Source organism: Henckelia pumila, chromosome 4 (assembly GCF_033568475.1).
Source record: "Henckelia pumila isolate YLH828 chromosome 4, ASM3356847v2, whole genome shotgun sequence".
Classification (NCBI taxonomy): domain Eukaryota; kingdom Viridiplantae; phylum Streptophyta; class Magnoliopsida; order Lamiales; family Gesneriaceae; genus Henckelia; species Henckelia pumila.
The window spans coordinates 33,838,717-33,982,895 of NC_133123.1; the positions used below are offsets into that span (position 1 = coordinate 33,838,717).

At 32.5% G+C, this 144,179-nt stretch overlaps 12 protein-coding genes, 2 long non-coding RNA genes and 1 other non-coding gene across 22 annotated transcripts; 6 read left to right on the plus strand and 9 right to left on the minus strand.

Moving 5' to 3' along the window:
- Nucleotides 1-11,145: 11,145 nt before the first annotated feature.
- LOC140863121 (U1 small nuclear ribonucleoprotein 70 kDa-like) lies at nucleotides 11,146-16,651 on the plus strand. Its single transcript, XM_073266293.1, has 10 exons — nucleotides 11,146-11,342; nucleotides 11,782-11,896; nucleotides 11,984-12,063; nucleotides 12,300-12,375; nucleotides 12,538-12,602; nucleotides 12,692-12,754; nucleotides 14,232-14,313; nucleotides 14,396-14,558; nucleotides 15,506-15,571; nucleotides 15,820-16,651. Exons 1-10 carry the CDS (start codon nucleotides 11,244-11,246, stop codon nucleotides 16,454-16,456), a joined length of 1,446 nt encoding a protein of 481 aa, XP_073122394.1. The 5' UTR covers nucleotides 11,146-11,243; the 3' UTR covers nucleotides 16,457-16,651.
- Nucleotides 16,652-17,651: 1,000 nt separating this feature from the next.
- On the plus strand, nucleotides 17,652-25,308 carry LOC140862084 (ATP-dependent DNA helicase DDM1-like). Of its 2 annotated transcripts, XR_012143727.1 has the most exons (17): nucleotides 17,652-17,790; nucleotides 18,038-18,116; nucleotides 18,696-18,938; nucleotides 19,017-19,103; nucleotides 19,311-19,654; nucleotides 19,749-19,938; nucleotides 20,052-20,227; nucleotides 20,940-21,009; nucleotides 21,095-21,284; nucleotides 21,592-21,690; nucleotides 21,775-21,869; nucleotides 21,957-22,076; nucleotides 23,153-23,272; nucleotides 23,754-23,852; nucleotides 23,964-24,074; nucleotides 24,409-24,711; nucleotides 25,180-25,308. XR_012143727.1 is itself a non-coding variant. In XM_073265087.1 (16 exons), the coding sequence occupies exons 2-16, from the start codon at nucleotides 18,051-18,053 to the stop codon at nucleotides 24,649-24,651; spliced, it is 2,253 nt and encodes a 750-aa protein (XP_073121188.1). In that variant the 5' UTR covers nucleotides 17,652-17,790; nucleotides 18,038-18,050; the 3' UTR covers nucleotides 24,652-24,956. The 2 variants fall into 2 exon arrangements, 1 of the variants encoding a protein (XP_073121188.1); XM_073265087.1 differs by lacking the exon at nucleotides 25,180-25,308 and having other exon boundaries at nucleotides 24,409-24,956.
- LOC140862087 (acidic endochitinase-like) lies at nucleotides 25,055-26,024 on the minus strand. The gene has a single exon (XM_073265089.1). The coding sequence runs from the start codon at nucleotides 25,934-25,936 to the stop codon at nucleotides 25,055-25,057; it is 882 nt and encodes a 293-aa protein (XP_073121190.1). The 5' UTR covers nucleotides 25,937-26,024.
- Nucleotides 26,025-27,374: 1,350 nt separating this feature from the next.
- On the minus strand, nucleotides 27,375-27,446 carry TRNAE-UUC (transfer RNA glutamic acid (anticodon UUC)). The gene has a single exon. It is a non-coding gene; the product is annotated as a tRNA-Glu (tRNA).
- A 99-nt stretch (nucleotides 27,447-27,545) lies between these two features.
- LOC140866245 (uncharacterized) lies at nucleotides 27,546-28,678 on the plus strand. The gene is made up of 2 exons (XR_012144825.1): nucleotides 27,546-27,836; nucleotides 28,553-28,678. It is a non-coding gene; the product is annotated as an uncharacterized lncRNA (long non-coding RNA).
- An 8,801-nt stretch (nucleotides 28,679-37,479) lies between these two features.
- LOC140864110 (SCARECROW-LIKE protein 7-like) lies at nucleotides 37,480-40,692 on the plus strand. Its single transcript, XM_073268043.1, has 2 exons — nucleotides 37,480-39,738; nucleotides 40,194-40,692. Exon 1 carries the CDS (start codon nucleotides 37,707-37,709, stop codon nucleotides 39,501-39,503), a length of 1,797 nt encoding a protein of 598 aa, XP_073124144.1. The 5' UTR covers nucleotides 37,480-37,706; the 3' UTR covers nucleotides 39,504-39,738; nucleotides 40,194-40,692.
- A 1,706-nt stretch (nucleotides 40,693-42,398) lies between these two features.
- On the minus strand, nucleotides 42,399-47,567 carry LOC140866377 (type 2 DNA topoisomerase 6 subunit B-like). 2 transcript variants are annotated; one of them, XM_073271355.1, is made up of 12 exons: nucleotides 47,448-47,567; nucleotides 47,276-47,372; nucleotides 46,697-46,780; nucleotides 46,185-46,211; nucleotides 45,562-45,670; nucleotides 45,413-45,488; nucleotides 45,285-45,305; nucleotides 44,632-44,828; nucleotides 44,111-44,258; nucleotides 43,660-43,869; nucleotides 43,436-43,555; nucleotides 42,399-42,937 (listed from the first exon to the last, which is right to left on the minus strand). In XM_073271355.1, the coding sequence occupies exons 1-12, from the start codon at nucleotides 47,499-47,501 to the stop codon at nucleotides 42,632-42,634; spliced, it is 1,449 nt and encodes a 482-aa protein (XP_073127456.1). In that variant the 5' UTR covers nucleotides 47,502-47,567; the 3' UTR covers nucleotides 42,399-42,631. The 2 variants fall into 2 exon arrangements, 1 of the variants encoding a protein (XP_073127456.1); XR_012144868.1 differs by having other exon boundaries at nucleotides 42,804-42,937; nucleotides 43,436-43,869; nucleotides 44,632-44,825.
- Nucleotides 47,568-54,617: 7,050 nt separating this feature from the next.
- LOC140863733 (uncharacterized) lies at nucleotides 54,618-55,479 on the minus strand. The gene is made up of 3 exons (XR_012144012.1): nucleotides 55,320-55,479; nucleotides 55,036-55,225; nucleotides 54,618-54,778 (listed from the first exon to the last, which is right to left on the minus strand). It is a non-coding gene; the product is annotated as an uncharacterized lncRNA (long non-coding RNA).
- Nucleotides 55,480-55,932: 453 nt separating this feature from the next.
- On the minus strand, nucleotides 55,933-64,528 carry LOC140863732 (vacuolar sorting protein 39). The gene is made up of 12 exons (XM_073267349.1): nucleotides 64,007-64,528; nucleotides 63,070-63,281; nucleotides 62,699-62,830; nucleotides 62,471-62,614; nucleotides 61,856-61,968; nucleotides 60,324-60,759; nucleotides 59,746-60,075; nucleotides 58,904-59,125; nucleotides 58,368-58,610; nucleotides 57,130-57,576; nucleotides 56,892-56,990; nucleotides 55,933-56,519 (listed from the first exon to the last, which is right to left on the minus strand). The coding sequence occupies exons 1-12, from the start codon at nucleotides 64,458-64,460 to the stop codon at nucleotides 56,319-56,321; spliced, it is 3,033 nt and encodes a 1,010-aa protein (XP_073123450.1). The 5' UTR covers nucleotides 64,461-64,528; the 3' UTR covers nucleotides 55,933-56,318.
- A 3,003-nt stretch (nucleotides 64,529-67,531) lies between these two features.
- Nucleotides 67,532-69,204, minus strand: LOC140866915 (GATA transcription factor 19). The gene is made up of 2 exons (XM_073271980.1): nucleotides 68,258-69,204; nucleotides 67,532-68,180 (listed from the first exon to the last, which is right to left on the minus strand). The coding sequence occupies exons 1-2, from the start codon at nucleotides 68,714-68,716 to the stop codon at nucleotides 67,929-67,931; spliced, it is 711 nt and encodes a 236-aa protein (XP_073128081.1). The 5' UTR covers nucleotides 68,717-69,204; the 3' UTR covers nucleotides 67,532-67,928.
- Nucleotides 69,205-78,814: 9,610 nt separating this feature from the next.
- On the minus strand, nucleotides 78,815-82,830 carry LOC140863374 (sugar transporter ERD6-like 6). 3 transcript variants are annotated; one of them, XM_073266751.1, is made up of 18 exons: nucleotides 82,506-82,830; nucleotides 82,343-82,405; nucleotides 82,142-82,231; nucleotides 81,931-81,990; nucleotides 81,769-81,834; nucleotides 81,613-81,678; nucleotides 81,433-81,508; nucleotides 81,047-81,111; nucleotides 80,871-80,963; nucleotides 80,672-80,752; nucleotides 80,488-80,572; nucleotides 80,342-80,388; nucleotides 80,195-80,257; nucleotides 80,050-80,109; nucleotides 79,911-79,970; nucleotides 79,745-79,804; nucleotides 79,560-79,674; nucleotides 78,815-79,267 (listed from the first exon to the last, which is right to left on the minus strand). In XM_073266751.1, the coding sequence occupies exons 1-18, from the start codon at nucleotides 82,698-82,700 to the stop codon at nucleotides 79,155-79,157; spliced, it is 1,458 nt and encodes a 485-aa protein (XP_073122852.1). In that variant the 5' UTR covers nucleotides 82,701-82,830; the 3' UTR covers nucleotides 78,815-79,154. The 3 variants fall into 3 exon arrangements, 2 of the variants coding, with proteins under 2 accessions (XP_073122852.1, XP_073122853.1); XR_012143926.1 differs by having other exon boundaries at nucleotides 79,137-79,267; nucleotides 79,740-79,804; XM_073266752.1 differs by lacking the exon at nucleotides 80,050-80,109.
- A 2,555-nt stretch (nucleotides 82,831-85,385) lies between these two features.
- Nucleotides 85,386-88,568, plus strand: LOC140864567 (uncharacterized). The gene is made up of 2 exons (XM_073268831.1): nucleotides 85,386-86,745; nucleotides 88,178-88,568. Exons 1-2 carry the CDS (start codon nucleotides 85,538-85,540, stop codon nucleotides 88,197-88,199), a joined length of 1,230 nt encoding a protein of 409 aa, XP_073124932.1. The 5' UTR covers nucleotides 85,386-85,537; the 3' UTR covers nucleotides 88,200-88,568.
- Nucleotides 88,569-103,841: 15,273 nt separating this feature from the next.
- Nucleotides 103,842-106,118, plus strand: LOC140864813 (zinc-finger homeodomain protein 6-like). Of its 3 annotated transcripts, none has more exons than XM_073269198.1 (3): nucleotides 103,842-104,140; nucleotides 104,239-104,355; nucleotides 104,510-106,118. In XM_073269198.1, exon 3 carries the CDS (start codon nucleotides 104,834-104,836, stop codon nucleotides 105,914-105,916), a length of 1,083 nt encoding a protein of 360 aa, XP_073125299.1. In that variant the 5' UTR covers nucleotides 103,842-104,140; nucleotides 104,239-104,355; nucleotides 104,510-104,833; the 3' UTR covers nucleotides 105,917-106,118. The 3 variants fall into 3 exon arrangements, with proteins under 3 accessions (XP_073125299.1, XP_073125300.1, XP_073125298.1); XM_073269199.1 differs by having other exon boundaries at nucleotides 104,722-106,118; XM_073269197.1 differs by having other exon boundaries at nucleotides 104,239-106,118.
- A 3,913-nt stretch (nucleotides 106,119-110,031) lies between these two features.
- Nucleotides 110,032-111,371, minus strand: LOC140867137 (uncharacterized). 2 transcript variants are annotated; one of them, XM_073272211.1, is made up of 3 exons: nucleotides 111,092-111,371; nucleotides 110,913-110,977; nucleotides 110,032-110,795 (listed from the first exon to the last, which is right to left on the minus strand). In XM_073272211.1, exons 1-3 carry the CDS (start codon nucleotides 111,217-111,219, stop codon nucleotides 110,173-110,175), a joined length of 816 nt encoding a protein of 271 aa, XP_073128312.1. In that variant the 5' UTR covers nucleotides 111,220-111,371; the 3' UTR covers nucleotides 110,032-110,172. The 2 variants fall into 2 exon arrangements, with proteins under 2 accessions (XP_073128312.1, XP_073128311.1); XM_073272210.1 differs by having other exon boundaries at nucleotides 110,868-110,977.
- Nucleotides 111,372-129,230: 17,859 nt separating this feature from the next.
- Nucleotides 129,231-130,277, minus strand: LOC140865111 (protein RADIALIS-like 5). Its single transcript, XM_073269623.1, has 2 exons — nucleotides 129,889-130,277; nucleotides 129,231-129,387 (listed from the first exon to the last, which is right to left on the minus strand). The coding sequence occupies exon 1, from the start codon at nucleotides 130,138-130,140 to the stop codon at nucleotides 129,922-129,924; it is 219 nt and encodes a 72-aa protein (XP_073125724.1). The 5' UTR covers nucleotides 130,141-130,277; the 3' UTR covers nucleotides 129,231-129,387; nucleotides 129,889-129,921.
- Nucleotides 130,278-144,179: the final 13,902 nt, after the last annotated feature.

Consider the following 144,179-nt stretch of genomic DNA (forward strand, 5'->3'; position numbering starts at 1 on the left):
GACATAGATTCATCAAATATTACATGCATTGATTCTTCAACAAGTAAAGTGCGTTTATTAAATACTCTAAAAGCCTTACTTGTAGTAGAATATCCAAGAAAAATACCTTTGTCGGATTTGGCATCAAATTTGCCAAGGTTGTCCTTACCGTTATTATGAATATAACATTTGGAACCGAAAGCTCGAAAGTATGAAATGTTAGGCTTTCTCCCTCTCCATAATTCATATAGAGTTTTCTTGAGAATTGGCCTTATTGATACACGATTGATAATGTAACAAGCAGTGTTCATTGCTTCAGCCCAAAAATATTTTGGTAGAGAATGCTCACATATCATGGTCCTTGCAATCTCCACAAGTGTCCTATTTTCCTCTCAACGACCCCGTTTTATTGAGGAGTCCTAGGACAAGAAAAAATGTGACCGATGCCTTTCTCTTCACAAAAGTTTGAAAAACTCTCATTTTAAAATTCAGTTTCGTGGTTACTATGGATCTGTTTTATAGAAAGATTTTTCTCATTCTCAACTCGTTTGACAAAAGTTTTAAAATAATCAAAGGCATCATTTTTGTGGGCTAAAAACAATGTCCACGTGTAACGTGAAAAATCATCCACAATGACAAATGCATAAAGCTTCCCTCCTAGGCTAGCGTTCCTCGAGGGACCACGTAGATCTAGGTGAAGAAGTTCAAGGGGCATAGAAGTTGATACAAAATTTTTGCTTTTAAAAGATTCTCTTGTATGTTTGCCAAGTTGACATGCATCACAAACAGAATCTAATTTTAAATTGAGTTTTGGCATACCAACAATTAAATCAAGTTTAAAAAGTTTTTCTATGGTACTAGGACCAACATGACCTAGTCGTCTATGCCAAAGAATGTTGTCATCAACATTCAAGGATACAAGGCTTTTAATATTTGATAAAGATAAATTATTTAAAGAAACCTTGTATACATTTTCACTTCTATATCCTTTGAAATTTATAGATTTGTCAGTCATGAGTGATATAGTGCAATGTTGGGGAGTGAATTTGACTTCATAACCTCTATCGCACAATTGAATTATGCTTAGTAGATTATGTTTAAGCCATTTCACTAGGAATACATCATCAATCAAGCAGGATTTATAAATACATATTGAGACGATTCCTTTGATAACTCATTTGCTGTTGTCTCCAAAGGTAACAGTTCCCTTCTCCTTTGGTTTGACAGATTGAAATAGATCTTTGTTCCCAGTCATATGTCTAGAATATCCACTGTCTAGATACCATATGCTAGGAAGAACAGTTTTCCTATTTCCCTGCAAGAATTGATTTTGGTAACCTTTACTTCTTTTGGGTTCACAGTGTTAGAAAAGAGAGATACAAAATAGACTTCTAAGAGTTCAGTCTCTCATAGCAACATCATCGCCACTTTCTAAGAGTGCTCCCAGTAGTAGGTAGGGCTATGGCCTTTTTAAAAACCTATTTTCTTGGACAGAGCAGCGTTCATCAGGAAGACCAGTCGCAAGTCAAGGCAGTTTAAACCGGTCTATGATGAACTCCCTTAGATCATGATCTCATAATGCCAACTGATGAGTTGTTAAGTACTCTTAGGCCTCCATTTCATATAGCTCTTTTGATCATATTGAAATCTTAAAGATCTACATTTATATCTAGCATGACCAATTTTACAACAATAAGAGCATATAGGGGGTGATCTCATTTTGGCTTTAGCAATAAGGCTAGTAAAATCTATTGATTTCTTACCATACCCTATTTCACCCTTATCAAAACTGCATTTCTGCATGCTAAGTAAATTATTTAAATTATTACTACTAACATTGAACTTATCAAAAGATTTTTCTAAGTGAGCTATGTCATCTTTTAATCTTAGGTTTTCATGCTCCTTAGTTTCTAATTCATGTTTGAGCTTTCTATTTTCTTTTCTAAGAGATTTAGCCATATCAAACATATGTTTATATGCATGTAGTAGTTCATCATAGGAAGGTACCTCATCATCGTCGTCGGAGACGATGTTATCACTTTTAGCCATGAGGCAGATGCTAGCTTCCTCCTCGTCATCGTCGCTATCACTCCAAGTGGCTATGAGTGCTTTTTTCTTTTCCTTGTCAACTTTTTTTTTGAGAGGACACTCATTTGCATAGTGGTCTTGTTGTTGACAGTTATAGCATGTTACTTCTTTTTTGGTCTTCTTTTTGAAATTGTTTCCTCGCATAAATCTTTTGAATTTTCTTGCAAAGAGTGTCATATCATCATCTTCATCTTCTTCTTTGGATTGGCTAGATAGAGCAATCCCCTTTCCCTTGATATCTTCTTTCTTTATTTTCTTTCTTGTAGACAATTCCAACTCATGGGTTTTTAGAGTCCCATGGAGTTGATCAAGGTCATAGGAAGCGGTTTCGCCTTTGTTGGATTCTATGATAGTTGTCCTCTTGGCATCTCACTCCTTGGGTAAAGCGCGTAGAGCTCTCCTCCACACTTGCTTGGTTGGATATTGTTCCTCAAGTTGGGCTAGCTCATTGATAATTTGAGTAAGCCTTCGGAACATTATGTCAATATCCTCATTGGCTTCCATCTCAAATGTTTCGTATTTGAGTTGGAGTAGATCGATCTTCGTCTCTTTGACTTGATTAGTCCCTTCATGACATATTTCCAACTTGTCCCATATCTCTTTAGCGGATGAGCACATTGAGATCCGATTGTACTCGTTCATATCTAAGGAACAATGAAGAATATTCATGGCTTTAGCATTTTGAGATATAAGTTTCATATCCTCCTTAGAAAAGTCGTCCATTCCTTTAGGAATTTTGACACCCTCAACCTCTTTAGTAGGTATGTAGGGACCTTTCACAATAACCTTCCGAAGGTCATAGTCTACGGATTGGATATATAGGGACATTCGATTTTTCCAATATCCGTAGTTTATGCCATTGAAAAGAGGAGGACGATTTGTTGATTGCCCTTGAGCATAGTCGCTCGCTAGATTTGCCATAAGAACCTTTTTGAAAATATTTTGTAAAAAGGTGGCTCTGATACCACTTGTTAGAACCTAATGGGGGGGGGATTTAGGTTCTATTGGCAACTTTAGCAATTTAAAGCAATTATGCAAGTACGCAAGCGGAAGACTTAAAGCAATCAAATATAAGTGCAGTAAATAAATGCGTAATGTAAATAAAGCAGTAAAAGGGATAAGAGATGTTTATGGAAGTTCGACGATAAATAGTCTACGTCTCCCCTTCTTGATTAAGATCGATTAACCAAGGATCCATTAGCACTTCAACTCTTGGCCTTGGTAGATTCAAGGATAGCCGTACAACTCAACACGATCACCGCGCCGATACAACTCAAACTCTTGGCCTTAAGGGCTCCAAGGATAGCCTCAACACAACACACTTGGCTTCACACTCAAGTGCTTACAATGATAGCACAACACACTTGGCTTCACACTCAAGTGTTTACAACAATAGCACAACCAACTCACAAACTATTTTTACAAACACTCTCAAATACTTGAATATATCACACACACACTTTGATAGTGAGAAATTGCTTGCAAAGGAGAGAAGAGATGAGTTGGGATGTCTCCAAATGAACTTGGATGGCCTCTATTTATAGTTGGCAAAGATTTGAATCTGATTTGAGTGCTTGGAGCGTGTGTTAAGAAGTCAAGGAGTGACAAAAAGTGTTTGGCGCCGCTGCCTACTTTTTCCCAGCACTGAGCGGATTTTGTGGAAAAATCATATATTCCAATCTAACCGTTGGATTGATCTGAAATTTAAACCAAAGCTTTAAAAATCTGGATCTTCATTCTGAACGATGGAGATTTGATTTGAACGAATAAATCATGCCCAGTATTTTTCGGAAGTCGCTTCATCATGTTTTCGAACTTGTTCTGTGCAACAAATTTGAAAAATTCATATCCCCCAATACATCCGTTGGATTGACCTGAAATTTGGACATAAGCTTTATAACATCATAATCTTGTATCTGATTAGTGGAGATTGGATTTATATTTCTCAAACATTCCCAGTTATTTTCTGAAGTTGAATCTTCATGGTTTCGTTCCTTGCAGAAGTGGGTACTGTGCAGCATATATGAAAAAATTCATATCTCTCTCATTCTAGCCGTTGGATTGCTCTCAAATTTGGACAGTACATCTAACACTTCTTTATCTAGATTATGACTGGTGGAGATCCAATTTGGAGTCATAGAAAATTTCCAGTAATTTTCGGAAGTTGCTGCTCCATACTTTGGCTTCTTCTTGTCTTTTTCTAAATATCTCTTAACAATGTTTCATCCATTCAATGAGCAATACAAGACTTTATAAATACATGTATAGCTTCAAAATAGCTTCCAAGAATTTAATCATCAATAAATCTAATCTGTAAAATCTCACTTTAAATGGTTAGTAACAATTAACCAAGTTTTGTAATCATCAAAACATAATATTATGAGACTTGTTAATGCATTAAAAACATTAATCTCATAACACGAGATTTGTATGCGTTTAAGGCGTAACACATGCTCTTAGAACTAATAACCGGCCGTCGACCTATGAATAAAACCATGGAAGATAGCTTAGTGGATTGGGTTTGTTGTAAATTCTTCTATTTGATATACTTGCTATATGAATGACACAACATCACAATATCAAAATGTGACGTTTGGATAATGAATAATTACAAATATAAAAGTCTCCAGTCATATATTTCGTTTACTCCATCTTCCTTTTGTTACAAAACAGGCTAGACCCCTAATGCCCAAAGCTTTGGATGATGACAATTATGATCCACTAGTCGATCCGCGCCTGGAAGATAACTACTTCCCAAACGAAATAGCTCGTATGGTTTCCTGTGCTGCAACATGTATACGCCATTCTGCCAGAAGACGCCCGAAGATGAGCCAGGTACGAAGATAATAATGCATGCCACAAACACATCTAGCAAACATTCTTGGTAAATGAAAACTTGTCAATTTCCTTGATCTGAAACCTCACGTGTCTCAGATTGTTCGAGCACTGGACGGAGATGCTTCACTAGAGGACCTAAACGAGGGCGTAAAGCCAGGCCAAAGCACGACTTACATGAGCCCCAACAAGAACACAGAGATATATGATACACGTGCCTATAACGCTGAATGATGAAGTTCAAGAAAATGGTGATGTCTAGCCATGAATTCAATAGCAGTGAGTATGGAGCAACGAGTGAGTATGGATTGAACCCATCTTCAACGAGCAGTGACTCGGGAGAGACCGTTAAACAGAGATCTAATAAGCAAAGGTGGTAGAAATTTCATTGAGGATGGCAGAGAACTGAGTGAGAATTGACTCAAAAATCAAATGCAATGTAAAAAGAGTTTAGTTGGTTTGTGTTCTTGGCCATGTTCTGTAACACCCGGAAATTTTAATACGTAAATTCGCATTGCATAATTAGGGAAAATAATTATTTAAGAATTTATATTTGGGTTAAATGACATTTATGTGTTATTATGTGAATTATATGCATGATTTAAATTTATTTTAGCATTTAACCCGTGATTTTAGAATTTTTAAATTTTTCAGAATTTTATTGATTTGATCGCGTAGACAGGACCGTGGACGGATGAGATATCAACTTTTGAGCCAAAAATATTTTATGAGATTTTATGAGCCTTAAAAAAATAATATTTTATGGTATTTTGTCAAGAAAATTTTAGTATTTAATTATATATTTATTTAAGGGTTGATTTTTAGCCAAAATAAGTCATTTTAATGACTTTTATTAATTTTTAAAAATAGGCTATTTATTTATTTCGAGATTTTGGTCTATTTATCAGATTGTTAGGTATTTTAAGAGTTTAAAATTTTAAGTTTATGGTATATTATCTTTCTAAATAAATTATATTAGTTATTATCATAATCTACCCAACATTACACCCAAAATCTCTCCCTACCCTACGCTCAAACCCCATCACCCGCCAACCCCATCTCCTCCACCTCCTCCCTCACGTTTTTCAGCAGATAGCAGCCTCCTTAGCCGAGTTCTTCAAGGATTATTCAAGTTGTTGGCCCGTTCGTCGTCCCAAAGCCCCGTATACGCATAAATCTTCGTTATAATTAACAAGGCATGTTTAATTCCTTTCCTTTACCACCATATAAGCTACTTCTCACGTTTTTCATCAGACTATATGGATTTGACATGATATTTACTGAACTTCTTCTGAAAAATCTCATAGACTCCTTCACGTGCATGAGTTTTCTTGTTTTATTCAAGGTTTGATCACGTTTTTCTCATGTGGCTCGGGTCCAGGCTGTTGGCTGTGGTTAGGATCGTGTCCTAGGTTCTGTAGTATCAAGTGAGGCAGGGGGGTTTGTGCCAAGAAGGGCCGGAACCGAAGCCAAAGAAGTTGGGTGCAGCAGATCGCGCAGATTGCGCAGCGTTGGGAGATTGGCTCGTTCTCGGTCCATAGAGCGTGTTTTAGGTTGATTCCAGTGGGGTTAGAACCCCAAAACCTTGGGGAAGATATTACAGGTGGTGCTCCGGCCGGTGGTTGCCGGAGATGGGCGGCCGAACGACCTGAAGTTTCTGGTCGCGTTCTGCGCGTGAGCAGAAACTAGGGGTAGATTTTTTTGGTCCGTTCTCCTTCTACAGAACTCCGTTTGAGGTAAAATTTGTTGGGTTAGAACCGTCTGGATGTTGGCTAAGTATGGGCAGTGGTTTCACGGCCAAAGGTTGCCGGAGTAGGTGGCACGGTCAGTTTTTCCAAAGTCGCTCAGGGCTGCCGTGAGTTAGGATTAAGGAAAGAAAGGCTAAGGTTGTGTCTAGGCTTTAGGCGGGCCGGGCTTGGTGTTTTGGGTACGGGTCGGGTCCATTGGGTCACGGGACATGTTAGTCGGGTCCGGGTCCGGGTTATATTAGTTGGGCTCGAGTATTTTTTTTTATTTTTTAGTTAATTATTAAGTTGGGCTGTAAAAAAGCCAAGGCTAGTTCAATTAATTAATTGGGCCACATGTGGATTAAGTTATTGGGCTTTAGTAATTATTTAAGTGAGTCTATTAAATTTTATGGGACTTGGGGCCCATGAAAATTATTGGGCCAGTCTTTAAGTTTTTGGGTCATTGGGCCAGACTAAGTAATTAATGGGCTTGGGTTTTGTTATTGGGCCAGGTATGTCATATTGGGCTTGAATAAATTATTTGGGCTTAAATGTAAGTTAATGGGCTTAAGTTGAATTATTGGGCCAGTCTTAAAATTTATGGGTTTAAGTCTAAGGGGCCAGCAGTCTGACCAACCCATAAAAATTAACTAAGTCCGAAATATATATTTAATTCTTTTTTTATGCATGAAGTTTATTTTAAGTATAAGTATATTTATTATTAAAATTAATTAAATATATATTATGGACATATTTTAAGTGCATGCATACATGAAATACTTTATGATGAATTTATGATTAAGAATTGGACATGAAAAATATTTTATGGAAATTGAAGTGATGTGGCAGCACAGAGGTGGTTTACCACCGGCACAGATGTAGTTCTACTACCGGCATAGAAGTGGTTTTATCACTGACACAGAGGTAGTTTACTACCAGCATAGAGGTGGATTTATCCACCGCCACGTACGATGGTTCTTAGACTGATCAGTCGCTCATGATTATGAGCCACACTTATGGATATGACCTACACAGTTTTTATGATTATGACATGCTCAATTTATGTTATGTATGATTAGTTATGATATATGTATGATGATCATAATTATGGCTAGCAAGAATTCATGGTGCATTATTTTACGAGCATGCATGCATATTCATGATGATTATATGTATTAGTATGATTATGTGATGCATTATTTTAACCATTGTTACAAAGGTTTAGACATGTTGAGCCTCTAGGCTCACTATGCTTATATGGTGCAGGTGAGTACGATAATTCATTTGTAGCTCCTACCGGTGGCGAGGATGTATGAGCAAGCATGGCAGTGGCCCCGCGACCGTCGCATGGAAGAGTTATTATTATATTGAGATACTTTATTAGGGTTTTTAAAACATATTTCAAAGTTTTATTTATGTTTATTTTCGTATGCATGAGTTTGAATTTTTGGGTTACAGATTTTTATTAATATTGCGTGTTTCAAGATTTTTATTTATTTAAGTTATCATTAAAAGAATTTATTTGTTAGTATTATTTTTAATGTTTATACATATATGTATGGGCATATATGTATAGTATATTTTTTTTTTTTAAAAAAAATAAAGTTTTTCCGCATTTATTAGTAGTAGATGTTTCATGTTCTATCTTAAAGATGTGCATAGTATGCATAAAAAGTCACATTGGAACTTCATTTTTCACAAGCTAAAGCATTATTTGTGCCATGAAACATTAAATCCAAAGAAGTAAATTATAATATATTTTAATTATTTAATAGTTTCAAATTAATTAATCAGATCACACACTATATTATTCACATCGATATAAAAATTAATTTAAATAAATAAACTACATCCAGTTAAAATATTACATGGACAAAAACAAAAAAAAACCTAATTTTATATTTATTGAAGTACACCATTGGACCTCAATTCTACATCGTGCAGCTTATTTCTTAATCTTAAATTTGAAATGTATTGTTTAGCCCATGGTTTATAATTCACTGCTTTTTATTATTATTATTATTATTATTATTATTATTATTATTATTATCTATTTCTATTAATAAAATAAGAGCATGTTAGAGTAACTAACTTTTGGTATTTTCAAATGAACTTCAAAAAATAACCCTGTCCAATAAATAAATATACTATTTAACAAATTCAATTTATTTTCATACAAATTTTTCATCATTTTATACTTCACGTGTGACATATTTTAATTTCAAAATTTAAAAACTAACTCTCACATATATTACCTACATGACATAATTGATTTCTATTTTTTTTAAAAATACAAATTTTATCATAAATTATTTTTTAATATGATAATTTGATAAAGACACGCATTGCATGTCCAAAGCGCTAGTTATTATTATATTTAAAAAAAGTACACATGCATACAAGCTTCAAAATTTAATCTATGGTGCATTGGACAGACTCCGAAAAGACATTTTAATAATGGTACGTTGAAAACATAAACAAAATAGCATTACGTGTTGGACCATAAAAACTGTTGTTAGATTGCCTAACATGTTAATTTTGTGGCATGAAGCTCTTACCTGACCTAAACCATGGAAAAATATTATATTTCATCTCAATAATATTATATTTCATCTCAAAAATATTATTTTTTATGATAAAAATATTATTTTTCATTTTGTATATAAATCGAGTTGATATGTCTCATAGAGAAATATCAGTGAGATCGTCTCACAACAGATCTTATTGAAAACGACATATATAAACATGGTATAAGCATCACATATTTCAGACCCGGTGATTTTTGAATTGTTTAAAATAAAAGAAATGTTAAAACATAATTTTTAATATTTTTTTTAAATTTGAAAAAAATATTGAGTAACAGAATACTGCCTCAGTTTCAATTATACAAATTATTATTATTATTATTATTATTATTATTATTATTATTATTATTTTGTTTGTCTCAAACATATAAATCTATACCATAGTTTCGTCCAATGTTCTAAAAAACGCGAAACGCGGAGATCAAGTTTCAAGTTTTTCAAGTTTAAACGAGATCACTACGAGTTTAAACGCAAAAAAACGTTTTCATCTGTTATTAAATTTTAATTATATCAATTCAAATAATAAATAAAATGATAAAATTACCATAAATTTAAGTTTAAACGAATAAATTTCAAGGTCTAAATAACATAAAAGTATTAAAATTATATTAATTAATATTTTCCTACATATCTAAAAAATAATATAATAAAAATAAGTTCATTATCAATTAATAATAGATTCTTAAAAGTAAAAGTCATGCTTCAAACTTTTTAACCTTAAGCGATATTAATACGTGGTTAAACATAAAAAAATGTTTCTAATTTAAACTAAATTTTAAATATCTCACACAAATTAACGGAGTAAATAATGCATAAATATAATAAATGTAAGTGTAATGCATTGATTTTTTTGCCAAAGTCTAATTCAATTTATTATATCATTCATTTTATATAAATTGTCATCAAATACAAACTCAATTTAACTGAACTACTTTAAAATATTAGCATTAATATTACTCAATATGTATTGCATACTCATCATTGCTACACTTAACTATCCAAGATTGTACATTTTTTACATTGCTAGCATTACTTATTAATAAATTTGATAATTTCTGTTCTTTTTTCGTCTTATTAATCAATTTTGGTATTTTAAAAAATCGTACTTAAGCGTATTTAATGACACTTAATATGGTCAACATGTGTTTGACCGTTTTTTAAGATTTTTAGCCGAAGCGAGGCGTTTTGGGAAAGTTTCAAGCTTAAACGAGATTTAATCAAGCTTTTTAGAACACTGGTTCCGTCTACTAATATATATTTATTAACTAATTTTATAAAAATGTGTAACCATTTTTTTGAATGATTTAAATAAGAATAGTATATAAATCTGTCTTTTCCAAGTATTTCTCTGAATACCTTTTAAAAAAACAATCCTAGATAACTATATGTTGTCAATTTTTTCTTTTTCTGGAAGGAAAATATTATTTATTTAATGTGTTTTAAAATTTTTAGGCACTGTTTGGTTCGAGGTATGATATAAGTAATATATAGATGAGTAATATAATATAATAAATAAGAAATAAGAAATGATAGTTAAAATAGTATTGGATTTGATTGATAGATTATAGTTTATTTGATTTGATTGATTAAATTTTATATAAAAATGTTAAATGATTATTTTGTCTTTTTAATATTAAATAAAATAAAATTTATATTATTTATAAGAGATAATATAGTAATTTAAATTCAATGATTTGATTGATGTGAGATAAATAATTAATGATTTGATTGATGTAAAATAAATAGTTAATATATACATAAATAATATGATGAGAAGAAGGTGAGATGAGATGTGATGAGTTATACATATATTAGTAATATGATGAACAGAACAGTGCCTTAATGTATGTATAGATATTTAATATTAATATAACTAATTTTATTTATTTATATTATATTATATTATTGGTAAGTGAGTTGTGTTGTGATTATCTTGTCGTGGTGGTGTTCCCCAGAATTGAAATCGCTACTTCGTCAACTCCATTTGGTCTTTGATCGAAAACCCTAACCCTAAGGTATTCGGAGTCCGATGGGGGACTACGGCGATGCAATGATGCGCGACCAGAACGCCGCCGTGCAGGCGAGAACTAAGGCTCAGAACCGCGCCAATGTCATGCAACTCAAAATGGTACTCTGTCGTTTGCTTCGATTCGGGCTCTATGTCGATGCTGGATCATGTTAATTTTTTTGTTGTCGGAGTTTTGATTTTTAATGCATCCTTACGCTAGATTTAATGTTTATCCGGTCAGTAGAAGTTTGATTTATTTTAAATTTAATTCCTTCAAGGTTTGGGTTTACGGACGCAATGTAGGGATTATTGTATTGCTCCCGATTTAAGCTGCTTGGTTGAATTATGTTGAGTTTGATAATTATTTTGTTCGAGAAACGAAACTAAGCTTTCTGCTTTCTCAGGTGGGTGGATTTTTTTATGTTGTAGGAAAGGGACTCACTGAGTCACTATATTGCTTCGTTATTATTCGTGAATTTCACAATAACTAGTTATTGATTTGGACTGTTTCATTGTTTTCGCCAAAGAATGATTCCTTGGTGTTGATTTGTTCTTGTAGATTGGTCAAAGTCACCCTACTGGGTTAACTACAAATCTTTTGAAGTTGTTCGAACCACGCCCTCCTCTGGAATACAAACCACCTCCAGAGAAAAGGAAATGCCTGCCGTATACAGGTATGTGTTCTTCATTGACTTAGCTTTACCCTCACCAGCAATGTTATGGCTCGACTTTTGCTTATCGGGTCTTATTTGATTTCACAGGTATTGCACAACTGGTTAGCAATTTTGCGAACCCTGGTGATCCTGAGTATGCCCCCCCTGTTGCTGAGGGTGAGACTCCGGTAAGATTAATCCGTCTCAAAATCTTCTGTATATGATTGGAACTTTGAAATTATTTTCTGCTATACTTTTTAGCATTTACAACTTTATATTTTGCTGATGTGATTAATTTCCATTTTTATGTATTGCTGTTTTAGTTAAAAGTTCATAATCACAGCACATGAACACACTGCTTAATATTAAAAGAACTGGTTGTGGGCATACAGTGCATATTTATTGTTTCTCTTCTTGTATGAAGGCTCAAAGGAAGGCCAGGATTCACCAAATTCGGCTGGAGGAGGGAGCTAAAAAAGTTGCTGAGGAATTCGAGAAATGTGATTATAGCTTCACTAACTTCTTAAATCTGAGATACCTAATAGCTACAGCTTTCATTTACCTTTTTTTCGCATTTGCTGTCTGTACTCTGTAGTCAACTAGTGCTAGATGAACTCAGATTCAAGTGTTTGTTAATCTTGTTCCTCTGTTTTTCTTCTCAGATGATCCAAATAAAGACCCAAATATTTCTGGCGATCCGTACAAAACATTGTTCGTTGCTAGGATTGTGAGTTCTCCCTTTTCTTAGTTATCATTTTGTTGCTACTGCTGAATATTTCGTCCTGTTCTTATATGATTTTTTTTTTCTTTTTCTAGAACTACGAGACAACCGAGAACAGGATCAAAAGGGAGTTCGAGGCTTATGGGCCAATCAAGAGGGTAGGTATTGTAGGACGCTCCCAAGCGGGGCTCAGGTTATCTTTTGGGTTGGTAAGAGTGTACATTCGCTGTTACATTGTCCTTTTGTTATTCATGTCGAAGAAAACCCTTTTTTCCGCTAAAAGAATTTCCCCTTAACTTTTCCACCAAAACTGGGGAAGAAGGGAAAAGAGGAATTATGGGTACTATAATTTAATCTAGTACAATTGAAACAGTGTGACTGCGTGAATAAAATACAAGAAATTTTGGGAGTGCCTTTTCTGGGCTGATGATCAAATGATTTTAAAATATGAAAATCAGTATTTTTGTAAAGCAAACATTATAATATCCTTGTCATACCAAGAATAGATACCTTAGCGGCTTAGGCATTTAACTATACTTGGTTTGCAATTTGTATGTGATCAGATGTATAGCTTATAGATCATGGAAGTGGTTCTGTTTTGCGTAAAAGAGTAGACCAATTTGATTTGCGATTGTTTTACTTAAACTTTATTAGAACAATTCTCATTTCACCACTTCTATACTCGGTATGCAGTTAGTCAGGTGTCTTGGTCATATGTATTTCGGGGTTCTATATGGGGGTGCATGAAATTTGACTTGTAACCTTACCTCTTATCTGCTAGTTAGAATAATCTGCATTTTATGTCTTCTAGCTCCCATGTTTACTTTTGTAAACAGAAACTGTAGCACCCAGGTATTATTTTGGTTGACGTTGTAGTTAGGCTGCTACTTCCTTTTACCCCTTTTGTTTTTGTTTGTTTTTTTGGTTCTTTGGGCTGAAATCTTTCAGAACTAGGCGGTGGTATAGTTTCTAGTCACTCTTCATTCTTAGAGTTCAGAATGTAAGTTTCAAATTCGGTAAGAGGGTAAAATTTCCTATATTGCTTCTTATCCGCATGAATTTTCCCGAGTAACATTCAAAGTGAGAATTGGAACCTCATAACTACAAAGGTAAAATTTTTAATCTTTAAGAGCTATGATTGCTTGTGCCTTTTGGTCCTTATTTCAAGCAACACGGGGAAGCAACTTTTTCCTGCAATGGGTAAATCGCTTTGGGAGTAATAGCATCTCTCTCTTCATTCTCTTAATTTTAGCACGCACTATATTTCTATTTAGAGGTATTAAAAATGATTCAATGACTAGGAGGATATATCATCTCTGATATATTACTCATGGCCATTTTATTATTTTAAGAAATATCCCTGGTAAGGGGAGGTTAGTGTATATGTCAACTGGTATATTGGCCACCGTTTTATGGCAACTCTAGCAGTGATGGTGATGCATCTGGCTTGGGAGCTCTATGATTGAAAGGTGAGCACGGCTAATTAGGCGTAGTGCCTGTCTGCCGTGCCCTTAGGCATTTTTTTATCGTAGGCGTAGCACAAAATCAAGACATAACTAGAAGACTTGTCTTCTTCGAGTATAATTTCAAAATTTTGTATATATTGTTTACTAGCTGTATCTTTTTGACTTTCAGGTTCGGTTGGTTACAAATAAAGATACAAATAAACCTAGAGGCTATGCTTTTATCGAGTTTATGCATACACGGGATATGAAAGGTTTGTTCACACTACTCATGACCTTACTTCTATTTATTCTTGTAACTTTATGCTTATTAATGGGTGGTTATATGTCATGCAGCTGCATACAAACAAGCCGATGGTAAAAAAATTGATAACAGGAGGGTGCTTGTGGATGTCGAGCGAGGCAGAACTGTTCCAAACTGGCGGCCTCGCAGGCTTGGTGGTGGACTTGGAACAAGTCGGGTTGGTGGCGAAGAAGTTAATCAGAAGTATGCAGGAAGGTAAGTCTTGTGTGAACATGCTTGATAACTGCTCGCATGTCTTCCTTTTTGAATCAAAAACATGTTAGAAAAAAGTTTTCCAGTTGAAAAATCGAGGATGCTGTAGAATTTTGTGTGATGTTTGAAATTTGAAGCATAGTTGGTCTTTTTTGTCCTCATGATGATATTTTTAAACTTACTGATTTCATTGTCACCACCTTATGGTGCTTTTGATCCTCCCTTGCTACATACAGTGAATTTTTTTATTTAAATCTGTTTTATGCTCGCTTAAAATATGATTACAATGTTCATATGCTATTTTCTTTTCTTTGATCAAATGTGTTTTTAGCCACAATTCATGTTTATTTCCAGTAATGATTTGGCTGGTATAATATTTTTTGGTATTGTATTTTTTAAAATTGAAGCATTTTTAGGAAACAAGCTCTCAATATATCTATTCAGATAAAAGAGTCTTGGTTGGCAACTTAGTGCAGCTTTTTTTATTTGCATTCAAATAATTAAGGGAGTGTTGGACTCATTACATAGTGGGTTGGACTCACAAGTAACTCATACCTAGTGCAGCTTTTCTATTTTCTGCATCTTATTGGCCTTTATATAAAAGTGAACCAATTACATTAAAACATTTGAGGTCTTGAGTGTAATGCAAGAATATTTTAGGAGTTTATATATGCCGCTTCAAACACCTACCTTCTTAGTCTTCTTCAGCCCGCTCAAACACCTACCTTCGTAGTCTTCTTCAACCCGCTCTATGTGCAGGACAGCTGATAATTAATTTGTAATCGGTGCTTATTTTTCTGAACTACATTTCAGGGTTTACTTTGCTTCACGTGGTTATCCTGATTTTGACACTTCTACTAACCACAATACCACACCCTTTTACATACATGTTAGTACATCATTATACTTGTTAGAATTTACACAAGGTTAATATTCTTTCACTATTGTAGAGAACAAGGACAGTCTGGTGGAAAATCTGTGTCTGAGGAGCCAAGGGTTCGAGAAGAACGAGATAGGTAAATACTCTGAAAATATTAAATTCTTGTATCTACTTTGTACAAATTATGGCCTATATGCTGCTGAACTTGTTGAAGCTGAATCCAATGATGGATCATGGGGCTGTATATTTTGAGAACCGTCATTGACTCATGCACACCATGGCATGTTAAATTCTGGGACAAGTTATTGGTTGACAATTCATCTATGATTGCCTGCTGGCATCTTATGAAACTAAAATTTAGAACTGATTAATTTTCTGGGGTAGGGAGAAATCTCGTGAAAGGGGAAGGGACAAAGAGAAAGAACGGGAAAGATCTCGTGAGCTATCCCACGAAAGACCAAGGGATCGTGACCGAAGAGAAGATAGGCACCACCGTGATCGTGACAGAAATAGGGAGAAGGACAAGGAGAGAGACCATGGTCGAGAGCGCGAGCGGGATCGGCCTCGTGACCGTGATCGAGGTCGAGATCGAGGTCGTGATCACGATGACCGGGACAGGGAACGTGGCCGAGATCGCAACCGTGACAAGGAAAGAGAGAGAGAAAAAGACTATGAAGCCGAGGACGGTAACGATCGTGGACGTTCCCGTGACCGTGAGTATGACTATGACCGTGCCAATTCTAAGCATGAGCGAGATCGGGGTACTAGAGACAGAGATCATAACAATGCAGATGCAGAAGACGATCGTGGGTGGTCCAATCAGCCAGAACGTGAACATGGGCACTACGACTATTATGAACGCCAAGGTCGCGGTTCATTCGAGGATCCAGATGGCCAGGGTGATTATGACCGCTACAGAGAAACTGATCGTGGTGATGACCGTTATGATCGCATGGACGACGATGGTTACGGTTACGAGCATTCTGCATCTGAGCCTCAAGAAAGGGATTACAGGCGTTGAGATTTTGTGGGTTTCTGTTCGAGTTATTGTGTTGCATGTTTTAAAGCAGACGGGTTCTCTACTTTGGGTGCCGGTTTTTTCTCTCCTGTATTTGGGATTGGGTTCCTTGAAACTCGTTTTCATGACCTCTAATGTGTGACCCTTGTTACTACATTTTCTTATATTGGACATGATAACGATGAAGTTCTCTTTCGACTGTTTTATTACGTCATTGTTTATGTTGTCGGTAATAATATGATTATTATTTCTTACAAATTTTAACAAAATTAAGTAGATTGCTCTCGGAGAGGAAAAGGAGGTAATTATTCTTTACGGCGGGGCTGGTGAGACAGCGAGTTCAACTTAAATTTTCATGTGTATTAAATCTCATATTTAATTAGGTGGAATATAATAAATATTTGTACATTATATTATATTATACACATAATGTGTGTGTGTGTGTTCAGTTGTTGGATAATATTATGTCCGGTCGGTAATATTATGACTTCAACATTCATTGACGTAATAAAATAAGTATTTTCCAACTTCATTTTCATATTGTATGCGTGAGAATTGATTTAGTTATTATTACCGGAAAATGTGTTAAGGAATAAGGTTTCATTTGGATAAATACATTAAAAAGATTTTTAGCATTTATGAGGGAAAAATAATTTAAAGTACGCGTTTGTCAAACATTTTTAAAAATAAATTTTTTTAAAAATGTTATCTAAGTATAATTTTTTTTAAAAAACAACTTATATGTGTTTTTTTTGTATATTTTTAGAATTGAAAGCAATAATAAGAGTAAAAAAACATTACTTTTTAATTGTAAATTTTTTTATAAAATATCTGACCTAACACATTTATTTTTAAAACAACATTTATAATATTTTATAATAAATTTTGTAAAAAAAAACATTTTATTCTTATTTGTCGAATCGGAAAATAAATATTGAATAAAACAAATGTAATCATAATATGAGGGGGAAAAACGTAAAAATTAGCTGAACCACACAAATATCGTAATCGTTGAAGCTTTCATACACGATTTATTCATTAAATCTGAAAAAGTCGCTAACTTGGTTTCGACGTAATTCCTCCAAACTCTAGGGGCAAATACACTAACGTTTGAGTTCCCGCCCAACCCTAGCACCTCTGCACTGCCTCAGTATTACATCAAATCAAATCAAAATAAAATAATCTATTTATCGTGCAATTAAAGCAATAATAAAAATAAAAATCCTTCAAAATCTCCACTTGCATTCACTTCTCTCAGTGGCTTGTTGGCTTTCTTCCGTTAGAGAGAACGGAGCAGAGAAATTCAAAAGGAACTCGAAGATCTATACTTTGTCTAGGTGTGTAATGTGCTCTGAAGCATTTGTTTTGGTGATTTTCGAGTATGTGTATGTTTAGGAATGGTTTCGTTGTTTGTGCAAGATTTATGGAATCTTAGCTTATTATCCTCTCGTTTTTGTGAGATTCTTTGTATGTTTCTATGTTTTTGATTCGTTCATTTGCTTGCTGTTAGTGCGAAAGAGAGCTGGTTAAGTTTGAGCTTTCCATTACTGGATATATTTATTTGTTAACGAGTTTATGGCGTAGGGTTTTGAGTTTGATGGCTGAGGACGGAGTAAAGAGTGAGGCAATGGCAGATTCCCCGACTTCTGTTCTTGAGGACGAGGTATGATCATTTACTTTATTATCATTGATTTTTCACTTTCTGTTGTTAAATACTCGTGTTCCTTTTGTTTTTGAGTTATACTAGCTTTTTTACTCTCTTTATTTTTGTTTTTGAAACGGAATATCTGTGGTTGGAGTACCAATTACAGCAAAAGGGGTCGTCACTTTTAAAAGTGAAGTTTTTGATCAGGCGTGTGTTTTTATTGGGAAGTACCTAGTTTTGTTTGTTTTTTTTTTATTTAAATATATATAATTTTTGGCCTATATATGAGAAGTAGGGATGCTGAGAAAATGCCAAAATATTGGAAAAAGACATTTTTTTAATGACCATGCTTTTATTACTTAGTGAACGTATCTTTGAGGTCTTCTTTCAAAACAAATAAAAAATCTTTGAGGTCTTATTTTGTGACTTATCTGATCTACTTTGCTAACTCAATACCATTTTGCTACGTGTATTGTCTACTTGAGTTTACTTGAGTTTTCCATGCGTTAGGTTATCGTGCTATGAAGTTGATCTATTTCTTGACTTTATTTACTTTCTTCTTGCTTCACTGATTTTTTATACCATTACAAACTGAAGGACTGCAAGGGTAACCTTACAAATACAGTGAAGGTAGAAGATTCTTCTCTTGGTTTAAATGCCATGGAAGAGGAGGAAGAGAAGTTAAAGGAAGAGCGGCTGAAAGAAGAAGGGGAAATGGCAAATGTGCCTAAAAAAGAACCTCACTTAAATGAAACCCAATTCACTAAACTGGATGAGCTTTTAACTCAGACGCAACTTTACTCTGAGTTTCTACTGGAAAAAATGAATGACATCACCAAGGTTTTTTCATCACGAGAATCTTAGAATGTGAATTATGTTAACTGTTCTCTTTATTTAATTGGTTTCTCAACATGCTAGGATGGGTCAGAGGACGATGGTGAAACTGCTTCTGAAGGCAAGAGAAGCCGCGGTTCCAAAAGAAAGACTAGTTCAAAATGTAGCAATGTAACATATCTTTTTACCTCTTCCGTCAGATTTTCAAGAATTTTAAATTGAGTGCTGTTCTGTTGAAGTTCAGCAGCAACTTAATTCATGTTCTTGTTTTGAGTCTTTTGACTGGTTTATACCCTATTGATCTGAGATTCATTATGTGTCTTATGTTTTAATTTTTCTTTTGCTCCATTTCACTTGATAATAATTGTGCATCCATAGAGGAGGGCCAAAAGAGCTGTTGCAGCCATGCTTACGAGATCTAAAGATGATGGCTCTGAAGATTTGACCCTTACAGATGAAGAGAGAGCTGAGAATGAGCAGGCAAAACTGGTACCTTTGTTAACTGGTGGAAAGTTGAAATCTTATCAAATTAAAGGTGTGAAGTGGATGATCTCTTTGTGGCAAAATGGACTAAACGGGATCCTCGCTGATCAGATGGGACTTGGAAAAACAATTCAGACTATTTCCTTCCTTGCACACCTCAAAGGAAATGGATTACATGGACCTTATTTGATTATTGCTCCTCTTTCCACCCTCTCCAATTGGTTGAGTGAAATAGAAAGGTACTTGACTGTTATTTTCTGCCTCTGGAGATGCCGCAGTATGTTCTCTTTTGCAGCTTGTATGATTGATTGACTATTTCATCCAATTCATCAGGTTTACACCCTCACTGAATGCAATAATTTACCATGGTAATAAGGTAGCAAGGGCTGAAATTGTTAGAAAGTACATGCCTAGGACAATAGGTCCCAATTTTCCTATCATCATTACTTCTTACGAAGTCGCTCTAAGTGATACAAGAAGATATTTGAGGCATTACAGCTGGAAATACCTCGTTGTTGATGAGGTATGTCTAACTGATACAACGAGTCATTCGTCCTGAAATTTGTCTAGCTGCCTGAATTTAAAGAGTTATGGGTCCATTAGTGTTTATTTCGGAAGATGTGATTTTTCTTGAAGGGGCATAGATTGAAGAACTCGAAGAGTAAATTGGTGAAGGAACTGAAACAAGTAGCTTTTGAGAATAAGCTTCTATTGACTGGAACACCTCTGCAAAATAACTTGGCTGAGCTGTGGTCCCTGTTAAATTTCATCCTCCCGGATATTTTTTCATCTCATGAAGAGTTTGAATCTTGGTAATTACCTTCTATTTCATAATTGCAACTTTATTTCTATTCTTCATTGTTATATAAATGTTCACCTGTTGCAAGGTGGTTCTTTATTTCCTTTTTACAAGCATTTCATGTAATATAAGGCTAGACACTGTGTGGTATCATATGCTACATTATACTTTTACATTTGTAGGTCACGGCATCCACTTTAAGTGGTTATTGCATTATTATAATTTATATTTGAACTTCAGTACATTTTTGGATTGTGATGTCCTCGAGACATACCTACATTTACGTTAAGTTTTCTCCAGTGATCTAGCACTGACAAGTTTCCAATTTGGCATACATATGCCTGAGATGGTTTGGTTTGGTTTGGTCTTTACTTTATGGAAGAGCCTGATGCTCACTATGAGAAGTTAATATGTGGCGAAGAATTCATATGTGTGTGTTATTATTGTTGTTGTTGCATCTTTGTATTTGGAGGATGAGTTATAGCGACAGGATTCCACAATTGGCGTTCCCAGGACCTAAAAATTTATGTGGGTGAACAGTGGAAGGGTAATATCTGTCAAGCTGCAACTAGTCTCAATTCCGATTAAACACCTTTTAACTCCTGATTGCTGTTTACGTTGTTTATCATTATTGAGGTATTCCATTAAGTTGCCTCTATATTGTATGGATAATGGCTGAAGTGTTTGTTTTCTGATTATTTGGTTGGTGATGTCAATACCTTCAGGTTCGATTTTTCCGGAAAGTGCAACAATGAGGAGGACATGGAGCAACTGGAAGAGAAACAAAGGGCGCAGGTCCGTTCAAGATGATTGATTTTACTTGAATATGATACCAAGTTTATGAATACTAATGTCATTTTATTCTGGTTTAAATTTGCAGGTGGTAGCAAAACTCCATGCTATTTTGCGTCCTTTCCTTTTACGCAGATTGAAAGCTGACGTTGAACAATTGCTTCCTATGAAAAAAGAGATTATCCTTTATGCGACGCTGACTGAGCATCAGAAGAACTTCCAGGATCATCTCGTCAATCGGACATTGGAAAGTCACCTTAGAGAAAGAACAGATTCTGGTGTTCACTTCTTTGCCATTGAAATTCATGTGCAGAATTTATTTGTTACTTACCGAATTCTTTAGCAAGCATTTTTTAGTGGTGATTCTCCTCAAAAGAACCAAAAACTTCGAACAAAGTAGCAATTATGTATCTCTCTTCGTCCGTTTATTTGGATCTATTCAAATGCAAAATCCTTTTAGCCCCAACGCTAAATTCAATATCCTCTGCTTGTTCTGTTTTTATGTACGAATATCTCAGTTCATGATTGCATTGTTTTAGTCAAAGTGTGATGATGACCTGAAAGACTGATTTTGTGTACCTGCAGCTCATAACGGCATGAAAGGAAGGCTAAATAATTTGATGGTTCAACTAAGGAAGAACTGCAACCACCCTGACCTTTTGGAGTCCTCGTTTGATAGTTCTGGTAATTGATCAGCCCATTGAAGTTCATTTAATGAGAGTAATTAAAGTGCTTCATAACCTTTCAATCTCCTATATTTTCTGTCAGGCTTTTATCCTCCAATGCAACAGATAATTGAGCAGTGTGGCAAATTTCAGTTATTGGACAGATTATTGGCTAAGCTGCTTGCTCGCAATCACAAAGTACTGTGAACCTTGTTCCTTTGTATGAAGGTCTGTGGTTTAATGGCCAAATTCTTTTATTATTATATCTTTAAATCGGTGAAACAGGTTTTGATATTTTCTCAATGGACCAAGATTCTGGATATAATGGACTACTATTTTAGTGAAAAGGGATTAGAGGTTTGCAGAATTGATGGCAATGTTAGATTGGAAGAGCGAAGAAGACAAGTATGGTTGTTTTATATATATTTATTTGCTTTCAGTCTGTCCTCTATTTTCTCTATCACTTGCACTTTCTTCCGCTGGTTTGAAGAATATCTGAGTTTCTGGTTTGCATTTGTTAAATTTTTATATGTTGTAGCAGTGTTGTAAATGGCGGTGGGGTTCCGCCTGGGACGTTGATTATTTTTTATACGTGATTATATATAATCATGTAAATTGTAATATATGCATATGCATAAATAATCTTCATACAACACAATAAGCTTATACAAGGTGCAAATAATAAATATATGCATACAACTTTTTCAAGATAATTAACAAAGATTGGAAGTTCTAAATGACGGCGGGTGATTCGCCGCAGCGGCAGTGTGGGCGGTTCGAGGCGGGGTTTGCGGCACTTGTGGGTGATTGGGTTGACTATTTTGTTTTGAAGAGAAGGTGTATGATGTATTCATAATTAGGGTTTTTAAAATTTTGTTGACTTTGTTAAACATCACACCTTCAACCACCTAAGGCAAAGACGGTGCAGTCGATGGCCGATTCCCGCCTAGGAGGCTGCCTCAACTGCCATATAGAACAAGTTTGTATTGTAGTTGTATGAGTTCATACCTGTTTTGTACTGTTAGTGGTAGTCATAATTTGAGAACACAATCTTAAATCTTTTGTTGATGTTTATGAACGGTTTTTCTGCTCTGCCTTCAACTTCACAAGGTGCACCTGACTCTCTGACTCTTACTCCATTTGTCTTGACTCTTGAGAATAAGAAACTATGATTGGTTATTTGTTTCTCAACTATCATGTCACTTGTTATGCCTTTCTACTGTACTACTTGCAACAATTGTCACTTGTTATGCCTTTCTACGGTTCTACCGTACTACTTGCAACAATTGCATATCTTTACCTCACACTTTCTATTGAATTTTGTTATTTTCTGGTTCCACATTCCAAACTTTAATGATGCTTACTGTTAATTAAAATAAGAAACTTATTCTCTATGCTCTTGTGCTCCATGTTTGCTGGCGGCTGATTACTCATGTATATGAATTGATTTGACCTGTCAATTAATCATTGAATCTAAACAGATAAATGAATTCAACGATGTCAACAGCGATTATAAAATTTTTCTCCTTAGCACCCGTGCTGGTGGGCTTGGTATTAATCTCACTGCTGCCGATACCTGCATTCTATATGATAGTGATTGGGTACTTCCTTCTACCACTCTTTTCATCTATCTCTGTCTCTCTCTCACACACACACTGACGCACATGTACCCACAACCTCTAAACTGCTGTGTTATTTGTACTGGTGGTGCTACAGTACCATTTGGCATTCAACAGAAAAATTATGAAAAAAATTATTTTTTGAAATGTGATGTTTAACAAAGTGATGGTGTAATGACAAGAGAAAAGGATAAAACAAATTGATTATCTGAAAACTGTAGAGAGAAAAATGGTTGATTGCACAGTAACTATATTTTTTTGATCTAATTAATCGATAGATGGTTTTGAATTTTTTATGTGATTTTTGTGTGTGGATTAATTAATTTTTGAGTCAAGCTGAGAGGGGTTTGATTGAAAGCCCAAACAACTGGGGCTCTTATTATTTCTTTCTTATCCTTGTATTTTTTTCCCCTTATGTCTATAATGTCAATATTCTGAAAGTTTAATTGCTTTTGTATTCCAGAATCCTCAGATGGATTTACAGGCTATGGACCGATGTCACCGAATAGGTCAAACAAAACCCGTTCATGTTTACAGACTGTCTACCGCTCAATCTGTGGAGGTGCCTAATAACTGACATTCTTCTCTGTTCTCTTTTTTCTTGCTTTATGTTTCAGTTATTTCATGCTTATGGTTTATCACATGTGAACAAATTACTATCATATACTCTTAGGGTCGAATTTTGAGAAGAGCTTTTAGCAAGTTGAAGCTTGAACATGTTGTGATTGGAAAGGGACAGTTTCAGCAAGAAAAATCCAAAGCTGATGGAACAGACGCTATGACGGTCTGTGCTATTTCCTCATCTTGTGTGTTATTTTTTGTGCTTCCAAAGTTTTTGTTGTGTGTAACTCTTCTGAAATCTCTTTGTTTTTGTTGTGTATTGTTCGCTGAAGATAGTATTTTCAATGTCGTTATTCTTGTCTTTCTGTAGTAATTGCTTTGGCTCTATTTTGGGCTCTCTGAACATTTTAAGTTGTCCTCACGGTTGAATGGTCGCCAAAGTTCTTTTTTTATGCTCTTATTGTTCGGAATTAAAAAATTATTTCTATATAGGTACAAATGGCTCAGCCATTCATTTTACTTTTGGAAATGGATTAATTTTGGTGTTATTTTTCTAGGAAGAGGAGTTGCTAGCAATCCTTCGTGATGATGAAGATGAAAGAGACAGATGGATTCAGACCGATATCAGTGATGAAGACCTTGAAAGAGTTCTGGATCGCAGTGATCTGGTCGTGAAATCATCGGAAGAGGATGAGAAGTCTGCATCCAAATCAACTGTTATTCCTCTGAAGGGACCTGGTTGGGAGGTGGTAATCCCAACTGCGACTGGAGGAGTGCTCACCAGCCTAACCGGTCAATAACACAACATATCGATAGCTTTTGTCCTTGAAGGAACACACAACATTCTATCCAGTCCTTATGTATGCTCAAGTTCCCTCTCCTTTTTGTCAGCATTTTGTGAGGGAATGACTTCTCTAACCGATTATTAATATTGTAAAATTCACGGTCGGTTGAAGGCTGTTGGTACTTGGTAGGAACAATATGTGAAATTCCTTGAAAAACTTAACAGGATTTCACCTGGGATTCTTGTAGTTTTTTAATTGTCCTGGTGATGTGCTGGACAGAGGCTAAAACCATTTACTCCCAACAATTCAAAGATATATATATTCACGAAACACGAATACACACATACATAGACATGATTTAAAAGCATAATTTTACATGATGAAAACTAGAATAACAATCTCCAGGGAGAGAACTGGATCAAACATCATTCTTGATAGAAGAACTGTACCCCGTGTCATGATATCTATCCCACAGCATTACGCCTCCATATTTTGCGGAACCTGTTATCGTGGGAAGCAATTGTGAAATAAGTTCTTCTGCAGGAACAAATCCCGTACCAGCAGCATCCTGAGATGCTGGTAAACCAAGAAATATCCTTCCTGCTGGGATCGAGTTCCAATCCTTCCATGCGTCTTCAAAGCTCGAGACTCCAGAAGAGTATTGGCAAGGAGGATTGTTGTAGAATTGCACCCAAACGTAGTCGAAAAGTCCTGTCTGAAGTGCATTACCAATGTAGTAATCAGGGAAAGGGCACTGTGGTGCTGCAGTAAGGTACACTTTCTTCCCATTCTTACCATAGTTTGAAAGGTATCGTGCTAAATCGTCCCAGTACAGGTTTGTTCCTCCCTCGATGTCAAAGTCGATCCCATCCAAAACTGCGTCACCTAATGGCCGTGAAGATGACGTTCCACCCAAAAAATTGTTCCAAAGATAAGTTGCAACTTGTCTGGCATCAGCGGCAGAGGAGAGGTAGTAACTTCCGGCCCCTCCCCCGATCGAAAGCATGACTTTTATGCCTTTCGCCTGACAGGACTTGATTTCGGAACTTAAACCAGTGCAGCCATTCGTGTAAGGATCACAATGACCTGCAAGATTGATCATTGGCGTCTGGCCATTGCCAAATGTAGGGAGAAAAGCTATGTTTACGAACTCATAGTTTCCGGTGGCGCAGGTTTTGGCTAATGTGCCTTCATTTCCATTCTGTCCCCAATAGACTGCGATTTTCCCGGCATGGGAATGTGACAGAATGAGGCAAACTGAGATGAATAATGTGACTGCAGTGAGTGGATTTGGTGCCATTAATTGGTGGTTAGCAAGTTCTTGATTTTGGTGAGATTGGTATTTTTTGTGTGTGTAAATCTGTGGGAGATTTCAGGTTTATATAGAAGGTGGTGGTCCTAAATGCACCAAGTGCTGCCGCAGAATTCAAGATTAGAGCAGCGTAGTATTTTGTTTAGCGTAGGTGGGCTGCCGCTGCCGCCGAATTTGGAGACTCCTGGTTCAATTTCCGTGCCTGTTGGCACATTGATAAAGGTTAAATATAACGGACAAATTTATTTCATCAAAATATAATCTTAAAAACATATGAGATTTAGGTAGTGTTTGAGAGAACTTTTAGTAAGCATTTTTCGGTTTTTCTTAACAAAATTTCACAAAATTTCAAAATTTTGTTAACGAAATGCTGAAAAGTGTTTCTTAGAAGCTCTCTCAAACACTACCTTAATAACTAAATTCTACAACTCTTAGTATGTCCATGTGTGCTTAGTTGAAGATTATTCCAAAATTAATTTTGAAATGGATTCTTAAATATCAAAATTTGAGGTTCAAAAATTAGAATAATTATCAAACCAAAGTATTCGTATATCTTATCATGTATATGATTATAATATGAAGTGGGAGAGGACCCGTGGGTAGGGTTGGCATATCGTACCGAAATACCGGAATTTTAACATACCGTATCGAAATTTTTTTGATATACAGACATTTTTTCGATATATCGAATTTTTTTTCGGTATCTATACTGTATTAATATGTATTTTTTTTGTACCAAAGTTTTGGAATTTTACTATCAGTATCGGTATGAATTTTTTTCATATCAATATTTGTAGTAAGGTATACCGAAAAACCACCCCTACCCGTGGGTGTGCAGTGTGCACCAATGGAATCGGCTCGCAAAATAGTTTGTTTTGTATATGAATTTCTCGAAAATTTGAGGCTAACGATTCAGCTTTAATATTTTAATGATGTTATATAATTATATATTAAATAAATATTGAACATTTCAAGTATTTATTTTCGAACAATTATTTTTTGACGGGTATTTTCGAACAATTTAAGATATTAAAATCATTTTGAGCTTTCCTAAAAAAAAAAAAAATCATTTTGAGCTGAATTGAACTCTAATTTGAGCTAAAAAAAACCTACTAAAGTAACTTCAAATGAAACTCAAGTTTGAATTTACCTGATTTGAATCGAATTTGAGTTTTGATTTTGATATCCTTTGTTCAGACATATATGATATATCATGTTAAATCAAAAAAGCCTTGACGTAAAATTTTTCATTTTTTCAATACATAAACAAATGGATAAAAATAATTGCGTAATAAATTATATATATTTACTCTAACAAAATTTAATATATTTCTTATATATAATATGACCAGTTAATTTTAATTTGATATATAGTCTTTAAATGAGCAGCTAATTCCAAAAAATTTTACTCAATAATTAAAAAAGGTTCCATTGCCGGGAATCGAACCCGGGTCTCCTGGGTGAAAGCCAGATATCCTAACCGCTGGACGACAATGGATCGTTGAAACTCATTCTGAAGTTAATTTATTAATTATAACTTACCATCCATCTTCCCTAAAGTTCACTTTTTAGCAGGTAATAAAACTAGAATTTAATGGTTTCCCAAAACCCCACACCGAATCGGCAAAAAACCAAATTCCAATCTGAAAATCATCGTTTCCGAGCAAATCTCCAGTCGATTGACGATTCTCCTGCTGAATCTGCTTTCTTTGATCCAATTCGGTTCAAGTGGACTCTGATATCGGGGAGGATTGGGATCCGGTAGGTGGAGCAACTCGATGATAACTCGGTCCAAGCTCGTGGAGCAACTGAGAGATTACCAGATCCGATCCCAGCACAAGTGGCCGGCTCTCACCGTATTCTCTCCCAAACCCATTCTCTCCACCAGGTAATTGCATGCTTTTGATCTTCGTTGTGTTTCATAGCTAAATTGCATATGTATTATATTTTGGTAATTTGGTGATTATGTTGGAAATTTTTGTGTTCTATTTTCGTTCATACAGTAGCAATTTTATTCCGTTGGGGTTTTATTGGTAGTATTTGCATATTATTACAACTAAATTAGAAATGACTGGAATTTTGGTAAATTCCTGAAAAGATGCAAGTTTTTTCTTGGTTCAGAATCGGAATTTTGAATTGACTGTATACATGTGGTTTTGAACTATATTTAGGATCACATCTTTATTGAGAGTAACAACTCCTGGGAGCTAGAACTGTAATCAATTTCTCATGCATAATGTATTACTCATTTGTCAAAATAAGTATCTCTCAATCGCACTTTTGAAAATACATAAAGATTTTAATGTTCAGCCATTTCTCGAATAACCGTCTGAAGACTTTGTACTGTAATGAAATTGTCTATGCAACCTATGGTAATCGGGCAAAAGAAGTTGCAACTATTTGTTAGTGATTTTGGTTTATCAATCTGACTTGTTTCTTCCAGCAACCAATTTGGTACACTGGTCGGCCTGCTGGTAATGATACTAACTCTTTTCTGTCTTTATCCTTTATTTTTAACTCCCTTCTTTCCTTGTTTCTATTTAGTTCTAATGCCATCGGGCTTTTCTTCTGTTATTTCACTGTGTTGTTTTTGCACTTTCTCAGGACTGATGTTGCGGTGTCTATCTTTTGGGCCTTGCTCTTTATTGTACTTCTAGTTTCCTCGTATAGTACCCTCTACTTGAAATATTACTGGATTTCCTTCATTATCATGTGCCTTGGCATCCTTATTCCTATACGTTTGAGAATTTTGCGGCAGTCGCTTGCGAGAAAAAGGGACAGAAGATTGTTGCTACCTTTATCCATGTGAATGTTCTCAACTATTGCCTTGCAATAGACACTTATTTACCTGCTGTAAACAGAGGTTTCACTTCGTGGGAAGCCCACTCTGCAACCTCGTTATTATTGATTTGCTGACTGCTAATATTGGTGGGGCTCTTTCCGACCCTTTTTCTCATTGAATTTATATAGAGCAATCTAGAGTTGCTGGAGCAAGACAAAACAACTAGCTTGCACCGTCGCTCAAGTGATCAGAAATAGAAACTCTCTTGTACTCATTTACCAATAGTGGGAATAACTACCCCCGATTGACTTCCTTCTTGTTTTCACCATCTCCTGGTTGTAAATAATGACTGGACCAGGTACATTTTTACTCCAGATGAACTCAACATGAACCTAGGGAAATACCAAATTGCCAAGTATCTGATATGGTAAACTGTGAACAAGAGCCTTTGGATTCTGCAAGAACAGAAAAACTGTTTTTGTATTCCAACGTTTTGCTGAAAGAGGGGCTCAAGAGCAGATCTGTTCGATTTTTCTGTCCTGAAGAACTAGTTAGTTTCTCGTAGTTGCCCGACTTTTTATTTATACTGTCGTAGTTTTCGTACAGATGATGTGATTCCATATACACTTACTCTTTTTGTTAGTTATTTTGTATTGATTCCAATGCGTTGATTTTTTTCGAAAGAGATGAGTTGATATACTGTTTAATTTGATAATTTCATAGGCCATAATAAATTGGTTTATGATTCAAATTAGTTTTGATTTAATCATTTTTAGACTATGCCTACTTACACGTGAACATGACCCAATGCTTCCTGCTTTACCAAAAATTTTAGCATTTGACATGGTGGAATATAAGTAGAGCCGTTAAATGGGTCAATCCATGGTGGGGCGGGCCGGAAATCCTCAACACAACCCAATCCAAGGTGGGTTGCGGGTTAAGCGGGCCGGCCCGTGAGTTGGCTCACAACAAATAAAAATAAATAAATAAAATTATAATTAATTATAAATATCATTTCATAAATAAATATTAATATAAATATATTAATAAAAATTTAAATTATTGATTTCATGTGTGTATATTTTATATAAAGTAATTAATACAAAAAATTCATAACTTTTATTAAAAAAATACATATATCATAATAAAAATAAAAATAAATTATTAATCCTCCAGGTCCGCGGGCCAACCCGCGCTGGTCGCGGCCTCGCGGGCCTTGGCGAGTTGGCCCATCTAGGTCCAGCTTTTGTTGGGTTGAAAAAATGTCAACCCAACCCACTTAAATTGTGTGGTGGGCCGGGCCGACCCGACGGGCCCAACCCAAATTGACGGCTCCAAATATAAAAAGCAGTCATTTTAAGCAGTATGGTTCGATCGTACTCTTTGCTAAAATAATTACTGCAATCTAAAAATCATTTTCTCAAACATTAAACTCCTTACTATCAATCGATCAATGATGATTGAATGTGTATTCTTCAGTCCCATTATCAATTATGAATCTGGTGGGAAGGTGCTCGATTCTACAAAGTGTGGCCTAATAGTTGGCTGCACTTATAGGCTAGTTACAAATAGCCTTACATATTCGTGACACATTTATATACACACCAATCCATACATCACCAACTCTATCTCTCCATGGTAGGTCCAGATTGCAATCACGGAAGCTTCAAGAGTTGCATTCCTAGTTTAGTCATTGTACAAAAATCAATCCCTACACAAAAAGTGAGATGTAAATAATAGTTCTCTCGAAAATTGAAAGATGATAGGCTCGAGAAAATGACATTGTTGGTTTCATAATTTGCACTTTTTTTTTTATTTTTTGTGATCAATCAATTCATGAATTTAGTCCTTTTAACTTATCATTTTTTTCATAAAAAATAGTTTTTTTCACCAGAATATTCACGTGATATCTGATATGTTAGCAATGTTCAGTGTCACATCAATATTTTTTTAACGTTACGTCAATATTTTCTGCTCTACGTTAGCATTCCATTAACAAAAATGTCTAAAATTGAACAAAAAAATGCTAGTCAATGCACCAAAATTGTGAATTTTTTGACAACATATAAGACCAAAAATATAATTTTTGATGGTGAAAATTACATATTGTTTTTAAAAAAAAATTAAAGGTTGATAAATTCAGATTGTAAACGTGGAAAGGAATAGTATGATCAGCATAAGTGGTTTGATCCGGTTTAGTCAAAAATATAGAATGTCTGCCACTGCTGTGCTTCTCAACTCTTCCAAACCCTTTCAAGTCCACTGATAATCTATGGACTAATGAAAATCACATTATGGTGATTTTTGACTTACAAATAGACCAATTATTAATTGGTGAGAAATATTATATTGAAAGTCGACATTACAAATTTTATATTAAAAAATTCCACATTAAATATAAGATTTAGGCTCCGTTTGGTTTCAAAAGTCAGGCCAAAAAAGCATTTTTTTTAGTGCTTTTCAGTTAACAAGGTGTTTGGTTGACCAAAAAAGCGCTTAAATAAGTACTTTTTAAAGTCAAAATTAGAGCTTTTTTAAAAGCAAAAAAATTGTAGCTTTTAAAAACACTTATTTTAAAAAAGCTCTACAAAATTCAAACGGGCTCTTAGTTTGGAAATTATGTAACTATTTTTTTTAATGTAAAACTTGAGTGTCACCTCAATTTGGGGTACGATGGGTCGGCAGCATATCAAAATTTTATATATACGTGTGTGTGGATTATTATATATTTGTTTCAAATCTATAAATAATGTATAGTTGGATTTATATTTTAATTTAAATATGTAAAATTAGCTTGCTCAATATTTTTTAAAAACAATCAAGTAGATTTATTTAAAAAATTTAATTAAAGATTTTATTTAATGTAATTTAACTTGAATAAGATTACATCCAATTTTTTTGAATAAAATTTAGTGATGTGATTAAAAATATTAGTTTTTTGAAAGTATTTTTTTCAGTATTACTAAACTATAATATTATTTAATCAAATTACGGTACTTTTAGTTACAACTAATTATTTTTTCATGCATTGTTAATCATCGATGAGTACTCAATAAGAAATTACTGGATTTAAATTGAACAAATAGTTTTTTTTTTTTTTTGTGAGATTTAGCAGAACGGATTTTTTTACATAAAACATTTCTTATGGGGTTTTCTTTTTTCTTTTTACATATAAAACTCTGTTTTTTTTAGAGGACATATAAAACTCTGTTCAATAGTTGTTTTAAAGTAAATTTCCAAATATTATTTTAAGGGATGGTTCATGTATCTGGTGCAATAATAAAATCTTCATATCGAATTATTTAAAGGGTTGCGTGTTAAATATATTTTTTTTGTCAAATAATTCTACGTCCTCTTGAATTATTAGAGAATATTTAAAAGTATTAAACTGGGATACATAAAAAGTACTAGTACTCAGATACACGCAATGCGTAGTTATATAGTGCAATTTTTAACAAAAATAAAAAATGGTGAAATAAAAATACAAAAATGAAATTTCTATATATAAATATCCATTAAAATAATATAACAATTTCGTAATTAAAGAGCTATCAAAAAAATATTAAATTAATTTATGGTAACTTTATTATTTCGATAACGAACCATGACACTAAAAAGTTTTAAGTTTAATAATATAGTATAAATATAATAACAAAAATCATAATATCTTTTACTGTATTATTATTATATAATAATACAAGAACACTGCATATAACTACATGAAGTCATATAGTAATTTTGGATTGCTTAAAATAATCTCCATCTTATCAGACTACCACATGATTTTACTATATTATAATAGCATATTTTATATTTTTTTCTCCTACTATTTCAATGTCAAAATTAAAATTATAAATTTCAAAAAACACACAATTATTTATTTATTTTTACAAAAACACACACATCGCATATCTACGAGCTATTGATATATGTGTGGAAGGGAAATGCATGGCGCAAAAAGTGCGGCTAGAAGAAAACAAATAGCAACCCTTTGGCAATCAATTTATTTATTAATTAATATATACAAGAAAAAGAAACAGGTTCTATTAATCAATCGAACACATATCATGATTTATGGATTATGGACTCAAAAACAAAGGACAAAACTTCATAAATATATCTTAAGAGTGTCTCAAAAACATGAGAGACAAAAATATGCGCTATTTACGAGATTGAACTATCCAGTTAATTAGATTCTTGATCATTCAAACAAGAGTTGCGGATAATATTGATTAGATCATCAGAAATTAACAAGAGTTTAATTAGTCGATTTGTTAGTGAAGAAGAAAAAATGTTATCTAGTGACATGTTTCGATAATTACATTAGGCCATATATGTGTGTGTTTATATATATAAATTAATAACTTTAGATTACGTCTTTTCAAAAAAAAGTAAAATATAATTATTTTGAAATAAATATAAGATACAATAGTAAGATTAAATTTTAATAAATTATAAATAACAGTGATTCGGTAGAGAAATATAATTTATGAATAGCTTATGTCAAACTTCATACATACATAAACGAATAACATCACTCAAATTTAAATATATAATACAAGTTAATCTGTAATAGTCTTCTATAATATATAATAATCAGGTTGGAATGGTTTTTTTCCCTAATTAATTTGGAATTTGAATTTTTATTCTTAGCGTGTAGCAGGAGTATTTTAAGGGGAAAGATTGTATGTTAGATGAGTTATTAAAAAGAATTATATATTCCTGTCAAAAAAAAAAAGAATTATATATTATCCAATAATATTACATAAATTATATGTATAGTCCAACATATTACAGATTTATAGTGGTCCAATAATCTAATAATAAAAATCATAGACTTGGACATGACTCCAACCCCCAAAAACTAGTTCAAGGAAGAGGATTGAATGAGTTTATATATAATACAACTCTTAGGAATACACATCTGGAGCGTGAGAATATTATTAACGCATGACCCAACTATAAGCAGTCCAACACATGACGACGAAACCTAACTCTTATCCCATGTTAAGATTATTGACTTGAAACTAACTAAATCCAAAAACTACCTCAAAGAGAAGAATTGTCTGCGTCTATATATATGTAACTCTCAGAAATTTTATCCAAACAATACATGAGAATTACAAACTAACACATTATTTGAAGAGTAACACTCTTGTGAGACGTTCTCATCCGTGAGACGGGTCAACTCTACCCATATTTATAATAATAAGTAATATTTTTCGCATAAAATTTAATATTTTTTAATGAATAACCCATATAATTAGAGACTCGTCTAAAAAAAATGACCCTTGAAACGGTCTTGTCTTATTTGAAAAATATGTTAGATTAAATTTTTTTTTAAAAGACAAGATAAATAACATGATTTTTTTTTTAATTCCATAAGATAAGATTGATCTTCAATGTCTAAAGATAACTCTCAAAGGAAAGCACTTTGCTTTATTTCTAACTTTGTTTCCATCTGTATACATTTAGGGCGATGCAAACTAAGGCTAACAAGAATATCAACCTGAAAAGTATATAATTTAAAATTTTACATTTATTTTTCGCTACAAAAATTTTATATTTATCATAATTATTTTATCTTTTTTCCAGTGACAAGAAAAGAGGAAAGTTACACTTTAATGGTGCAAGTACGCTTTAATTAAAGTTATACAACAAAAATAACACAAATAATCATAACAAAGTTCGTTTTAATTTTAAAAAAATAGATATCCAAATGGTCATAGAATAATCTCGATGTTATGTCGTCGTTCATGATTTATTATTTTGATAATTAAAGTCGTTTAAAAAAATAGAATAAAATAAAGTTTATATATGTTTTCCTAATAATGGAAGTGAAATTTGTTAATTATTATTCATTAATATTATTTTTCTGGAATGAGTAAAAGGCCATATTTATGTAGGTGTAAAAGTTTTTACCGTCGCTTTGGGCTTGTGTCAAAATTGTTTTCAGATTGCTTTTAATTCTTTTTCGCTTTATTACATATAATTTTTAATACTGGGCCCTAAAGTTTTACCTTTATCCTTTTAATCTACTCTATGTGGGCCATGAAGCCCAAACCGGCCGAAAGAAAACGGCCCTTAATATAGGTAAACTGGGCCCACCCCACCTTCCTTTTTTAACTTCCCATTTTCTACAAACTTCGCTTCAATTTGACTCTTTTTAAATTTTGTTGACAATTAATTTTGCATATATTTTGTTTATAAAGAGCCAATTTATATACACAAACAATTCCATATTGTCAAAAATATCCTCTAAAATAATCAATATTTCTGATTTAAATGTGTACAAGAACCCTATGTAATTGTTATAAAGAATATACAAAATTTTATATTACTTTTAACTTGTTCATCTACGTCTCTTGTGAATGACATTATGAGCTTAAAATAACTATCGTTTAACGTACTCTACTTATTGTGTATGTCACCGTCGCTTTTGTCGTGCCAAGTTTCATGATACGAGACCGACATTTTTAAATAAGATGTTATAACTTCATCTCCAAATCTAACTATATAAAAACCAACCCTAGTATAGTGTAACCAACAGTATAGACTTCGTAGAGGGCACAAGTGTGAAAATAGGTATTGCCAATTGGGTGAGGTTTACCTTTTTCCCGAATGAAACCCTTTTCACCTCTTGTCTATGACAATTTTGACCCGGCCCAATCACGGGGCCCACTAAGCTGCACTTTGTCAACGTGTCAATCTACTATTCCTCTAGCACGTTTCCCTTTGCAACGGTAAAAGAGACAGTCAGATCTCACCGTTCGATCCCCGATGGACGGCTGAGATGGAAACTTTCCGAACCTCGAGGAATTTTGAAACTAAACAAAATATGATCACGATGGTGACGTCAGCCACAGTACGGATGACGCAGCACGCGGGCCCCACTTCGCAGGTACTGCAACTGCAGCGCTGTGTCCCCCCGGTCAGGCCGGGAGAAGAAGATCGTGGGACCCACACTGAATGACAGCCACGTCATCGTCAGTCATCTTTGACGTTGCTGTAAGAAATCCGTCGGCAAACCACACATCCAAATTGAAATACGATCTTTAAAAAAAAAATTGAAAGATGATCATCACGCATTGAGTAAATTTTGAGCTAAAATAGTAGTTTGTAGATTATGTTAATCGGATAAAAATTAAGTAAATTACGTGCGATAAACTTGAGTTTAATAAAGTGTTGGTAAATTGGTATGTTTGACACCGTTTTATTCATGAATTGAACAATGATGAATGATGGATTAATAATATAAGATTTTTTAATCAATATAATTTGGATTAGATAATGGTGCATGACACTAATTCTTGAAAGAACTTGAGCCAAACATTGAACAAAACAAAAATGATTAATAAATCAATGTGTTATCATTCACATCAAACGATGCCAGATGCACATCCGGTAAAAATAAGACAGCTTTTATATACATTTAATTTAATTAACATGTAGTTGTTTTATTACTGAGTCGGAGAAGAAGTTTGTTAAATTGATTTTAGAATATAATATCTTGTTAAAAACTTGGAGCTTTTATGTCAGTTGAGAAAAAAATAGATATATAAATTAGGGGAATAGTTGGTCCAAATTACAATTTAATTTTTCGATTTTCTTATTTGTGTGACTTCAAGTTGAAAATCTTTTTGTGATTAACTTTTTTGCTTTTCTTGAAAAATTTGTTCCTTATTTTTTTTTATTAAGTCATTTATTTAATAAGGTTGCATTCGAACATGTTGGAAGATTTCAAATAAAAACATTTGAAATTTGTGAATTTGAAATCACTGGATTTAACAATGAATCTGAGTTTGATCCTGAAAAAACACTAAGTTAACATAAATTTTGAATCATATGGATACAGTAAACTTCATGCATGAAAATAAAATCAAATCCACTCAAATTTTTAAACCATGCGCATATTATTCAGAATCAATGTCTCACCTCACATTAAAAACAAAATTAGGACTGCAAAAGAAGTGAATATTTTCATTTTAACTCCGAATATATTATAAATATATTAGGTAAATAGAAGTAAAATTATATTTAGATGAATTGTAAGTATTTTATAAAAATCTAAAAATCAATAGAATCAAACAAAATAATTTACTCTGTTGTCCAAATTAACTAGAAGAGTAAAATTGTTATGGAGTATCAATTATTACATCAACATATATTATAAAATAAACTCACAATTTACTATCACATCATTCTACGAGTGATGTTACTTATACTATGTTTTATACATTTTACATAATACTTTATGAATCAATAATATATTAAATAAATAAATGATGTAGACCGAGACTAAATGATATTAACGTGATATATTATATAAAATTTATTTTCGTTATTGAATACTATATATCCACGTCTTATTTAAACAATTCGGTGATCTCAACTGCATTTATCCGAAAGTTTACTCAGTGCACATTAAAAATAAAGGCTGCAAGGTGTCACATCATAAAAAAATATATTTAGTGATCCCAAAACTTTTTAGCTTAGAACACGCCTTTTGTCGGATGGTATCATAAATTTTTATCCGCACGAAAGATCAATCTTATCAATATTTCCATCCAAAATTAATATTTTTAACATAAAAAATATTATTTTTATATGATTTAAATAAAAAAATCGTCTCATAAAATTAACTATGAGATTATCTCACAAGAATTTTGTGTTCATCTTATATCTGTACAATTTTATCAACAAAAACTGAACAAAAACTTTGATTTTAATTTTCATCTTAAATATTTAAATGTGAGATATTTTAATATTTGTCCACGATCTACTGTTTACACAGTCCCCCCTTTCTCCTTCTTTAAATCTCAGCACCACTTCACTTCAGCAGCCCTCCCTCTCCTCTGCATCCCCTCAAATTCTTAGTATTTTCTTGCTTCTCTGCTAAATTTTCTTGCATTATTCACTCTAGAAATCTGTGGTTGCTCCAATATGTTGTGAGATTTGGTGAAGAAGGGCTTTACAATGGCATACATGTGTACAGACAGCGGGAATCTGATGGCGATTGCGCAGCAAGTGATTCAGCAGAAGCAGCAACAGGAGCAGCAGCAAGTGCAGCAGCATCAGCACCAGCAGCAGTTCCTCAACATCAACCCTTTCTGCCTCAGCCCATGGCCGGGGACCAGTTCCGCCGTCGGAGCTCAACACCATGCTCAGGCTTCCGCCTCTCTCGGCTATGGGTTTCTCGACCCGTTTGGTGTCTCGGGTGGCGACCCGGATACGACCGAATCCGGGTTTCAGTTTCCCAGCTTGGAACACCACTCCGCAGCTGGGTTTAGGTTTTCGGATTTGTGCGACGGTCCGGGGGGCGATTTTGACTCGGAAGAGTGGATGGAGAGCTTGATTGGCGGCGGAGATTCGACGGAGAGCTCTAATATTCGGACGTATTGCGACACGTGGCGGCCCGGTTCTGACTTTACCACTCATATATATGATCCTGATCCGTTCCCGAGTCGGCTCGGTGCTAACTCGTCTCCGCCGTCCGATCTCGCCCGAGTTATCTTCTCCGAACCCACCTCCGCCCTGGTCCCGCCTCCTTCCGCCGTGAAAGAAACGAAACCAGAAATACCTGATGAAGAAGACGTCTTGGTGACCGGTGATTGTAACGCTGTTGCTTCCACTAGTTCCCCTGAAACCTCCCCCAAAGGGAAGCCATATCTGAAAGCTTTATTAGACTGCGCTCGGTTCTCTGATTCAGACCCAGAAAAGGCAGTGAAATCACTTTTACGACTCAGGGATTCGGTTTCCCAGCACGGAGATCCTCTCGAGCGAGTATCGTACTATTTTTCCGAGGCCCTTTATAGTAGAATCTCGCCTCGAGGTGTAAAAGCTGCCACAGTTAGTGATACTACCTGTGAAGAGTTCACTTCATCGTACAAAGCCCTTAATGATGCCTGCCCTAACTCTAAATTCGCCCATTTGACTGCAAACCAAGCAATTTTAGAAGCCACTGAGAAAGCCAAGAAAATCCATGTTGTGGATTTCGGGATTGTTCAGGGAGTCCAATGGGCTGCCTTTCTACAGGCTTTGGCAACAAGACCGGCGGGGAAGCCTGAAAGGATTCGACTTTCGGGAATACCCGCCGCCGCTCTTGGGCATACTCAGGCGGCTTCACTTTTGGCTACTGGGAAGCGATTGCGAGACTTCGCCAAGCTTTTGGATTTGAATTTTGAGTTTGAACCCGTTTTGACACCGGTTCAGGAGCTAAAGAACTCGAGTTTCCGGGTTGAGCCGGATGAGGTCACAGCAGTGAACTTCATGCTTCAATTGTATAATCTACTCGACGACAGTGATGAGGGCGTAGAGGCAGCCCTCAAGCTTGCAAAGTCTTTGAAACCCAAGGTTGTAACTTTAGGTGAGTATGAAGTGAGCTTGAACCGGGTCGGGTTCTTGCCTCGTTTCAAGAATGCCCTCAAGTACTACACCGCTGTGTTTGAATCCCTAGACCAGAACATGGCTCGGGACTCACCCGAGCGCATCCAGGTTGAAAGATTGGTGCTTGGCCATAGAATAGCTGGAGTAGCTGGGCCGGAAGAACAAAGAAGACAGCGCATGGAAGATAAAGAAAGATGGAGGATTTTAATGGAGGGTGCCGGTTTTCAGCCCGTAGTCTTCAGCCATTATGCTTTAAGCCAAGCTAAACTACTTCTTTGGAAATACAGTTACAGCTCGTTTTACAAGCTTGTTGAATCTTCTCCACCGGGGTTTCTTTCTTTAGCTTGGAATGATGTTCCATTGCTCACTGTTTCTTCCTGGTGTTGATTGAATTAGGCTGAATTTGGTCGGTATTTTTCACCTTCTGATCAATCTCTTTGGATCCTTGGCCTGGAAACAGTGAAGAGAGATTGTTAGTGGAGTCTGTTTACATGAACTAAACTGTGTTTATCCTAGCGATGCATCAGTTGCAGGAGTAGATGAAAGACAATCTTACCAGTAGGGGCAGAGTTAGTAGTTTTGAAGCTTTTTTGGGGGCCAACTCATTTTTCCACTCGTTTCAGTATGAATTTCTGGTTAATTTGCCGAAATGATTAGTGTTCCAAGGCTTGTTTTATGCTCTATTTTACAGTTTTAACTCATGGCCTAATTGTTTGTTCTGTCATGTGACTAGTTGAAGACCAACTGTAACTGTGTATATGAATCTGAATTATTGGTGTTTCGTGCTAATCGATCTCTTGCTTTTCAATCTTTCAAGAACTGGAAAAATTCCATGAGTTTTATGCCCTGCCCTGTGTTATGCCCAACCATTTGAAGAATCCAATTCTATATTCGGAGAAGAAAAACTAATGTGTGGGAAATCATGATGGGGTTCTTGTGTTATGTTTGTGTTTATTTTATTGACGTGGGGCAGTTTTTTAAGTTGCTTGCATGTCTAGTGAAACTAGCACTGTAGCACCCCTTGAAAGTTTTATATAATATAGCAACTGAAGAAAGTAATTTTCTTTAATGTTTTAGGTTTTGCAATGGGGGTAGACTGGTATAGACCCAAAAATGGGAAGAATGACACATTTTTGGCATCAATGAAGGTGAAATACATATTCATATGAGTTGTATATGTTTGGAAAATCACTTGGGAGGTCGTCGGTCTCTCTCGATCTTTTGCTTGAACTCCCCGAGGTTTGCATTCATCGAAGTGAGAGGCGCCCGCCCGGGGTTGGGGAAAAGATCCAAGGGGAACACTTTTTAAGTAATACAAAAGTCATGTTTGAGATTGTTTTCAAAAAGTGTTTTCGAGATTTTTTTTATCACAAAATAATTTTAAGCATGAAAAACTCACAAATTCTTTTTGAAATCAATCTCAAAAACTACAGTGTAAAATCTCATTATAATTGGCTTTTGTATTTATTGACGGTGGTTAGAGTAGCGGCATTTGAATAGAGTGTAGACTACTGGTTGAAGGTGAAAAAGTACTGATTAACTGTTATATAGGTTGAGGAAACAGTAGACTGTATAATACTCCTCGACTGAAAATTATGTACACGCTGTTGTAAACTTGTATGTATTGACATTTTGAAATCAGTCTTTAAATTCCAAAGTCCTTCATAGTGATTTTAGTACACTTCTACAAGATAAGTTATTTTTTAAGGAAATTTATTTAGAAAAATATAAACCTTTTTAATTAAAATATGAACATTTACTCTTGTTGTAGAGGCCGAAAATCTATGTTACCGCCTAGAAAATTTAAACCTTTCTAAACCAATTGGCCACTGTTAGATTCAAACATCCACCTTTCATTCCTCAACCACAAAAATCATGAACAAGTGAAAAAATAAGGATTGATCGCGATTCCTTCGTCGCATATTCTTTCAGCATCCAAATTATGATCAGGTTTGGCGTTGTCAAAATTCGGGATTCTGTGTATTCTTTTTGAAAGCAATCTCAAACACTACAAAATTGTGAAGTGTCTATATTGCCGTAAAAAGGACATTCTTAGATAGTTGAGTTCAAATTCTTGAAAGGGTGACTGTCGTATGTTTTCTCCATAAATCCACCTTTTGTTTAGTATTTTTTTTTGTCTAGCATTAAATGCTTAACCGGCTCTTTGTTAAATATAGTGTTTGTGCATTAAAATTTAAATACTTGGTCTCCAAAGACAAATATGCATCGAACATTTTTTATAAGAGTTTCTTTTTTTCACAAAACTTTTATAAAAATTTTTGAAAGTTGTTTCTTTTGGGCTACCGTTTTATAAAGAGTGAAAGGGCTACCATATTCGGAAATTCAGGCTTCAGCTCCATGATGTCATGAACACATCTAGCGAGTAAAAGGGCTACCAAAAACACGAACCTATTACCTATATGTAAATCCCGGGTTGGTAATCTATTACTTTTTTTATTTAATATAATTTTGTGAATTCGACTTTTCATATTATTAAATTTCAATTTTACTCAATAATTTTGTTTGTTTGTTTTATGATTTTAGAGCAACATATCATTAACGCCATATAAGCACTTTGATAGTTTGATTAAAAAAAATTAAAATTCACCATACAAACAATCAAAATCACAATCAAGTAATTAAATATATAAGATTAAAAATGTTTTTTTATTTATAATAATTTAGCATGTTGTTATAAATTTGTTAGAATCAGAACCATTGTTGTAACTACGAGCTTACCAGAATTAGACTAACTGTTGTGGTAGAGGTACGCTTAGGATCTCATATTTTGGTTATTCTGGTGCGTTTGTGAATTTTTTGACTCGTCGTGGTAAAAGAATCGATATATATCGGTAATTAATATATGGTATTATAAATTAATGAGATGAGTTATTAAATGCAAATGGTATGAAATGTTTAAAAGGGACACAATGGGTAATTCACTATGAGAAGGATACGCGACGAGATCCGACGAAGAGGGCTTTGGTGGCAATCAGTCAGTCCGCTGGCAAGGACGATTAGGATAATATTATCATGGGCACTGCTCCTGGTATTATTTAATTTAATTCAATTAAGGACATATATCTAAAAACATCATTAAAATAATTTATGTCCTGATTTTATTATTTTTTAAAAACTAATAAATACTAGATTAGAAAGATTCCATGTCATTAAATTTTTATAGGTGGCTATTATTCTGTGTACATAGAGCATTTATACTAGTAAGATGCAAATTTTTTACAAATTTGAAATGGGAAAAATTATTTTTTTCTGCTGAATCTGGTAAGATTTTTAAAACTAGAAGTTTCCACTTTGAGTGAAGTAATTTTAAGTTTTTAACTTTCATTTGGACACATACATCGTACATGCATCTGAACTTTTGCATGAATCCGAATAAAGCACATGCCAACAAACAAGGGAGTGAAGTGAAGGAGAAGGAAAGAGCAAGAAACCAGCGCAAGGTGGCATCATAAAGAATTATTGGTCTTCATGCAGTAGCTGGCACCTACATTTCTTCAGAAATCAGGATAGGGAAATACTTCCTCGCCTTCTTCATATTCCTCGTCTGCGCCGATTCGCTCCTGTTGAGCGTCGTCATCTACAAACAGAAAAGAAGCTTCTCTGGATTGCCAAGATTTGTTATCATGTTTCGATATAACAGAGATTAGCTTATCCTTGATGCACTTCTCAACATTGTCCCTATCACTTTCTTGGCACTGGAAACCAAGAAGGGAAAGACACTGTCTTTGGAAGTTCAAGTCGTTTGAGGACAATATTAGACCAGTGATTGTCTTCGCAAGATCAGGTGCATAGTTGGAGATCTGCCAAAGAATGAATTTCAACTTCTTAGACAAACTAGTGGGAAAAAATAAGGAGTATGATGCACTCATGCTTTCAACAAATCTTCATCGATATAAACAAGCAGTATGAAAATGTGGAGTGGTACATAAGTGCAAGAACCTATTCCACTTGAGCTGGAGTTTCTGGTAGGATACCTTATTTGCATAATAATAAAAAAAACTGGTTCTTAGGCTGCTATAACTGTATAATGTTGACCTATGTCGAACCAAATCAGGTATATTGTACATTTATTGAGACTAGAGAGAAATTGTAAAGTGATTCCCAAGTTTCAGATGCTTTCCCATTTCTACCGTGCTGGTTTCTAAGTTGAATACTTGAATTCCGTTGTTAGTACCTAAAATACGAAGAACACCATGAAAGAAAATAGGAAAAAAGAAGGAATTATCTTCTTACGGTACAGAAACTTTCTATATTGATATTAATGTTTATTAATAGACCTAGAGACCACGAATTCAAACCTTAAGTGCACGCTCACTGAGCAAGACTCCTGTATTCTTTTCCTTCAATTCCTTCAGTGCAAGCTTGACAGATTTTCTAGTAAGAGTTCGATCAACTCGACTATTTTCTGTGCTAGACATCTTTTTTCTAGCCACAAGTTAAGAAACAAGGAAGAAAACATAACAAGTCGTAGGGCACACCAAAATTTCAGAGGAATATGATGGATATTATTGAAAACTTGTACAACAAGTCGAGGATATTGTCTACTGTATCTATGGAGCACAATGCTGATGTGGACACATGGTGGCAGGTTCTCCCACTCTAGTAAAACAAGACCATCTTGATCTGCAAGACTTCTTAGAGTCAATCCATACTTTTTCCATTCAATGCTGGTCAGTGCATCGAGAGATGACTGCGGCATTGAACTGGGTGAGAAATCTCTGTTATACAAGACCTAGATGCAGAAATGCAAATTCATTAAATATAATTCCATGTGAGAGTTTTTGCTGCATAAAGGAAATCTTTTCTTTATCCCTGTTATGAAGGAAGAACCCATGTTTCAGGAAGAGAAAATGTAAAAAAGACTAAGCCGTCAGATCCAAACAGTAAAAAATTCCATGGGAGATAGTTGAACGAAAATTACCACCAATTAGGTTTTGCTGCATTGTATATGTAATATGTAACTTAGAACGAACCTCTGTTTTTCTGCCGTACAAACAGCAGCAGGAAGTTTGAGCTGGTACTGTTGTTTCGCTGATGATTATAACAGCATCCATCACCTGTCCACCACTTTGTTGGTTTCCTGAGCTGCACGCGACCCCAGTGCCAACTTTGAGTATCTTTCTGTGAACATTATAAAAAAAAAAACATAATTATGACATAGTCAAACAAAATTTATTATAACCATCAAAATCTGCAGAAGGTGATGCTGAAAGACTAAGCGAGAGCCTTCTCAATGATGAATTTTACATTCTGCATGAAAACATAATGAGTTAAGCTTAATAACCCATACTAACACCATGGCTTCTGTGCCCTGCCATTGTTAGATATGTTCTGGCCCGGCAGGGCTGGTCTATGTTTTCGATACTGTAAAAGTAGACTAAAAAGATTAGACAGTATCTACAGACGGTTCATCCAGATGATTATTGTTAAAATATTCAACAGTTATAAATCTATTGATATAAAGAAAACAGGAAATCTATGATTCAAAACACACCCAGTTGAGGAGCAAGAGTGGCACTCTTCAACCAGTCTGTTTCCATGCTTCAAGACATATTCTTCGAATCCCAACTTCAAGAAGTCAATATCCGCTGCATCCATGGGCAAGGCACTGCATGCATTTTCCAGTACAATACTTTTATATTGTGATCCTGTGTTATCCCCAGTGTCGACAGAGAGTTCAATTGCAATCTTCTGGAGACATCAGCGCAGATGAGAAACAAGTGAGATCACCTTACATCAGAATTATTCCAGAAATTATACTCAATGTACTACAATCATAAAGTGCATTTTCCAAAAGAATAGGCATTAGTAGCTGAACACATAATTTTAAAATTTCAAAAGACATGAGTCTATACAAACACTACGTAGACTAAGAGGATCGTTACCATCAACCAAGGAAATAAGATGCACTTTCGTTTGAGAGTTGAAATGCGGGCGGGAATCAATTTGATGATTTTGATCCCACTTATTAACTAATGATCTAGTACATGTCTTATCAACTGTTAACCCTCTTGAATGGAGTTTGGTCTCTTTAGTAACTCCCTATGTAGAGGTCCTTCTAAGTTCAGGAAATGTAAAACCTTAAGTAACAAAAGCAGATAAGCTGCAGAAAAAATAGCATATCAACAGAGGGAATCCAGAACTCACTGGAGATCTCAGAACAAGCATCTGCAAAAAAATCAGTAAGCAAATGAATTCGGTATCAGCAGTGCAGTTAATTAATCATACCCAACACTCATCAAATTTAGAAAATTGGATCAGCGTCAGAAATCAACCTTCCTAATGAAGATTGTTATCATTGCCAGTAGAACATCAATTTTTTCAGGTATTGACAATGATACTTCAGTTCCACTGCAAAAGAATAACAGAACACATTCAGTAGAGGAATTTCTACATTTATGACAGAAAAGAGGAAACACATTGCCTGAATTTTGCGCCATTCTTTGTTGCTGACGGTAGTCTCACAAGTCTTCTTGACGAAGTATTTTCTTTCAAGTCGAGTTTAATGTGGTGAATCTCATTATCAGTGATACCTGGTCAAGGATGACAATGAGGCTCTAACGATGAAAGTAGCTGCCAGGCTTCACATTTATTTTCTGGAAAATCTTTATGACTCTTAAGTTTATCACTTCTCTATCAGTTACAATGCAAATATTAACCTATAAATTCTACCATCTCAAACAATCGATGTTCAAGTAAAATTCTCATCACAATTATGTGGCCCAAGGGACTTTCTAAACTAAATATTAGTCAAATCTTGCATATATGCCACCGATTATCACCTGATTCACCCTGGCTAAAACAATATATTGATTCAACTTTTTGTCATTTAGATCAGATTAGTTTGGGTTAAAAATAACTAGAGAAGAATTTAGATCAAGGTTCCTCTGGTTAAGTAATTCTTACGTTCTATAGTTAGTTCTGAAACTTTTAACGATAGTCTCGCATTCTTTATTTTGTTCCTGATCCTCACACATCCACAATTGAAGCTGTAGTTATTAAGAACACCCAGTAACAAAAGCCAAATTACTTTGAGAGAGACCTTACCTGTGGTAGCAATGCTAAGAACTCCATCTGCAACAAAAGATATGAATAGTAAGGGAATCTGAATTGATACAACGTCAATTAAGAGCATTACCAGAAAAAAAGAGTAAAAAATATTTTAAACATGTCATGATCAATAGATTATCAACAAGCTAAAGTTTGAATGATTAAAAATATGAATGTTAATGTAATCTTTACAGAATCTTTAACAAAAAGAATCTGATGAGCAGTTAATCTTCCTGGTTCGGTTATATGGGAAAAAAGTCAAAAAAACTACAACTAAGAGAGGGTATAGGAAATCAAAAGACTGCGACATTTTATCTCATATATGACCAGAGTTATGCTGTGAATGTGAAATACATAACAAGAAACTTGCTTCAAGCAAAAATTATGCAGACTTCATACCCATATAAGTATAAACGTAAGTTTCAATTAGAATGGCATAATCGTTATGAACAAAGAAGATGGTTCTTATCTAGAAGGATTGGTATAGATGGAATAACTTATTCACTTACCCCATTTACTAGTCAAAATGGGATCATTTCGAACTTTCAGTTCATGAAATTCCTCCAACGTGCTTCCAACACCTGTATCAGAAACTGTTGAAAGGGAAGAGATTACTATTGCAAGTCATCCGAGTTTTTGACTTTAGATTGATCTACAAATTCAAATTTCTAGCAGATCATCAGAAACATAAAACTGTCCACACTACTCAAATTCTGCAAAACTTTCATTGTGGATTTAGCCAACAAATTGTCTATTTGCGGCCCTAAACCGATGGAAACAACATAAGTTGGCCAATAAAAGCTACAATCACGTTGAATTGAAGTCCAAAATTTCAAAAACAGTGAGCACTCCAATTACGCACCATACAGTTTCTGTGCAAGTCAGAGACTCGGAATTACTTTCGAAAATTGCCATAAACACATTCTACTTAACCACATTGAAAGTGAAAGCACTTGTAAAATGCATCAATCATAGAAATAAAAGTTATCAAACTGGATAATTCGGAACATATATTACATGTCGGTGCAAAATAAACTTAAATTGCTGCAACCCAAGCCATAAATAAATCATAAATTTGCAACATATACCCGAGATTCGAACTGAAGGAAGTTCTGGCTTAAGGAAAACAGATAATCTGCAAATATCATCCAACTCGCGGCATCTTTGAAACCCAGAAGATATCAACTGTGCAAATCCAGTCAACGATCCAGTTAGCTCGAAGAATCTAAAGCTTTAAAGCGAGGAAAATGCTCAACTCACAAATTCACATAGTTTTTTCACAGAATTTATTTCCATTTGGGCAACCAGAAGCATCAGTATTCCAGCGAATACAGAAAACTGCGGAAAAATTTAATCTTCTTATCAGAACTTGGAAGCCCGCGCAAATTATGATTTAATAATAATAATCATAATGATGATAATAATTATAATTATCATTATTATTATTGTTATTTATTTTTTTGAGGTAATTATTGTTATTGTTATTGTTATATATTTTGAGAGGATTTTGTTATACAATTTCATCTAGCTGCTGATATTATGCTTGTATACATTCTTAACTTAGATATTTTCTAAATCATTAAGTTATTAGTTATTAATTATGATCAACAAATTATGTAGTTATACATATAATTTATTAAATAAGCTTCTTATAATAATTTTTAGAATGAAAAAAAATGTGCATTTTTGTTGATTAACTACAATGGTTAAGGTTTTTTTTTTTTTTTTGAAAAAACCGCATGTTGTGGCAGGGTTAAGCGTATTCCTACCATTTTATTAAAATAAAAGGAAAGTACAAGAGAGTAGGACCAACCAATACCACTCGAAGTTCTAATAATAATAATATATATATATATATATTAATATTTTGAACAATTATTGTGATCCCAAAATTTTTTAGTTTCAAATCAAACTCGAGCTGAATTTAAAACATTAAAATTTCTTTATATTCGGCTCAATTTGCATGCATAGTTCACACCCTTAAATAGAGTCGTCAAAACAGGTCAGGTCCATCGGACCAGCCCGTCCCACCATAAAAAATTAACGGGTTGGGTTATGGTTATTGGTCCGTTTGGAAGCGGGCCTAAACGGACCAATCCAAACATGCCACGGGTTGAGGCGGGACGAGGCAGGCCGGCCCGTCGATTTTTTTAAAAAAATATAATTTTAATTTTTTTAAATTATGAGAATAAAAACACTTAGTTAAATAATTTTTTAAAAAAAAAATTAAAATTAGTATTTGATGTATTTTTAATATCTTACATTATTTTTTTTATAGTTAAATATCTATTTATATTATTTGATAATGTTATTTTTTTATCTAAAACATAATAGTTAAATCAAAATTTTATATGATTTGTTTGATTGTGAGATTTATTTGTTATTGTTTTTTCAATCCCAAATACTAATGATGTTTTTGAATATTTTTTTATTTTAAAAAAATTTAGCGGGTTGGCATGTAACCTACGGCGGAGCGGTTTTGGATTTTTATGGCCCATTTAGAAGCGGAATGTGAGACGTGACAATACGTCTGACGGCCCATCTTAATCGTTGTCATCAAATATAGATTTTGATAAAAGGATACAAGTTTAATGATTTCTTTAATGTTAAAATCAATATTCACAGCAAAATTGCACTCGTAACAACTAGTTGTTGCAAAAATGTGAAATTCTTCTAGTGGCAAAAAAAAAAAAAAAAAAAGTAAGTCCATCGGCGAAGAATTAGATATAGAAATGGATTAATTAAACTGAAGCAATTATTAGAAACGGTGAAGAATTAGATATAGAAATGGATATGATCTTCAACGTAGCAGCTACCAGCCTTGGACGGGCCATCGGCGATGAGGATCCGGCAGCCAACTCCGCCGCTTCTTCTCCGCGGCCGGTCCCTTTTTACCAATATTCTCCATTTTCTTCAGAGAAAATACCTTGGAAACAAATGATCTCCACGCCGCCGGCCGAGTAGTCCTCGTGTGATTAATATTTGATTCGTGGGTCGTCGTCCATCGCATGGACTTGGAGATCCTCTCATAAACAGCGATTCTGGAGATCTGGCCGGGATTAATCTCCAACTCCGATGCGAGGATGGAGCTACTGTTGGATCTCCCCAGTTTCCTGAACGAGGAGCTCTCTTCAAGCCTCAAGCTCCCGCAAAACATGTCTTTTGATTGAATCTTTGAAGCTGTAAATTTCGGTTAGATGTTTGTCTGTTACGTCTTTTTCTTGGTTTGTTTGGTTTCGGGGAAGTCAGCAGCCCACCACCAGTCTTTTTCTATTCAGCATGCTGTGCACACGTTGGATTTTTAAATGACTCATATACACAAACTACTCTAGTCCGTAAGCCCAATGCGACATGCTAGTTTAAAAAGGTAAACTCTCGAACTACTGCAATAGTCTGCAAACTACGTTAGTCAGTAAACTATCCAGTGCGACATACTAGTTCAAGAAGGTGTTGGCAGGAGAAATCGAACTCCTAACATATGGCCAAAAACTCATCTACTCTATCAACTTGAATATACTTTAACATATTCCTATATACCTTTCTCTCTCGGTTTTGAATTTAACATGATTACATTCCATTTAAATTAAAAAAATATTACAAAACAATAATTTTTAAAATTTATATTGTGATATCATATTTATGAGTTTAAAAAAAAATATAATATTTTGAGATTTTTAATCTTTAATATAAAACATCATTTATACGAAAATACTTTAATATATAAATTTATTATGTTTATGTCATGTGTAAAATTTATTAGGTTTGTTCTTATGTTTTGTTTTGTTTTGTTTTTTTTAATACTGAAAAAGAATTATTTTACTTTTCTGATATAGCTTCTTTTTACAGGGCCAAGGTACGACATGAAAGGCTGATGGAGCCGACGAGGTTTGTTGCTTTGAAATCTTTGATAATTTGCAGAAATGAAATTCACGTATGTGTATGATCGAAGAAGAGGAAAATCAGATCAAATTTATTTTGGAGCAAAAGATGTTTATCGATGCAATGGTTTCTATCGTTAAGCACACTTAGCTTACACAACTGAAATGAAAACTAGGATGACAATTTTCCCAGCCGGTTCGGTTAAAAAACCCGAAACGGGACGTGTTCGGGAGATAATTTTCGGGTATAAGTTCGAGTTCGACCGAACATGTTGGGGCGGGTATGGAATGATATTCCTATCCGGAACCCCCCAATAATAGCACACTTATACAACTGAAAACTTATTTAAATCTATATTAAGCACACTTCAAAAATATACAACTGAGAACTTGACTCTGACTTCTACCGCGTTTTGATAACACGATAAAATCTTAGCCACCAGTTAGTTCAGAAAGTCTTTGCCCGCATGCTTAACCCTTTTGTGAGAACCCAGCCTCCAAGCAAGCAATGATGAGCCATAACAGAAGGAGTGAAGGCATGAACCATAACCGAAGGAGTGAAGGCAAAGAACTTTTCAAATCTGAAACTGAAAACCACCAAGAGTTGTAACAGCTGAAATAATGAGGAATCATGGCTGTTATTGGGAATTATTAGCCATGAATAGGAGACCCTTCAGTTATCAACTTCACCCTATAAATAGTGGTCAATATCTGAGTGAGGATCACACCCAACAATCAAGCGAGAATCTGCCATTTTTTTTCAAACACCAAGCTGTGCTACTTTCGGTTTTCTTGAGCTCCAGTTTGTTACCATTTTGGCCGAGTAAAAGCTGTTGAATTCTACCCATATATCAAGGTCCTTACATAGCTTGAGTCCCTCTTAAATTTGAAGCACAACAGCAACCGTTCGAAGCTCAAAAGTCTGCTCATTGTCGAGCACAAGTGATAACCAGAAATCTCGGAAAAAGTCGGCATCGTTTCGAAGTAAACTTTCTGTCCATTTTTGAGGAGATTTCTGTCCATTTCGAGAGCAAGTTTCTGCTGTTCTTGAAGCCTTCGAATCTGTCCAGGTTCAAGCAATCATCTACTGCAATCAAATCCAGAAAGTTGTCCGAGTTCAAGCCAAGAAGCAACGCCGAAGTCGAGCGAGGAGTGCATTTCTGTCCAGAAAACCGAGCAGACTAGTTCCTTTAGAACCAAGCAGATTTTGTCGTGAATTTAGTTCGAGTTTTTGTTCCAGTTGAGGCTCTCCAACAACGTTTACTCCTACACGATTTTCTTAGAAATCGAATACGGTAAGTGGGCTTTTACCTTTCTTTTGTGTAATATAAATTTATATACTTATATTTATTTTTGTGTGTGAGTTAAGTTTTATTAGAAATTTTAAACTCACGGACAATCCTTTCTATTTCATCCAAATCCATACTAGCCATGAAATATTGAAAACCACTCAGATCAAACACCAGAAGATCGAGTGAAAAACCTACAGTTACGTAGGAAGAAGACTCACATTAGTGTTCCCGAGAAAACCCTAAGGGAGATATTCATGAAATTATCCTTTAATATCTATTTAATTAGGAAATTTTTTTTTTACCACAAATATCCTTTTTTTCCATTGATAACTACTAATTTATTAAAATGTCACATTTTCAAAATCCTATATCCGTACCATTTTCCTCCGGTTCGCTTCGGTTTTCTACTAAAATTTTTCGGTTATTTCGATCGGTTAATTCGATTTTGATACTATTATTTTAATTAATATTATAAATATACTTTAAAATATAGTATGATAATTTTTTACATGATTTCTTTGTAAAACATTAAATTCAGAGTCTAAATGACTTAAATAAACAACAATCACTAAAAAATATTAAAAACGATCCTTTATTCACTATATATCATCTCATAAAATATATAATATAAATAAATCTATAAATAAAATTATTTATGTAATGAAATTTCAGTTTTTCGATCAGTTCGGTTTTGACATATAGAATCCGAAATCAAACCAAATAAATTTTGGTTTTAACATTTATATTCGAATTTCAAATTCTGGTTTTCAGTTCGATTTGGTGTTTGGCTTTTTCGATTTAGATTTACAGTTTTTTCGATTTTATCCGATGTTTGAACACCCCTACATATAAAAAAATGAAAAAAAAAAAATGTAAGTACGTTGTCGAACTAAAAATACAAACTTACATTTAATATGACTAAAAATAAAAAACCAAAAATATATTTTATACTTTTAGAAATTGAAATTTGTGTAGGGTTATTACTTATGAGTTATGAACCAGTTTCTCCCAAAAATAAAACAACCACAATAGCAATGCATAGAATAAACAAAACCACAGTATTACGCATACTGAATCAAAAGCTTCATTCATCATCATCGTCACTGTGTCCTCCTCCGCCTCGGACACGAATTTTTGGGGCCCGAAACTGGGATTTTTTTTCATCTTCTCCTTTGCCGAAGGTGGTTGTGTATGAAAACTTCTGAACCAGCTGCATGCATTTAATCAAAATCAAACCCAGAAATTGTAAAATCCCAGTTTCTACTAAGGGAGCTTTTGTAGAATTTATTAAAAATTTATAGCTTATAAAAAAATGAAGAAAAATGAAAAGTTGATAGTTTTTTAAAACAAAAGTGAAAAGATAAAATCAAATTTGGGTAGTGTTTGATAAATAAACGATTAAAGTGATTTTAATATTGATATTTTTGTTAATCATTTTTGAAAAATCATAATCACCACACGACTAGCTTTTAGATTTCAATTAAGTTAAGCACAAGCTAACACATAATCTGAGTATAAAAAAAATAAAAGAGGGATTTTTTAAGCCAAAATCAAATATGTGATTTTTTGAGGATTCATGTTCAAAAAGAATAAATAGGTTAATTGTTTACGTTTTATGGAAAATAATTTTTTAATCCACTAATTATTCAAAGTGGGCTTCTGGTACAATAACTTTGATTTTTCAGATTCTTAGTCCTATTTTGTGGAAATATTGGCATCACATCGAAAATTGTTTATAACACCATAAATATTTACTTGACACCGATAAATTGTCAGTGTCACTTGGATCACGTCAGGTATCCAAACAAAATAACCAGAAATTCAATACAATAAAATTAAAATTTGAATATGACAAAAAAAATTTATTTTCGCCATTTTTTTTACTTTTAATGGATTAAGATGACAAAAACTAAAGAATAAATATATTAAAGAAAGTTTAAAAATACAGATTATTAATTTTTAAATTGAAATGGTAGGGAAAATATATATATATATATATATAATATAATATAATATAATATAATATAATATAATATAATATAATATAATATAATATAATATAATATAATATAAGTGGGGGTAGCACTAAGTTTTTTTTTTAAAATAAAAATAAAAATAATTGATTAAACTGTGTCAATCAAAATTACATCCGAAATAACATGATTAAGTTTTCTCTTCTCTTCTATTATTATTATTATTATTATTATTATTATTATTATTAGGATTTAGGCAAGTTTGAATACAATAGCATTTTGATTTAAAAATTGTTTTTTTAAGTTGGTTTCTTTTTTTTTTTTTTACAAAAAAACTTATAATTCTCATTAATAATCACAGTATCATATTACAAATTTTCCAACCAAACCGAAAAAATCACGTTCTCCCACTTAAGGGGAAGAGGGAAGAAGAAGCAAAACACACTATGTTATGAGCCAAGATGTTTGCTGTTCCTTTAATATGAATAAGACCAACATCTCGTGTCTTCTTCATAAGCTTATGAAGTTGGCTTTTAAAAGTATTCTTTTAAATAAAAATTATAACAATTTTGTATTTGGATAAATAGATTGAAAATGTACGCATTTGTTTTTAGTTGAAAGTATTTGAAAACTATAAATATGGACTTTAACAAAGCACTTTCAATCTATCCAAACATAAATAAAACAATAAAAACATCTTTTTTATATATATAAAAAAAACTTTTTCTCTTTCTCACTTCTTGATCCAAACGCGCACTCTTTAGTAGTAGTGTGTTTTTTTGGCTATCACTTGACTTGCGATCTAATTTATGTCTCTTTCATTTGAGAATTCGAGCAGCTTGTTTTCCAGATTATATTTCTGAAAATATATTTACAGAAATTGTATAGAAACACGTGATATATTTAGTTATTTTTTTTTACTCTTTATATAACACGATGTGTAGAATTGTATATTATATAACACAGGGTTTTTGAAATACATGAAATATATATTAATAAGAGGTGTATTCAAACATTCCGTGAGTGAAATCGAATTAAAAAAAAAATTCAAATATATTCTAGTTGTTTAGGTAAAATTATCGAGTTCAAAATTTATCTCCTATCAAATTTATATTAATTATAATCTATTTTAGTTATCGCAATAACAGTAAAATTCGAAATTCCTAATGAGATCATTCGCCGAATAAACTCGTACCTTCAAATGGAAAATCAAATCATTCGATTCAAAAACAAAAATATTGTTTCACTTTAATAGAAAGAAGGAAATATTAATAACAATACCTTGAAACCATAGGAATAAGACTAAATTATCAACCATTAATTTAACCTAATTTACGAATACTCCATCAATTGCAATATTCATGTGTTCTTCAATCTGCCCGAAAGTTCTCCTGACTTTAACCTTCTTTTTTACCAGAAGTTTTTATATTCGAAAACTTATCAACCACCTGCATTTAATCAAAAATCAAACCCATAAGCAAAATCGGGTTTTCGGTTCGAAACCTGGTGACAACGAAAATACTGTAATAAAAAAAATATGTAATTTGGGGGTGAATTCACATTAAAATGTTGCAGTAAAATCAAATGACCTTTTACTTTCTTTAATTTTTTTGCTTCCAATAGATTAAAATGACAAAAAAATAACCCAACATATAATAGACACATACATAAACCATTATAAAATTAAAAAAAACAACTTATATACCGTCTGCCATTTGACTTGGAAACATTGTTTGTGACCTTCCATGGGAGTGTGGATGAATTCCTGGAAATAGTCCTTCACGTTCGTGAAAAAGCTCGCGTTCTCGCGATCAAATCGAGTCTTTCGACAAGAACCACCATTAACAGCAACTGCCCGATCAGCTTCCATTTTTTATGGTCCACAAACTTTGTTTCTAAGAAAATGATAGCATAGATGGCACACCCAATAAGTAAGAATAAATAATGAGAATGAAGAGAAAATATAATTCGCAAGTGTTTTGATATTACCTGACGAAAAAGAGACAGAAGAATTGAGGGGATGGTGGCTACTGTGTATATGCGTCTATTTATAATAGTCTGGTTTGGTTAATTTGTGGGGCTTCTTGTGCAAGAAAGGGATAATATGAAGATTAGTGGCTTGGGAAGGAGGACAAGTAAGTACTGTGATTGAAATGTTCTCTTCATCTGATAAAAACTCAGAAAGTCAAATCCTTTTTTTTGCCTGCAAGTCACCTAACCATTATGGACTCAAATTTACTTCGAATTGATTGAAGATAGATCAAGAATCAACGATATCCCTCTACCCCTCGAAGTCCAAAACGCGTCTAAGGTTTCTATTCAATCAGATTGAATTTAAACTACAAACATAATTGCATCGACGTTCAAGGTGGCACGCTCTTGTGCGCTTTTTTTTTTTACTTACTTTCATGCACCTGGTTCTTGAACCATCATATAACATGAACACAGCCAATATCGATACTCATCGGGATAGCCTTTTCGCTGCATAAGTATTTGACAACACACCCAAGTTATGCCATAAGCTAAAGCCAAACCCCCAATTTTCCACAATTGTTCGTGAAAATGACGTAGGACATAACATAAACTAGAATGAGTTGCTCTCTTACTTTAAATTAGAAGATATCATTGCACAATCATGTGTAGTACTAATTTACAACAAAAGCAGTTTCCAAAAAGATGAAACCCTTCGACATAGAACACTTCAAGCCTGGACAAAAGAATACTCGTAAATAAGATATACAACAAGTTGATGACACCGTTCTAGTATTGTCTCGTGTAAGTGACTGCAGTTTCTCAGTCAAAAGAGCAAGAAACAGAACAAAATCACGCAGCTTTGTGAGTGGAGAACTGGTCCTTGTTGAGAAGGAAGATAGAAAGAAGACAAAAAGCGGATTGTAGTTCATTTTCAACCTCCCAAATGACACCGAAAACTAGCCACTTTAATGGAGGGAATATTGTCACCAATGCTATTTATTTATCCACTAACTGTCATCTCTTGCGCAACGGTGAGCCTTTTGCCACAGCTTTCATATTCTGCGAATCTTTGAAGCAAACAAAGTGCACAATCGTCTTACCGTTGGGATAAATTGCGAAGACGCTAGTTCCTATCTTTTTGTTGCAAAGAGAGCACATACTGTCTCCAGTAATCTTCACAACATTTTTCCTGTGGCTATATAATTCATCTTTTACCTGCGATTCAGAAAAAAATTACAATTTAGAGAAACTAAAACATGATGCATTCATGGAAATTAGTTAAATTTATTTTATTGGAATCTTGACGATGTTCTGTCAAATCGAGAAGGTCAATCTTTACATAGAAGAACTTGATAATCAACAGATTACACAGTTAATGCTCGGATAAAGAGTACATGAAAACTATGATTGGTACAATTAGTTTCTCATTTGCCTCATTAGTCAGTAAAATGTAAAGCAAGGCATAGGGTTAAGGTCTGTTGGCATTTGACATATGTACATGCTAGACATGAGTGTATTAATTGACATTCAGGTCGTCGTGAGGGTACAAATTCCAATTTATCCGTGAACATTTTGAAAGAAACATACCTGTAAGTTTTCACTCTCTCTCAAGCTCTTTATCACAGAGGAATTTCGGTATGCTTCACTGGATTTTTTCAAAAGCGGACCAAGAAAAGGCAGTAGATTCTACAGTGAGCCAATGAAAAACACAGTAAGAGAGCAGTCTAACCATATAGCGGCACAAGTAATTCATCTCAAGGAACACCAAAAGAATCCAACACATGCCGCTTCTTATATTCGTAGATACTCTGTTCAAGGAAATTACCTTTAGCTTAGTTTCTCTAGGTAGCAGCTTTAAGGCCTGTGCTCCATTTATTCGATCCCATCTTTGGCCCAATAAATCAATGACCTTATCAAGCATAATGGTAGAAGCTCCTACCTCAATTGCATCATCGGTATCACCATCACTCTTTCCACTGTCAGTGCCACTAGCGTTGATTCGAGTCTCCTCTGCAACCTCAATTTCTGCAATTTTCTTATTTAAGCGACCTTTGGGTCTACCTGCTCCAGGACCAACTTTAGGAATAGCAAAGCTTGGAGAAGAAATCAAATTGGCAATTCTCTTTTCAAAGTTTTTTGTTGTCTTCCGAGGATTCAAATATATTTGCAGCAGAGTAAGATATATGTTGCCATAAGATTTTGCTGAATGTTGACCAACTGCAGACTCGTAAACCCGATCGCAATATGACAGTGCCAGTTCAGGAACGTTAAGCTATACAATTTATCCACACACCAAAGAAGAGAGGATTAGAATGCGTGAAAATGAAGATGAGTTGCTTCAAGAAGTAAAAAGAATTAAAGAAAAAAAGAGAGGATATACAGAAAACATGAGCAGGATGTTCTACAGGCGAAACACATAAAACATGCCACGGTAAATGCTGTTCCTTTTACATGCAAAACTAATACATTAACACCCTATTTCTATGCACCAGTAACAAAGCTCATCAATATATTAAAACATACCATAGTAATTTTAGGCATATGGACAATCCAAGTGATGCTATTTTACAATCTAGATATATGAAAAAGTAGTACCATAAATCCAATATGTATTTACATAGTATTGAATAATAACAAAACAAATATTAATTGATGTACAAGGATAATACTCGAACCAAGTCTTGAACCTTTATTGTACACCAATGCTGTGCTCCACGGCCAATGCACACACTTCATGAAAGTGATGCACATTGGTTTGTGCACACACCCTTGTGCACTTCTAAACACTACAATGCACACATAAACATCCCCGGAGTAGCACTTATAGGTGTTACAAATTAAGATTAAGACAGTAGTAAATGTCTGAAGCAGTGAATAGGCAAGAAGATCTGCGACAATGTCTATCTAGTTCACATGGAGACTCCCAAGAGAAAGGTTCCAGTAAAATTCACATAATTTTGACAAAGGCATAAAACACATCCAAATAACACCAAAAGTTACATGCCTTTATTTGGCATCAAACAAATGGTCCTCAGAAAATATGGAACCAGGGGACATAGTTACCTTATGAACATAAATGGACAGCGCTAGCTCATGTTGGTTCATCTTGCCCAATAGAATTGCACGTTCTTCATACAGGGCATCTGGTGGAAGTCGCTTCAACATTATCTCCGGGTTGTACCTAGAGATACTATCTAAAGCAGACAATAGTTTTTTCCTTGTAGGAGAATAAATTTTCTCATCCCACTTTCCCTGAGAATTAAGATCTGAATACCAGTCGAGTACTTCTGACATATATATTTGTATCTGGATGAACCAAATAATTTCAGAAGATTAGTTCATATTAGTCTAAAATTTATGTGTAAATATTAGCAATACAAAGGAACATTTCACCAAAGTCATCTGGTCATGGTACTGTCTTTATTTGTGACTGAAACAGAGGATATCGTATGCCAACACATCACCACCGATTAAAAGTAACTCCTTTTCCTCAAGTAATTTTTAAAACTAGCAATTTGATAACTGAGATGTCGACCTAACAAACTTCACGATCATTAAAGCTATAGTCTAAAGCAGCAACAGAATGTGTAATTCCTTACCATTTCATTCTGGAGATTTCCTGAGATGCTGTTTTCATTCATTGCAAGCATAAGTTCCAAATATGTAGTCTGCATGCTTGGAGCATGTTGTTTTAGATAAGAGTTTACCAAGTCGGCTGGAATATTTCCAGACAAGAAGAGTTCAATAGTTTGTGTGGGGCAGCTTTCAAGCACTAGCATTGAGAACTCCAGGACTAGCATTGGATCTGTGCCACAAAGAGGCTGAAAAAATAGATTTTCAAAAAAATAAAAATTGAAGTAGGTCATTGGTGTCAGACAGAAGGAGACACAAAATTATATCTATAGCAGTAATATCCAGCTACAAAATGCTACCTTCATAAAATTTGTCTTCAATATGAATTATTTTCGTTCTCATATAGGTTTCCTTACCCACTGTGATATACTAAAAAACAGTTGAGGCTGGAGCTGATTCAGGGTTATCTGGATACCGGACCAATTAATTTGGAGTTTCAATTTGTTTGGAACTTGCAATCTTTAACATTCATAAATATGCTCAATTCGATGCATCCAAACAACACACCATCCACACAAAACTGTTTATATTTGTGCACTTGATATGCTTTCTTAAGAGAAAAGTAGCTGATAAATACACAATTAAGAAATAATCAAAGGAAAAGCAATTAACAAAAGTATAACAAAAGCTAGAACAGTGAGCGTCCTTTTTTTTCAAGTGAATCGGACAATTATGCATAATGAACGGAAGTGCACTTGCATTATGATAGATTCTTTTGATCCAGGGAAACACTTTCAGCTTAAATAAATGCACAAGTAATTTCTTTGCGAACCAAGTATAGAGCATCGCAATTGTAAAAGATACCTACTTTCAGATACTCGATAATCATTTCAGGTTTGAACTTCTGGGTGAGCTCAGCTGGTGGATTGTCTGAGTTTGACTCTTCAACTAATTTATGAAGCAGCGTGAGCGCCTCACGGTGCATTGCATTGCATTTATAAAGTTCCAATAGGCAAACATGCTGATTTCTTTCCTGCAAAAACTCTTCACATATTTTTACACTACAATAATTAAGACCCTTCAACAGTTCCAGAGCAGCTGAAGGTTGTCCTGTCAATAGAAGGGCCTGAAGTAACGCTGTGTCAAGTATAGCAGCAATTTCACGAGCAATAGAGCTGATGGGTGCATTTGCTCGACCCTATGAGAACCCAAAAAAGATTACGATCACATAATAATGAAAAGCATCAAACAATAATTAGTCCTACAGGTGCTACTAGGTGTGAAAAAGAATCTAATGATAACCAACAGCGAGGAATCAAAAATTTTATTTAAGGTAAACAACTTATTGTCACGAGTCACCACAATGAAGGCAAGCTTAAACTCTGCAACAAAACAAGAATTTGGCATATCTAAACAACGTGTGAACGAAAGAAGCAAAAACCTCACCTTAATCGGTTTCTTAGGCCGATTATATCCATATGAAACAAAACTATTTCCAACAGCATCTGAAACAGCTTCCTCAGTTCCTTCAGCAGCAGCTTTATCAACAATATTGAATCTCTTTCTCTGCAAGAACTTAATCAGGGCCATCAGAGTATTGTGGCTCATCTTCTTGGATTCAAGATCTACTCTCTCATCAGATTCCAATGCATGTGGATGAAATAAAGATTCCAAATCATCTGACATGGCCGAGGAACCTCTGGAGAGATCTAGAGCATCTCCACTGATATCCATATATTTCTCTGGTTCAGGTACAACAGATGATTTGGGAAGAATGATCGATGGGTACAGAGAAAGCACGTAAGTGATTTCCACCTGAGATGCCAAAAAATGTTCCATGGCCTCCTCATAGTTACCATTTTCAAACAAATAGTGAGCATATCTGCATCCATGTACAGATTTGACGTCACAATTTTGCACTTGTAAGAGTAAATCATGGTGTCACATACCGCATGTTGGATTTTAAATTAAACAACATTTTTACTGCGCAACTTTTGATCACATTATCTTCATTTTACCAGTTATAGTCACTAATATTGCAATGCAATTCCAAATCATTTAAAAAAAAAGGAAAATAAAACATGCACTTGAATGTGCATAGTTGCAACAAATTGAAGTTGGAGCGGTTGAAATTTAATTCATAAGTAGCCCAACTGTCACCATGGCATCATGATTGGAAAGAAAAAAAAAAGAGAAGAAAGATGAGTAGACAGATTCCTTCTCTCCATAGGACCATTTCAATTCTATTAAACATATTATGAGCCAAATTTCAACGGAGGGGATATCCAATGTCGACTCGAGTATCTGAAACTTGAATTGAACATTTCATCAGATTTCTTTGAGTTTTAGCTCGGGACTATGATGCTTTTAACAAGTTTAGTCGTAAATGCATTATAACAAGATACAAATTAAATTATGTGCTCCTTGTTCCCATTTAGAGGTTGTAATCCCTTAATTTCACAAGGAAATGAATAATAGATTCAACTTCAAAAGATTATTTCCTCTCTTTCTGCTTCCCAAATATTTGGTATTGACATCTCTTGTTCAAGTCTGATAGCTGGATTTACAAAATTATCAGCTGGGAATAAAATCTCTAGGACAAACTATGCAGAACACCTAAAAGCACCAAGGCATGGCCCACATACTTGGCAATCAAGGTAAATGATTGGATAACGCGATTATAAAAGCTGGGAATAAAACTATTAAGAAAAAGAAAGATAACATGATTATGAATGAATCAATATTAATTTACACATCTGCTGATTAAACATAACCATCCAAAGATATGGAGTTTAGCAAGAGTTCATTAAAGTTGACTCCAACAGACTAGATAAGAATTTTTTATGGTTTAAAAATTTTGACACGAGCATCATCCAATCAGTTGAATAACTCCTATCCTTTCTTCTTTCTGTTTCTTTTTATGAAATGAGCTAAAAAAAACCTAACAAAATATACTAAGAACAAAGATAAATAACCACCTTATATGAATTGACTGCTCCTTGGCGGCTCGAAGACTTGAATCTTCTGGCGGAAGCAACTTGCACAAAGCCAGCGCTTCCTCAAAATTGCCTGAAGCTGTCAGCTGAACAATCTGGATAAATGAAATACAACATATCCATTGAATTTTTTGAGGTCATGGTGATCTTTTCAGTCAGGTAAAATTCAAATCAAACATAACTGTCAGAGCCATCTTTTAGCATTCCTAACATCAACTTCTCACTGCAATTATGTTTTTTTTCTTATCACAAGAGCAATATAAATATATAATCAGCAGTAAGTAAAATAATAATAAACATAATATTTCCGGAAAGATGTCCAATGTCGCGAAGAAAATCGAAGTATACTTTTCTTCCTTGTCAACATGAATACATTACGAGTTTATGACTCCATGTAATTGAAGACGCGTAAAACTTCTTGAATCCAACAGGTACTATGAAATATAATTAACGTTAGGATGAAATAATGGTCAATTTTAACGAGACTAACCCATAAGAGAGATGTACGATTTACAATTATGTTTGGGTACAGGTACAATTAACAAAGTCATAATCAAATGGAAGGGCCAGTATTTGTGGGGAAAAAATGAAATTCACCTGCGCACCAAGGGGTACAGGAAAAAATCCATAAACAGAAGTATCTAGTGCTACAATCATAGTGTGGGTGCTCTGAAGGATCCGGCGAGCATTACGAAGAACAACGGTTTGAATCAGTGGATAAGGATTTCGAAGAGACCGTATCTGCATATCCAAAAGGAATTGTTAACTGCAAAATTTCTCAAGACCATTCTCCATTCAGGTGATGGGTAATTTAGGCCAAGATACCTCAATATGTCTTGGTAAAAGACCTACTGCATATGGCATCTCAATAACAACTGATGCAGGAGCCTCCGACCAGCAAATTCTACCTTCCTGAAGAAGTTTACCATTTTGATCGACAAATACTCCAATATTGTCCTGGAGAAAACACATGTAAATTTCCTCACTTGATACATTTAGAAACTTAGGCAAGAAGACACAATTTTGCATCAAGCTTGGATAGGGCTTATGCAAGACTCCCTCAAAATTAGTAATTTAATCTGGAAACTTTGGGACGTGAGTAATTGAGAGACCTAAATCACCATTAAAACAAACCTTTTGGTTTGAAACACTGTTGCTGCCATCATGTAGACAATGAGAAATAAGAAATATATTACCTTCCCCAGAAGAAGCTCTCCAGACGGAAGAGACACAACCAATGGTGGGGCAGTTCTCCCTGAAGGAAAAATCTCAGACAATGCACCATTTGTTGAATTCAATATGACATATTCTCTTTTAATCCCCAAACATATATTTTCACCACACCATGACATTGACTTCACATGGTCTGGAACACCAAATTCTTTCACCTCCACAAATCCTCTCCCACCTAAGAAACCAGAAATCATAAATCATAGTACGAACTTCCAAGGTATAGCATGTTGTGAAACGTAACCAAGAGAATTAATATTTTATCACGCCAAGTCAATGAATACCATGCCCTGAAAGGTGAAGTAAAGAACTCCCGCGACAAGCAAGAAGCAGCATCAAGTTAGGAAGGCTATGAGTGTGAGAGTAAGCAAATAAAACAATTAGGCGAAAATTGCTTCCAATGATCGAAGGACCAAAATAATACCAAAATCACTTTTTTTATTTGCCTAATTACGTACTAAAACTTGTGCATGATTATTGGTTTAATTTATAACTGACGGCGGATTCCATGATTTCAGGAGAATCAAATGACGACAGTTATTTTGGTAGTCTAAAGTTTAGGCCTTTAGATGCTAATGGCAATGTAACAGCACCCCAGGACCAAAATCAATGAAATCAAACTAAAAAAATTACTACAAAGCCAAACAAGTTTTGTATACAAGGCAGTGTTTACCATCAAGACTCAGGTATAAATTAAAACTAAATGTAGAAACAGCCAAACAGAATTATCCTCGTGAATATTCTTGATTTTACCCCATAAATCATACCGTCAGCAGAACATGAATAGTTCAATTCTCAAAACAGTGGATAAAAAAACAAATTCCAACAAAAAACCTCGAATCATTTAAATCCAACATAATGTAACCACCAAAATCTCATCTAAAAGCACGAGTAAATAATTACCATCGTGCCTGAAAATACAGACCCTCTTCTGCCGCGCGAAGCAGAGGAATCCCCTCTTCTCATCCCAAGAAAAAACGTTCGCTCCCTTGGCCTTCGTAATCACAGCCAACGTCTCCAAATTAGGCAGCCTATGGAACGCGATCGACTCCGAGAGGGACAGCAAGAGCTCCCTGGACTTAATAACTTCCATCGCGAGCATCGTTTTCTTGGAGAAGCCATTGATCGTCCGCTGGAGCACATAGGGCTCCTTTTTTAGCTCCAGTGTGTGGTGATAGAATTCAGACACGGTAGACGGCGAGGATCCATCCTCCCCAGCGGAGGACTCGGGGCCGTAGATTCGAAGGGAGCCGTCGGAGCAGGAGAGGAGGAGGGTGGAGCCGCACGACTCGATGGCGTCGATTCTGGTGGCGGAATTTGAGATTAGCTGGAATGAATCGTAGGCGCTGTGCACCATTTTCTGGAAAGCTCTATTTCTCTCTTTTTTCAAATGCTTTTTCTTTTCTATCAGTAGATGGGATCGCCGAAACGACGTCGTACGAGATATGCTTTATTTGGGGGACAGTTATTACAGTGGACTGATGGGAGACCTCGTCCCGCGCTTTTTAACTTCCTTTTTTGGGTCCGGTTGGTTTTAAGTTTGTATAAACACAACGATTATTTTTGTATAATTTTGTCCACGTTTTATCTTTAATAATATTAATTAATTAATTAATAATTATTATGATATGAGTTGTTTTATTTTACATGAATTAATATTCAAGTAATTTCATAAAATATACGACGAAAAAAATCATGAAAAATCGATTTTATTGTTGGAATTAGCTTTTTGAGTGTGGATCGAGCTTTTGATACCATGAATCGTATAATCATACATTTGCTTCTACTTTCTTCAAGAAAAATACCACCTATCCAAATCCTTATCTCGTGTATTTTTTTTTAACTATGTGGACTATGGTAAATTATGAAATTTATATTTACGAAACTGTTTTCGAAAAATAGTTCAGACACTGTTAACAAAATGCATAGGGAAGGATGGGCATGGAGCTGAAGCTGAAATGGGCCAATTATTTTAAGTATTGGGCTCAAATTCATGGGTGGTAATTTGGGCTCATTCTATAAGATAAGTTTTCGCAATAGTGCTAAGAGGATATCAGTCGATCAAATATTTGGATTTTAGCAAATTCCAGAAATATTTCTATTTTAAAAATCTTTACATTTTACTATTTTAGGATTATTTCCTTGAAATTCTATTTCGAATGTACGTCAACATATGTAATGTTATATTTTAAGAATCTTGCTGTTAATCGCTTTCATTTCTCAAATAATTTGTTAGGTTTTAGGTATTCGATGTGTAAGGTAGAAATTATATTTTTTTGGCTTGTAACTCGTGTGTATCTAATTTTTGGTTTACTGACTTGTAAATTTTTATTTTTTCAATTTTAGTTCTTTTCACCGGAATTCGGAAATGGCATCGAAGACGTCAATTGTGTACATATCCAATTAAACCAATTTTCTAGCACCACGTTATTATTTTTGGTGCTACGTAACGTTTCGATTGAAAAAAAAATGAAAATCAAAAGTTGCACAAAATATCGGATTGAAATCATAAATTAACAGACAAGGTTTTTAAAAAAAACACACACACACAACAACAACAACAACAATCAAGTACGTACCCCTAATATATAATTTTCTCTAAAAAAAATTTAGAACTGACGGTTGTGTTTTTTTTTTTTGAAATTAAATCTAATGATATATTCGCTTCAAATTAGTATATTTATATTTAATTTAATATTTCTTGATTTTTTTCTCTCGATTCCCCGGTTGACAAAAAACACGTGATACAAATTTTGAAATAATATTTAATCTAAATTTAAAAAGTTGATAGAGCTCTCAAAAAAATTTTGATATAAGAAGATATGTGTGGATCTTATGTGAGATAGTTTCATGGATGAAATGAGTTCATCAGACTCATATTACAATGAAAAATAATATTTTTTTATGAATCAATTAAATATATGATTTCTCTCATAAAAATTTATCTGTAAAAATATTACATACAAGTTTTTGTGGTGAAGATAGTTTCAAATGAGGGATAATATTTACAAAATTAGGGAGATCATATTTTTAAACTGAAATTTTCGTAGTCATATGTCAAGAATTTTTTCCCTTTGGTTTATGTTCGTTTGTCTGTTTACAGTTTTGATCTCATATATTATTGAATTTCAATTTGTTTTGACGTATATTGAATTTCAATTTTAGATTACCATCGTTGTTTTTTTTTTTTTTACAAAAAAAAATTTACATTTTCTAATGAGATATTGGTGTGACACCTATACATCATTGACGTGTGTATAGTGTCACATTAGTAATTCAAAAAAAAACTAAAATTTTCAAAAATCAATAGATGTGTTATTAAATTGAAATTAAATAGCAGATAATCTCATTGCAAAATGACAAAATTAAATTACCAAAAATATAGTGAATCAAATTCTTTTTTATTTTTTTTAGGGAGTCAGTCAAATTCTTCGGAACTTTATATACTACCAAATATTGAAACAAGGGGAATGAATATTGTGTTTATTATGGTGACTTGTTATCTCTCAAACACTGGATTCGTTGCGTTTCACCGAATATTTTATTTTGTTTTATTTTTTGTTTTCCCTTTTAGCGCACTGAATATTTTTCCTGTAAATTTAGTTTTAAAAATTATAGTCTTTTTTTTTAAAAAAAAATAAAATTTATAGTCGTTGAAAACTTTTAAATATTTAGAAATTATCCCTACTTGTCTTTACTTCGATCCATTTTCTTCAAATAACAATATATTTTCTCTTAAATTTTTTTCCAGATATTGACTTTATTTCCTATTTTCACCATATATATCAACGATACATTTTTTATTTCAATTAATTATAATTTGAAGTACACAATTATTGAACCATAATTTATCGAAGAATATCATGCGTTATTTGTCTCAAGAAGAAAACCGTTTGCATATATTTAAGTGTATACATAAGAATCACTTTCTTCTATTACTCATACAAGAGTTTTAACAAATACATATCCACTAACATACTTGTGCAAAATTCCTCAACTAAAATTTAAATATACCGGAAATGTTTTCGTATCAGAAACCCCGGTGTACCTTTGCAGAAACTTTACTATATGGTTCTTTGCAATATTTCGCATTTATTATTTATAAAATAATATGAATAATTTGCTAAAGACATGCATTTTCCTATTAATAATTCCACAAAACGTTGAATATTTTCCAAATGCAAGCAATCTCTTAGAACAAGTGCAAGTTATCTACTGATCTCATCACATTTTCTAGCTCAGTTAAAATTTGTGCATTGTTTGTCATTAGATCTCTCTCTCTCTCTCTCTCTCTCACACACACACACATATCTGTATATATATATAAAAATATTTTTTAAAAAAAATGCAAGAAAGTACAGAAAGGAACATCTGATTACATAGAAAACAACATAAACATATATATGATTAAAAAGCAAAGCTGCTAGTTTGAAACTTGTCAAATTAAAGAAAAGTGTATGAAACAGACCAACAGAAAAAGGGAGCATTAGAGTATGTAAGCAAAAGCGAAAGCTCTTGTGTAAAAAAGAAGACATATGAAAGAACAAAAGCAATCTAAGTGACATATCCATCCAAGATTAATTAATTCACTCATTTTTTTTCCTTTCAACTCCCACACAACAAACATCAGCTAGATTTTCCTCCGTGACACTGAGCTATCAGAGATATCACCACCACCATCATCGAGGGAATATTTTCTTGTGTGTGGCTTAGCTTTTTCAGATTCTGATCCATATATATTAAATGAATAAATTGTACGTAATTGATGATATGGGATTCTTTTTTTTTTCTTTTTCTGGGAATTTTAATTTGACGGATCATCGTATCATCTCGTGAAATCGTGGACGAAGCTTGGCCTGTCTGTGACGTTGAAGCGCCACGAATTGAGGTGTGTGTCTTCTTGGAGGAACTGATACTCGTTCCCGTAGTAGTAGGGTGTTTTCTGGGGTTGAGCTGCTGCAGCTGCTGCCCACGTGTTGTTTTCCATGGCTCCGCCTCCGCCGTTGCTGCTGGCGGCGGCGGCCGTGGCTCTTCTCTCTTCTTTCTTGAACCGGATCCCACATGCATTGCACAGTGACTGCACCAATTCATTTCATTACATTCAGTATTACACACAGTTGTTTTTATAATAAAGTAAATGAAACTTTGACGGACCTTAGGACCTCTTGGACCGTTCCTCCACAGAGGAGTGGAGGTGGTGTCGCAATTAGCGCAGCGGCGGGCGAGGAGAGGGTCGCCGCCGGAGCTCCCGCTGCTCCCTCCACGGTGGCTCTTGGGGTTGGACGGCGGCGCCGGCGTCTGCTTGGAAGGCAAAATGTTCCACCCGAAAGCAGACATACGAGAAGAGCGTTTCTTCTGATCACCGTGATTATTACCGCCGCCGTCACTGGTGAGACGAGTGGAAGGCGTGCCCAAAGAAAGCGTGCAATCGACAGAAGACGAAGGAGAATTGGAGAAAGAGTACGTCTCCCCTGCTTCATCGTACCCTCGATACCCATTGTTCATGGAGAAAAGCATCGAAAACGAATTGCAGCTCTGCGTGTGGTGGTACATCCCACAGTTGCAACCACCCCCGGCCACCATGTTCGAGCCACCGCATCTCTGCTGCATCATTCTTCAAGATTCTCACACTCAAAAAATCCAATCTTTAACAAAAGGGTTCTCTTCTAAACTCCAAGAATGCGAAGAAAAAAAAAGATTAGGGCGGATGCCGGTGAAGGGGACAAGAACATAAATTTTGGACAGAGAGAAAGAACAAACGAAGTGGGAGCAAATAGTTATCTGACAGCGACTTGTAATGACAATAATAAAATGTTTTTGAACAACCACAACTTGGGAAAGAGAGCTAGCTGTGGCTTTGAGCGTACGAAATAGCAGAGACCAGCGTTGTCCGTTAGCTAAACAGAGCCTATTAAAATGGCGATATAATCAGTCATCATCTGGCAGTGTCCCACGTTCAGTTTGATCGCCAATAAGTGACGTTTGGCTATATAAACAGAGAACTAATAGTAACAGTAATATCACACAAAATTAAACTACGTTTGCAGAGAAAAGAAGACACAGATTACAACTGCGCAGAATGTATGATTCAAGAATGATGAACGAAGTGGGGTTAGGCTGTGGAGATTGGTGGGTTATTTGGGTGAGTATTTATAGAGCTCAGCTGGGGATATACATACACATATAGATACAGAGAGGGGGGTGGGGTTGGGGTGGGTGGGTGGGTGTGGTCATTCGGCAGTCAAAAGAGCCCACGTGACTAGCGGGAACAGTCTTCCATGGATCTGCCTTCTCCGATCACGAGGCAATAGTCTCAAACCCAATACATCAAACTTGTGTCCGCATACGAATCTCTCCACTGGCATTGCCACTGCCCCGAGAAAAATTCAAGTTTAAATCCAAAATTTTAATGAACGTTGATAAAAACATATAGGAAAATTTGACATTCGGCCTTGTGTTTTTACCTCGATTTCTTTACGATTTTCATCATTTTTGTTGTCCGATTCCAATTCTCACGATTGTTTTCATTATTCGTAATGTCACGTCAATTTATAATAGAAGTGGTTTTATTTGTGATACAATTTATAATGTATTCGATTTTATAGCTAGATTTTACTTTTTAGTGATTAAATAGAGCGTGAGAAACATAAATTGAACCGTTGATTATTTTAGTCATGGAGAGTTGAAATTATCACAAGTCTCAACTACACGACCTTATAGTTATGTGCTTGAGTTGAACAATTATTATATTCTGTAAGAAGAGTTTATCAAATTTTATATAAAACATTAATGGTCAAATTGAAAATAGAGAACAAACCAAAAAATTTATGTAAAATAATTTTAATAACTCTTTAACAATATTGTATAATATACATAATTTATTGGTTGAATTTGTTGTGAAATAAATTATGTCTAATAATAACTAACATCTTTAATGGTGTTTAGTTTTTTTTTTAAAACCTAATGGTGTTTAGTTATATTTCCGATTTTAGATATAAAAAAAACTATTAATTCGGAACTTTTGAAATATGATTATAAAAATTAGCTTGTCAAAACATCCTTTTCACTAATATTTTTTATATATGTTAGTTAAGTTGGAGGAGACGGTATAATTTTTAATATCATATATATAAGTATAACATTATATGCGCTATCAAATTAATAATTGTGTATTTATCTATCTCAATAAGATAATAACACAAACAATAATTTTATATATCCATTCTCAACCCACCAAGTGCCCCCACCATTAGTGACAAAGGATACCTGGTCAAGAAGTCCCACTTTTCTAACTTTCATCTATTATATATATATATATATATATATATATATATATATATATATATATATATATATGGGTCACCTTGAAATTTGAGAGAAAAAAATATGTAATATTTAATTTAATTACGCTACATAGTATTTAGGACTTCGTGTTATGAATAACTTGGGGGCTAAGTGCCTTGATCCGGCTTAATTCTATACTAATTAAATGGTTTTTTTAAGTCTTTTTAACAAGTTTTGGACCATAGTGTGTTTTCTATACCACGAGATTACACTTTACTAGACTAGCTCGAGTGTTTAATTTGAATTAAAGTAATATACTTCTCTAGATCAGCGATTTCATCAGATTGCGATTTTTCAGATCGATTTTTAATTTCAAATCATCAATACACCGATAAAAAAAATAATAATAAAGAACACTAGCCAAAAACAATCTAGGGGATATTGTAAAAGATATGAAATCATGATAAATAGAAATTTTATGTTTGCTTTGAATTCAACTTGGTAATTATCATTTGTAACAAGTACCATCATTCTTTGGTTGTTATAGACCGTCTAATCCGTCTATCAATCCCATTGCCGACTATATGCAAGGATATGATAGATGGAAAATATAATATAATCCTTAAAAATAATAAACAATTTCATGTCTAATCAAAGCTATATTTTTCATTAAAAAAAACTGCAATTTTGTTATTTTTATATTTGTCACTTTGCGATTTCGGTCTTTAATGTTTTTATATTTTTGTTTTAGTTCTCAATGTTTCGATTTTTTGCAATTTCAGTCTTTTTTATTCAAAAATGCTTAGGTGACACTATACACGTCATCTTCACGTCAGCACTGAATTAGTGTCACATCAGCGCCACATCAGAAAAAGACTAAAATTGTCAAAAAAATAAATATAGCGAATAAAACTGAAATCTAAAAATATAAAAAACCAAAATCGCAAAGTGACAAACATACAAAACTAAAAAAACAATTTTTCCCAAAAAAAACTGCATTTAAAAATATATAGGTTGTGTACGTGTATATATAGCACTATAGAAAAAAAATGTTTATTATATTCTAAAAATAATTATTTTTCTCTACGACTCTGGAATATAATTAATATATGAAACGATGTCCGATTTATATATTTAAAAAAAAAGTAATTTTGTTCCCGCAAAAATAATTTACCATTAAAATCCAATTTTATATTTTATATTTTATATTTGATATTCTTAGTTCTTACTATTACAGCCAGTAGATGTGCCCCCTGGAATCACGTGAATTGGACGGGAACAATCCATTTGGTCGTCTCCTCAATCATACCCTCCTCATGCTCCAACACAGAAGAATTATATTTATATATATTTAAAAATATAAGATATAATATTTAATAATGAATATTTTTATAATAATAAAATTTTAAAAAGTTTTCTTCAAATCTACTTACTTGTATTATTCCTAGATAGTTTTATTTTATTTTTTTGTGGGGCGGGGGGGACAATAGGAAAAAGTGTGAAAGAGATACTCTGCAATCATCAAAGCTTTGTGGGTTTGGAGAAATCTTTGACCCAAAGATGCAAGGAAACATGCAAAAGTGAACAAAGCTTGTTTGGTGTTGATAATGAAGTTATCCCACTCGAGACATGTTGGATAAGCATCCATATATATAATGACCACCAAATTCATTATTTCTACGACACCAATTAGTGACATACGTCCACAACTACTTAGGTCAATACGAGACTCCGCTTGAGTACAATATTCTTCTTTGTTTGTTTGTTTATTTATTTTTTTCACCTAAATTTAGTGACTTGTCAATTCCATAAAATGGTGTAAAATGGGTCAAAATAAATCTTGATGAGTTTTGAGAAATGGGGAAATTAAAAAAAAGAAATTAAGAAAGAATAATAATAAATAAATAAAAAAATAAAAAAAAGAAAAGGCGAGAGGAGGGGGCACATAGAGTAATGATAGGGAAGGCGGAACAAATGCCTCTGGAATATCGATCCAAAGATTCAAAAAACGTAAACAGCACAAAACAAAAGAAAAAGAGACACAAATTGAGAATCGGATCGTCTTGAGATTGGAGTCCCCCCCTTCGACAAACACCGCTTTCCAATATATTCTCTTTTTTCAAACTATTCACCTTCATTATTAATATTTATTTTCCATTTCTTAATTATATATACTACTCATATTCTTTTTTAAATTTAATTTAATTTACAAACAGTAGTTCTACTGTTGATCATATATTATATACGTATATTTAAAACTTGGATTTCAAATAATACTCGTCTCGACACTATTAAATTTTGTATAATTCATTCAAAAAATATATATATACTTGTGATAAAAGGGAATATACTTGGCTCTAATAGATCGCTTTAACAAAGATATTCAAAGAACTTGGAGAAGACTTCGAATCCACTCTATGCCATGAAACCTTTGCAAATGTTATCGTTATAGTAACTCAAAAAATATGGGTTAATTGACAAACTAATTGATGGACTGGATTAAAAAAATATATTCTCATATTCATTACTATTAATTTAACGTTTTTATTTTAAATATATGATATCTTATAGTTTTAAAAGTTCGATATTTGAAATGTTTCTTTTAAGAGTAGATTTTTTGTAACACGATATTATGGAACTATGTCTGCAAGACGAGTCAAATATTTGATTCACATCTACAGTGAAAAGTAATAATTTCTCTTGAATCGGATCACATCATAGATCCGTCTCATAAAATTATACCATAAAACGGTCTCATGTGAATTTGTACATTTTTCGGATATATTTTTATTCTAATTTATAACAGAAAATATTTATTGAGAAGGATTTAATAATTCTGATAAGTCCCAAAATTAAGAGTAACCACCGTATATATTTAAATTTAAGAACATTTAATTGAATTTTAAATAAGAAAAATTTAACCCATAAAGTCCTTAATTATTCGATCCCTTTGTCAAATACTAATTAATAAATACCAAGGATTCACACTTGTGTCATTTTCATTATATTACATGCAAAAACTCTTGTGAAATCATATCATGTGTCAATTTTATTTTTTTTTAATATAGTTGTATTAATCAAATTACAAAACCCTTATCTCCAAACAACCCAAAAAATGAATATTGAAAATATAAGACGAAAAAATAAACTCATATGTAACCAAATTAAACGATCGATATGGAAAAATACATTCCTTTCACACATACATCCTATACGCGAGGATGATATACATTTTACAACTAAAGAATTTTAAATACTTTTAGATTTGTTTTTATCTAGAAATTGATGGAGTCAGTTGAGAAAAAAGTTTGGAAAAATTTATGAACATTTTGAAATTGCTGATAAGTACATGTAACGAAATTTAAATATCAAATATAATATGCATGGTCTTATGGCAAAATTAAGAAACAATTAATGCGGTAGGTCACATCAATTAAAGCGGTTAACACAAGGCTTTAGAAAGAATTAATAAATATGTGTAAAAACGAAAATTTGTTTGTAAAATTTCAATTTTCAATGATATTTATCGTTCATGATGTGAAAAAACAAGCAAATATATACATAGTTAATATGTGTATATATATTAGTAAAAAAAGACGAAATGCAATTAAATTTAAAAATTAGACGATATATTTGAAAATCATCGGCAAAAAAATGTAACTTAATTATGTATTTGGAGATGAAGGGATTATTTGTTTAATCAAATGCATCTGCGCACAAATATCAACAGAAGACTTTAAAAAAAAAACTAAAAAAAGAGGGAAAATCTTGTTTTTTTATCAAAATAATTTGAAAACCATTATATACATTTGAAAAATAACCTTTCAAAAAACCAAAAACTACATAACATATAACACATACATCGAATGTGTCGATAATTATTTATTATCAGGGTGTAAATGAATCGAGTCAGTTCGCGAGCTTTTCGAGCTGATTCGATAAATATTTGATTTGTATTTGAACTTATCAAACTCGATCCAAACCCGAACATAACAATTTTTTTCGAGCCGAGCTCGATTCAAAATTATTTTGTTCGATAGTTCGCGAATAGTTCGAGAACCTTAATATTTTATTAATATAATATAATGATATAATAACTATATATACATTTCGAACATTCCGAGCATGTCGAAATTTTGAACGGAGTTTTAGAACCTTAATATCCGAATAATAGTTCGAATATTTCACGAATATGTTCGAATATTTCAAGTCGAATTCGAACAAAAATATTTGAAATTTTTGAACTTCGAATCGACTTCGAATATACTTGATTCGAGCCGAAATCTATCCTTTAACTTTTTTACTTTTATTCAATTGGATTCGTTTGCAACCTAATTATTGGGCTTAACTAATAGTATATACATATGGTTGTGTATACTTATATATTTCCACACGGACGCCATTAATGTTTTCTTCCCGGTGTTTGAGGGGAATTCATTGGAATTAACATGCTGTAGGTGATGATGACGTCATGTATGATTCTGGGTGACCCACAGATGGGCCCAATACTCCAAATATTGCGATATAATTACACCAAATCTTCCCATCCCCCAAAAGGCCCTAATCATTGCCATTAATCCACGTGCCACGTGGCTAATCTATGCATGCATGCATGCTGACTCACTTCATTTCCCCAAACATTACCTTATGGAGTGTTATTATCCATTACTCCATTACTTTTGGTTAATGTATTAAATTAACTAATTAGGGTACATATTATCATTTTTTTAAAAAAATTCCGAAATGGCATATGGTTGTCTTCAGGGGCAGATCCAGAAATTTTATTAAGGGAAGACAGCCGAATAAAATAAAATATCACACACATATATATATATATATATATATATACACACACAATCATCACATAAAAAAAATTTAAATATAGTAAATTTAATAATATTTTTATATTTCAAATTTTACTTACAATTTACCCTTACGACTTGATATTTACTGGAAATTATTAATAATACTTCATTCAATAAACTAATATTATATATATATATAATTAATTAATATTCGTAAAAATCTTCTCAGTAAAAAATTTTCTCTTCACTACAGTTGTTGTGACTGATAAAATAAAAGACAAACTTACAAGTTTGTAAGCTAACAATTTTTGCTTTAACAATTTTTTTTAGGTTTAAAAAACTTAAAACTCATTTGTGTTTAGGTTTAAAAACTTAGTGATTGGGTTACAATTTTAAAGACTATGAGCCACAAAATTTCAGGTCACTTTGCACACATTAAACAATGAAGATTAACTTAAATTTTTTAACCCTCTTTTTTATTTTCGTGTTTGATTCCTAATTTATGATCACAAATTATTATTTTTAAAATATAATACTATTTTGGTAATTTTAAAAAAAATTCAAGCTCCCCCAACCCCCCTTTTTTTTTTTTTTTAAATGGGGATATAGTACAAACACTATAAATTATGTTACTCAGGTGAACTCCACGAGACAAAACGTTGTACGATAGGTTCTCTTGCGAATATGTGGGTTATAAAGATTTGAATATATGGTCAAACTTTAACTCACTCCACCAACTTGAACCACCGGCCAATACCTTGTTCCCTGTTTTTAAATCTATGAAAAATTAAAAGTGCTAAATATTTATATAGAATTGAATCAAAACCTGTTTTCATGAAGATAATTACGTCTTTTAGTTCACAGTCACACTTCAAAAATAATCTATATCAAATTGGTTCATTATTTTCTCTGAAATTTCAACAAAGTATATATATATATATATTTTTTCTCGTACGTACTCGATGTGAGGATATTGTTGCTATAATATGGTAACATGATTAAATATGTAGGTGGGTAGAATTAAAAAGTTTATGATGGAGATGTAATATTGCAATAATTTAGTATAGTAGGCACCAAAAAGAGTGTGCAGTGTCCATTATTAAAGAAACATGTTAGATTTCTACTACAAGTCAAGAACAAAACTGTGTTGGACTGCTAAAAAAAACATTCCTCAAAAGCAACGAGCGAGAGAGATACAATTGCATGGGAATTATTACTCCTTCACACTTTCCCACTTTTCTTTCTCCTTCTCCTTCTCCTTCTCCTTTCCAATTATTTTATATTTGAATTATTAATAATTAATTTGTTGTAACATACATACATATATATATATATATATATATATATATGAGTTCTTTTATGGTGCCCAACTCCATGCCCACCATGTACAATATGTGATAAGTCAACTCATCAATTGTGTTGGTCAACTCACATATTGTACATGGTGGGCATGGAGTTGGGCACCATAAAAGAACTTTATATATATATATATATATATATATATATATATATATATATATTTCTTGAATTTTATGCAAATTAAAATACGTTTTTTTAAAAAAAAATTGTATTTGGTAACTTAGATCTATATTTTTCAAATGAAATAATACATTTTTATTTTTTTTTAATAAAATGTCATTTTAAAATGAATAAAAATATGTGAGGTGAAGTGGAGAATTTTGAGATTGGAATTGGTCTACATTGTTTACAGCTGAAGTAACGTCGTTGTTGACAGGATCTACTTTTGGCAGGTATATAATGTTAAAGAATTGATGCCTTTGAGGGGTTTTGGGAATGGAGTAAAGATAAAGAAAGTTACATCTTATTACATACAATTTAAAAAAAATTAATAACAATAACAACAATTATAATAATATATGAATATTCATATGAAAAGAATTACATATTTTGCATTACAAAGATGATATGTTATATATTGTGTGTTTTTTTTTAATAAAAAAATGAACTTATATAATATGATTATATATAAGTTTGTGAAATGGAAGGATACAAGATAAATGAGTCAAAAAATTGAAAAAATAATAGACATATAAAGGTGTCACTGTAAACTCCAATTGTCTCCTAGAAGGAGGTCTAGTCTTCTGCCCAAAGGAAACTCACCACTTTCCCTCTTTATCTTTTCTCCATGACCAATCAATTATCTCATGTATTTTTAGGTCACCTAAGCTAAGTACTTGGCATGCTCCATTTTGTTCAAACATATCACCTTGGACTTGGACCAAATTTATATTCCCATTTTTTAAAGTTGTTGTTCAATTCCCCATATTGGGTAATGAATCATTCTAATTCATATGTTTCATGCTCAATTTTAAGTGTGTATATATTATATGAAAGTGACCATATTGTAATTATCGATCTGATTCAAAAAATTATATGAGTATACAGTAGTGTTTGAAAGAGCTTTTTTTTTCTCCACAAAATTTCAGAAAATTTCAAAATTTTGTGAAGAAAAAGCTTAAAAGTACTTCCTAGAAGCTCTTACAAACACTACCTGTCGACGTGTGTCATGATTATCATATCTATAGAATTTTGTTTTTTGTTTTGTTTTATTGCATTATTTGACATTTGAAATACGATGATTTCAATTGTCAAGTCCCTAAAATATATTTTTACCTATTTAGATGATTCTTAGATCAATATAGGATTTCAAATCCTCTCATCTACAATTTATGCTATAGTTTTCTATGAATAACCACAGTAATAGAGACGGAAAAAAAAAACCACCCCCAAAAAAACCCCAAAAGTGGCATACATATATCATCATTATATCGAGAATACTTCCAACTTCCATGTATTCTTGACGAATGACAAACAAATTATAGGAAAGTGACCGTCGCTTGATTTTATCTCTTTATCTAGGTTATATGGTTCCTATGTTATGTTATATCAGGAAATTGTACTTTGGAATGTAGGCATAAAAATATTAATTGTATTTTAAGGTCTAATGTTGTCATGTCACGCCTTTCTTAGGCTCTTGCGGACATATTAATTAATGCATTTTTTTTACAAAAGTCGTAATTTTGATGGAAATGCCATAATATTTATTTTTTTTTCGATGTGGTACATAGTACATAAGTACATAACACATAGAATGAATTAAGGAAAAATGTTTATCTCCATCCTCTTATTTGACATCTTGCGACTTTGGTTCATTATATTATCAAAATTAAGTTTAGTCACGTATCTTTCATTGTTGGACGATTTTGCTAATTTGTTTTACAATCTTAGTAATTTTTAAGTTCTTACTTGACATACATAAGCTACATAAGAAAAAAAAACTTAAAAAAAAACAAAGATAATATATTAAAACTAAAATATTAATAACATAAATGATGAAAATCGCAAATAAAGATATATGATTGACTAAATTTACAATTTTCCAATGCACTATATTATAAATAAATAACCATATGGTCCGTACACCGGATACTATCCGTTAGACTTTGATCGAACTTTTTACAATGAAATAGATACTAATCGATCATTAGAACTAGTCTCGTGAATAATGCTGTCAAACTCATAAATATTCGAGAATGCTACTGGATATTGTAACAAATTGAAAGAAAGAATGACGAAATTTTTGACATCTCTCTAATTTCAAAGAGGGAATATGAATTAGAGTACATTCATAAAATACTCCACAAGTTGAGAATGGGGAAAAAAGATGCTTTGAATCCAACAAACTCACAAAATAACATTACTTATAACATGCTAACTCTCTCTGTAGGATGATATCTTCCTTCCTCGCACCCCAACCATATATACAAGTGGAAAACCCATCTTGGATGTTTTTTTTCTCCGTTTTTATATTAGTAGAACGCGTAACATACCCGGTTTCACCAAAGAAGAACAAGTAGAAAAGCCACTGATGCATACATGTCCCCATGCCAAAATGCTAGCAAATATTGTCTGAAATCATATGCATTGCACAGTGTACAGCATCATCTGAAGGACCATTGAATTTCTTCTAGCGTTTTCCCTTTGGTTTCCGGAACCCACAGAGCAACAAATGCTGTGGTGAAAGCTGATGTCAATGCATAAATGGTGAAAGTCCCTGCAAAACGTTTGTACCCCCACAATTATCAACTCCAATGTTAATCGAACATGTGATTTCATGAGAAATTTATGTAGTTTGTGGCACGTTTCGTTATTTGAAAGTGTGTTCAGTTGACAGTTATGCTATTGTTAAAGTGTCAATTCTTTTAATTCAACATTGAAGACCTTATATTTTTCCAAAATGTGGCATACTGATGAACTTTAGAGTACGAAGAAAATTGCACTCAAAAACTCATCAAACAAGGCCTTAATATGGCGTATAAAAAACACACAGAGAGGGCAAAGAGAACCTCCGCTGCTCCAAGTTAACAGCAAGTTAGCTGTCAATGTTACAATCGTGGCTGACAACCAATTAGCCAGTGTGGCTACGCTACCGGCCAGACTTTTAATGCTCACCGGAAGAATCTGCAACAATCAAAATTAGAATCCCATAAACATGGGGAAGAAACATCACTTATATAACTACTCACCGTACCTCGGACATTATAACCCAAGGTATAGCTCCAAGTCCTATAGAGAAACCAACCACCAGAATCTTGGAAAAAAAACCTAGTTAGTTCATTTGGAAACTCGATCTACCAAGAAATGTGAAGAAATATGAATAAACAGATTGGCATATATGTATAAGAGTTAAGACATACCACGAGCCCAACTAGAGCTAATATTTCCAACACGGAATGAGAGTTTTCTGGTAAAATATTCTGCTTTCCATGAAAATAATAACAGTTATTAAATAGTAAATAGTCATGATAATGAAAATGTAACAAAAACCACACACACCTTTAAAAAGAATGCAATTGCAACTAGGAGGCTACTAGCAGTCATTAGTGACGAGGATACCTGGCGACATATATTAGTTAATTTTTTGCTTACAGTTCTCGAGTAAATTAAAACATGATTCAAGCAAAGGAGTGGAGATACACACGAGAAGAAGAATTCGGCGGCCAGCTTTGTCAACTAAAGTAGTAGCAATTCCGGTGACAATAACCTACAACAAGATGGGATTCATTTATCATCCAAGGAACCATAAAATTTCAATTGTTTTCCAGGTCCATAACTTGATAATATTTACCTGAATGGTTCCAATACCAAATGTTGCAGCTTTGCCAGATGAAATTCCTGTTCAAATTCTAAACGTTAGCTCCTACTAAAATGAAGGTCAATGGAAATCTGAAGATTGACTTTATATGCTCACAAAGAAAAAAGCATGGGGTTAACCTGCAGATAGAAATATGCTGCTTGAATAGAAAAGGACACCGTTTATACCACTGAGTTGCTGAAGCATTAGTAGTCCAATTCCCACCTGAGAACGAATAAACAGAGTTCTTTATTGAGGAAAGTATTACAAATAAAATCATTCATAGAGCAGTTAAACATAAACTTTGATGTGATTAAAATGTACCATCAAAGGATACCAATAGCGTTTTCTTTTGAACTCCGAAAACTTGATAGCAGTTCTCTTGCTTGATGAAGCCACGGATCTCTGAAGATAATAAGAGAATATGTAAACTTAAAGATGGTCTCTAGTATGAAATTAGTCAGCAAGATTAAAGATAACCTCTAAGGTATCCTGATATACAGTTTGGGATTAAAATTGATACCTTGATCTCATTTACTTCAGTAGATATGTCTGTTTCAAATCCACGTAAAACTTGCAGAGAAGTTTCGAAATCTTCATTCATGCCCATTTTAGCCTAGACTTTTTAAGATTAATAACAGGTCAGTAGAAATCAATCGAATACATTATAAATTTAGTACACAAGTTTAGGTCTCATACCAACCAACGAGGAGACTCTGGTATAAAAAAGAGTCCAGGCATCAAGATTAGACACGGTAGAGTTCCTGCAAGCAAGACATGTATCATCTATCACTTTACTACATATTACATGAAACCCCATATGATTTTCTACAAGATCCATTAGCAAGAAAAGAAAAAATAATTTTTTGTTTGATCAATACAATGACAGATCACATGGGGATAGTGAAAAGATAAATTGACGTTTATTGAATATTGAAATAAATACATGTCTTTTAGAGTGTAATTCAGCAAAAACAGTGAAAATAATATATCAAAACAACAGTAAAAGTGTCAATACTTAAGTACCAATGAGACTCGATTCGGTAAAAATTGCTAAAAGAAACCAGAAATTTGTCTCAACTCACCAATAACAGCAAGCATTCTCCACGGCAGAAAAAGCCCCAGCAAATAAGCCAGCATTATTCCAATTGTTACTGAAAGCTACATTGCAAGTTACCAAATAACTTCAAATTTTCATAAGCCTCCAAAGTTCAACAACTAGCTCAGGTGCACTGTTGAACTAGCAAATTTATAATAAAGCAAACCTGATTTACAGCTCCAAGACTTCCTCTCATATTTTGAGGAGCTATCTCGGCTATGTATACCGGCACCTATTAACATTGCAATAGCAGAAACACAATCATTTTCATCTTCTGATCATACAAAACAAGAGGCTATGTTAACCATTCATTTAAAGTTACCGTGTAAGAAATTATTCCGACGCCAAAGCCTGCCAATAACCTTCCCATAAACAAGAACGACGAGTCCTGCACATAAATCACACAGTCCCCTTACATTTAACATTATCATCAGAACAGTATTAACATGCTTCTAGTCTAAAACCTTGAAAATTTAACACTCACTTTCGCAAATGAAATAGCAAGCCAGCCGACAATATTGGGGATTGAAGCAATCATCAGTGACTGCATTTCAAGAAATTAAAACACAATAATATACACATTTTAATATCAACAATCATAAGTAAAACAAGAACACATGGAGTCCAATTATTTACAGCTATTCATATCAGTAGCAAATAAACAAAGCAAGGATATTATGGTAGGATAATCATACCCCTTTTCTTCCAATATATTCTGCAATCTGACCACTTGCTATTGCTCCTACCATTGCTCCAACATTTGCTAAAGAACCAAATATTGAGAACTTCCCAACCAAAAAAACAAAGAGATAAAAGAAATTATGTTTTGTTTAACACAAATTAAGACCCAACCCTCCCAAGATGCCAAATTTATTTTCGAAAAAATAATGGGCTACCTCAGAAATGTTGAGACCAAGATCTTTAATGATGTCGGCTTGAGTAGGATTAGAGTATCCGCACTGAAACATGGAAAAAAAAGAAGAAGAAACGTAGACAACATAAATAACGAAGAAAATTGCAGCAAAAATTCTCTTCGAGAAAATCATACGACTCACTCACCGTGAAACCGAATTGAATCGGGCCGAGTGCGACGATGAAAACGCAAAGAAAGATGGAGATGGACTCGCGTATAATGTTAATCGACGAACCCATTATGCTGGACTGCCGGGAGCCCATTCCCGCCATGCGGTACCAGCTCCCGGTATGCAACAAAGGCTTTCGCAGCCCATCCTCGGCGGCGATTTCTGAACTCATGCTCAGTAAATATAAATGTACGTATATCAACACAGATGAACACCACGCTTTGATCTGATCTTCTCCTGGGATGTTTACAACGCTGAGAAATCCCTTCGAAATGCCTCGATAGAAGGATAGAATTCTCGGGTTTCTTGGTTTCTGGCAGAGAAAATGGAAAGAAGGTGGAATTGCATGGTTTGATTTGCGAAGTATTTGCGGTGACGTTAGTTGGAAATGATGGGGCGGAATTGATCTACGGAGACGGAGGGAGAAGAATGCGAGCTGAGATTGGAGTAGCTCAAATGTCTAATGTCATTTTAGATCACCATTTTTATTTTTTGTATGTATTGAGAATTTGTTTTTTTCTTTTTTTAAAAAAACAAATTGGATTTAGATTTAGATTTGGATTTAATAAAATTTTAAACTTTGATTTGGATATAATCTTATTATTATATCTTATTATAGTAGATATTAAGTAAATTAATCATTTTATATGATTTTATTTTTTCTTCTCCGCTAGATTTTTTCATATTTGTTAATCACTATAATATAATTCTGGCTTTGTGATTTTTGATTTTTTTTTAATATGTATAAAAATGTCATCACTTGTAAAATTGATATATTTATTACGTTTTAATAACTATTTATGTATGAAAATGCTATATTTTTTATTTATAATTTTTTTTTCTTTAAAAAATACGAATTGTACACAATACATGCACGAGAATACTAGTAATATATATATATATATATATATATATATATATATATATACCATTTTAATTCAATTGTTGATGCGATAATAAAAAATACTTATATGACATCGAAAATATTAACGAAAATGTTGACTTGTGAGATATCGTGTCGGCAATTAAATCAAAATAACTGAAATATTATAATTAATGCATCAAAACAAAATTTTAACAACTTAATTGACCAAACTAAAAAACATGGGAAAAAATCTTTCCCCTTTTTTGTTTTAATTGGAATAAAAATTGCATCTGCGTGTTTAAGTAACTTATTATACAAAATTAGTAAAAAATTTCGATGCGGATATAGGATTCCGAAAATACTTAATCTCCGTTTAATTTTTTTTTAAAAAAATCATATGAACATGTCATACTAAACTTTTAGTTTATTTATTTTCAGTAAAACATTCATGTTCTTTATCTATGTTTTTTAAGTTTTAAATTATATGATCACGTGTCCGTTAACATTAAATAATTATTAGATAAAAATAATATATGTATTTAAAAATTTCTATTTTAATATGATTTCTTAACACAATAAATTTTTAATACGTGCGTAGGACGTGTATAACAACTGAAAACGCAGCGGAATTACTCTTGAGTTATGGTGTAATTTTGTTATAGAAAAATTGTAATTTAGTCTCAGGTTTTTCGTTGATTGTGAGTAGTTTTTCTAATTTATTTAGGTAGATTTAAGTAGTTTATTTGTCTGAGATAAGCAAGCCTTGAATCAATGCTCAAGTCCCCAATTTATTTACATTGTTGTAATTGATTACTTGTACTTATTTTTTAAAAAAAATATATGTTTTTTCCCCGATTTATCATTTGTGTTGTCAAATTAGTTTTAGTTCATTTTTTTGTTATTTTTAAATGAAACATGACAAAACTTCCTAACTTCTCGTTCGCCTAAATCGCCTTCGCCGCCCCCTCTATTGCAAGTAGGTTTGATCTTGATTTTTCCAATGTTACGTTGATGTGGTGCTTTCCTATCTATGACATTGTCCTAATGTATGCAATGGTGTATCAATACTTCTCATTAAAAAACAGGACTAAAAATGCCAAAAATTAAAACATATATGATTAAGAATGAAATTGTCAATGTAGTACATAGAGGACTAAAATCGCAAATTAATAAGAATATATGATCAAAATTGTAGTTAGTTTTTTATATACCAAAGATATCAACGTAAAATTATAATACATTCTCTATTTTATTTTATAGAAATATAACATAAAATTATTTTAGTAAATTTGTACTCATCTATAACTATTATATCCCAAATAATACACATCTTTAAATGATTTCTGTTATATCAATTTTACTACAAAAATTATTATTAAAATCATAAACTCATTAAATATTATAATATTTAAATATTTGTATCATTATTAAAAGATCATATTTACAATTTTAATTAATATTCCCGCACACGCACGAATCACGTGCAAATGAATATTGTTATGCAACAAAGATTTGGTTGGAATAAAAACATGATTCAAGTTTTTTTGTCATATTTGGCCGAAATACTCACCTCACACGTTAAATATATCAGCAATTCCCTTCATAATGTCACCCTCTGGAGGAAAACATGATTACAAAAAAAAAAAATACACAAATAAATTTGAAAATTAAAACCTAAATTAATTTGACAAATTAGAGGATGAAATATAAAACACGACAAGTTATTGGATAATTTTAACAATTTTGCTGTATCTTTGAAGCTATTTTGGTGATCTTAAACGATTTTTAGACATGATAAATTATTCTAAATTGCTTTCCCAAACTTTACTATATAATAATATAATATATATTAAAATAATAATGATATTTAAAAAATATATATTTTTTAAATAACCACAACTAATGAATTGGGCCCAAAGGGTTACATTCGGCAAAACATGTCCATTAACTTGAATTTTTCTGTGAGCCCCGAAGCTTTATATGACGATTCCTGACCCACTCAGCCCACGAAATTACCAGTATCTCCCACCGCTCACAAATCCCTAATATCCGCCATCCGCCGCCGCAGCAACCGCCGTCACCCCTCTATTGGAGTCTGCCATTGCTCGCCGGAGTTAATTTTTCTTCTTCGAGTTGAGTTCCACATGGAGGAGCAGAATCTCACGGAAATCAAAGACCTATCCCATCCCAAACCCGAATTCCAAACCCCTGAAACTCGATCACACTGTATTTTTCAGCCTGTGTACCTTAAACCTGTTGACTCCAATTCTCTGATTCCGCTTCCTCCGCCTCAATCCATCTCTGCGGCTGAATCTCCGCATTCCTTTCCCACTCAAGTTTCTCACAATGCTCATGCTCAAAACCCTTCCAAAATTCCCATTCGACCCCCAAAAATCCGTAAACTTTCAGCGTCTGCCAGCGCGAGCACCCCCGCGGAAGACAATCCGCCGCCGCTTCAAACCACTGGGGAAGATTCTTCCGCTAGCTCCTCTGCAGCCATCACAACGACGACTATCGCACCTACCAATGCAAAGTATGTTAAAAACAGGCGGCGGAGCGCCTCCCAAGCTTCCAGGGCTCTGCCCCAGATCATCAAACCTTTATCTGTTGATGGAGAAATTGAATTAGGCCTCCTCCACCTCCGTGTGGCAGACCCCTTACTTGCCTCTCTTATTGATATTCACCAGCCGCCGCAGTTTGAGTCCCACCAACCCCCATTCCTCGCCCTGACAAAGAGCATTCTGTACCAGCAGCTTGCATATAAAGCTGGAGCCTCTATATATACGCGATTCGTCTCTCTTTTGGGTGGTGAGGATGCTGTTTCCCCAGATTCTGTCCGCTCTCTTACTCCCCAACAGCTTAAGCAAATTGGGGTGTCCAGCCGGAAGGCCAGTTATTTGTACGACCTTGCAAATAAGTATCAATCAGGGATTTTGTCTGATGAGGCAATTGTGAAAATGGACGATAGGTCTTTGTTCACGATGCTCTCAATGGTGAAGGGAATAGGTTCATGGTCAGTTCATATGTTCATGATATACTCCCTGCAGAGGCCTGATGTTTTACCCGTAAGTGACTTAGGTGTTAGGAAAGGTGTGCAATTGCTGTATGGTTTGGAGGACTTACCAAGGCCTTCCAGGATAGAACAATTGTGTGAGAAGTGGAGGCCTTATAGGTCAATTGGGGCATGGTACATGTGGAGGCTCGTGGATGGGAAAGGAGCCCCAGCTGCTGGTTCAGCATTGTTTTTAGAGGAGAATGTTGTGCAGCCACTGCAACAAATTGGGATGCCGCTTGATGGATATCAGCTTCAGCTGCAGTATGTTGAACCACATAATGGAATTGGAAATCTTGGGTAGGATCTTGGAAATATTTGGACTATTTAAACTTACGCGTAGTTGCATGAAGTGTAGTTGCATGAAGTATGATTCCTTGCTTCAGAAGGCTAGTAATTCTAGATGGTATTTTTATTGCATGTTATGCCTAATGATATTTGGTAAAGTTGAAAGTGATTTCAATGATTCTTTGAATTTCTCCAACTTCTTTAACTAGTTTTCATCCTTAGCAGGAGATGACAGCCTAAATAAGGTAAAGTTAGAGTATCCATGAGTTTGCTTGTGTGTTTTCAGATAGATAGCATGAGGTTTCTGGTAAGGATGCTTGCAATAGATATCAACAAGCTAGAAATGTGGAAGCTGCTAACAGATGTATTTAATAACTATCTGTATTTAATAACTAATTGTTCACTCAGAACCTTAATATTTCACTAGTCCCAAATAGGTAGATAAAATGAATAAACCCGCTTCAATTAGGTGGACCAATAAGTGAGATAATATGTGGAGTGGTAGACTCAGGCCAGAGAAGTGGTGCATAGTTACAAAGAGGAATTAGTTTAGCGTGCTTCAAATCTTTCATTTTATGCATACCAGTTTGACCATGAGGGATAGTCAAGGGCAAGAAACTTGTTTCCCACTGATATAAAACAATCGAATGATTGGCATTGTTAACATATCAAGGGGCTGGTTGCTAACGAATGAATGAACGTTTCGACTTGCATTGTTCTTAAAAAAAGGAGTGATCAGCATTGCTTTGAACATATTTACTCTCTTAAATCTCTTTTAACCACTTCTTCTCAAACTAAATATTAAAGTTAAGCTATTACTGGCCAGCCTCTAAAATACAAGTGGAAAGTGAAATAGCTATTCTGGTGCTCAGATATGAGTCACTATCTGAAAGCACGAGGACATGAAACAATTCATAATTCAGATTGAACTGTGACGAAAAAATCATATATTACTTATCTATTTCAATATCCTGCTTTTAATCACAATACATTATCTGCTTGCCTTTCAAGGGATGCTTGGAGCAAGGCTTTGTATGAATCTTTCCTATCTGGCCTGGTAATCCAATGCTTGGGACCAATCTAAGCATCAAACTTATTCTTTTGATAGAAATAAAGTGTTATTATAAAATCTAAAATTGCACTACTCGAATTTTCTTTTCATGTGGCTTTTTTACTAGTGGAAGCAACACATGAAACCTTTTAGTCCACAACGGCTTTCCAAACAATCCACGAACATTATGTGGCCAAACAAATGTTTCTATTGTCTACACTGTATTTGAAGTAGAAGAATTTACTATTTAGTTTCATCCCATTAATTTCCTTCTCATCTCTTTTCCCTTATTCTTTTATTAAATATCCATATTTCCAGGATTTTCTGACCCACCACTCCAACAGATGTCATACTTATCTTAAGACTAATTAAATATTTTTTTCTTGTATGCAGGGCGTGTATTTGGAACCAGTGACTGGGAAATAACAGCCTGCTGCTAACTTATGATTAGAGAGATACTTTTTTGGTTCCTCTTCCTAAATCCAGATTTTCTATTAATCCTGCTCAAAGAGTTTCTGATGTTACTAAATGCAAGGTAGCAGCTCCTACACTCTGTATTTTAACTTATTAAACACTAGCTTTTGTTCTTCGGAGTAGCAAATGTTTTGGGTTTGGTATATAAGCTGAGCATTCTCCGGGGCTTTAGTATGACTTTAGGATTCTTTCTTTCATTCCTTCTTTTTCGTCGCAATGAAACGGATAGCATTTCAGATCTTATGTCATTTGGTGACCACTGTACAGCATATGCCGACTTTCTTTCCAAATTTTATGATGAACAGTTGCTAAAGGCTCGGATTTGATCCAACTTTTTTGGTCGTCTTTAATGATCTTACGTTCTACTCTCATGCATTAATCTCGTTTTATATTCTATTGAAACTGGAAAAACACATTTTGGCATTAAGATGTAAAGGATCAAGTTTTATGCGGTGGGAAATTATATTCACGATACTATGGGCTGCGCTTATGCTGAGTCGAGCTCGAGTTTGAGGTGATGTCTATTTATAAAAATATCATTTTTAATTTTTTGTTAAATATATTATTAATTGTCAATCAAGTAAAAATAATAATTTAAGAATAAAACAATAATTTATTATTCATTTGAGTATTCAAGTTGGAGACATTAAAATTCGATCAGTTGAGCTTTGATCGAGATGCTTCCAAGATATTCACTATTTACATAAATGAGTTGTTTTGGATAAATATCTGAAAGTTGATGATTGCTTAGAAATTTGAAGTTTTGCAAATGAATTTAGTGCGATAGTTAAGGTCTTTTAACCATTATAAAATAAATGAATCAAATCTAATTATATGGATATATGTTTGACTAATTCGTTAATATAATCTTATTGACTTTTATTAGGCATTGATTAAATGATCTTTTTGTTTAAAGAATTGTATGAAGTTGTGTGTGGACGGATGAAACTCAGACACGCAGAAGGATTTGATTTAAATAAGAATTGTTTGAAATGCAACCTAAACCAATTTCATCTTTAAAAAAAATTACTTAAATTTGAAATTATACTATTATTTTAGATTAATCAGCCTATTCAGCCCATACTGACGTGACACAATCGATTTCTATGTCAACAAGCTAAATTGTTTTTGAAAAAATAAAATAAAATAAAACAAAATAATCCACGAAATTTAGGGCACGGCAGGGTTTTACCCACGTGTAATTAATCATAAAATTGCTAATCATGAAAGTCAATTATATATAGCACCTTTCTTTTAATTTAGTTATTTTAATCATTGACATTTAATTTTGTATTATATTAATCAAACCATTAGGGTGGGAACTTGTAGCATCAATCACTTAATGTGGGAGACACACCACAATCGATCAATATCCAATAATTTATCGGGAGTAAACCCTAATGTTGTCTCCATCTAAAGTGCTCAAATTCAACTTTTGCATCATAACTTTGATTAGAAAATTTATTCAAATCTTCTTTTAGATATTGAAATTATATGATCTAGAAATTCGAAATGTTTAAATTTAAAATTTCCAATTTGATAAGAGACGAAAAAAAAATGTATTCAATATGGGAGATGACTATAGTTATTATACAGATCATTACACTTCACTCCTACATGTGTGTATGTTTAGTCGTTATGAGAGATGAATCCGAAGATGCACAAACACATATATATTACATGGATCAATCTATAACCGATTTAATTGGTATATGATTGAGGAAGTGTTTGGGAGAGTTTCTTAGAAGCATTTATCAGCTTGTTCGTTAACAAAAGTTTAAAATTTTGTGAAATTTTGTTAATAAAAAGCTGAGAAGTACTTCTAAGAAGCTCTCTCAAACACTACCTGAACTGAATATGGTATTAATGCTGAATCAGATTTGATTGTTTGAAAGCGAGTCCAACATCATTTTAATCCGATCCGATTGATCCAAAATATGTCTTAATCAACTTCAATTCCATTTTGGGTTTCGGATCGATGAGTTTAGACTCTGAATCCGATCCAAAATCAGGGGCGGCCCTGCCACAGGGCGGGCAGGGGCCATGCCCAGGGTGGGGTCCCAAATTTATTAAAAATTTTTATTATAGATATATATTATAAATATTATGTATCAATGTAGTTCAATTAATTATTATTATATTATAGTAATTATTTAAAAAATCAAAAAATATTTATACATCTACAACAACAAAGCTATCATCCAAATTAATATGTTCAATTTTCGTTTCGTTCATCACCTCTCAATTTGACGTTGTTTGTGGTAGAGCATCACTTTTCATTGTCTCTCCTTAATCATCGACATTCTTGGCATTGAGTTTTATAGCTTGATATTCGGCCAATTTCTTCTTAACATGTGTGTGCGTTAAAATTTGACTTATGACTCGTTCAAATTTTTTTTATTTAATGTTATATTTTAATATTTATAGTTAATTTCATGTCGTGGTTGAAAATAATGGATTGAGAGTACGAATTTCGAAATTTAATTTTGAAAATTGGGAATTTTATTTAATTTATCTTTAATGGTTAAATTAACTGTTTCTAAATTAAATTAACATGTAAATTGCAAGTTTTGATGGTTCAATGTGATTTTTTTTTTATAATTTCATAATTATATTCACAAAATATGAAGATAATTTCGTATAGCTCGATTATATTTAATTTTTTAAATGAGATTTGATATTTACACTCTATTTTATGTTACTTACACTCCAATTCATGTGTAAAATACAGTGTAAATTTATTTAAAAATGGAGTGCAAATAACAAAAATGCAGTGTAAATATCAATTTTTTTTAAAAAATTAATGTAAGAAACTCTTACTTTTTTCATCCCGGACCTCATTTTTCTTTGGACCGCCCCTATCGAAAATCCAAACCCTATAAGATTATTTTGATTTAATTGTCGAACGAATCGAACCGGTCTAAACCGAGCCGACGACCTACATTGATGAATCCCACCAAACGTGGGATGATATTGTCAACATAGGCCACTCCACCCTATCAAGGAGGAAGGGGCTGTACCTAGAGTATGGGCCTCCCATAAACAATGAAATATCTGACCGGATATAGAGAAATAATTTAATTTTTAAAACCAAAGTTTTATTTATAAATTCCTGAAAATTTTTAATACTCGAAAGTAAAGTTTTGTGTTATGATTTCGATTCTCGTTCAACGATGTTTTTAATTCGTATCGTCATTTTCACCATTTAATTATGTCATAGTGTACCATATATGATCTGTTGTCACTTTCTTGATTTAATTATATGTCATATGTAATATGGGACACACACACATGTATATAATATGAAGTTTTATTTCTTATAATAATGATTGATTTTAAAACAAAAATGTTGCGTCCTTGAGTTGAACTTGAATCAGACATCTCAAAACTATTGGAATATGGATGAAATTCAATATATAAACTAAAGGCAATTACTTTTACATGGTCAAAAGTACACAAAATTATATTTCATGGGTGTTAATTTTATTACAAGATAAAATCATTATATATAAATACTAATACAATCGTTCGGGCTCAAATATCTGAAATTTTTAAGCTCCGCACCAACAAGCTTAATTTTTTTTATTGTACTTAAAATCAAAATAATATTTTAAATATCTCAATGTTGCCAGAAGAAAAAAGGTACATTTTCACGAGTTTTTGAAATCTTTAATTTCCAAAAAGTGACCTCCTTTTCCTGTATAGATTTTACGTGTTGAAGAGATAATGGACAGATCGGGGAGGTAGAGGACTAGAGGTCCGTGGAGGCAAGGGAGATGTAAAGTACAAAATTAGAGTGGAAATAATTGAACACGACAAAATGGAGAAAAAATAAAATAAAATAAAAAATTAGAGCAAACTAAAATAAATATTTGCACTACAAGAGACAAATAATTTTGCGACGGAATTAACGACCACAATAAAAATCTATTTGTAATTACAGACCAAAAAAAGATTTACCAAGTAATTTTATAATATATTTGTTGGGATACAAGTTTTAAAGAAACTATTGAAAAAACAATAAGATTTTAGCCACGATCAAATTATATTTAAATTCAGGGTTATGCAAAGACTGTATTAAAATTTAAAATGAATGTGTATTTATAATATGCATATTCAATTATTTTTATGAATGTTTTATTAAATTATTTATTACATTATAAGATATTTTCGTTGCGAGTTGGATAAACTTTTGGGCTAATATAATAACATGCAAATCATATTAATCAAATTGGCCATTAGATTAATTCCTTTCAAGACACTAAAATCATGTTCGTGTAATGTTTAAAACGAGTTCAGTCTTAACAAATAAAATAATAATAAAAAGTTAATTTTCAAAACTGTCCAAACACCGATAAGATATAACAAATAAAATAATAAAAATAAAAGAATAATAATACTAAAAAGGTTAAAAGCTCAAAGATTTAATATATATATATATATATATATATAAAATTAATGTTGCATTTGGATGAAAGGATTTGATTTCAAATCTATATATGCATCAAATCTAATGTATCCATTTGGTTTAAAATTCTCTTATATAACTAAGTGCATTTTCTTTTATTGTTTCAGTTTCAAATCAACGCCGCAACTTTTTTATTTTAAATCTATAGATTTCAAATTTGATTCCAAATCATTCCACAAATTCAAACGCAACCTTAGATATTTTGAAATATATTCTATAAAATTTAAAAGAAAAATAAAGTTGTAATTTTGCTCATGTAATTTGTTCTTTTTGCGATTCTTTATCTATGTTGTTAACCTTCAATTCTCTATTTTTTTGGGATTATTTTTTCAGTTATAATTTTGTTTTATAAGCTGACATTAATCACACACTAATACGATGCATTTGTATATAGTGTCAATCAACATTTTCGATATAAAAAATACAAAAAATATTAAAGATTAAAAAATACATTATTAAAAATGCAATTTGACAATATAAACTACTAATTTTTTCTTTGAAAAAAACATATACGAGTAAAAATATAATTTTTCATGATTAAAAATAAGCTCTCGAGATATTAGAGTCTATAGATACTTATGAAAAATATACTAATTAACCGTGCCAGTTATACGCCAGCAAATAATGGTAGATAAAGATGATCGATGATTTGATATATATATATATATATATATATATATATATATATATATATATATATATATATATATGAACTTTAAATTTGACAAAACACACTTACGGGGCCAAAATGCTTTGGACCTGTTGAAAAATATTATTATTATTAATATTATGTTGAATATTGAATGTTGAATGTTGAATATTGAGTTGTAAAATGTGGAAAATTAGTGTGTGATGATGTAGATGATGATGTATTTATTTTTGGACTAATCTCAAATGTGAATCTATAAATAGGTCTTCATTTGTGATGAAAAATACAATTGAGTTGAGAGAAAAATATTATAAAGTGTAGAGTTTGATAAATTTTGAGTTTTGGAGTATTTATTTTTTACCGTAAATTTTTACTTTTTCACAACACGTTATCAGCACGATCGCTCGAAGGTTCTCTATATTTTCCGACGCTCCAAAATACAAGAAAAAGTCAAAAATATTCAACAAGTAAGAATTTTTATTTTACTGTTTATATATTTTTATTGTGTATATATAATATATAATATCATGTTATGAAAAAAATAAGTTTTTTTTCAAAACTTGTTATAAATCCTGGGAGGATGTTAAGACGACATCCCACACTCTCGGTAAGGGATACGACAAGTATAAAAGCCTCTAATGTTTTTAAACAATAACGTGATATATATTTATTATGTATATATATTAACTATATTAATATATAATTTCATGTTATTATATAAAAGATTGTCTATGACACTGACCTTATAATAACTTGATATGATATATATTATTGTGTATTTATATACTAACCATATTTGTATAATCTCATGTTATTATATAAAAGGTTGTCTACGACACCGATCTTATAATAATGTGATATGATATACTATACCTGACTTTATACTAACTATATTGGTATAATTTCACAACATTATATAAAAGGCTGTCTACGACACTGACCTTATAATAATGTGATATGATATACATAATTATTTAATTATGATTATCATTATATGCATTGCATCATTATCATAAATTTTTATTCAACACATACTCGATTTTTTCTTTACCCCCAACGGTCACAAACGGCTAAATTTTTGCCCTATAAATATGTTCACTCAAACTCATTTTCAATCACACCAAATTCACTCTTTCTCTTAAAATATTTTCTCCTCGATTTTTTTTCGAAAAAGAAGAAGATGGAGTTTTTGACCTTTCTAAGGCTATTTTTCATAACGACTATGATCATCATGCTCACGAGTTTTGTACTCACCGGCGATTTTCCACCATAGATTTTTTATCTATTTATATACGCACTTGTAATTTTCGTCCTTCCATTATTTTGTATTATCATACTAATAGAAATTAACTAATAAAATGTATTGTTATTTTTCTAGTACCACCATATCAAATTTGACAAAGCTTAAATTTGTTACTCTCGATATCACTAGAAAAAAGCAAAGAAATGTTAATGAGAAATCATCAAATCCCGACTCAATGTATCTACGACATTTCCAGAAGCAAATGTCGTAAGTAAAAATGAAAACCAAAATCAAAGGCATAAACTAGATTTTGGTCGAGGTCGAGGTCGAGGTCGAGTTCGAGGTCGAGGATGTGGTCATGAACGTGGACGTAGAAATGATCACGATCGTGGTTATGGCCGTGAATATGAAAATAATCGAGATAGTTACTTCAATAACTAATCTAAAAAGAACGTCACGAACCACCCAAAAGGGCAGCATGAAAATATGAGTAAAAATAAAAATCACTCAAAAAGATATGAAAGTGCTTGTTATAAATGTGACACTCCAAGACATTGGTCACGTACCCCTGAGCACTTATGTAAGCTCTTTAAAGTATCGATAAAGGGAAAAGAAAAAGAGACCAATCTTGTTGAAAACAGTAACCATTTAATTGGTTCAACTAGTTTCAATGCTGCAGATTTTATGAATGATTTCGAAGACATTGATTAAAAGATTGGTGGAACTAGAACAAATTTGTATTTTTCATGCATTCTTGTATTATAAAGCATGTTACATTTTGCATTTGTATTGTACTTACTTTTTATTTATTGAATTTTGTGAAGTTTGATATGAAAAATGCTATGAGCAAACATGGAAATAATACCATGGAAATTTGCATACCAGATAGTGGTACCACGCACACTATTCTGCGAGATGAAAGATATTTCTTGGAAATAAACCAACAAAAACAATGGTGAATACAATATCAGGTCATGTAGACTTGATTGAAGGTTGTGGTAAAGCACAATTTTTGTTACCAAATGGTACAAAATTTCTGATAAATGATGCTTTATATTCACCACAATCGAAAAGAAATTTGTTGAGTTTTAATGACATATATTCTCATGGATATGATACTGAGACAATAACTGATGGAAATCAAAAATATATGTGTCTCACCACATATAAATCAGGAAAGAAATATGTGGTTGAAAAATTATCAATGCTTCCTACTGGATTGCATTATACACATATAAGTCCAATCGAATCAAATATGGTGGTTAATAGTTCTTCAATATTAACAAATTGGTATGATAGATTGGGACATCCTAGTTCAATAATTATGTGAAGAATTATTGAAAATACATATGGTCATCCATTGAAAGACCAGAAGATCTTTCAGAATAATAAGTTTCAATGTAAAGAATGTTCTCTTGGAAAAATTATTATAAGACCATCGCCAGCTAAAATCCAAACAGAATTACCCATATTTCTTGAATGCATTCAGGGTGATATTTGTGGGCCAATTCACCACCATGTGGACCATTTCAATATTTTATGGTATTGATCGATGCCTCTAGCAGATGGTCACATGTATGCTTATTGTCAACTCGGAATGTGGCATTTGAAAGATTAATGGCTCAAATAATAAAATTGCGGAATCAATTTCCCGATTATACAATCAAGAAAATAAGACTTGATAATGCTGGAGAATTTACTTCCCAAACTTTCAATGACTATTGTATGTCAATGGGAATTACTATTGAACATCTTGTTGCTCATGTTCATACACAGAACGGATTAGCTGAATCATTGATTAAACGTCTACAACTGATTGCTAGACCAATGATTATGAGAACAAAACTCCCTATTTCTATATGGGGACATGCAATTTTACATGCTGCGGCATTAATTCGCATCAGACCAAGTGCATATCATAAATTCTCCCTATTGCAGCTTGCATTTGGTAAAGAACCAAATATTTTTCATCTGAGAATTTTTGGATGTATGGTTTATGTGCCTATTGCACCACCTCAACGATAAAAAATGGGTCATCAAAGAAAAATCGGTATTTATATCGGTTATGATAGCCCATCAATCATTCGATATCTTGAGCCTCAGACAGACGATGTGTTTACAACACGTTTTGCTGATTGTCATTTTAATGAAGAAATCTTCCCAATGTTAGGGGGAGAAAAGAAACACATCGAAAAAGAAATCACATGATATGTACCATCATTGTTACATTTGGATCCAAGGACCAAACAATGTGAGAAAGATGTACAGCAAATTGTGCACTTGCAAAGAATTGCAAATCAAATTCCAGATGCATTTGCAGACACAAAAGGGGTAACAAAATCATATTTGCATGCTGTAAATGCCCCTGCTCGAATTGAAATTCCAAAGAAACAAATTGAAGACACTCATGATGTCATAAAACGCTTGAAGCGTGGAAGGCCAGTCGGTTCCAAGGATAAAAATTCTCGGAAAAGAAAAAGCATAGAGAAACACGATGATCATAAAATAGAAAATGGTGTTCCAGAAGAAACACCTGATGATGAAAATGTTCTGTCAGAACCACAAACTGACGAGAATCGTGAAATCTCTATCAATTATATTAATAATGGAAAAATATGGAACCGAAAAGATATAGAAGATATTGATGAGATATTTTCTTATAATGTGGCATGTGACATCATAAATGAAAACGACAATCATGAACCAAAAACCTTTGGTGAATGTGAAACTCGTCATGATTGGGCAAAATGGAAAGATGCCATCCAGGTTGAATTGGATTCGCTGAATAAACGTAATGTTTTTGGACCTATAGTCCTCACACCTGAAGGTGTAAAACCTGTTGGATACAAATGAGTTTTTATTCGAAAGAGAAATGAGAAAAATGAAATAGTCAGATATAAAGCTAGACTTGTTGCACAAGGTTTTTCTCAAAGGCCTGGAATTGATTATGAAGAAACGTATTCTCCTGTTATGGATGCAATTACGTTTCGATATTTAATTAGTTTGGCAGTGTCTGAAAATTTGGAAATGTGTCTGATGGATATTGTTACGGCTTACTTATACGGATCACTTGATAGTGATATATACATGAAAATCCCTGAAGGATTTAAGATTCCTGAGGCACAAAGTTCAAAACCCAGAGAATTTTATTCTGTAAAATTGCAATGATCATTATATGGGTTGAAACAATCCGGCCGAATGTGGTATAATCGACTAAGTGAGCACTTGATGAAAAAGGGATATGTAAATGATCCAATATGCCCTTGTGTTTTCATCAAGACAACAACATCCGGATGTGTAATTATTGTTGTATATGTTGATGTTTTAAACATCATTGGAACGAATAAAGAAATTCAAGAACTTATGATGTACTTGAAGGAAGAATTCGAAATGAAGGATATTGGAAAAACCAAGTACTGTCTGGGTTTGCAAATAGAACAAAAAGAATGTGAAATTTTTGTTCACCAGACAAATTATGCAGAAAAGATCCTTAAACGTTTTAATATGGATAAATCAAATCCATTAAGTACTCCAATGGTTGTAAGATCATTAAACATAGAAAAGGATCCATTCCGTCCATGTGAAGATGATGAAGTTATTCTTGGTCCAGAAGTACCATATCTAAGTGTCATTGGTGCCCTTATGTATCTTGCAAATTGCACTAGACCAGATATATCTTTTGCTGTAAATTTATTGGCAAGATTCAGTTCATATCCAACAAAGAGGCACTGGAACGGAATTAAACATATATTTTGTTATCTACGAGGAACGACAGATTTGGGACTTTTGTACTCAAAAGACACCAATCAAAGTATCATTAGTTATGCCGATGCTGGATATTTATCTGATCCACATAAGACACGTTCCCAAACCGGATATGTATTTACTCGTGGAGTCACCGCAATTTCTTGGCGTTCACAGAAACAAACACTCGTAACAACGTCATCAAATCACGCTGAGATTATTGCACTACATGAAACAAGTCGTGAATGTGTTTGGCTAAAATCAATGACACAACATATCCAAACTTCTTGTGGATTATCAGTAGACAAGAAGCCTGTGACGTTGTATGAAGACAATGCTGCATATATTATGAAAGAAGGATACATCAAAAGTGACAGAACAAAACATATACCCCCAAAGTTTTTTGCCTACACTCAAGAGCTTGAGAAGAATAAAGATATTGATATCTGTTATATTCAATCAAGTGAGAACTCATCAGATCTCTTCACAAAGGCACTTCTCACGACGATATTCAGAAAGCATATATACAACATTGGGATGCGCAATCTGCGGAATATGTGAAGAATCACTCATGTTAACATGAGGGGGAGTTTACGTGGCTGCACTCTTTTTCCCTTACTATGGTTTTTATCCCACTGGGTTTTTCCTAATAAGGTTTTTAACGAGGCAGTATAAAACACGTAATGAAGACAGTCATCATATCACGATCATCATCACAAGGGGGAGTGTTGAAAAATATTATTATTATTAATATTATGTTGAATATTGAATGTTGAATGTTGAATATTGAGTTGTAAAATGTGGAAAATTAGTGTGTGATGATGTAGATGATGATGTATTTATTTTTGGACTAATCTCAAATGTGGATCTATAAATAGGTCTTCATTTGTGATGAAAAATACAATTAAGTTGAGAGAAAAATATTATAAAGTGTAGAGTTTGATAAATTTTGAGTTTTGAAATATTTACTTTTTACCGTAAATTTTTACTTTTTCACAATAAGACCAATGCATATTATATAATTTTCACTTTTTCCCCAATATTCTCCACAAGCATAAAAGGATGACATCAATGAAATGAGGGCAATTAAATTTATGGTTCATATAGAAGAATCAGAAAAATGAATTTTTTTTTCTTGGAATTCAGCTTCTTAGCTCAATTAATAATAATTAAAAAAAACTACGCCATATTATTTATATGTCGAAAAATGTAACATAATTAATCACTCCACCGACAAGTTTTTCTTGGCAAATTAATGTACTTCTCTATGCACCTAGCTATGTATAACTTTTGTCTGTACACCAATTCACCCTTTTTTTTTTAGTCGGATTTTGTGTTGGATAATTCATAATTTTAGTTCACTGATTTATTATATATAATCAATGAGTAAAATTTAATTCGGTATACCAATTATTGGTTAAATGTCAAATTGATACACGAACTTTTGTTAATGACTTAATTGGTACATGTCAGTCGGATTCCGATCAATTTTCGGTAACATTTATATAAAATGTCAAATTTGCCCTTTATTACAAAAAATGCACATTTTATTTTTAATTTTAATTAGATATTTTTGTATATTATATTTTATATGTAAAAATTGATTTGATTAAAATTTTTATTTGTACTTAATATTTATTATATTAGATAGATTAAATAGATTATGTATTTCAATGAGATAAATTAGATAAATTATATTAAGGCATACAATATTTAAATAATTGCAAATAAATAAATTGATATCACATAAATTAAATAAATATTTTTTAGCTAAAATTTTGATTTTTGTATACATAATTTTCTCGATAATATTTTGAAAAAAATATTAAATAAATAGTGATTGTAATAAAATATTTTTAATATTTTAACTATGTAAAAATTTATTGAATATATTATTTTAATAAAAATATTACGTAAGTTCTACTAAAAATTAATTTCAAATTTTAAATTATATTTATAAGAAAAACTCATCAAAACACCAATTAAACTTTGCCATAACGTATCATATGTTTTAAAATCAACAAATAAAAAATTGAAAGTTTATTTAAACACAATAATTTTATAAGAGAACATGATTAATAAAAAATTAAAAATCGTTCTCGGTTTTTCTGACGGACAGAAATGATGAAACTCGTTTTGAAACTAAAATAATATTTGTTTTAATTAATTTGTATTATCAAAAGATTATTATACCCTTTTCTTCATTATAATTTGGTCAAAATCAAGTGGACATGTGCCAATTAAACTATTAACAAAAGTTCGTGTATCAATTTGACATTTAACCAATAGTTCATGTACCAAATTAATTTTTACTCTATAATAAATTCAATTTTACTTTCTTTTTTTTTTTTTCCCGAAATACTCGTGCTGTTGAAATATGAGAAATCAGTGTCTACCTCTCAGGAGTCAGGAATACGAAAGTTTTCCATCTAATAATGTCACTATTTACCTTTTATTGATATAGATTTTTTGTGTAAACCAAATTCACACAGTACCCTCGATCTCAAATAGTACTTCCATATCATTGGTGTTTATGTTTTGGAACCCTATATATTATACAAACTGGAAAATATGATCTCAATAGAATTTATGGTTCTAATTAATCTATTATATATTATTTACTCTGATTATATCCTATGCATTAATGTTAGTTCAATGGCACTCCTTAACATGATTAATATTGGGCTAAGGATATTGTCATTCGCTAGTCTAAATATGATATGCTAAAACTATCAATAGATAAATTACCACTCGTTTTTTCACTTTAATCTATACTTTCAAATCAAAATGTAGATGTCAAACTTCAAGTTTAAACGAGTTTAGTACGAGTTTAAACGTGAAAAATTATTTTCAGTTTTTATGCTACACGTCTGTATTGAATAATAAATGAAATTTTTCATTCTAAAAAATAATTGTTTGATCGAATTTAAGAGTATTAAAGCTTAAACGTCACTTAAACAAGTTTTTTGAACACTATTTATCATCCATCATTTTGAAAATGAAACTATGTCGTCTTGTATAGCTCGTTTGTGAAAGTGTCCGTGGATAAAAATATTTGATATGACGAAAAGAAAATATGAGTAGACAATTAATGAATGAAAATTAGTTTTATCTTAAAATCATCAACCAATTAAATTAGAAAAAAATAAGCAATAAGCAACTAGAGAACGTGCTCTTTTCCCAACAAAAAAAAAAAAAAAAAAAAACTAGAGAACGCGCTTAGGATTTGGTTAACAATGTACAATTGATACTTGCAAATAGGGATTATTTGGTTAATTGATACTTGCAATCTGTAATATAACTTGGCAATTTATTCATAATCATGATACTCCAAGTTTGGTTTGATGCGATAATTTGATTTTTTTTTAAAAAAAATTAATCTTAATTTCGTCAACACTGTAACACCGTAAAATATTAATTAATCTCAAAAAATTTGGGTTTTTTTATAATTAATTTAAAAAATAATTTTTTAAAAAAATAACTTTACTGCAATACTCCACCATCAATATCCTTTCTCTTTTTTTTTTTCTTTCTTCTAATTTTTTAGCTTTTTTGTATTTGTTATTTTTTTATTTAAATATTTTTCATGTGTTGAAATCGGATAAAAATATCTCTATTAGATATTGAAACAATATTATTCAATTTTTGTTATTTTGAAATGATTGGTTTACCAAAAAAATTCTTTTTTGTAAAATATTAGTTGATTTATCAAATATTATTTGATTTAAAAAATAATATTTTTCATAGGTTGCATTAGATAAAAGATTCATCTACCGCATATATGAGAAAATATCATTGTTATTTTTGTGAATTCAAAATTAAAATGATTGTTAACTGCTAAGGTGGAATAGGGTCGGAACCTGTCACGTAACCCTCCTACCCAATTCCTATCTCGAAAATAATCGGTAAATATTTTTTATCCCGACGAGATTCCGACCCGTCCCTAAATAGTATGTTAATATATTTTATTAATATTATTATTAATATATTGAACTGAATATTGTTGTGTCTCAGCTTATATAATAATTAAACTACAACTTAGTCCACATAATTGCTTATTGTTCAAACTATCGAATAGTAAATCATGAAATAATTTTTTTTTTTTTTGCGTATTTTTAAAATTTACATTAATAATTTTGTTAACTCATATTTATAAGTATCTAATTAGACAAATATTAATAAGAGATGAAATTTGACAATCTATTTAACAAAATTTATCAGTAACTTGTATCCAAATATTTTATTAATAATTATCCGATGCACAATGTGATATTCTTTTTTTGATAAAACCTTGAATTATTATTCGGAATATTTTAATATTATATATTTTAAGTTAGATATTTATTTTTTATTAAGAAATATAAATTTATAAATAGTATTATTTTTTAATAAAATAATCACATTTTTTTGTTTTTTGATCGAAATCTTGAAAATAAAAAAATTTGAGATTTTCTTTCTTTATCCAACGGGATCCCAAACATTCGGGGTCCCGAAATGTCTTGGTTACGGGATCGGGAGAAAAATATTTATCGATTATTTTCGGGACAAAAACTGAGTAGGAGGGTTACGGGATAGGTCCCGACCTTATTTCACCTTAGTAGTTAACAATCATTTTAATTTTGAAATCACAAAAATTACAATGATATTTTCTCACATATGTGCTAATGCAACAATATGAAAAATATTAATTTTTTAAACCAAATATTATCTGATAAATCAACTAATATTTTAAAATAAATAATATTTTTTAAAAAATAATTTTTTGATAAATCAATCATTTCAAAATAAAAAAATCAAATAATATTGTTTCAATATCTGATAAAGATCTTTTTATCCGATCTCAACACATAAAAAATAACAATAACTAAAAAAGAAAAGAAAAGAAAGCGCTGCAGCCTTGAGCGGATCTTGCAATTTAATTGCTAGGTCCGCTATTGGTGGTGAAATTTTGCAGTAATTTTTCAAAAATCCGCCAATTAAAATAATTTTAAAGAATTTTTTTTAAAAATTAATTATAAAAAAACCCAAAAAAATTTGATATGAAATTGAAAATCATTGACATGACGCCAAAATACACTCAAAACACTCGGACGAAATTTAAGCAAATGTACCAAATTAGATGACAATTAAAATTAATCCACCAAAATTAAAGTTTAACAAGTTTTGTAGTGTTTAGGAGAGCTTCGTAGAAGCATCTATGAGCTTTTTCTTCACAAAATTTTTAAATTTTATGGAAAAAAAATACTCAAAAATGTTTCTTACAAAATTTTCAAACACTACTTTAATATATATATACTAGTACTACAAAGCAAAATGAGAAAAGTCACTATATGATTTTTATTTTTTTTTAAAAGCTATGAACCTGCAATAGTTTAAGAGGCCTATCACGTCTAGGGTTTGATTGAATCAACTTTTTCAAGAGTACACATACAATATATTATTATTATTGTGTGTGTGTGTGTGTTGGTGATGGGGGGTCGAGGCAATAATGGGAGAATGGACCAGTATGCAGGCTGTGGAAGAGAACCAACATGAAGTTGTCGGTTGTTTTGCGGAGTAAAGTTGGTGTGTATCATCACAATCTCACACACCCGTATAGCCAACTTTTTATCACTCACAAGATTTATTAGCACCACTCTTTAATCCGCACTCGCAGAAAAAAAACACCCAAATACACACACACCGAACAGTGCCCGTCTGCTTTTCTTGGATGGTGGGGGTTTTTTGTGGCTTAAAATCCTTTGGATGCCTGTTGGGAAACACACAATCTTGTTTCAAGTATTTCTCTATACCTCTCTCCCACTCTCTCGTGTTGTCTGTATTCAGTTTTTTTATTTAATGTAACATAACCCTCCATTTTCTTGATTTTTAATCAGGGCCATAAAGTGTTAACTAAATGATGGTTTTGGGAAGTTTTGTGGGTTTCCACGACAGTTTCTGAAACCTCATTTGCTGGGGATGACGGTTGTTTAATAATTTATTATTGTTGAAAGGTATAATCTTTTTCTATTTTTTTTAAATTTTAGTTTAAGGGATTATGTGTTAGAATGGGTCCTACTCGAGGGTTGTACATGTCCGAATTTAGATTAATTTTCAAGATTCTTGGGTTTAATTATTTGCTTTTTTGGATTATCTTGAACTAAAAAGCCCATTTGGGGGGTCAATCATCTTTATCCCCTGTGCTCCTTCTCTTGGTGACGTATTGGGAATAGGGGCGGAGGAGTTGGTAAAAATGGAGTGGTGGGGTTAGCACTCGATAAAAGTCCAAAATCAAAAGAAGAGAAAGGCAAAAACCTCCCCATTCTTGATTGTCAATTATCTTCCGAGAATTAGAGGGGATTAATCAGGTTGTTTAACAGCAAACAGCACGAGGTTTTGATCGTGTTGATGGTGATTTAGAAGGGGGATTAGCGAGAGAATTTTGCACAAGACAAAGATTATATTTTTTTCAAGAAAAAGTTTGGTTCTTTAATGGAACGCAGAGGCCAAGCAAGGGATAATATGCTAGGGATTCAGAGCTCCATGAGCTATAGTATTCCTCCGCCGACGTCGCAAGAATCTCCGGTGAAGCTGCCTCTTGCTCCGCTGGTCGCCACCTCGGCTGACAGGAGAGGGAATGCGGCGGCGGTTCCCACCCGCCGCGGGAGTTCCATTTTCAGCCCTACCCAAATCTTGGATAACCAGAATCATCCTCCGCCGCACCTCCGCCACCAGGGGTCGACCCCTCCTCAGCTGGGGCAGAATGAGCCCAACCCAGATCCAGATCCGGCTCCCACAGCCGCCGCAACCGCTGCTGGATCATCGAATCCGAAGGCTCAGGCGCCAGCTCAACCACGAGTGTCCCCGCCGCCTCCGCCGCCACCACCACCAGCTGCGATAGCGGAGGCCGGAGCTGCTAATTGTAGCAACACCAGTACTTCCTCGATTATATTCAGAGAATGCCTCAAGAATCACGCGGCGGGCATCGGCGGACATATAGTGGACGGATGCGGCGAATTCATGGCCAGCGGAGAAGAGGGCACCCCTGAAGCGATGAGATGCGCCGCCTGTGACTGCCACCGCAATTTCCACCGGAAAGAAGTCGAAGGCGAGCCGCCGCCGCAGCAACCCTATCTCTACTACCCTTACAACCCCAACTCCGGCACCACCACCATCCACCGCCCCAACCCACTACTCCACCACCTCAACAGCACCCCACGCGGCCACCACCAGAATCATCACAAACAGCCCACCATGGTGAACTTCGGGGGCAACCCGGGAGGCGGCGCGGCGGCGGAGTCATCTAGCGAGGATCTGAACATGTTCCATTCCGGCAGCGGCGGACATGCATCGATGCAGCCGTCGATCTCAGGGTCCAAGAAGAGGTCCCGCACGAAATTCAGCCAAGAACAGAAGGATCGAATGCATGAATTCGCGGAGAAGCTGGATTGGAGAATCCAGAAACAAGATGATTCACAAATCCAACAATTTTGCACCGAAGTTGGGGTGAAGAGGCAAGGTTTCAAAGTGTGGATGCACAACAACAAACAAGCCATGAAAAAGAAACAAATCTAAGTTTCCAGACAAGAATTTTTTTTGCAGGATTCCCACTTGACAAATCCGAGGATTAATTCTCGATTAGGTGAGTCACATGATGAGATTTTTTCCTTGTTTATCATCATTTAATGTAGAAAACAAATTATTCATTAATTAGTTAAGAAACAGACCTTAAATTTGACCGTAATATTCAGGAAATAATTACTTCTTAATCAACAAATTTAAATCTTTGCAAAGCCAGAAGGTGACTAATTACATAGAATCTTAATTATGTCGGCAGATAGCTAATTATTATCTGGTAAATAAACTCCAGTTAATTAATTGGGTTTTGTTCATTTTTAAGTATTTTATTTTATATTTGATAATGAAAATTTTCCATACATGAACATCAACATTGTACTTGAAAATTTCACTCGACCAGATCTAACATTATCATCCCATGTCATATTAATCACAATTTTCTGCATAATTCATATTAGTAAGTACGATTAGAGGTCTTGTCACGGTTTTAAACCAGCAGCAATTAGAGATGATTGCAGTAGACTATCACTATGTTGAACTATATTAATAGTTACATGGTATTAATAATGTGTTATATATATCTATATATATATATATATATAATATGTATTGATTAAGATAATAAATTTAGAATTAATAATATGATATAGTTGAGTAACAAAAACTACCTAATTAATTGGATTTTAGTTATCTAATTACATAAAATCAATAAATTTGTTCATCCGAGTGCCGAAAGGCAGTGTTTGAGATTACTTTTAAAAAAATATTTTTCAGTCTAAAGGTGGTGTTTGGGATTACTTTAAAAAAATGTTAGTGAGTTTTTTCTCAAAACTAGTTACAAAAATTGACGAAACAAAACAAAATGTAAAACAAAACCATTATAATACAAGCGCGCAACACGTGCATTGGATTTCTAGCATCTTATATAACATTTGAACGTTATAATTCATTTGGGGTGTCATTGTGACATTAAAATCTATTGTCAGTGTTATCAATGCATAATGCATATTATATAATTTTGTTGTGTGGATTCATCGATAATTTCCACGCACCTCTCTACATTCTTTCCTATTTTTTCTCCAACATTTCCATATTTTATCTCAATGGTCACATTTTTTTTCCCACTCTTATAATAAAAAAATTTCCTTATATGAACACGTAAAAACCACATGAGATGATTCAACGAAGTCAAAAGGATAAACAGTCTTTAGGCAAGTCTGCACGTGAGAAAATGAGTGGCATAAAACCCTCCAGTATTTATTTTCTGAGTTTTCTTGGTAGCCTTTAATGAGGAGGAGTAAATTCTATACCTTGTCTGTATGTGCTCGTACGTTTGGAGGTCAGTATGGAGATTTATATTGTGACTGAACTTATTTAATGCCTTCAACCATAACTGCAAACTTGTATGGTGAACTTTTATATGCGCATTTAATCTCATTATGGTATCAGGAGTCAAAAGTATCAGAAGAGAGATATTATCTTATTAATTACAAAATTTAATTAATTCCAGAATTATTGATAGGATACCTGATCTAGAGACTTGGGCTTGGGTAAGATAATTTAATTCTATCTGCCCTTGGAATTATTGATTGGAGATGTCTGGAGTCTCGGTGCGATGGTTCAGTTCAATCTATCTTAAAGACATTGTCGAGACTAGGATTTTAAATTTATCTGGACTATTTATAAAGTAGTGTTTGAGATTGTTTCGTGTAAACACTTTTTAGTTTTTTTTTTTTTTTTTTTTTTACAAAATTTTCCTTAAGTTTGGTCTATCTTTTTTTATGGGTTGGATTGAACTTTATTTTTTAAATTGGACACTGAGCTATCGACGAATTGAGTTAAACAATGTATACGATATTTTTTTTATAAAAAAAATAGAACTTGGTCACTGATGGTTAAGTCGATGCCACCCACAGGGCAGTACTTGGTCACTGATGGTTAAGTCGATGCCACCCACAGGGCACTGCCCTGTGGGTGGCGTGACAAATTTTGATTGGTTAAAATCAGTGGGCCCCACATGGAACCCGCTGATTTTAACCAATCATGGAGTTACACGTCGCCCGGAGGGTAGTACCCTGCGAGCGGCATGAACAAAATCGTTACTTAGACCCGCTGATTTTAACCAATCATGGAGTTACACGTCGCCCGGAGGGTAGTACCCTGCGGGCGGCATGAGCAAAACCGTCACTGGGCTAGCTATGCGTGGCTCCGCCTTAGCTTGAGGGGATTACATGACTACTATCGAAATCATTGCAACATTAGCCTGATAAATTCGTCTATATGCAACTTTGGTCTTATATGTTGTTAAATTTGAGTTTTTGTCAAGTAATTTTGTTATTTTTGTAATTTTAATCATTTTTTATGTGACATTGATGTAGCGACTTTCGGAGCCTATATGGCTTTGGCAAAACATTGATTATAGGCTCCGGAAAACATTGATGCTTGTAGTGTCAAATCAACACATTCAAAAATGAATAAAATTAACAAAAATTGAAAGATAAGACTAAGATTAAAATTGAAAAAAATAGAAGACTAAAATCATAAAAAAAAATATATATATATATATATATATATATATATATATATATAAGAACAAAATTATAGTTGGGAAAATTGCGTTTTTGGTCATGTATGTTTGTCACTTTGCGATTTCAGTTTTTTATATTTTCAGATTTCAGTTCTAGTCCGCTAACTTTATTTTTTTGGCAATTTTAGTCCTTTTCTGACGTGGCGCTGACGTGGCACCAATTCAGTGCTGATGTGGAGCTAACGTGTACAATGTCACGTAAGCATTTTTGAATAAAAAGGACCGAAATTGCCAAAAATCAAAATATGTAGGACTAAAACTGAAATGTGAAAACACAGAGAACTAAAATCGCAAAGTGACAAACATACACGACTAAATTTGCAATTTTCCCATTATAGTTTTCCTTCCTACTATTAGTTCAAGAGAATTCTTTTATGTAGGGGTCGAATATGTATCTCACATATTATTTAATTCAATAATGACCGTTAATTTGGAGTGAGAGTAACGTCTTCATGATAGAATCTCATTAACCAAATAGTCCCTCGCAGTGAGCTGTGCAATGTAACTTAATATCAATTTGAATTAATTTATCTTAAGTTCATACAAATAACCCATACATAATAGATAACATTAATAAAACTAGAGTTCGTGACATCTATTTTGGATGAAATGGCAGCTCGACCTGTATATATAATGAAAAAACTTATAATAATATTTGGTCTCTGAAATATGGATTTAATTGAAGAATCGATAATATCCAAAATATGGTCGAAACGATATATATATGATATGAATAGATGGCTTCAAAATCAAGAAATAAAAAATAATAATAATAAAATCAAGAAATCGACCAATGAAAAAATTCTTTAGAGCGTCATATTTCCCGAGATGAACGGTGCTGATCAGAATTAGGGTTTTTGGCAGATTTATTAGTCTTTTTTAGGGAAAAAAAATATTTTCTTCTGCCAAATATATGCAGTCATGAATATCCAATTTCATTGTAAGTATAGATCTTTTCCCAGTTAGAATTTCTCAGTGATTAAATTTCAAATTCTTCGAGAACTATAGATAAGTGTGAAACCTGGCATTGGATTTATCAAATTGTAGATTTATTTTGATCTATTGTTCTATTTTGCTTATAAATCAGCAAATCATGTAAGCTAAAACACTTCTCTAGATCAATAAAGCATGCCACTCGTGTTTTTAGCAATGTCATTGCTTCAATTAGTGTTTGGTCAAGTTCCATCACAAAAATTCTTACAAAACTGTATCATGATTGATGAATTTTTATCAACTTTGAACCATTAAAAAAATATTATCATTAAGATAAAAAGATACTACTATTATTAATTTTCATGCAGACATGAATCGGATTAATTTTTTTTTAAAAAAATATGAATCGAATTAACTTTCCCACGAAAATAAATCAATAAATCTAATGGTTCATTCTATTACTGCTTTTGTTATTTCCTCCCATCCCGACCAGAGATTTTCTACTCAAGACCTACTGATTGATTAATTCAAGATTTTCTTTTATTCATCTTATAACTCAAGACTTACCGATTGATTAATAAATTACAATCAGTGACACAGAATTATGTAATGCTCATTACTTATACATATATATCTAATGCAACTTTATAATTAAACCACTCTTAATCATAATCTAATAACCAAGTACATTGCAAAAATAACAGAGACCAGTTTGCCCGCAAACAAAATCTGCTCATAACTCAGCCGAATCCTTCCTCATATGTTCTCGAAGATCTCCCGCAGCTTGCGAAACCCTCTCCTTAGCTGCTTCATATCTTTCCTTAGCTCGTTCCGAAGTCGAATCCTTGGCCGACTCATAAGCGTCGCGAGCCTTCGACTTCGCATCCTCATACGCCTCGTAGGCCATATCTTTACCACGCGACATCGCGTCGCTCATCGTTTCTTTGGCCTCACTAGCCTTTTCTGTGACCATCTGTATTGTGTCACCCATCTTCTCCGACGCAGCAGCATCGTAAGCAACAGACGTTTTATCCGAAGCAAGATCATAAGCGTCTCGCGCCTTATCTTTGGCCACATCCGAAGCACGGTCCATTGCTCGACCAGCCGTATCGGATGCTTGCGAATAGGTGTCGAATGCTTTATTATTTTTGGCTTCACCTGCAGTTGGATGGGTGAAGGAATCGTAGGCATCACTCGCCTTATCCTTGCCGGCTTGTTTCGCCTTGGAAGCGATATCAGAGGCTTTATTCAAGGCTTCGCTAGCCTTTTCAGAAGCGTAATTCTTGGCATCACTTAGTTTCTCTGACGTTTCTTCGGCTATATCGTTGGCCTTGGACGAAGCATACCTCGATGTTTCTGCAAATTAAAGAAACGTACCCATTAATGATCAGGAAATTAAAATTAATGTTTGAATATATTTAAATTGACCATATGCAGCAGAATTCATAGTATCCGTAGATTTCGATGCGGCACCCTTGGCCTTCTCCACCAAGTTTTGCGCTGCTTCTTTTGCACTCTCTGAATTCAATCCAAATCCCCTAATTTAACAAGAATTTAAAGTTTATTAATAATTCTTCTTTTCGTTTTCTCTCCCGTATAAATTAATTAATTTGCATCAAATTTCATGATAACAAAAATTTAATAATATTTACTCTGATAACTTGCTCAAAGTCCAATCGGCCCAATAACCAGATTTGTCTTTGGTAGCCTCCTCACCCCCCCAGCACCACCCCACCGACGCCAGGCACAGCACCAGCAAAGCCCTTCTTCTCAAGTCCATGCTGCCCAATAATAATAATAATAATAATGGCAAATTAAACTCAGTCGAAATTAATTAAACAGATTGATCAAAGAAACTATGAAGTTGAAGTCGAAGTAGGCGTTCGGTTTAAATATAGTAATGGTGACACGTCGCGCTGTGCGTGGGGACGAGGATTATTCGCATTTCGCCACGTACCGGAGTGTTGTGTGTGGATTATTTTATTACTGTTTACCGGATTTTGCTCAGGTCCAAATGTTTCCTCCGGAACCGCCGGCTAAAATTATTGATCCTATATCATTACATTTATATATATTTATTTATACTAGTGTTCGAGAATATTTTTGTTATCAATAAATGTTGTTAAATAAATTAATTGAAATAAAAAGATATTAATAGCAATTATAAAAAAACACATATTACATATTTTATTGATGTCAATATAATTTTTAATATTGCAATTAATAAAAATATTTATAAAATTTTCGAACAATGTAACACTTGTAGTTTTAATGTTTTTGTCATTTACTTTTCTTTTTTATTTTACATTCAGATTAACAATTTAGAATAAGACATTACCAATAAGTCATGTAAGCTTATAAATATAAGTGTTATGTTTATTGAAGTTTTACATTAACACAATATTGATATAGAAACTTATGTAACTATTATAGCTCGAGCGAATTTTTCATTCTTTTTTTTTTTTATTAATCTTGAAAAATTATGACATGCTTTGTACAATGAATTCGTCTTATTTTCTATCTCATGTATGTATGATTTATTTTTATTTGTTAATAAGTGAGCTATGTTAATCAAATTAAATTAAATATGATTTTGTAATTTTCTATGTTAGATATATGTTGATTATTTAATTTGTGATGGCTATTGGTTTATGAAAAAAAATTGGTATATATAATGCATTCTAAACTTTAATATAAATTATTGCGTCAAATATTTTTTTTCCTTTTATATTTGAGTTTAACGAATTTTCATATCATGTGTTTTTTATTCTCTATAAAATAATCATTATTATCATTATTTTTAATAACAATTTTTTAAATACTATCTTCATCAATCATTTGTATTTTCTATCATTATTATTTAATCAGGCGATTTTTTTATGTTAAAAATATTTACTTTCAAAAAATAACAATGATTTCATCATTCTCAACTGCATTTTGGTATGCTATCGTCGTCCATTACTTGTATGTCAGTATCGTTAACGATCAATTAATGTATTTGTTAGACATCCTCTTTTCTTTTTGTTTCTCGTTTTTCTTTTTCTCAATTGAAATTTTTGATTGAATTTTGAATGTCTTTAATAACAAATGTTAACATTTCATATTTTATCTCAACCATTTTGTATATTTTGAGAGTAAATGCATATTTTTCTTTATTTATTTATCTGATTGAAAATTTATATCAGTGCATTTTTTTCAGGATCTTTAATTTAATGCGAGACATATCATCCATAATTTTTCTAGACTTGTTTTTTTTATGGTATTACTTAACTCATCGTAGATTGATTTACATAGATATATTTAGAAACTTCAATAATATTTAAATAATATCAATCTTATAGTTTTGCTAAAAACAATTGAAGACATTCATAATATATATATATATATATATATATATATATATTTTTATATGCAAGAGAGGTTTGTGAACGTTGTTGTTTTGAGCTGAATCTTTCCTACCATTAGTCAAATGAATAAGTAGTGAGTAATGTAAATAACTAATTTTGTAAAGATTTATTTACAAAAAATTTAAAAATTCACATGTTTTTAAGTTACAGAAAACTATAACCTGTTTATCCATCTCCATACATTGTATAAATATTCATTCGGTAATTACAAGACTATCCCATAAATAATTGTTATAGTATTTATCATTTTGATGAGAAAAAAATAGTTAACCTTTTAAATTTCAATATTTACATATTTGGTATGAATGTGTTGATGTGTTTTTTATTTATTATTTTTGATTAAAACTTGACTTTATTTAATTGATTTATTTCAACACCGATTAGTAATTTAATTCAAAGGAAATTTGGTATTTTATAATATATAATTATATACGAATTCGTAATTTAACTATTTAACTGATAGGTTCTTACAAAAATTTTGTCAACGAAGTTGTTTTTATCTGAAACTTTTCTATTATTAGTAAAAAGAAGTAGTGTGTAATGCAAATCAATAATTTTTCTGAAGATTTATTTTATAAAAAATATACCTTCAAATATGTACTTTTCAGTTATAAAAGGTTATTAATCTTTAAATATTGTAAAAATATTCTTTCGTTGCAATGCTAGCACCTCATAAAATAATTATTATAATTTTTAGATTTTTGAAGAGGAAACATAATTAATTTTTTAAATTTCAATTTTTACATATATAATATTAGTGTATTGTTTTATTCTTTATTTATTATATTTTATTAAAACTTGACTCAACATAAAATGATTTATTTCAACATCAATTTGTAATTTAATTAATATATATTAAAAAAGTTTAAAATGTCATATTTTTTAATATTTATGAACTAATGATATAATTATTTAGTTCAATAGGTCCTTATACAAATTAAAATACATAAGATTTTTTGTTGAAAAAATATGTAATTTCATCTACAAACAAAAAAAAACTAAAATATTTTTGTGTTTTAATATTTTAGGAAATTGGATAAGTATTTAATTTAATTAAATTTTTTGTAAAAAATATATGTTCACTTTATATACAAGAAAATAAAAAAACTAAAGTATTTTTGTATTTCAATCTTTTTGGAGACTAAACCTTATCCAATATGCACACATTGTCAATTTTGACATTATCATAATAATTGATTTTACAAAAATATTCTCATAAAATTTATCAAATGTGTATTAACCAAGGACAAAGTTGAAAATACACAATGAAAAATTTTGACTTTGGTTTACATTTTGATAATTGATATAAATAAGTAATATAATATATGACTTTTATGTCCTAACCAATATTTAACTTTTATATTTATATCTTTAAATGTATTTATTTTTACATAAATTTGTGTAGAATAAAAGGACAAAATTGTAGATTTATAATTGTAAAAGTTTACCCCTTTATTCACATTTCATACTTTTAGATAAGTAATAATAATAATAATAATAATAATAATAATAATAATAATAATAATAATAATAATAATAATAATAATAATAATAATAGTTGTAGTAGTAGTAGTTGTTGTAGGTATTATATTTATTACGGGTTCATTTTGGGATAAAAATATTTAATTGATAGAAAAATATTGAATTTGTGGTATATATTGTAGGAAAAATAATTTTTTTGGTTCATTAATTTGTTCATATTTTGGTTTTGGTCCAACTGCATAGTGTCAACTTTTGATTGGTCCAAAATGATGACGTGTACCAATCAGAAGCTGACACCTATGCAGTTGAACCAAAAAATATTGAAAATGCAAAGTTAATGTACCAAAACCCACATCTGAAATGTTAATGGACCAAAACCCAAAGGGGGTAAAGTTACTGGACCAAAAAACTTATTTTCACTATATTTTATTGATTCGGAGATAAAATTAATATGTTGTGAATTGATTTTCCTGAGCTTGGATTCAATTAGTTTTAAAAAAAAGTTTGGATTCAATTAGCTTAAAAGAAATATTTTGGAATCAATTTTTTAAAATAATCCAGATGGAAAATTTCTATATTATTCTGCTGGATTCAAATTAAATTTAGTCATATAAAGTTATAGAGTGATGAAATTTTTTCTTCCATATAAAAAATTCAATTTTAGAATTTGGTTTAGAACTTTTCGATTATTTTATTTGAATATTTATGAACCCGATAATTATTAAATTGTTGTCTTCATGCACATAATTTTTTTTTTTTGGCAAAAAATTTCAGTTTTGATGCTGCACGAAACCTTGTTACCTTGACGAGGATTTTTCGCGTGCTCTAGTCAGTAAGGTACCGTTTGGTTCGAGGATATGATAAATAGTACTTGGAGAAGTAATATAATGTAATATAAAATAAATAAAAAATGATAGTTAATATAGTATTTGATTTGATTGATAGATTATAGTTTATTTGATTTGATTGATTGAATTTTATATAAAAATAATAAATTACCATTTTGTCCATTTTAAGAATAAATAAAATATAAATAATATTATTTATAAGGGTAATATAGTAATTTAAATTCAATGATTTGACTGATATAAGATAAATAATTAATAATTTAATTGATGTAAAATAAATAATTAATAGATGGATAAATAATATGACGAGAAGAACAGAGTATTAGATAGGATAAAGTATACCAGGATTAATTGTACTGGTATCAAACAAGCCCTTAGAGTATACCAAAGCTGTGGGAAGACAAGTGCTCATCACATATCCAATCCAGCAATATTCGGGTCGTCACCTGCGTCACGAAATAATGTTAGAGGCGCGGGGGGATGTTTGACGAAAACCCTCCGATGCTCAAACAGGGGCGGCCCTGCCTCAGGGCGGGTAGGGCCCTTGTCCAGGGCCCCACTCATGTAGGGCCCCCAATTTAATAAAATTTTTAATATACGTACATTATAATTATTATTACAAAAAATATCGAAGAATATTCACGCACTTCCAAAGCTATATATTTAATATTTGCTCCGTTAATCATCTCTCATTATGGTATTGTTTGTCGTCGAGCATCGCTCCACATCGTTCTTTCGTGATCATTGATTTTCGTAGCCTCGAGTTCTTAGCTTGAGTTGTTTGAACGATTTTTTCTCTGCCTCTGGTTGTGCTAAAATTTGATTTTTGAGTCGTTCAATTTAATTTTTATTTTATGTTAGATGTTAATATTTTTTGTTAATTCCATGCAGAGGATGCAAATTCGTGGATTGGAAGCACAATTTTTGAAACTTAATTTTGAAAATTGGGGTTTTTTAGTTTAATTTTGAATAACTAAACTAACTATCTATAAATTGAATTTGAACCTGAACGGTAAGTGTGGATAATTTATTGTGATTTTTTATGGAAAATTCATGATTACGAAATATGAAAGATAATTTTATATAGCTCAATTATATCTGACTTTTTAAATTAATGTAAGAGGCCCTTCGATCTAAATTTTTCCCAAGGCCTCGTTTTTCTTAGGAACGCCCCTGCGCTCAAGTGAGCGATCTATCCAAAATATATACTCATAAAAACTAGAGAGTTTTTAGAACATAAATTAAGAGAAAGTGGAGAATAACTTGAAAATAAGATCAGTCATCTATTTATAGAGTTCATATGACCATGAGTCTTCCAAATATATAGTTTTTTCTCATGAGCCTAAGCATATGGATTTAATAAATTTAATATTATTCTAATAACCCCAAGGAGAATACCTTGAAAATAAGATCAGTCATCTATTTATAGAGTTCATATGACCATGAGTCTTCCAAATATATAGTTTTTTCTCATGAGCCTAAGCATATGGATTTAATAAATTTAATATTATTCTAATAACCCCAACTTATACTTTAATATTTAGTATTTATCACTATCAAGTTCAAACTACAGTACGGTCAACACACACTAATTGACTTTGACATAAAATTTTCAAGGGTTAAATTAATTTAATGAAATACTCAGTGCTCGTAATAAAAGATGAAATGTACTGGAAGCAAAGGGGAAAATCTCATTGGTTGGCATATGGAGATAAAAATTCAAAATATTTTCATGCTTGTGCTTCTCAAAGGAGGGCCAAAAACTACATTAAAGTATTGGTTTCTTCCCATGGGGGGGACTGGTGCGAAGACAAAGATGGGATGACAGATATCGTTATTAACTATTTCTTTAATCTTTTCAATTCGACTCATCCAACTGCAGAAGATCAACAACAGGTTATTGAATGCATTGAGCCCTGCATAGACATGAATATGAACATGATCCTTTGTGCTCCATTTACGGCTAAGGAGGTTCATAGAGCAGTTTTTGATATGCATCCAGACAAATCTCCAGGACCAGATGGTATGTCAATGTTTTTCTATCAAAAATTTTGGAAGGAAATCGGGAATGAAGTAACATCAACTATTTAAAGGATTTTAAATGATGGTGAGCCTATAGAGAATTGGAATGATATTATTATCACCTTGATTCCCAAAATAGAAAATCCAATGGCATTGAAGGAATACAAGCCCATCACCTTGTGCAATGTATGTTACAAGATTGTTGTTCGAACCCTCACTAATAGGCTTCGTCCAGTATTGAAGAAAATCATTACTGAGACTCAGAGTGCTTTTATTCCAGATCGATTGATAACAAATAACATAATATTGGGATTTGAAGCATTGCACTGGATTCATAGCCAAAAGATGGGGAAGATAAAGGATTTGCAGTCATGAAATTTGATATGAGTAAAGCATACGATAGAGTTGAATGGAGCTATCTTGAAAAAGTATTGGAGAAATTGGGGTTTGCTGCTCCCTGGATTTTGAAGATCATGGCATGTGTGAGCTCATTAAAATATTCTTTTGCATTAAACGGTGATATTGTAGGAAATGTGATTCCTAATAGAGGACTACGACAAGGAGATCTTCTCCATATTTGTTTGTTCTCTGTGCTCAAGGATTGTCTTTTTTATTGACCTCGTTTGAAATCGTAAACATATCACAGAGATTCGAATAACTGCATCTTGTCCTCCGATTTCGCACTTGTTCTTTGTAGATGCACTACAAGAAAAATGCTCATCAACAACAGCTAAAAACCGTTGTCGTAGACCCCTAAAAACTGTTGTTAAAAGCAGTGTTGTTAAAAGTGGCGCTCATAAACAACAGTGAAAAACCGTTGTCTTTTGGTATATGACAACGGTTTTGCAACAGTTTTTCACCGTTGTGTTTTTGTGCATTTGACAACAGTTTGACAACAACTTTAAATTGTTGTCTTTGAGTGATATAGACAACAGTTTTGCAACGTTTTTAAACCGATGTCTTTGGGTGCAATAAACAACGCTTTTACAACAAATAAAAACTGTTGTCTTTTTCCAGATAAAAAACAAAAAAAAAAATATTAAATGCACAATTTTTCATTATTATAAATCATTTAAAATATAAAATTCAAAAATAAAATTTAATACACAATTTTTCAACATTTGAAAATAATATTTACAACATTCTACATTTGAATCATTTAAATTTGTTGAAACTTTTCCAACTCTTCCTGAACTTGGAACTTCTTGTCTTTCATAGATTCCAAGTTCACCGGCAGCCACCTCCTATTCAAGATCCCCCTGCTGCTTAGTGCCCTTTTCATGTTTATTCCTTCCTTACAATCCAGTGAATATGTGGGATCCTTCAAAGACATGATCGTGAATATGATCATGTGTTTTTGTCGTATTTCGAGACGCTCTTCCTTCAAGATTTATAGTTTCGGTGCGTTTTTGTCGGCTCCCAGCTTGTAGAGCTCGGAATCCACTCCGTGACTTGTCGGGTACGACCAAAGATGTGCTTCAGCAAATGCTTCATGCTTATCTGAAAACCTTCATTGGCAAATCTGAATCAACATTCCCGAATCTCTGTAAAATAGTTGCCGAATCAAGAGCTCCGTGAGCCAAAACTGACACTTGGCTTATAAGAAAATACGGTCCTTTCAAAATTATATTCAACACAAACTTATTCAAATTTAAACATGAAACATGTGAAGAGGCAGTGATCTCCACCATAATAAACAGCCAAACATCTGTATGTATAATTTCATTTACAAATGAACAAAATGAGTTCTTAAGATTATCATCCCGAACTAAGCAGAGCAAAACCAGTGGAAATGCAAAAAAATGCTAAGAAATAAATCATACTCTATTTTAGCACTTTTAATCGAAGTTCATGCAACCCATATGCGAGTCAACGCAGGACGACTCCAAATTTTGAAAGAAAATAGAACATCACAGCGTAAGTTGAGTAAATAAAATATAAATAGAAGTTTTAAGTACTGCCCTATTTCAATTAATTCGACAGGTAAAGTTCTAAATGATTTTGGTAGCTAAAGTTTCCAATGACCCATAGCTAACATACATTCCTGCAAAAATCCGGGCAAAAAGTTCGAGCGAAACCAATACTTCTGCCCTAACCCATTCAATTTCTCAAATTTACCCGAAAACAACACCATAACACCTCAATGACATGTAATATGTTGTGTATCCAAAGTTCATAATCGACGTAGGAACAAAGCAGAGAGAAATGGATTACTACCTTGTGGTGGAAATCGATGTTTAGGGGGAACCGAAAACATGTCATTTGATATCCTCACAGTCGAATAAAGCACCATGAATACTGAAAATACACCACAAAAAAAAATATTCAGAATAACAACTTGAGCAAAAAACCCGATCTACAAACACTTGCAACATCCATTCATGCCCTACCTGAGTGTTAAACCCATTAAGTTGCCCCATGAATTTCTTCACTATTTTTCTGCCCAACTATAACAACATTCATGTTCCAAGCCAACCAGTGCTTTATGATGCAACCTAACAAAAAGAGGCCACTCTTCCACAAAGAGTGTTTCTACGTACAGTCTCGTCATGATTAACAAATCGCCATTACATTAAATCAATACTAAAAATACTTATCTTGCATGGTTGTACTTGTATACACAATAAATATATCGTCATCCATATCACTTAAAAAAGAACTTTCAACATCGATCCACATTCTATAACAAATTATCAAACACTCCAAATCTTACATCAATGCTTATTGGTTTGAGCAATAATAAGTGATAAAAGAATCACATGAACGGAGGAAGAATGGATTGCCAAAGGAAGAAAGATAAGCAAGGAATATAAACAAGCTGCCCTTTAAGCATTTCTTTTATGATGAAACACCATTAACAAAAGCACTACTTGCTAATTTGATTTTCTTCTCTGCCTCTAATATAGACCCATAAGAATGGTTCAGTTTTCTTTGTTAGGGTTAAAAATGGATTCAATACATTAATGAAATTTTCACAACTTCAGAAGTTTGTTTCTGACTGTCCTGTTTATTAGTTTGAGCATTTCTTCAATCAATTCAGCAAACTGATTTTTTCGTCCTAATATATTACAGTCTGAGGACTTTTTTCTTTTATGGTTCAACGGAGTGGGTCGAGTGGCAAATACAGATTTCCTTTGCAAGTATCAGGAATATATTCAAGTCAAGGTTTATTGTTGACTTTGAAACTTAGTTATTTGAAATTTTTGATTTCACAAACTTATCATGCAAAGAAGTTTGACAAACAGTGACAGCTCCAATACAATAGTGGCTATGTGATGCATGCATATGGTGAAGTAGAGAATGAGCGAAAGAAAAACCAAATGAAAGAAAAAAGAGAGTTCTAACTTTGAGAAAGTGCCCTCTTCTGTTCTCGCCAACATCAAAATAAATACCTGCAATGACCATACTACTAATTACTGTTAAATATGAAATTAAGGAAGGGTATGCATGGTGCAGGTGTGGTTATGGAAGGTGCCTTAGTGTCGAGCTATAGTTCTTTGCTAAAGACTTGTGGATCATCAGAATCGACATAGTAATTGACGAGGTCGAGGAACCAAGAGATGCCATTGTAAGGTAGTATGATGGTGGACCTAGAGGCAGATGTCTTCTCCGATATCTTAATATATTTTCCTCTGGGATTCTTCTTCCGGTCAGAGTAGAACAGCTTGTGCTCCACCAGAAAATAAATCCTTAAATATAACAATATACATCATATTCCATAATTTTTCCGTTATTCATTAATCAATGGCTGATGTTACCTGGAAGTCTCTGGATGTTCAGGCCAACATTCGAGCTTTCACTGATCTTTTGGACTAACTAAAAGATACAACCTATCGTTCCAATCAAGGGATTGATTCTCGAAGAGAATATCACTGCCTATAGACCATCTGTATGATAAAATAAGATATTCTCATCGGAAAAAATCTTGTCCTATGGCAAAAGAAAATATCAAAATAGTAGTCCGAAAGTACACAAAATCGAAAGCAAACAACACAACATAATGGGAAAAACTCACCGGATCGGGACCAAAACGGGCTGGAAGAACATGGCTTGAGCTCATGTACTTTCTTTAATTTCGAATCCGAGCTAGAACAACCAAAGAATTGATCGAAATCGGTGTTGAAAATCGCCGGAGAAGAAACACACGGAAGCAGGTCGCGGCAGCACTTCGATCGCTGGAAAGGGGCTCAAATTGGTAGATCTTTGCTCCAAACGAAGATTACGTTATGGGGAACAAAATCTCTAAACTGATTTTTGGATTCAAGCAAAATGACGGCGATTCAATGGCAAGAGTTGAGCGGCTAGGGCTGACTCGGTTGAGGGAAGAGGGAATCACGATTCAGAATTATTCGAATAGTTATTGCTCCTAAAATGAAAGCCAAAGCCCAAAAGACAACAACAATAATACTGTAGTCTTATATATAAAAAAAAACTTAATAGAAAACATATATTTAAAACCATTTTCTTTTAATATTAAAAAAAGTTAAAAAACGCACATAGACAACAGTCAACAATAACCGTTGTTGTAGGTTCAAAATAAACGCTTATAGACAACGGTTTTAAATAACCGTTGTCTTATACCCCAAAAATACAACAGTTTTAAAATAACTGTTGTCTTTTTTATTGAGAAAACGTACAAAGACAACGGTTTTAATTAAAACCGTTGTTATAAGGTGAAAGACAACGTTTTTTGCATAAAACCGTTGTCGATTGAGTGTTGTTGATTAGCATTTTTCTTGTAGTGATGATAGTTTTGTGTTTTTTAAGGTTACAATTGAATAATGTGTCGGGGTTCGTAAGTGTTTGTATATGTATGAAAATGCTTCGGGTCAATTAATCAATTTGAGAAGTTTTCCCTTTATTTCAGCCCTAACGCGGAGTTGGAGGTTGTTAACAAAATCAAATCAATTCTCACTATTAATGTGTCACAAGGACATGATATTTATTTAGTCCTGCCTACATTCTCACTCTGAAACAAGAAATTGCAATTTAGATATCTTGTTGAGCGAGTGATAAAGCGAATCCAAGGATGGGGTGCCAAATCTTTTTCAACGGGAGGTAAAGAGACACAGATTATATTGGTCTTACAGTCGATACCCACTTATGCAATGTCTTGTTTTCACATCCCAAAGTCAGTGGTTGAATCAATATAGTGCATGTTCGAATTTTTGGTGGGGAATGAATGAGGGCAGGAAAAGATTACACTGAAAGAACTGGAAAACTATGTGTACACCGAAATACATGGCTGGAATGAGCTTTCTTTAATTGGAACCTTTTAACAAGGCTTTGTTAGCAAAACAAATAGGAAAATAAGTTTTTTGTTCCATTGACTTGTTCCTATTTTGGTTTTGGTTCATTAACTTTTTTGATGTGTGTTTTAGTACACTAACTTTGCATTTTCATTGTTTTTTGGTCCAACTGCATACGTGTCAATTTTTTATTGGTCCGAAATGATGGCGTGGACCAATCTGAAGCTGACACATATGCAGTTGGACCAAAAAACACTGAAAATGCAAAGTTAGTGTACCAAAACCCAAATCAAAAAAGTTAATGGACCAAAACACAAAGGGCATAAAGTTATTGGATCAAAAAACTTATTTTTCCAAACAAATATGGAGAATTATTGCCAATCTGGGATCACTTGTAGCTTGTGTGCTTAAAGCTAGATACTTTAGACATCAAGATATCATGGATGCTTCACTTGGAAGTAACCCGTCCTATTTTTGGAGATCACTAATGTGGAGCAGAAAATTGTTAAGTTTAGGACTACGCTGGAGAGTTGGGAATGGGAAGAGTATTGAGACATTTCGAGATTCTTGATTAACTGGAGTTAGGAATTGGCCAAACACAACAGCTTTGGAGCAAACTTATAATAAAGTCAACTTTTTTATTCATAATGGTTGCTGGAATGAATCGTTGTTGACTTCTCTCTTTCCAACCTACATTGTTCAACAAATTATGGCTATACAGCCCCTTCTTGGGTGTCAGCATATTTCAGATATTGGTGCACTGGTACTAAATAAAAATATTCGGTGTGAGATCAGGGTACAAATTAGCAGTTGTCTTTATTATAATTCTCTACATTATTCATGATATAAACTTATGTAGAACTCTCTAGAATAAACTTGTACATATACACTTGTATAGAATCATGTAAAAGAAAAAATCTAGAATCATGTAAAAGAAAAAATCTAGAAAAAATACTAATTTATAGTATTTTTAAAAATTAATAAAAGTCATTAAAATGACTTAATTTGGCTAAAAATTGACTTTCTAAAATATCTAAATAAAATATCATAAGTTTTGGAAATAAAAACTTCCAAAATAAATATTTTTGGCCACTAAAAGTCTTTTAAAATATTTGGAATGAAAAATCAATACTTCGTCCGTCCACGGTCCCGTCTACGCGATCAAAATAATAAATTTCTTAAAAATCTAAAAATACAATAACTGCGGGTTAAATAATTTCATAAATTTAAATCATGCATATAATCCACATAATAATACATAAATGTCATTTAACCCTAATATAAATTTTAAATAATTATTTTTCCTAATTATGCATGCGAATTTACGTATTAAAAATTTTCGGGTGTTACAATTCTCCCTCCCTTAAATTGAATTTTGTCCTCGAAATTAAAGTACTTACCCGAATAACTCTGGGTAGCGAGTTCTCATGTCGGCCTCGGTCTCCCAAGTGGCTTCCTCCTCGGAGTGATTCAACCACTGGACTTTGACCATCGGTATGACCCGCGTCCTCAATCTCCGCTCCTCTCTGGCTAAGATCCGAACAGGTCTCTCCTCAAATGCTAGATCTGGTGCTAACTGTAAAGGCTCGTAATCTAACACATGCGTCGGATTAGAGATGTATCTCCAAAGCATGGATACATGGAAAACGTTGTGCACTGCTGCAAGCCCTGGCGGTAGTGCTAAACGGTATGCCAAAGTGTCAACTCTCTCCAAGATCTCAAATGGCCCAATATATCTCGGATTCAACTTGCCTCTGCGACCAAATCTCATCACCCCTTTCATAGGTGATACTTTCAAAAACACATGATCACCTACGACAAACCCAAGATCTCGTCGTCGAGTATCAGCATAACTCTTCTGACGACTCTGAGCTGTCCTCATACGATCCCGTATCTGTGTCACAATATCGGCAGTCTGCTGTACAATCTCGGGACCAAGTAAAATCCTCTTGCCAACCTCATCCCAATGCACTGGCGATCTACATCTCCTCCCGTAGAGAGCTGCATAAGGAGCCATACCTATAGACGACTGAAAAATGTTGTTATAGGTAAACTCCACTAATGGCAGTCTAGTCTCCCAAGAGCCCTGAAAATCAATGACACAAGCTCTCAGTAGATCCTCAAGAATCTGGATCACCCTCTCCTACTGACCATCTGTCTGGGGATGGAACGCTGTACTGAATAATAGCCGAGTCCCCAAAGCTGTGTGCAAACTCTTCCAGAATGCAAAGGTAAATCTCGGATCTTTGTCCGATACTATCGACACTGGTATGTCATGCAGTCTAACAATCTCCTTGATGTTAAGCTCTGCATACTGCGTCAATGAGTAAGTAGTCCTCACGGGCAAGAAATGAGCTGACTTGGTGAGTCTATCCACGATCACCCAAATAGTTGTGCATCCTCTAGTACTCCTCGGAATGCCAACTACAAAGTCCATCATGATGTTCTCCCACTTCCACTCCGGAATGGGTAGAGGCTTAAGTATATGGGTTAATGGGTTAAAAGCTAGCTCTGAGTGCTATGATCCGCTTCCTAAGGACTTTTTTAAATGATTTTGACAGAAATTTAAACCATATAGTCACCATTTTAAGTTTTGTAAATACATTTATACTATAATATTTATTTTTGTAATATAGGCTGATAGACATAAAATCAAAACATATAAAAAGTTGCAATTGGACGAAATGGTCAGGTATTTAGAGAAGTTCCCCATTATTAATGTCATTATTCAATGTGGTAGCTTTAAAAATTTTCAAACAATACTTGTCTATCTATTAAACTATTTGTAACTCATGCGTATTTGTCGCCACATAATTTGTAATTATAGATTATATTATATTTTAATATTCTATACAACAAATATAGTGACATATAAAGATAGAATTAAAAATTCCAGGAGGGCTCACAGTCTTGACATTGTTGGAACTTCTTTGATTGAGTTTCAAGGCACATGGGATCGGTATTTAATATTGCAAAATAGCAAATTAAGAAGAGAATTTTGGGTCATGGGCTTCGTTGTAGCAAGATTTGGGGCAGTCATGTTTGTTGAGTTTCGGCTTCCTATGAAATGGATAAAACTAGTCATTGTATGTAATAGAAAAAAACTGATTTTTCCTTTTCATCTTAATAGATTTTGATGTTATCTATGTCGTGTAGCTGTGTTACTTAATGTAAAAAGTGAGTAACAAACGCAAACATGCGGATGTCTCTAAACATGAAAGGGGGGCCGTCTTTGCATGCTTAGGTATGTTTCATCAAAGAGTAATTTGATCTTCTATCTTTATCTATTATTCTTTTGTGTAGAGTTTTATTTTTTGAGTATAAATAAATGAGAGACAGCAATACAAATAACAATGGACATAGTTGTAAGGATAAAACGGAAATACGTGAATGGATGGTGATTGCAGTGAACATTGTTATAAGAAGAATCACAAGCTGGTTTACTTTTTTTGTATTTATTTTGAATTTTAACTCCTGTTTGACTTAACATTCTTGAAAAATCTTGCTCTGAATCTTTGGGATACTGAAGGAGGGAAGAGCCGAATGCAAAATGTTCTATATCCATAAAAATCTGATCACAAGTTGTTTCCACGTGAAAATTTGTGTGGATTCACACTCAGTTTGATAAAAAAAAAAAAAAAAATGTGAAGACAAGTTAAATTAAATGTTGGTGTAAAATGAAGAACTAAAATTCTTTTTGCCATGAATTTTCTGTGTGGGATAAGATACTCTACCATTGATATTGTATGTTTCTCCTTATTAATAGATCATACATTATGCGTCATATTGCATATTTTAAAGTATTTGTATCCGGTAATTAATCACTGCCCATGCCATTTTGGTTTTCACAATGAATAAATTAGAGGTTTTCACTAGTTCGTTGGTTCAATCAGTTAACCTATAGTTGAACCATCAAATCAATCCTCATTGAAGATAAAATTAATTTTTTTTAACATATTATACAATAACAATGGAAATTTGTGTAATCCAATGCCTTCCCGATACGTCCCAAGGAAACTATCAAATTGGATCCCAAATTAAATGGGTTAGTATGTCGGCATCAACAATGATAAAGAGGAGTAGGAAACATTGGAGGTAGGATACTTAAAAAATAGCATTTGATTTTAATAATAATAATAATAATAATAATAATAATAATATTGTTAATATTGTTAATATTGTTATTCATGAACGAGCTGCCTAATTGTGTTTTTGTCTCCAGTGAGATAGTGAGATATGTTGTGAAACTCATTTGTAAATAAGTTTAACCAATTTTCTAATTTTGTTAAAAATCTAAAATATGTTGGGAAACTCATTTGTTGATAAGTTTTTGTTGTTGACAAGTTGCATAAACCGATCATCTTAAGTTTTCTGGGAGACAAATGAATATCTTTCATTTGTTAAACTAGGCACCTATGATCTAATCTGGGGAGTTAGACCTACGATCCAATTTGGGGAGTTAAGCTAGACATTTTGATCCATTTCTGGGGAATTAAGCCAGAAACTCATGATCCAATCTCGGGAGTTGAGTCAGATACTTGTGTATAATTTTGATCTTGTGATGTATAAAAATATTGTGATATTTTTAAACCTAAAAATATGAGTATACAGTTGAGGATCGAGAATATGCTAAGTTTTTGTGTTGGTGAATTGCCTTGGGATTGAACATATTGCTACTTTTTCCTTGTTTTAGTTTGGATCTGTTTATTTAAATTCTGGATACTGGATTGTTAGAAAATATTTGTTTTGTTATTCTTTTTGGAATAAATATCGTTGATTTTAGGCTAAGTTTTTCTTTTAGAAATAACTTTAAATTGTAAATTCTGAAAACATTGTTGTGTTCATGTCATACAACTCGGGGCATGACAGATTAGGGTTGAGAGACCCTAGAATGGAGCACGTTCTCGAATTCATTAAAGAATATAGGTTAAAAATTAGCTCGAAGTGCGTGATCCACGTCCTTGAGACTTTTAAATGGTTTTGACAGAGAGGTAAAACCATATATATAGTTACAATTTTATGTTTTTATAAATAGATTTATACTATGATATCTTGTTTTTTAATATGACAAATCAAAGAATATAAGAAGTTTGGACGATGTGGTCAGGTATATTTTAGAGAAGTTCCCTATTATTATTGTCATTTTTCAATGTAATTACTTCCAAAAATTACCAAACAGTATGTGTCTATCTATTAAACTATTTTTAACTAATGCGTATTTGACAGCACATAATTTGTGAGCCCAAGATAAATATTTAACTATATATTGCAATCAATACACTGGAAATTTTGAACTCTAGTGTTGTTATATATATGATATATCTTATCGGTTTTGGGTGAGTCAATAGTTTGATATGCCACATTCAATTCAATGGTCACGGCTTGTGAAAGTGAACTTCTATCAACACAGGATCAAAGCAAAATATCCCATCTGCCGCTGTGATTTGGGTGAGTTTTGTCTTTGCCTTCAATCGTTTGTGAGTTTTTTTCTGTTTTTTTGCAAATCGGTTCCTGAGTTTTTCCTATTGCCCTTGCTAATAGAATATGATTTCTCCGTTTAAAGCTGAGGCAAATGATTTATGTGTTAACTATATTAATCGATTGGATTAATTGATAGATGAATCAACGTTTTTGAAAGGGTTTTTTGTTATTTAATTTGTCTTATTAATATGTTTCTTTGTTATGATGTACGAAGTGTTTCTTATTCATGAATTTAATCTTTGTTTTCTTTTCTTTTTTATTTTATTTATTTATTTAATTATTTATTTGTAATTCTGAATCAAATCTCTCGAATTTGTCCTCGTGTCTTGCCAAGTCTTCCTTTCTTCTATTTCGTAGAATAGTGATTCAACTTGGTCTAGGATTCCAGCGACTAAATTTTTACAATTCCATTAGTGTTATCAAACCCTTCCATGCGAGTTTCTTGATTTGCCATGCATCCCCTCATTTTCATGTCAGCACCCAAGTTTGCAGTGGCATTACCCTAGCCTTTATGGTTTTTAATTATTTTTATAATTAATTACTTTTTAACGAAAGATCATATATCTATAATATATATAAAACAAGAGCATCTTAGTAGTCTCTTGTTATGCTCACTTTTATTTTTTAAAAAAATAAATCCCCACACAAAACTATCAAATTGCAAAAAAAAAAAAAAAAATTCAAATACTTGAAAAATATAAATTTATATCACACATAACATAATATTTGTATATAACATTATACATGCAATGCGTGTGCGGTGCGATTAGTATAAGTAAATGGTAAACTTGGATATATATTCAGCTATATATTCCCTAATTAATAGAACAGAAAAGTGGTAAATTTCAAGTTTGGCATTAAAAATATAATTGGAAAAAATTAAAAAGTTTGCTGTGCTTTCTTTTCCTTTTTTTTTTTTTTTCCTTAAGCTATCCACAAACCTTATTTGATATTGTTTACATACTTTTATTTAGTTTCACTGATCTTTTGTCCGTTTAAAAAAATACAAAATTAGCATGGTTTGATCCATCTTGGGCCAATTTGGTATTTTAAAAAAAAATCCTCACGCAACTAAAATCTGTCACCCAATCTGATAATTGACATACCAAATCAAGTCGTCAGTTATATGATAAGATGGAACACAAATTTTTTTTTTTAAAAAAAACATAGACACGTGCAATTCAATATTAATTGGAGGTAGATATAAGTTTAGTCAATCGAAAATACTCGCCATTTAATTAATGTGGTATATCCATTTTATGAATAAATTTTATACATAAAACGGAGTGTATGCAAAATAAAAACGAAGTTCAAATAACATTCGCTAAAAAAAAAACAAAAAAAAAAAATTTATAGGCCACAACTTCAATTAGTAAATCCGGCCCCCACTTGAAAGTCACGTTGCGTATAGATAGTTCACTTTCTTGAGTAATTTTCCCATCTCAAAACATTCATCACCCTGCAAGAAATGATATGGGAGAGCTTATCAATACATCTTCTATAAAATTAATTTAATTTGGGGGAAAATAAACTTAAAGATAAAGGCCTTGATGGAATAGGGCTGCCATAATTTTAGGGGGGAAAAGACAAGATTCCACATTAAGACAAGGATAATAAAAAGATAAAGAGCAACAAAAGGTGGTTTGAAAAGGAGGGTACCGTATAAATAATATCTTCCTTGATATCTGAGAGCAAGTGGCCTATAGTCTAACTTACATGATATTATTTGAAGAAGGATCTAGCAAACATATATATGACCATAAAAATGTTATCTCCAATTAAATTAATAAATCTCATGAATAGGATGGACTCTAGCTAGAGTACATTAGATTTTATATTATAAATATGCAATAAAATGTATTTCAAAAAAGTGACACTTATATAGATCTGATGTAAGAATATTAAAATACTTTTAAAATAATGTAGAGATGAAAAATGTTGGCTCAAGTGCATGCATTACCTTATAATAAGGCACGACCAGCGGCTATTCCCGTTAATTCGATCGATATTTCGGCAAGGGGACATTGCCGGATTCGATGTGCTTGACGTCTTCGACGAGAATCTCGTAGTGTCTTTTTACTTCATCGATGGATTTCCCGACAACTCGAGCTATATTCTGCCAACGATCGGGGGTATCCTTATCGTAGGCAGCTAATGCCTTTTCGAATTGCTTGTTTTGCGTTCTCGTCCATGACGAGGAATTTGATGCCATTAATTTTTTGTATAAACTTCTTTGAGAAAAAATGAGAGTGAAAGAGTGATTCAGTTAATATTTTGCAAGATTTGGAGTGAAAGAAGGGGGGGAATTTTATATGTATGACTCAAAGAAGATGAGTATAAGTCAATGGATAGGTGCATGCATATTATGGTGGAGATGTTACCTTCAATTGCTCCTTATATATAGGAGATAAAAGAAGATGGGTTGGGCCAGATGGGGAATATATCTTCTTACAAGGACAGAATGAGGAGGGACTCTTCCATGTTAAATACCACATGGTTTAAGAGAGATATACATAATTTATATTATATATAAAAGTTGAGTTTTTACTATATATATATAGTAAAATTTTGCCAAAAAACTTAAGTTAAAAATGGTAATAATTTTTATTTACATATTTTGATTAAATGTATACTAAACATATGTAATTTTTTTAATTTACTATATATACATAACACATTTAATTTGTACACTAAAAAAATTTTCAAATTTTGAAACGTTATTGAATAAGATTTTCATAATTTGATTAAATGCATGAAAAAAATAGAGAATAATAACATATCAATTTTTAGTTCAAAATTTGATTCTTTGTCATAACTTTATTTAATTACAATTAATTGTTAAATTCAATATACATTTGAAAATATTATATAAAACTCTTCGTACATAATAAAATATATAGCAATGTACCAATATCATTAGTTTTAGATTTATTCATATCACAAATTCGAATTTGATAATATATATTTATCTAATATTTTTTTTATGACAATACATTTTATTTTATTTTATTAGGAAAGTGCACGTAAGAGATTATAAATTCTAAAACTTCACAAGCATATAACATTTTCATGCACGACTAAAATTTAAAATATAATTAATAATTAATAACATTGAAAACACCATATAAATATAAAAAAAATATACGTGATAATATGCAAACCAATTTGGCAAAAAAAATATTAATAAAAAATAATAACATTGAAAATACCATATAAATATTTAAAAATTTATACGTGATAATATGCAAACCAATTTGGCAATAAATATGACATAACCTTTGTTTTCTAAATTAAAACCCATCAATAAAGATTCCAAAAATCAATCTACATAAATTTTTGATTTAATTTAAAATTCAACATTTATTCACATTTTAGCTTAAATCAAAATCAAATACTAGAAAATCTGACACATTTTATAATTAGATTAAAGAAACAAGTAATTTGAAATATGTTTTGAAGCAATTAAAATTTCCATATCAAATAAAAAATCAACAAATAAATCAATATAATTCCTAAAATATAGAGCATATTTTAAATTAAACAACTTCTCTCAAATTCAAATACGGGAAATTAAATATAACACATTTCAAAATATATTAAAGAAACATGTAATTTGAAAATTCATACTAAAATTGTAATATATTAAAATCAATCAACTTTTAGAATATATTTACTTTCTTAATATACGGTATCAATTAAAGATTCAACAAATGAATCAACAAAATTCCTAAAATATGGAGCATATTAAATCAAATCATTCCTCCATCTGCCAGAAAAAATTTACAAACCCAATCTCATAGCCGAGGAATTGACAACCCTATCTCAAATCCAAACACATATTTTTAAAATTAATTACCACGTAGTCACATAAAAGAAAATTTCAAGATCGGCCCTAATGCTGCAAGAGTGAAAGTGCAAGTATTCTAACATAATAAATACTGCAGAATTTCGAATGCACCAAACAAAAATGAAGCGACTGACAAAATCTACAGTTATAGGCCCCAAAATACAGAAAAATATCATTCAAACAAAAGGTAATTCTTCTATTTATACTTTTGATTTAACTTTTGTGATTGAGTTGGTAGCTATGCATACCTTATAATGTATATTTGAAATACATGATTTAAAAATTGTCTTTGCCATTTTTATTTACCTGTAATTCTGTAATTTAACCCTTTTTGGTGGTATGCATCTGAAATTGATATAGATATATAGACATTTGCTTAAGATGATATTTTGATGGTTATCAATAAATTTCAAATAAAAATGTATTATCTATTATAGACAACTTAACTCTGAGAAGATATTAGTAGTAATTCATATTATATTGATAATCTGCAAATAACAAAACATTGTTGAATAAGTATTATACTTGAGTAGATTATGATATTAACTTATCTAAGTTCAATTTCAACGTATAAGGATATTTAAAACAACATATGATTTTAAGTACATGCATATATCGAATTCATCTATTAGTCATCCACATAATAATTACCCAAAATCATTTATAATTTCATGCAACATTTCAAGGTGTTTATACGTTATTTAAATCTGGATTTAACATGCATATCAGGATTTAAATAAACATTAGGAATTATTAACCGAGAATTATTTGTTTTACGGAAAAATTTAAGAGTGAAACTTATTTTTGTTTCAGAATATTAAAAATGATGGATAATCTTCCAATAACAAAATATTTTTTCCGTTTGGAAGATTGTACAAATAACAACGTAAATATTGATCATGCGAAATGATCTATGAAATATGTTCAGAGAATATGTATTCATCGGTAGAAACATGGAATTTGTTTCAAAATACCAAAAAATTATAATCTGAGATGAAATATATTTTATATCACGGATCTTTAAGAATATGTAGTCATTGAAAATTTAAATTTTTTTATTTCAGAACAACGAAGCATATTTGTACCAGCGAATATGCATAGATCATTCTCTTTGTTTAACTTGAAGGTTGAAACTCCAATTATGTTGCTGCGGAACATAGATCATTCTCTTGGCTTATGCAATGACACTAGATTGTTATTGACGAGGCTCGGAAACCATGTTTTGGAAGGACAAATTCTGACCGGAGGTAATGTGGGTCACAAATTGCTTATTACAAGAATGTCTTTGACACCTTTTGATCCAAGACTTCCTTTTTAATATCAAAAAAGACAGTATCCTTTGATTGTATCATATGCGATGACAATCAACAAAAGTCAGGGTCAATCATTGTCTCATGTAGGACTTTTTTTTTAGAAATCTCGTGTTTAGTCATGGTCAGTTGTATATCGCTGTATCTAGAATTACCAATTCTAATTAAGGGTCTCAAAATCTTGATATGTGATGACAAGGCTAACCAGAAAAATTCAACAAAAAATGTTGTTTTTAAGGAAGTTTTCCAAAATTTATAAGATAATTTGTTTGTTTTTTAATTGTATGATATATAATCCATTGAGCTAATTTGAATTTCAACTATTTGTTTTAATGCTTATTTTTACTATTTTTATCATTAATTGTATAAAATAACACGTACAACACACACGATATCTGATTTATTTAAAGATTATCTTTATAGTTTTTAATTTTTTTTTCATGTTATTCTTATTAGTCATTGTAAAATTAAAGTTGTTTATATTTTAATTTAAGGTTCGAAATTTTTCACATCATAGACCAATTTAATCATACTACACGCGATATATAATCCGTGCATTGCACGGGTGGAATACTAGTATATATATATATATATACACACACACACACACAACATATGTATTTATATATACAATTTTGATCTCATGCACCCTAGCATGGGGTTTTATGCACGTGCACCCGTACCCAAAACAACTTCGATGACATTGTAAAATTTTGTGTACATGTTATCATTTGATTTATACGTGTCAAATTGCACATGTCTTCGATCCACTAATATATTTCATATGTACATGTCTTACTTGTTTAGGGTTGTACGTATGTTTCCACGTAGATTAAAAAGGTGATTGAAAATATAAATTTTATAAAACAGTTTTTCATTTTTACCTTTATCTATTAAAGATTTTGATAGGATAAACAAATTATATAAATAGTTAATTATTTTAATTTAATAGTGATAAACCAATAAAATAATATAAAAATTAATAATGTTAAATATATATAGAAACATGACTACATAATTGAAATGGATGGGAAAAAAAAAATAGCGGGAGAAGGATAATATTAAGTGACAGGTTAAATATTGTGTACGTATACGGTGCATTTAGAACCAAATGATTGATTAAATGGTCTGAATTGTCTTTTTCAGTGTCAAATTGTATTAAATGATGTTGAAAAATATGTTGTAAAATGACATAAAACGTTTGGTTCACGCTTTAAATAATGCTGATATTGATATGTGAAGTGTGAATGCTATACGTGCATACATACAACTTTTTGATGTAATAGCATATATATCCATCGTTTTTTAAGAGATCAATGATTATATAAAATGGTTTTTGATCATACATATTACAGAAAAATCTCCGCACGTAGTATTGAGGGAAAACATCATGGTTACTCGTGATTATGTTGGATGTTTGACTTGTGATTATTATTTTTATATTTTCAAGTCTATATATATTGTTAGGAATAGATCTGTAGAAACATGTGTTCATTCTCAAAAAATTGTGAAAATTTGCTTTCACATTTTTGGATTTCATGGTTGATGAAATAGCTAGCTATTTGCTTCATTTGTGTAAAAGGATTTCATTTCAACCATATTGAAAGTTAATGAGTAGGTCTCCGGTCTCCTATGAAACCATTTTACGAATCTTTATAGACTAATCAATCCGATCTATAACTAGGACAAAATAAAATGCAATATTTTCATGGGTGGTCAGCTCATTAGATAGGAGATACATTTTACAAAATTGATATGTCATGAATGCATCTCGTACCTGAAATTAATTTTGATTTAAAACGATTCCAACAATAAAGGACTTGAAATACTATAGCTTGGTTTTGTTTTTTTTGTTTTTGTTTTTTACCCTTAACCGAGTTGAAGGTGATGGATTTTAAAATGGGCAGAATATATAATTTGTTCCTTACTTCCTTTCGTCCAAATGTTTTTTATAATGCTAGCTTCAAAATTTTAAGAATTCTTATATTAATATATAATACTTTGGATCAAACATGTATACTTAAAACTCAAGTACCTTGCATCATCGACATTTCCAGTGCAATTATATTGATTACGAAATTAATCAACTAGAACTGTAAAATCATATTTTTAAGTCCGTACGTTTTTTTTCATTTTTTGTCATGTATCAATCAATTAATATATATCACGGACAGTCAAATACATATATAAATTCCTCGATCGAGCATCACATGTTCTCCCCGCTAATGTAGATCACTATTTCATAAAGACACGTTATATTCCAGAATCATCTTGAAATCAAATCGAAAGCGTACGGGTTGTACTATGCGAATAAGAATATCTTCCCATCCAATGGTTCATATCACCTCGGTACAGTACACAACCCTTTTCAAATATTTCCTTCTTTTTTTTAATTTTCTTTCTTTTTTTTTTTTTTGGCAGCTCCTCATGTCCAATCGTCGTACCACGCATAGCATCGATCTTTTCAAATGTCCACTCGTAGTTCGGAGCCACTCGAGAGGTCATGCTTGTCGAGCCCGACCGAACTCATAACCTCGATCGATGGTGATCACAACGTGACACCGAAAAACACTCACGGAAAGATATATATATATATATATATATATATAACTAACATGTTTAGGCGAATTCGTGGTGGTCCCTTTGGAGATGATAGATGGATGTGTAGCAATGTAACAGCTGGAAGAATATTTTATGATTTGATATCTTCTATCTCCTGCAAAGTGCACAATCTCATTAATTAGTGCATGCATGCCTTGCCGACACAGGCATACCTATGACGTCGTACATTAATATGAACCACTGCCTTTCATTTGATGGATGTCCAAGAATATATATATATAATATCTTTCGACAAATAGTTTGCTGTCAATCCATTCATGATGGTGTGCTATCATTGCCTGATCTTGAGCATTAATACCCTCGCAGGTTCATGTATTGGGTAGATTTCAAGGATCTAGATCAGCACGAGATATAGAGATAGATATAGCTCGAATCGACACAAATACTACCTTATGTCACGTTAGCTCTTTTACGATCGACTAGGTTCTATCAATATCGGTCCAGTCGATTTATTCTTAGTTTTTGATGATGTAGCACTCACTACATATTATATGGGACCATGTAAGCGCTTTGGCCCAAAAAAAGATTAAAAAAATTATTATACCAATACTAAATTTGACGTGTTACACTATTAAATTATAAGTCAAGATAGTCAATTGAGGAGAGCATTTTACTAATTTTCCTTTGAACATTTATATAATATATATACATGCATATATGATTAGAAAATTTAGAAGGTGAAGGAAGTAGCCAAAACCAACGTGAATGCATGAGTTGATCGGTCGGAATCAAAGTGATGGAGTCAAAAACAAACGATAGCCATTTTGTGGTTTGTATAAGTCAGAAATAGATATGATAACAAATTTTCTGAGAAATCTGTGACAATGGGAGAATCTTATTTATGATATTTTTATTCAATTTTATGGTTCCTATTCATCAGTCAAACATCCAAATAAAACACACAGGTCACGGATCAAAGAATAGTTCGAAGCGGCCGGCGGCTTAAATTCATTACTTTTAGGAAAAAACAACTGTCATGAAAATTGATTAAATCTTTCTCTTTTTTCCCAAAATCAAATTAAAGTTACGAATTAACCATAAACCTTATAGGTCGTGGAATGATCGTCAGTGGTATGAGACAAAGAGCGGTTTCTTGCGGGGTTTTAGGTGAAGGAGAACAAGAAAGAATCGATTTCATACCAGAATGAGAAGGGATTCGAACATAACTATTCACGTATTGGATTGTAGAATTGAGAAATATACTTCAAATATTTTATAGTTACTAGGAACCGATGTACACGCTCTGCGTGTACGTAAATAATTTAATATCTAATTAAAATTATAATAAATATGAAATTTTAATATTCTGTAAATAATATGTCGATATTAAAGAAGTACAATGAAATTGTTTAAAATTAATCCTTAATTTTAGGAAGCAAAGATAATGGGTGGTTTTTTATAGTAGGAGTGAGAAATGCAACTACGTTTTTATCATTTTACCCAATAATCTATATAAAGTACAATGCATGTTTGAGGGTTAAATTTGTAAATTTATATTGGTGTCATCAAACACACCAAAAGTAGTTTTTAAATAGGTCTCAATTTTTATATGATAGTATAGATTATTACTCATATCAACAAAGTACATATTTTTTTCGGAAATCCACAAACCTAATAAAAAATATTTTTTTGTTTTGTGGACTTACCATTTACTTTCGGGTTGTAATTGTATAGCGGTATCCGAAATTTCAAAACTCAAAAGTTAAATGTGTTTGATTTTGAGAAATTTTAAAATGAGTGATTCCCTAAGAAGTTTTTTTTTTTTTGAGACGTGTAAACGAGGACACAAGTACACTTGAAACACACATGTTGGTTTGAGGAGAGTCGTCAAAACAAGGCATTACAGTCATGATAAGAGTGAATTACTTTTTGGAAAAATGGCCTTTTTGGTCTTATATATTTATCACTTTGTGATTTTGGTTTTTTATGTATTTCAGATTTCAATTTTAGTCTGCTATACTTTTTTGGGCAATTTATTATTTTTTCTACATGACACTGATGTAACATCAATGCAGTGCTGATGTGAAGCTAACGTGTATAGAGTCACATAAATATTTTCGATGAATGTTGGGTATATTTGTCTTTTTGTTAATTTAGTCATCTATATTATCAAATAGAATCTATTTTATCTACCACAAATAAGAGAGAAGCAACGAGTCCAATTTATTCCGGATCAATCAGAACTGGTTTAATCAATTTTGGATTGAGGTAAAATAGTGTTTGCAATCTTGTTAAGAAAAAAATTCATAATCACTTGTTTTTAGAGATTGCAAATACTACCTAAATCTGATATCACTATTGAACCGGATTTGATTGATCGAAAATGGATCCGAATCATTTTAATAGAATCTGGTTGCATCTAATAGTATGTTATTAATTTATTATTTATTATTATTAGTATTTTGTTTCATAAATAATATTTTTATGTTCGCAGCTGCAGTTGGACATATCTAAAATATTAATATCTACAATGTTTTTATTCATATGAAGTTTTTTTGTGAGAAACTTTCACGGATCTATTTTTGTTAGATAGATGACCGACTCATATATACAATGAAAAATAATCTTTTTGACATAAAAAATAATGTATATTTATAGATAAAATCAAATAAAAGTTTATCTCACAAAATTAACAAGTACGATGGTCTCAAAAGTTTTTATGCTAATTCAATTCAATTTGGTTTCCATTTTTTATTAGTTTACTAGCAAAGGTGGCACACGCGATGCGTGTACTCAAAATATAAAAGATGAACGATTTTTTTAATAAACAAATATGATTATATAATTATTTATAATTGTGGCGGAACACATTAAACATTCTTTTACTAAAAAAAAGAAAATAAAGTTTAAATAAATAAATTAAAAAAGTAAATCAAATTTGAATTAATAAAACAAAAGCCACAACAAATTAAGGGTATATTTAAAATATTAAAAAAAGTTTCATCAAAAATAGTTATTATTAGGCTCTCTCCCTTTATTAATAGCATAGATGCTCATGATCCAATAAGTTAAATCTAGTTCAATCCGATGTCCTTGGGATTGGCTCGTTCTACTCTCTTAGACCGAAACCGATTCGGTCCAGTAACAATAAATTTATTTTTGATTAATATACGGACTAATGGAGGTTGGTGGGCCTTTGGGTCCAAAATTGTTTTTAGACCAAACGCTAACTTGTTATATGGGCCCCCCAAAATGTGAATTTAATATTACATTTTTCCTTCTACTGTGTCCAAATTTATTGTTTCACTCCATGTAATTATATTTTTTTTGAAAAAAAAAAGAATTTAATTATCTCCAATAATATAAAATTACATGATATTAAACTGATAAATATTTTTTATATTAATTTTGTTTGTTACATATTCCTTAACATTAAAAACCGATCGGAAGGATTTTTTTCTTTGTTATCTCTTCATTTTATTTGTATTTGTGGGATTGTGATGATTATGATCGTGGTATAACTTGAAAGTTTTAGTTTCGTTATTGTTAGATTAAAATTAAAGTGTACACCTTTCGAAATAAAAAAAATTCACACTTTTCTAATACTTAAAGTTTTGTCAAATCTATTTTATTTTCTATAACATTAAGTGTGATCACAAAAATAATAATAATAATAAAATATTTTTCCTCCGATGAGCATAAATAAAAGACAGATATCTCGACCCTTCATAATGTAGAGGTGTAAACAAATCAAATGAAGTCGAATATAAAAAAGTATTTCGATTGAATTAGATGCATTCGAACTCAAGCTTGAATAGAGACTCACAAATTTTAATAGTAATTTTTTTGTTTAGGCTTGAATCAAGGCTCGGGTTCGAGTTCGCTCAAATTATTTGAACATGTTCATATGTTACACACAAATGAAAGCTTAAAATATATTTATTATCTTATATTAAAAATATTAAAGCAGGAGACTAACAAACTCTCGAACAAAATAATTCGAGCTAGAGTTCGGCTCAAAAAATAGTTGGAATATGTTTGACTTTATCCATACATTCAAATTCAAATCTAATATTTTTTTAGAGAAAATAAGTTTTTTAGTCCAGTAACTTTATCTCCTCTGGGTTTTGGTCCATTAATTTTTTCGATGTGAGTTTTGGTACACTAACTTTACATTTTCAGTATTTTTTGGTCCAACTGCGTACGTGTCAGCTTCTGATTGGTCCACGTCATCATTTGGGACCAATCAGAAGTTGACACGTATGCAGTTGGACCAAAAAACACTGAAAATGCAAAGTTAGTATACCAAAACCCACATCGAAAAATTTAATGGACCAAAACCAAAACATGGACAAGTTAATGGACCAAAAAACTTATTTTCCCTGTTTTTTAGTCGACATGATTCGTCCACACACATAATAATTAGAAAATGTTTAAAACATTATAATTTCATTTGGACATGTACTTTAAAAATATTTTTAGTGTTTTATAAGTGAAAAAAATTCAAATTATGTCTTTGGCTAAAATTTGTGCAAAATATTTTTGAAAAATATTTTTTAAAAAGTTTTCTCCTAACATTGTTTTTAAAGAACACTTGAGAAGTGTTTTTAAATGTTTTTATAATGAAACTATGAGACATGTTAAAATATTTTTATGAAATAGTTGTCCAAACGCATATTTATTCTTAAAACCTTTTAAAAAAATTCAAAAAATACTTTTATAAAAATGTTTTATAAGTACATATTCAAACTAAATCTATACCACTAAGAGCAATCTAATAATGTATTTGATGTCACCTTAGCATTTGAACATAAGGAAATTATTAAAGCTGCATTAAAGCACTAAATTTGCAAAAAGTTTGAAAACACGCCGAACTACAATCCAATTTTGAGTCTTTGACCATCTAAATGACTAAAATTTCAAAACAGAATTAAAATATATGGACGAATATAGTAATTTTTATGACAAACAATTGAAAATGTGTAGTTTTAAAAAATAATTTGTAAAATTTACAATATAATGTATATACAATCTCGCAAGCCCATTCTATTAGACATGTAAAGGGCCCTGAATTCAGGGTATCAATGTTATAGTTTATACACGATAAGATGTTAAATTTGAGATAAAATTTGATCTCCAATTCAAAACTTAATTATAAGAAATAGTTTTCCGTCTCAAAAAGAAAACAAATCATTATTCTCAACAAATAATGTGAAACAATTAATTTATAATATAAGCAATCAGATCAAGCGAGGGAGTCCATTATTCTGGCCAGTATCGAATGCAATGCTCATGTCCGATATCAAACGAACTTCGACTCATGACATGGATGATAATAACTTCATAAATATGAAATCTCTAGCAATGACGAAGGTAGCGGAAAATTTTTAAATAAATTTAGGGAAAATAGTTTTTTGTCTATTAATTGTCAATTTTTTGGTTTTGATTCATTTTTAGTCTTCGATTATTGTGATTCAATTGCTAATGTGACATCGAAAATGTTGATATGTTAATCTGTCACGTCAGCAATTGTCTAAAATAACCAAAAATTAAAATTTAAAATACCAAAACCAAACTAAAAAAATTTAATTGACCAAAATAAAAAATAGACAATTTGATGTAACAAATAAAAAATCAATTTTCACATAAATTTATATGTTTTTATAAATTATTATATGTTAGGGAGAACATTACTATTTTGTCTCTCGAGTTCGCTTCTCATGTAAAGTTCTGACTTCTGCCTCATGTTCTATGCTTGATCGGGTGCTCTTCACCCAATGGATCTTGGCCCTTTATTGGGCATGAGACCCACACATTTATGTGGGTCTCATGCCTAATAAAGGGCAGATGCTGCACCGGATGAAGAGCACCCGGTGTAGCATAGAACCCGCCTCTGCATCTATGTGAATTCAAACGTTTTGACATGACTAATATTTTATGATATTACATTATTATATGCATAATTAATTGGATATCGATTATTTGAAGGAGAGTGAAAAAGAATATAGTGAATTTTAAAAAAATATTTTATTCATATTTAAAATTATCGAATTTGAGACAATCTTGACCCTTAATTATTTCGCTAGATAATTTATGAGTTTTAATATTATATTAATATAATATAGTTATATATTAAGGCAACGTTCTGTTCACCATATTCCTAATATATGTATAAATCAAATCATTGAATTTAAATTACTATATTACCCTTTATAAATAATATAATTTTTATTTTATTTATTGTTAAAAAGACAAAATAGTCATTTAACCATTTTATATAAAATTTAATCAATCTAATCAATCTAATCAAATAAACTATAATCTATCTATCAAATTCAATACTATTAACTATTATTTCTTATTTATTTTTTATTACATTATATTACTTATTTATGTATTACTTATATCATCACTCAAACCAAACAGTACCTAAGTAAATAATTTTAAGCTTTAATATCGCAAAAATGTTTTAATATTTTGAGTTTGATTCGAACCGAAATCAAGCAAACGATATTTAAACATTTTTTAGGTTCGAATCTCGAACTCAAATATATCTAATTCGAGCTTTACAATTTTCTTCATATTCGGTTTTATTCGGTTAATTTACACCAATGACGGAGTCAGTAAATTCAACTACAGAGAGCAAAAGTGATTTTTTATTGTATGAGAGGTCAGTGTGGTTAAAAAAAAAAATTTTAAAAAAAATTACAAATTTGAATGATAGCATACTATAAATAAAACAAAATTAAGAGAGACGAGTACAACAACCGACCTCCTCGCTCATTACACCCTACAGTAGCCTAAAAAATTGTTTGAATCTTCCTCTGCCCAACAAAATATGAAATATGAATAAGCCAAAACGCTGAAAGGAAAATGCGCCCATGGAATACCATATATAATAATTATATATATTAAAAAGAATGGCCCCATTCACAATTAACTTCAGTCTTCAACCAATTAAATCTTGAGCTTTCGGAGCTAAATATACAATCAAATATAGTTTTTGGATTTTTTCTCAAAACACCTTCTTGGACTAGTCTATCACATAGGATTTGCCAAGTGTGGTTTACCTGACTAGCCTAGTTTGCAGGCTACTGCGTTAGTCCGAGGGTTTACTCAAAGCGCACCGAAAAGTAGCAGCTGCGTGTTCCCACGTTAAAAAAAATATAATTTTCGGATATCACGGTAAACAAAACAAAAATATACATTTTCCTTTCAAAAATAAATACATGTCCATCATGACTGAATCCTCGATACATATACGAAGAGTAAATATTTTATGAGACGGTTTTACAAATCTTTTTTTATGAGATGATGTGTGAGTGCAAATAGAGGCCAGGTGCAGGGCGGACGATTTTAAAGCAGACTCCCCGAGTCAATATTATCTATTTTATAGTAAGAAGTAATACTTTTGACATAAAACATCATATTTTTTATGGATAACCCAAATAAGATATATGTCTCACAAAATTAACATGTGAAACTGTCTCTGTAGGGATCCGATCCGGATCACCTACTAATTAACTTATTAAACATGTAATTAATGAAAAACCTAAAACAATAATCAAATAATGGAAATGAAACGATTAAAGCCCCAAACCGGCGGTAAACAACCAGTGACCGAAAACCCAAAGTAGAAATAATGTTATACAACCAAACGAATGCTAGTATCAAAACCACTGAAAACAGAATAACACCTCACGAAAAATCCCAGATCATGTTCTTAGCCCGACCTCGAACCACTAGCCTCTCCCAACCTGAGTCTTGTCCCGTCGATTGGAAAGTCCAAGAAAACACAATAACAAGAACGTGAGCGAATTACGCTCAGAACGTAAGCACGAGTATACAAACCTACTATGATGCATGTAAATGACAGGGGTACTAGTCAAATCTTAAGTCCTGCTCAATCTAGGCGTCAATGAGTGTATAGTGTCATCTGGGACCAAATACGCGGGTACATCCACACACTCACCGAAGATCACTGTAGTGTCCGTCCCCGTCATCACGACATCTTTCGATGTTCGATAATTTAACAAGAAGGGCTGAGCGACCCCACTCAAATGGTTATCTCGAAGGAAATTCGAATCAATATGCACATGCAACATAATATATAAAACATTAAAACATGGATCATGACACATAAAATGCAACATATAAACATGAACACTCGGTGATAATCTCAGTCAGTACTTAGTACCTCCATAAGACAGTCCTAGCAGTACCAGTCTAGGGTCTAAGCCTACAAGCCAACATTAATCATATAACTAAAGTTGGTCTAAAAGCCTTAATTAAGCTAATAGATACTCTCTATTACTACTAGGGATCTCGAAATATACTTGAGTCCATTGTCAGTTTTTTTGCTGTCGAATGCCCTAACTCCTGAGCACCGCTTTGCAGCTCATCCGAAAGCGCCTCGCTACTGCCCGGGTCCCGATTACAAGGCTGGAAACACCCCCAAAGAACTCAAGAAAAGATAGGGAAGAAGTGTGAATGAACAAAAAATCTGAATCTCGGATGCCCTATATTAATAGG

Excerpts from the sequence above, each read along its gene's own strand:
- LOC140866915 (XM_073271980.1), bottom strand. The coding sequence starts at position 68,716 with ATGATGCAGCAGAGATGCGGTGGCTCGAACATGGTGGCCGGGGGTGGT. Across the intron at positions 68,181-68,257 it reads ACGGTCCAAGAGGTCCTAAG|TCACTGTGCAATGCATGTGG; the intron begins GTCCGTCAAAGT and ends GAATTGGTGCAG.
- LOC140863121 (XM_073266293.1), top strand. The coding sequence starts at position 11,244 with ATGGGGGACTACGGCGATGCAATGATGCGCGACCAGAACGCCGCCGTG. Across the intron at positions 11,343-11,781 it reads ATGTCATGCAACTCAAAATG|ATTGGTCAAAGTCACCCTAC; the intron begins GTACTCTGTCGT and ends TTGTTCTTGTAG. Across the intron at positions 11,897-11,983 it reads GAAATGCCTGCCGTATACAG|GTATTGCACAACTGGTTAGC; the intron begins GTATGTGTTCTT and ends TTGATTTCACAG.
- LOC140864110 (XM_073268043.1), top strand. The coding sequence starts at position 37,707 with ATGGCATACATGTGTACAGACAGCGGGAATCTGATGGCGATTGCGCAG.
- LOC140862087 (XM_073265089.1), bottom strand. The coding sequence starts at position 25,936 with ATGGCACCAAATCCACTCACTGCAGTCACATTATTCATCTCAGTTTGC.
- LOC140867137 (XM_073272210.1), bottom strand. The coding sequence starts at position 111,219 with ATGGACTTGAGAAGAAGGGCTTTGCTGGTGCTGTGCCTGGCGTCGGTG. Across the intron at positions 110,978-111,091 it reads ACTTTGAGCAAGTTATCAGA|GGGATTTGGATTGAATTCAG; the intron begins GTAAATATTATT and ends TTGTTAAATTAG. Across the intron at positions 110,796-110,867 it reads TATGAATTCTGCTGCATATG|AAACATCGAGGTATGCTTCG; the intron begins GTCAATTTAAAT and ends TTTAATTTGCAG.
- LOC140863374 (XM_073266751.1), bottom strand. The coding sequence starts at position 82,700 with ATGAGTTCAGAAATCGCCGCCGAGGATGGGCTGCGAAAGCCTTTGTTG. Across the intron at positions 82,232-82,342 it reads TTGGTCTCAACATTTCTGAG|TTCTCAATATTTGGTTCTTT; the intron begins GTAGCCCATTAT and ends TTGGTTGGGAAG. Across the intron at positions 80,753-80,870 it reads CTGAAGTAAATGAGATCAAG|AGATCCGTGGCTTCATCAAG; the intron begins GTATCAATTTTA and ends TATTATCTTCAG.
- LOC140865111 (XM_073269623.1), bottom strand. The coding sequence starts at position 130,140 with ATGGCATCAAATTCCTCGTCATGGACGAGAACGCAAAACAAGCAATTC.
- LOC140863732 (XM_073267349.1), bottom strand. The coding sequence starts at position 64,460 with ATGGTGCACAGCGCCTACGATTCATTCCAGCTAATCTCAAATTCCGCC. Across the intron at positions 62,831-63,069 it reads GAGAGCTTCTTCTGGGGAAG|GACAATATTGGAGTATTTGT; the intron begins GTAATATATTTC and ends TGTTTTCTCCAG. Across the intron at positions 61,969-62,470 it reads CTGTACCCCTTGGTGCGCAG|ATTGTTCAGCTGACAGCTTC; the intron begins GTGAATTTCATT and ends TCATTTATCCAG.
- LOC140866377 (XM_073271355.1), bottom strand. The coding sequence starts at position 47,501 with ATGCTTCTGGTTGCCCAAATGGAAATAAATTCTGTGAAAAAACTATGT. Across the intron at positions 46,212-46,696 it reads CATTTTGACTAGTAAATGGG|ATGGAGTTCTTAGCATTGCT; the intron begins GTAAGTGAATAA and ends CTTTTGTTGCAG. Across the intron at positions 44,829-45,284 it reads TGCTTGTTCTGAGATCTCCA|AAGATTGCAATTGAACTCTC; the intron begins GTGAGTTCTGGA and ends TGATGTCTCCAG.
- LOC140862084 (XM_073265087.1), top strand. The coding sequence starts at position 18,051 with ATGGCTGAGGACGGAGTAAAGAGTGAGGCAATGGCAGATTCCCCGACT. Across the intron at positions 21,010-21,094 it reads AAGAGAAACAAAGGGCGCAG|GTGGTAGCAAAACTCCATGC; the intron begins GTCCGTTCAAGA and ends TTAAATTTGCAG. Across the intron at positions 21,870-21,956 it reads TGCTTGCTCGCAATCACAAA|GTTTTGATATTTTCTCAATG; the intron begins GTACTGTGAACC and ends TCGGTGAAACAG.
- LOC140864567 (XM_073268831.1), top strand. The coding sequence starts at position 85,538 with ATGGAGGAGCAGAATCTCACGGAAATCAAAGACCTATCCCATCCCAAA. Across the intron at positions 86,746-88,177 it reads AATGGAATTGGAAATCTTGG|GGCGTGTATTTGGAACCAGT; the intron begins GTAGGATCTTGG and ends TCTTGTATGCAG.
- LOC140864813 (XM_073269197.1), top strand. The coding sequence starts at position 104,834 with ATGGAACGCAGAGGCCAAGCAAGGGATAATATGCTAGGGATTCAGAGC.